Consider the following 141814-nt stretch of genomic DNA (forward strand, 5'->3'; position numbering starts at 1 on the left):
AGGGAAGCCCGGGGTTCTACCTAATTGAAAAATTAGTTTTCATAAAGAAGGTTTGTCATCTTCCCACACGTATATGCATTTGAGGTAGAAGGAAAGAGGAGGGATCTGGTTATGAAAACAGAAAGGGTCTCCAGGCTCTGCATAACCAACGAAGTTTGTGCTTGTAGTTATATTTCTCTCTGGTCTAACTGGTTTAGTCATGTGCCTGCTTTGCTAGGGTCACTTGATGGATAACTATTCATTGAGGCTGCCCTTTATGCACAGATGTGTGTGTGTGTGTGTGGGGTGTGATGTCTGTGTCCGTAGGGGTTTGCACTTCTGTGTATCAGAGAACTGCCATTAAATCCAAACTCTCCCCACTACCACTTAAGAAGTGAAGTTGAGCACTGGGGCAGGGTGCACATGGAAAGGTGGGCCTTGGGGAAAGTTTGCTGGTCTGAACTGCAAATATTTCCTGCGTTCCTCAACAATTATATGCCACTCCCCTGGACCTGGGGAGCAGCACGGCTGTACCAGCTCCATTTAGCATAGAAACAGTTTAGGAGGTGAAAGTAGATGATTAAGGTAAGAAGCTAAAGAGTAGGGAAGACCCTTGGAAGCATGAAGCGGGTAGGGTTGATTTTAACCAGGATTAAACTTCATCACCTTGGTGGGGGGAGGGTTCTGGTTTAGCCTTGGTTATCCATATATTAGAGTTAGTTAGCAAGTAGGGGAAGAGGAGAGATCCTGGGCCAAAGCTCTTCAAGAAGAGAAAAGGAGAGGGCAGGGAGAGGATGGGGAAATTGGACTGGCCAGACAATTGCAAAGGTCAGTGATGCAACCTTGCAACAGCCTGGTGACGTCAGTCAGGCTGAGCCCCGAGGGGAGGAACCCGGAAAGGGCTGTTGCAGAGGGATTACATATTGGGCTTTTGGAAGTTTTAACAGTAACTTTTCTTGGGAGTCTGAGGCAATTTCCCAGACAAATGAGTTTAAAAAGGCAACAGTAATACCTGCCCTTCACCCTGTAGTTCAGTTAGTAGGATTTGTATGTGCAGCTTGGGCAAGGTTACCTAAAGAGATTATTTGAAATTATACATTTTAATCTGTACACGAGCAGGCAAGGTGACCAGGGGCCAAATGGGGATGATTCCTGGAGCTTGTGTCCCCTGCTTATTATTCTTTTAACCTTGTCAGGCAGGACGCTTCCGTAACCAGGGAGATGAATATCAGTCTTGGCATTTTCTTTGACTCTTTCTTACAATTTTGGAGAAGTCTTTAATAACCAGCAGAAATGATCTGTGAGCTTTCCCAAGAATTATGTGAGTCTGAAATACCGTGACTTCTGAATGAGCATGTGCTGTCATCTTAACATCAGAACGTTCACGTGGTTTCTGCTCTGAAAGTGAGTCAGCCCTTTGGAGTGTTGGCCCCAAAACTCCAAAATTGACACTTCAGTGAGCATTTCCGGTATCTCTGTAACTGAAGAGACACAAGCCGCACGTCTCCCAAGGTCAGCAAGCTGTAATTTATCTGGGGTTCCCCTTTCTTGTGACTAACTCTGGCACATCACATCACCTCAGATGAGTTCCCCTGTTTCCCTCTCTGATAACCCAGCTTTGACCCCGAAGGCCTTACCAGCTTACTGGCCAGGGCTGGGCAGAGGAGGCGAGCAGATGGCAAGGACTGGGGTCACTAGTGGATTTGCTGTTCCTGATTTAGGTGGTAGCTAGGACTGAGTGCAAGATGGTGGGACTAGAAGGCTGAGAAATCCAAGGTCACCAATGCTAGGAATTTCTGACTCTGCTCCTCTGTCTGGGAGGGGAAGAGGCCACCCAAGGTAGCAATTTGGCTAACGCTTGGGAAACTAAGCATGTGATTTGACTGTGCTGATGTCCCTTTAAAGATGCAAAACCTTGTGTTGAATCATGCAGGTCAGACACAGGGTGTATAATTCAAGGTCACAGTTGTAAGGCAACAAACCATCCCCGCTTGCCTAGGGTTGAGGGGTTTCTGTAAGCTGCTGGACTCACACTGCTGAAACTGGGGCAGTTCCAGGCAATCCAGAGCCCTTGCTGTTGCTCAGTCGTTAAGGCGTGTCCGACTCTTTGTGACCCCCATGGACTGCAGCACGCCAGGCTCCTCTGCCTTTCACTATTTCCTAGGGTTTATTCAAATTCTTGAGTTACTTTCATTTCATGTACATTAATTTTAAACCCCACTTTATCCTACCATTCCCTGCCCGATGCCTTGCTTTATTTTCCTTCCTAGCATGTCACGCTTGGATTTATATTGATGTTATTATTGATTTGCTTCTGTGTTTTCTTCTGCATCCGTCTGAGGATAACCTTTATGAAGACCAGAACTTTGTTTTATTCTTCACTGCATCCCCAGGACCCAGTATAATCCTTGGCACATAGCAGGTCCTTAATAGGTAACTATGGGATTAATGAGTGTCTTCCTTATTGGACTGGCAGGGAAAGAGACTATGTTTATTAAGTTCTCCTGCAGTCAGACTTTTAGTAGATACTCAAAGAAGCATTCAGGGTTTATTTGTGTATTTCTTTTTTCTTTTTGGGCAGTTTTGTTTGTTTTTAGTTCTCTGTTTCCTAATCCACCTCAAACACTACCACCAAATAAATCTTCCTAAAATTAAGTTTTTCTTCTTAATTGCCTCTCAAAAGCCTGGATGGTTTCTCACTGCCCACGTGATGAACTTTTGGATTCTGTATGTTACGTTTATTTGGTCAATATTCTTGGTTCCAAGAACTCTACTGTCTGATCTTCCCTATTCACCCAACCTCATATCTCATTCTTCTCCATCAAGTCGCCTTTGTTTCCCAGACAGGTTTTGCACAGCCCAAGAAACAATTCCTTCCTGTTGCTCGTGACTCACCTTTGCTGCCCCTCTTCTTCCTACCTGAGAAGCTCTCCTCTTTCTGCTCTGTCTTCCTCCTTCCAGGTTAGGTGCTCCAAGAGGCCAGCACACCCTGCCCTCTCAATTCTGTGAATCCCAGCTGCCTCCGTGGCTGGGACCGCCCAGGGTTGGCCCTGCATGTGTCCTGGTTTGTGTAGCACCTGCCTTGTGTCCTGGGGGCTTTCCCTGTGTCTGCAGAAGGCCAGGTCTTTGTAACAGTCACAGTCCTAACATCTAATAGGAGTCCAGTGAATGCTTGTCGCATTGACCTGAAAGTCAGAGTGGGGATAATGGTTGCAAAATGCTCAGTAAAGACTCTTTGGGGAGGTTATTTTAGGTATAGTGTCTTGTCTTTGGCTCAGAGCCGTGGACTTGAAATTGCCCAAGACCTGGCAACTTGGCTCAGTCCCTTCCACTCTGACTCCCTCACCTTTCACTTCTATTTCCAACTGAGTGTCTGGCATTGCAGCGATTGGCTCACTCTCAGGCACCCCTCCAACCTGCTCCCAGGACCCCAGGGCCTTGACAAATCAATGCTGAGGAACAGACCCTTCATGGACATTTTGCTTTTGTCCCTCATGGCTTCTGGCCAAGCAGAGCCACTAGTTGCTGGAACCAGCAGCGCGGGCTGGGAAGAGAAATGCCCTGCCGCCCACATAGCACACACCCAGTACTGTACTCTATGAGTTTTTTTTTTTTTTTTAATTTATCATTTTTTGTTGGAGTATACTTGCTTTGCAATGTTGTGTTAGTTTCTGCTATACAACAAAGTGAATCAGCTGTATGTATACATATATCCCTTCCCTCTGGACCCTCCCTCTCCCCACATAACCCCTATACTTTACAAGTTTAAATCTGTGCAAGGAACTTCCTTCAAGCTCAAGTATGAGCTGGACTTAGTGTGGGGTTCTGGAGTCAAACAGACTTGGGTTCCTTCAAGTCCTGGCTCCTCTTGCCAGGGTCTGACCTTGGCCGAGTGACTTAACTTCTCTAGTCTTCATTTACTCATCTGTGAAAGGAGGGAGATGCTAGCACTAGGGCACTGAGATGGGCTTGGTGTTCTGGCACCAATGAAGCAGTTGATTCAGTCATTGTTGACTCTTCAGTTGGCTTTGCCTCCTGCTCCATGTCAACAATTCTCGTGGTCCTTTATCAAACTAGCCCAGGACATTCGCATTTCCTAGGCGGTAGTGGCAGCAGTAAGGTCCAGGACCTTTGCTGAAGGACCTTTGCTGATACTTTGCTGAAGTATCAGCCATGTGTCTGATACTATGTCAAGTATAGCTATAAAAAAAAGCAGAGCACAAAATCCTCCTTGTCCTCAAGTAGCTTATAGTCAAGTAGAGGACCCCAGGCAATAAATAAGTTATGATGGTCTACTAGGATGAGCACAATCAGAACTGTATACCAGGGAAACAAATAGAATGAGAAATGTATTGGTCCAATTTGGGGAGGAGATGGTCAAAGAAGGCCTGAGAGTGGGTGATGTCTGAGCCACTTAGGGTATTAAAGCAGGGTCCAGCAGGGTCCATGGCCTGTTGGGAACCTGGCCGCACAACAGGAGGTGAGCAGCAGGTGAGTGAGCCAAGCTTCATCTGCCGCTTCTCTTTGCTCTCCATCACTTGCATTACCGCCTACCCCATGCCCTGCCAGCCCTGCCCCCATACGTGGAAAAATGGTCTCCCAGCAAACTGACATCAAAAAGTTTGGGGATTGCCGTGTTAAAGGATATATAGTGTTCCCCAGGTGATTCTGGGGGGGAAAGGTGGGGTTGAGGGTTGGGGATTCAGGAATGAGAGAGGCCTGCACAGGAAAAAGGGAGGATGTGTGAGAAGACACGGCATGGTCCAAGAGAAGGTCAGCGAGGTGGGTGTTAGAGCATAAAGGCTCTGGCACCTTTGGAGAAATGGCAGGAAAGGAGGAGGAAGTATTGGTAGGAAGCAGGAGGGCGACAACGAACAGTTATGTAAATGATCACCGGCTTCTGCCACGCTGGGAACGGCTGCACGCTCCCTTCTTCTAGAGGCACATTCTCCTTGGCTTCCATGATATCAGATTCTCTTAGTTTTCCTACCATCCTATTATGGACACTCTTTAGTTCTTTTCTTCACTTTTGCTTTTCATCTAACCTCTCAATGTCAGCATTTCTCAGGACCCAGCCCTGGAGCCAGTTTTCTTATCCTGCCTGCTCTCTTTAGGTAATTTAGGGTGCTCCCAAGCCCTCTGTTACTGCCTCTTTGTAGATGACATATAAATCTGAGCTCTAGACCCATGTGTCTACCTTCCTATTCTACATTTCCACTTGGACATCTTGCAGATATCAAGCTTACCATGTCTAAAGCTAAATTCAATATTTTTACTCCATAAACTTGCATTACTAGCTTTCTTAATCCAGGCCTTACTGTTGACCTAGCTGCTCAGGTCCTAAGCCTGGGAACCATCCTTTGCTCCCCTCTCTCTGTCACCTCTCATATGCAAACAGTCAGCAAGACTTGTCATTCTACCTCTTAAATATCTCTTGATTTTATTTGCTTTGTATCCTCTTTGCCACCCTCCTCGTCAAAGCCTCCATCATCCTAGCTGGACAATACTGTGTCTCCCAGCTGATCTGTCTGCTTTGGGTCTTGATCCATTCAATCCAATCCAATCCAATCCAATCCAATCCAATATAATCCAGTGTAATCTTAAAAAAAAAATCAAACCATGTCACCCTCCTCCTTAAAACCCTCAGTGGACCCCACATTGCCCTTTGGATAATGTCCCAGATTCTTGTAAGTTCACCCATGATCTTGTCCTCTGTTTTCCCAGTTTCATTATGTATATAATTTCCCGCAACCTTCACACTCTCAGTCTTCACAGATGCCAGCCATGCTGTTGTGTTCTTTCACAACTTCAGAGCCTTCCTCACGTTGTTCTCGTCCCTTGGAACATTTTCTTCATGCTTCTCCCCTGACCTTGCGAACTCTTACTCATCCTTCAAGTGTTCCTATCCTCCCACTTCCTCAAGGAGGCATTCCCTACTGCACAGATGAGGCTAGTTCCCTTTGCCACACGTGCCCACACAGTCACCTCATTTTCCCTTTCGTAATTATTGTCTGTCTCCGTTACAGGGATGTAAGCTCTATGAGGGTAGGAACTGTCTCTGTCTTGCTCAGCACAGTGTTCTCAGACTAGTACAATGCATCGTTCCTCGAGGTGTTTAGTCATAGCTATCAGTTTTCCAGTGGTCATATATGCATGTGAGAGTTGGACTAAAGAAAGCTGAGTGCCATAGAATGGATGCTTTTGAACTGTGGTGTTGGAGGAGACTCTTGAGAGTCCCTTGGACTGCAAGGAGATCCAACCAGTCCATCCTAAAGGAGATCAGTCCTGAATATTCATTGGAAGGACTGATGCTGAAGCTGAAACTCCAATACTTTGGCCACCTGATGGGAAGAACTGACTCATTGGAAAAGACCCTGATGCTGGGAAAAATTGAAGGCAGGAGGAGAAGGGGATGGCAGAGGATAAGATGGTTGGATGGTGTCACCGACTCAATGGACATGAGTTTGAGTAAATTCCGTGAGTTGATGATGGACAGGGAAGCCTGGCATGCTGCAGCCCGTGGGGTCGTAAAGAGTCAGACACGACTGAGCGACTGAACTGAACTGAACTGATCAGTTTGTCTTAGATTGAATTGGTTATCCTATAGGCAATGGGAGCCATTGATGAATTTTAGGCAGCAAAACAGTTCTGGCACTTAACATTGAGCAGAGGTCCGTGTGCTATACAATAGGTCATTGTTGGTTATCCATTTTAAATATAGCAGTGTGTACATGACCTTCCCAAAGTCCCTAACTCTCCCCAACAATTGTGTTTGTTTTCTAAGTCTAACACAGCTACTTTTAAGAAAGGGAGATTATCCAGATAGGCCTAACCTAGCAGGTGAGCCCTTCAAAGGAATTGGGCTCTTCCTGAAGAAGAAATTCAAAGTGTGAAAGGAATTCAAAGTGAGAGAAAATCTCCTTTGTTAACTTTGAAGACGAAGGAGGCAATGTGGCAAGGAATGTGCGTATGAGTGGCTCCCAGCTAACAGCCAGAGGGAAAATAGGATGTGTGTCCTACAACCATAAGGAACCGAATTATCCTGCAGGTACATCAACTTGAAAGAAGACCCTGAGCTCCAGATGAGAATGTAGCCACCTGAATATTAGCCTTGGGAGTCTCTGAGCTGCTCTGCTCAGACTTCTGAGTTACGTAAATGGGAGCTTATAACTGAATATTATTTTAAGCTACTAAGTTTGTGAATTTGCTATGCAACAATAGGGAACTAACGCAAGTAGCATGCTAGGAGCTCCCGCTGGGATGGTGGAAGAAAACCCAATGAAAACTTGATGAGCGTTGTGGAAGATTCCCCAGGATAAGGAGAATCTGGCTTTGATTGTATGGCCCATCATCATAAGCACTTTCCTGAAGACACCTTGTACTTCCTTGCCTTTCTCTGTTTCTTTTATGTTTACCCAGGAAGATTTAACCATGGTTGGAATCAGCTATCTGCTCTGTATCTATTTGCACCAATAAATTGGAGACATTTGTCCAATTAGGGTGTTTATTTTCTATAAATTTAAGATCACAAATTGAAAATGAGCAGTTAGCTATAACTTAATGTTTTCCCCGTCATTTTTATTATTCTCTAAAAAGGCTTTCCCAGACTTTCTCCCCTCTTCTCAAACAGGCTATATCCTTTTCTTTCCTGATGCCTCACACCCTGGAAGGAGTACATAGGAGGAATCAGACAGGAGCTACTTGATTTTTCAACCATCAAATCTATCTGCATCAATATGCACTCTACCTTCTGTCACATTACCAGGGAGGAAGCATCCTCAGTTCTTTCTATATAGAGCTGTCCCTTCATTTCATCCCGGCTTATCTATTTAAGGTCTTGGAAATCTACCAGTAACTTAGGTTGCTTTGGGCTGCAAATGAGAATCTAATTCAAAACGGTTTAACAGAAAGAAAAATACTGTGTTTCACAAGACAGGGTTTCCAGGTTTAATTCCAAAGTGTGCCTGTGTGCATGCTAAGTTGCTACAGTTGTGTCTGACTGTTTGTGCCTCTATAGAAGGTAGCTCACCAGGCTCTTCTGTCCTTAGGGATTCTCCAGGCTCTAGTACTGAGTGGCTTGCCATGCCCTCCTCCAGGGGATCTTCCCGACCCAGGGATCGAACCTGCATCTCTCATCTCTCCTGCATTGGCAGTCAGGATCTTAACCACTAGTGCCACCTGGGAAGCCCTCGGTAGTGTAACATTATGAAAAAAACAAAACAAAACAGGGTTCTTTCCAGTGTTCCAACTTCAGCATGGAGATTGCCACAGTCTGGCTCACAAGATATTTTTAAGATAGCTTCCACTGTTCTAGGCATTGTATTCAATATGACAACACCTGGTGAAAGGACAGAGGCTGTTTGTTTTATCACCAAAGAAACCTTTCCTACAATCTCCTAGAGACTTACTCTCATTGGCCAGAACTGCATTAAATGCCCATCCCTAAAACTGCATTAAATGGCCATCTCCTGCATTGAAGGCAGATTCTTTACCAGCTGAGCCACACAAGGGAAGCCCAAGAATACTGCAGTGGGTGGCCTTATCCCTTCTCCAGTGGATCTTCCCAACCCCAGGAATCGAACCAGAGTCTCCTGCATTTCAGGTGGGTTCTTTACCGAGTGAGCTATCAGGGAAACAAAAACTACTTATGAAGGAAAGGATTACCATCGGGACCTTAGACTACTGGTTCTCAAGGATTCTTCCTGGGACAAGAGCAGCAACGTTACCTGAGAACTCATGAGAAAAGTAGATTTATTTTTTTTGAGCCCTACTCCAAACCTACTGAATCAGAAATTCTGGATGCAGGACTAGCTATTTGTGTTTTTAAAAGCCCTGTAGGTCATTCTGACACATGCTAAAGTTTGAGAACCACTGGCTAAGGTTAATCTTTGAACTAGGGAAAGGACAACAGCCCTGGGGACTTGGAAAGCCCTGGGGATCTTTAAGCAAGTAGGAAGGAGGCTAGGGATTCTGGATAGGAAGTCAGCTTCCTGCCAGAGCCTTCCTCTTTCCTGAATAGTCATCTCTTCCTTCTTTATCATGGCATCCCATCAACATACAAACATACTCTAATATCTGTGTCTTAAAAAACCTAGTCCATGGCCCCAGATCACTGTCCAGCTGCTACCAGCATTCTTCACCCCTCTTCATAACTGGAACTGTTTACTAACAGTTGTCTACAATCACTGTATTTCTTCATCAACCGCTCATTCTTTGACCCACTTCCAAACGGCTCCCATTAGCACCATCCCAACAGGATCTAATGGGAAGCTTGCTAAATGCACTGAATTTTGGCGTTCAATAGATAGAACCATTTCTTCCTTTTAGAAACATTTTCTCTCTGCTTCAGGGTCACTGCACTCTTGTTTTTCATCATACTGTATTAGTTGCTTCTTCCTAGTGCTTCTCCGTTACATCTTTCTCCTCTATCAGACAGTGGTTCTCAGTCTTGAAAACCCATTAGAGTAACTGGGTAGCTTCTAAAATTTCTGAAGACCAGGCTGCATTCTAGACCAACTAAATGAGAAATCTCTCCAAGCAGGTCCCAGGCATTCATAATATTTAAAGCTGATTCCAGTGTTCAGCGAAGATTGAGAATCACTGCCCTTGATATTGGGGTACCGTAGGGTTCTATCATAACCTGCTTCTCCACTTGTATTATCTCCGTAGGTCCGGGGTTTTCAGCTCTGACTCTACTTTAGAATCATCCTGTCAGCTTTTAGAAATTACCATTGCCTGGAAGTTCCCCCAGATGAACTGATTCCTAATTCCTGGGGTGATTCCAATGTGTAGCCAGAATTACGAACCACTTCATAGATGAATTCCTGTAATTCCATGGATTGTGGCTCAGTGCTTTCCTATAGGAATTTCTGTAGTGATGGAAGTGTTCTAAATCTGCGCTGTCCAACATGGTAGCCACTAGCTTCAAGTGGCTGTTGAACACTTGAAATGTGCCTAAAGTGTCTGATGAACGGAATGTTTAATTTTATTCAATTTTAATTAACCTAAGTTTAAATTAAATAGCCTTGCAAGTATGTTGGATGGAGCACTATATGCTAATGACTCTGAAATCTGAGCTCCAAGATGACATATTAAGCTGTCTTGGTACCTCTTCTTGGGTATCTAATATAGTGGCTTAACCTAATAAACACATAAAAATGGAACTTCCTGATTTTCTTTTTCAAAATGTATTCCTCTCCTAGTGTTCCCAATCTTGGTAAAATTTTAACCACTTCCTTCCCAGTTTTTAAAGTCCCAAACATGAAAACCAGCTTTTATTCCCTTCTTTGCCTCATCACTTTCAGCCAGTTTTCAGCAAGTCTTGTTTGTTTCCAAATATGTGATCTGACTCTGTCTTTTCACCTCTAGCACCTCCCACCTGAGCTAAGCTGCCTTTATTGCTCACAAAGAGTAGTCAAAGCTAGAAGTCACTGCATCCTTAATACATGCTTTCTAAGACTGTTGTATGTATTATCTCTTTGATCCTACAAACAACTCTCAAAAGTGGGTGAACTATTGTCCCCACTTTTCAGATGGGTAAACTGAGGAACAGAAAGCGTAAGTAGTTTGCTTTGGATCACACAGCTAGGCAGTGGCAGAAATGGGATTCAAAACCAGATTGTCTGACTCGAGGGTCTGTATTTTTCACCTTCACTTTTCTTTTTCTCTAATTAATTACAAGGCCTCATGTCAGTGGTCCTAATCCTGGCTGCAAGTTGGAATCACCTGAGGAACTTTAAAAAATACCAATTTCATAACCCCCCCCTTCCCCACCGTGTGTGTTAGCCTCTCAGTTGTGGCCGACTCTTTGTGAGCCCACGGACTGTAGCCCGCCGGTTCCTCTGTCCATGGAACTCTCCAGACAAGAATACTGGAGCGGGTTGCTGTTCCCTTCTCCAGGAGATCTTCCCGACCCAAGGGTCGAACTTGGATCTCCTGTATCACAGGCATATTCTTTACCATCTGAACCACCAGGGAAGCCCCCACCCTCCTAGGCCTGGGGTCAGGCTCTTTGCCTGGGACACCCTTTTCTGTTATCCCCTAGGGCTGAGTGAGACTTCAGAGGTTCTAATCCCTGAAAATATTGAGGGCTCTAATATGCCCATGTAAATAAAAAAAAAACAGTATTAAACTTTAAAATATATGTAAGGAAGACAGAACTCTAATTCTGCCCAAGGGGCCTATTGTTGTATCTCTTAAAATATATTAGATTTAAATTTTTTCAAAATCAGTGTTGTTGCCTCTGCCTTGCTGGCATCTTAGATACGTGTTTAAAAAAAAAAAAAGGAACTCCATCCCACAGCGAACTGAGTCTAGGTGGATCTGTTTGTCTAAGTCCATTCATTCACTGGGGACCAGCAGTGTCCCAAGGCTGGCTCGGGCATTGAGGCAGGCATTGAGTCCTGCCTTGCAAAGTCCAACCCTGTATCTCTCAGGCTTATCCCAAGGGTCACCTCCTCGGAGAGAATTCTCTTACCTATCCTTTCCCAAGTGATACTTCCAACATTCCGAGACTCCCATCTATCATATCACTCTGGTTTTTAAAAATTTGTAATAAAAAGCACTAAAAGCTTCAATTGTTGAAGTTTCTAGCTTACTTGTTTATTGTTTGTCTCCTCCAGGAGGGAAGGGTCTTTCTAGTCTGTCTTGTTGGCCATTCCCTTTTTTTTGTTGTTGTAGCCTAGCGCGATGTCCAGTATAAAATTCATGTTCAGTAATTATTTGTTTTTTAAAACAACTGTACTTATTTATTTATTTTTGGCGTTTCTCTGGGTGTGATGCACAGACTTCTCATTGTGGTGGCTTCTCTTGTTGCAGAGCACGGGCTCTAAGGCGTGCGGGCTTCAGTAGCTGCGGCCACGTGCTCGGTAGCTGTGGCACACGGACTTAGTTGCTCTGAGGCGCGTGGGATCTTCCCCAGCCAGGGCTAGAACTCGTATCTCCTGCATTGGCAGGTGGATCCTTTACCACTGAGCCACCAGAGAAGCCCCAGTAATTATTTCTGAAATGAAAGAATGAATGAATGCAGGCTGATATATGGCAAGTCATAGTGAGTAGTTTCATTGCAAGGTCGATGGGCCGTCTTGGGTTGTTACCGTGTAAATGGCTGTCCTCAGGGGGTGAGATGGGAGACGTGAGTTCACAAAGAGAGGACACTCCCGACTGGTTAAAAGGAGGGAAGATGGTGGCACCAGCAACCCGGGGAAGGCATTGAGCTAAGGAGAGAGGTGGCAGCCGGAACCGGCCATAGTGTTGGATGGATTCTGGAGACAGTGAAAGCTGAATGTTTCTTTTTAGGTTATAATTTCCCTGTGTCATCTTCAAATTTTCAGTAAAATCTCTCAAACTCAGCAGCTGTGTCTTTTGTCTTTAGGAGAATGGAGAAAGGACCATACCTTCTTGTTTGGGGCCAAAACAGGCTGGAGAGATCAGGGACGGCATGAGGAAATGGTAAAAAGGAAGCTAAGAGTGCTTGAGAACAAGCGGCGACTAGAAAGAATTTGCGTTATCTGTTAGCATCTCCCTAGAATCCTCAGAATTAGGGTTGTTTGCATAGTAGAGGAAAGAGTGACTTGGATGGCGAAAGAAGACGAGATCCCTCTGGTTGCATGATTAATGAGTTATTTGGCAATGATGTGCTTAATGTCTATGTCCCGTGAGACAGTAGTCTCCCTCTGGACAGGGATGCGTCTGACTTGTTTACTACTGGGTCCCTGGATGCCTGGCATTGGGTGGGTGAATATTTTGTGAATGAATGGTTCAAGATGTCTTTGTGTTTCTTGGTCAGAAGTCAGAAGGGCTGGCTGAGACGCGAGGAGAAACTGGAAGAAAGGCCCAGAGTCTGAGGACGAGGACCAGGCAGAAGCTGTGGGCGGAGGGGTGTCAGTGAGCAGGCTGCTGTGCCGGGAGGATTCAGACCCAAGCTCAGGCCCTGGGGATAACTGGCGGGGGGGACCGGGTCCTGTTAGAGACCCAGGCAGAAAGGCCAGAAGAGCAGCAGGCAGGATATACACAGAGGGAGGTAAATGAGAGAAGTCGCCCTCAATGCTCGAGCCAGCCCTGACACTGCTGGTCCCCAGTGAGTGAACGGACTTAGACTCAGTTAGCTGTGGGATGGAGTTCCCTTTTTAAAAAGTGACCAGTGTTTTCAAAAAAGAGTTTTTAAAAATGTGGACCATTTTAAAATTCTTCATTGAATTTGTTACAATATTGTTTCTGTTTTATATTTTAGGATTTTTTTTTTTTTTTTTTTTTGGCTTTGAGGCATATGGGATCTCAGCTCCCCAAACAGGGATCGAACCTGCACACACCTGCACTGGTGAAGTCTTAACCACTGATCCACCGGGGAAGCCCCTGGGGTGGGGTTCTTAATGGGCTGGGCTTGATGCTCATCGGCCAAGGGTTGAGACAGGCCTGAAGCTCCTAGTGGAAGGACAGGGAGGGACTGATGGACCTTCTGCTACATGTGTCCCTTGACTCTGGAAGTGACCAAGAACCCTTGAACCATGTTTAGGAGTTCTTACTTCCCAAGACCTTCTCTCTCTTTGTGCCCTCCCCTCCCCTGGGCCCATATTTACCCAATTCATTACCTCTCAGGCTTCTTAAAGCTTGGATGTCTTGAGGACCTGGATCCATGGCTCAACCCCAGAAATATTTCAATTCCAAACACCGAATCTACTTCCAATTTGACTCCTGGCTGTTCTGTCCCCAGGTACCAGCCATGGTGGATGGGGCAGGAAGCACAGCCGTGGAAGTCTGCTGATCAGTGGATCAATGCCTCGTGAATTTTCTCAGGTCCTAATTCTTAAGGGGATAAAAAAGGTTTTTCTTTTTCTGGATGATTTTCTATCTATGTTGTCTTGAGAGGGAGTTATAGGGTGATATTCATGACATCATATTCTTCAAACATGCTTTGGTAGATTTTTCCTTGCATCAAGGATTCATACGAGTACATGGTGCTGAGTTGCCTCAGTCGTGTCCGACTCTTTGCGAGCCTATGGACTGTAGCCCACCAGGCTCCTCTGCCCATGAGATTCTCCAGGCAAGAATACTGGGATGGGTTGCCATGCCCTCCTCCAGGGGATCTTCCCAACCCAGGGATCAAACCTGAGTCTCTTACGTTTCCTGCATTAGCAGGTGAGCTCTTTACCACTAGTGCCAGCTGGGAAGGCCCACTAATACAGCAATATACGTTTGTTGAGCCTTTAACTATGTGCAGACAGTGGGTGCGCATAACTCAGCAGATAAAAAGATCAGCAGATAAAAAGAGTGGCCAAGGGTTGCCCTTCTCCTTAAGGAGTATGCAACCCAGATTTGGGAGCAAATCACAAAGTAACTAAATGTTGAATAGCCCTAAGTATGTAAATATGAGAAAGAAGGGATTTACAAGACAGATTAGAATTGGTTGTTAATTGAATTGTATCTGTAAGGTCTGCTGCTGGAGTCTGGGAAGAATTTACAGAAAATAGCAGAGAAGCCATCACCTATCCAGAATCTAATCTGAGTCTTGGATTTAGGATTTGGCCAAGTACATGAGAGGTGGGAAGGGCAATACAGACAGTCAGAGCCAGATGAATCAAGCCTAAGAGTGGTCAAGGGAATGAAATGGATGGATCAGAGCACCTGTGTAGAGCGGGGCTGTGTGAATTAGGGCCACAAAGGCAGCTGTTTTTCAGCAGGACTCTGAGAACCTGGCTGTGGACTCTGGACTTTAACCTGGAGATGGTGGAGAGTATACAGGTCAAAGTGCTTACCAAATCCAACCGCAAATGGAGCGCTAAGCCAAAACTCACAGAACAGAATGCAGGAGGAAACAGTGCAAGGGCCTGTGTGTGCACCTGTGTGTGTGCACCTGTGTATGCGTCTGTGTGTACATGCATGTCAGGAATAGCACAACTTCAAGATGACACCGAACTTGAATGGTTTTAATGATATTTGACTTGAAAAACATCGAGGCGTTGATGTATCTATAAACTCACTATGAGTCCTTGATGGATTTGGCTGGGAAAAGCCTCCTGCACGTCAGGACACAGAAGTAGGAGCAGAGTCATAGTTTTTTCTTTCCCCAAGTCCTCGAGGAGGACTGCTTTGCTGAAGTGAGCCAATATCCAAACAGAAGCTTCCCGAGCCCTTGCCTGTGAGAGAGTTTTATTCTCACGTGCTATTTCCACCCGAGTTTTTCTTGGACGCAGGGCCAACTTTACTTTCTCAGATCACTGTGCATTTTCATGCAGAGATTACTGAGCCACTTGAGATGACACCTGCAGGAGCTGTCAGGGAGAAAAAGTATCAATGTACAACCAGGTGACCGAGCATTTTTCTGGAACTGAAGGGTGTCCTGGAAAGTGGAACTCAGGGCTAAAGCGAGGAGTGTCCTGATGGACTAGGATGGTTGGTTAACAGCATACCAGAATCTCCTCCGTGAAGATTTGCCCTCAGCCCCTGTGGTTTTTCCCTTAGAGCCTGGAGTGATGTTAATGTCTCATAGACATTTACCCTCTGGGTACAACTTGTAGAGGTGTCACTGTTGGTGCTTAAGGTTTTCCCAAAGGCAATCTTGTGATGCTCTGTCGCTATTCAGTTGCTCAGTCGTGTCCGACTCTTTGCGGCCCCATGGACTGCAGCAGGACAGGCTTCCCTGTCCTTCACTATTTCTTGGAGTTTGCTCACACTCATGTCCATTGATTCGGTGATGCCATCCAACCATCTCATTCTCTGTTGTCCGCTTCTCCTCCTGCCCTCAATCTTTCCCAGCATCAGGGTCTTTTCCAATGAGTCGGCTCTTCGCATCAGGTGGCCAAAGTACTGGAGTTTCAGCTTCAGCATCAGTCCTTCCAATGAGTATTCAGGACTGATTTCCTTTAGGATGGACTGGTTGGATCTCCTCACTGTCCAAGGTACTCTCAAGAGTCTTCTCCAACACCACAGTTCAAAAGCATCGATTCTTTAGCACTCAGCCTTCTTTATGGTCCAGCTCTCACATCCATACATGACTGGTTTTGCAAATCTAAAACATTCACTATGGCCATTTTCCCTATCAGTTTCCTTGAGGAGTCATAGTCTATAAATTATTCTGTCACGAAAACTCTTTTTTTTAATGAAAAGCAAACTCTGTCAGTTTGGGGAGGCCAAACATTGTAGTGGGAAGAGCAGGGATTTTGGGAGCTTAAGGATCTGCTGTTGGATTCTGGTTTCATTATATACTGGTTGTGGTGGACAGTGCTAGTGGTCACTGAGTCCTATTTCATTTCCCTCCTCTGGACATGCAGGAAGATCTCTTAGGAGCCTTGTGAGTAGTTCTGCCCAGCAGGCCTCAGCTGCATGACTGTGAAGCCTGGGGTAACTGGAGGGAGTTCCTCCGTGCCGTATAACCTTGCCGAGGCCGTTAAGACCATGTGTCCTGGCTGCTGCAGATTCGGGATGGCAGCTGTCCCTGGGAGACTGTGTGAAGCAGAGGCCCTCTCCTCTCACCGTACTCTGTGCAAGCAACAAATAAATACTTGTTGGTTGTGTTAAGCTGCTGAGATTTTGCAGTTAGTTTATTACTTCAGTGACCTAATAGACTATAGCCTGCCAGGCTCCTGTGTCCATGGGATTCTCCAGGCAAGAACACTGGAGTGGGTAGCCATTCCCTTCTCCAGGGGATCTTCCTGACCCAGGTCTTCTGTATTACAGGCAGATTCTTCACTGTCTGGGCCACCAGGGAAGCCCATGTTGGCTAAAACACTAGTTCTGTGTCTTCATCACTTCAGGCTGTTCTAACAAAATACCACGGATAGGTGGCTTAAGCAACATAATATTCATTTTCACAGCTCTGGAGGCTAGAAGTCCGAGATCAAGGTGCCAGCAGATTCCAGGTGGCAGGAACCTGGGTTCCTGGTGAGAACTGGCTTCCTGGCTTGCAGATGACGGCCTTCTGGCTATGTTCTCACATGGTGGAGGCAGATCCTAGTGTCTCTTCCTCTTCTTAGAAGGGCACTAATCCTGCTATGAGGATTCTACCTTCATGACCTGATGTAAACCTAATTATCTCCCAACACCCTGCCTCCTAATACCATCACATTGGAATTAGGGTTTCAATGTATGAATTTCTGGGGATACATATTCAGTCAAGAGCACTTGGAAACCTTGAACAAACTACCAGATAATGCTAAGGCTATAAAAAAGGGAATAATAATAAATCCTTCAAAGAGCTACCCTAAAGGTCTGCTTGTGATGCTTAAATGAACTATTGTAGATGTGATGTCTAGAGTGATGCCTTCCTTTCTCACACAAATACTAAGGAACTGTGTTAAGTGCTTTCTTGAAATAAATCTAACAACCTCAAGAAGCAACACTTCCTAAGAGGGGGAAACCACATGTTATGAAATATACAATGATGTAGAAAACTTATAGATCCCCGGGGCAGTCTGTGAGTTTAGTGGACAAGGTTCAGGGCAAATGAGGGAGCAAAGAGAGGAAAGATGAATCACTTGCAGGTGGGCAAAATCTCTCTCCTCCACCTGAAACGTTTTACTTTATTTTTTACTGATTGTTCTAGTAAAATAGCCTCATTTTGGAAAATGAGAGCCTCAGAGAAATATAAAGAGATGAGAAATGTTAACATTTTGGGTATTCTCTCCCTGTCCTCTGAGTATTATTTTTACCTTTTTCTTGTATAAAAATTGAATTATCATTGAGTTACAACATTGTGTTAGTTTCTAGTGTATAGGAAGGTGATCTGGTTATAAATATAATTACATATATATGTTTTCTTTTTTTGACTCTTTTCCACTAGTTTATCACAAGATACTAAATCTAGTTCCCTGCGCTGTACAGTAAATGCTTGTTGTTTTTCTATTTTATATATAGGAGTGTGCGTCTGTTAATCCCATATTCTCAAATTATCCTTTCCCCCTCCTTCCCCTGGGGTAGCCATAAGTTTGCTTTCTATGTCTGGATCTGTTTCTATTTTGTAAACAAGTTCCTTTGTACTGTTTCTTAGATTCCAGTATGAGCGTTATCGTATGCTATTTCTCTTTGTCTGTCTGAGTGACTTCACTTGGTATGATAATCTCCAAGTGCATTCATGCTGCTGCAAGTGGCAATATTTCATCCCTTTTTGTAGCTGAGTAACATCCAATTGTACATACGGACTTCGCAGGCGGCTCAACGGTAAAGAAACTGCCGGTCAGGCAGGAGTCACAGGGGCCACGGGTTCGATCCCTGGGTCTAGCAGATCCTCTGGAGAAGGAAGTGGCAACCCACTCCAGTATTCTTGCCTGGGAAGTCCCATAGACAGAAGAGCCTGGCGGGCTACAGTCCCTGAGGTCCCAAAAGAGTCGGACATGACTTAGCGACTCAGCAACAACAGCAGCAAGCGGAGGCTCCAGGGAGAAGAAGCGCCCTTTCTCTGTCGCCCTCAGACTTGCTGGGCAGCTGCCCCGAGGTAAGTAGCAAACCGTGGTCCCGACCAGCTTTGACTCCTCTCTTTATCGGTGCTGGACTCTGGTTTTATTAACTCTTGGAGGCCCTAAAACAAGGTTATGCTCCAGCTTGCTCTTCTGCCCTCTGTTTGTAAACACGCCACACCCTGTCTTTGCCTGTCTTGGAAGGCCAGAAGTGTCACCTTGCTCTCAAGGAACTTAGCTCATCTGGCCCCCTGAGTGGCCTCTCTTCCCTTCGGGTCCAGATCATTGTTCCTTGAGAATTTTCCTTCGCCCCAAGGAACAGAGTGGAATGAGGGACCCGAGGCCTCCCAGGTCGGCCCACTGTCTGGTAAGTGAGCTGTCAGACATCGGGATGGAATGGGGCTTGCTTTTTGTTACGAGCAGCTGCGAAGACTGCTGCTCATACCCCAACACCTGTGTGTGTGACGCACACATGGGGACAGACTTTGGCAGAGCACGCAGCCAGCCAGGTACCTTGCTGAGAGTCCTGTAGGCGTCGTTCCCTTCGATCTTCCCAAGGATCCGTGAGGTGGACTATTATTTGTCCCATTGGATGGAGGTAGCTTTGGCTGTGCAAAGTCGCACAGCTGGTGAGTGCAGAACCCAGACTTGCACCTTCATCTCTCTCACTTTCAACTCTAGGCTTTTAAGTGCTATCCTAAACCACCAGCCCCGAAAGCAGAGCATCCTAAAGCTGGAGGGGACTTCGAGCATGCCAAGTCGCTTCAGTCGTGTCTGACTCTTTGCAACCCTATAGACTGTAGCCCGCTAGGCTCCTCTGTTCATGGGATTCTCCAGGCAAGAATCCTGGAGTGAATTGCCATGCCTTCCTTCAGGGGATCTTCCCGACCTAAGGATTGAACCTGTGTCTCCTGAGGCTTCTGCATTGGCAGGCAGATCCTTTACCGCTGAGCCACTGGGGAAGCCTGGAGGGGGCTTCCGGGGAGCTTTAAAAGTATTGTCAATGTCCCTGCCCCTCTGCCTACCCATTAAATCTGTGGCTGGGGCCTGGCCTAGGTATATGATTTTGTAAGTTCTGCAAGTAATTCTGAGGGCAGCCTGGATTTGAGAACCGATAAAATCCAACATGTCTATTTACAAAGGATGAAACTGAGGCCCAGAGCGGGGTTCTCCCAAGTCTGTGCTTCTGTTGAGAAGCAGAAGTGGAGTTAGGACTGGGAACCGTTCAAGTCCATACGGAGACCCTATGTGGCCACAAGCACTACCGGGAAGCGCTGACTCTAAGCCTGATTCCAGACAAGAAGCCAGAAACACCTGTGCCTGCTCCCCCTGCAGCCGCAAGAGGCTCATTTGTCGGTCCGTACTCAGCCCTCAAACGCCAGTCTGAACACTAGGAAACTGAGTTCGTCTCCCCGGTGGCCCTTTCAGGGATGCCGTTTGGAATTTTAAAGACCCTCCGCTAGGGCAGGGAGCCGATTTCCGGAGGCTGGTTCCCCCTGCCCCCGACTCTGGTCCCTCTCGGCATGCCCAGTGGGTCCTGACCTCAGCTGGGGCTGCATGTTCCCCGCGTCAGGTACAGGCCTCTCTCCTCTCAGCCACGTGGTCAGCTCCACATGGTAGATTTGTGGCCAAAGTGCACAGAGGTTGGACTTAGGTCCTGAGAACCTGGTTCGCGGAGGGCAATGACTGGATCCTAGAGGGAGCGGCGGTGGGGGGCGGGGAGGGGGCGTGGTCTGAGCCCGCCTGTCTGCCGAGGCGTGGGTGCTCAGTCGCTCAGAGTCAGTTGTGTCTGACTCTTTGTGACCCCATGGACTGTAGCCCCCCAGGTTCCTCTGCCCAAGGCAGTTCTCCAGGCAAGAATACTGGAGCGGGTTGCCATGCCCTCCTGCAGGAGATCTTCCTGACTGAGGGATGGAACTCACATCTCCTATGTGTCCTGCAATGGCAGGTGAGTTCTTTACCACTAGCGCCACCCGGGAAAAGCTCGGGAATTTGGGAGGTCAGCAAAAGTGGCAGAGATGCCGAGATATTCCTCCCTCTTCTCGGGGGAGCCAGGAACCAGCCTTTGATCCCACCACACTGCCGGCTGCACTGGGCTGTACCCCTCAGGAGGGAGGGGACATCTGGACCTGAGAGATAGGACCTGACCTGACCCAGAGCCTGGCCTAAGGGGAGGGGATTCCCCTTCCCGCGGTGTTGGAGGAGTTGTGTCATCCGATTCTCACATTCCATCTTGTTTGTTTAATCTTGTCAGCAATCCGTGCTATTTGTCTGCTCACCTTCTCTGGTTTCCCACCCCTTGTGGGGCGCTCGTGTCCTCACTCAGAGCAGCTTCCTGTTGGCATGAGGGGGAGACCCTGCCCGCATATGCTAGAGGCTCTGAGATGGGGCAGCGGAGCCCAGCGCCTTCTCCACCCGTGCCCACACAGAAGACGTTGTCTGCGTGGGAAAACAGGAAGGCACCTAGTGGTGGGTGCTCTGGATGTTTCTGTAGCATTGTTGTTTCCCCAGGCGTCTCCGGTCCATGTTAGTGCTCCAAAAGCACAATTTTCAGACATCGGGTCCTGATTAGCTTTGGGAAGCATCAAGTTTAGAGTCTGGTGGACTCTGGTCAAGGATTGCCAAGAGCGGAGGCAGGGAGTTCAGGCCATTTTAGGCCCTAAGTAGTGGTGAAGAAGTTGAAGCTCCAATGCTTTGTCCACCTGATGCAAAGAGCCCACTCATTGGAAAAGACCCTGATGCTGGGAAAGATGGAGAAGGAGAAGGGGGCGACAGAGGATGAGATGGTTGGATGACATCACCGACTCGATGGGCATGAGTTTGAGCAAACTCCAGGAGATGGTGAAGGACAGAGAAGCCCGGTGTGCTGCAGTCCATGGGGGTCGCAAAGGGTTGGCCATGACTGAGTGGCTGCATAACAGTGGCGAAGAACATGAGCGCTGAGCAAACTGGTCTGGGTTCCAATGACCACTTATTAGCTGGGACCAAGTTCTTGAAGATGTGCCTCACTGTCCTCATCTTCAGAGAAAGGATGATAGGTGTACACGGCACGGGGACACAGATGGTTGTTCAGGCTGGGAAGGGGAGGTGGGAGGAAGACGGACTCTGTGGAAGAGAGTCACCCGTGATGGCAGCCCAGGGCCCCGTTCTGCCTTCTCCAGGTCCCCGCCCGAGGCTGGGCCCCAGCCTGAGTTCAGGAAGCCCCACCTCCTTGCTCTGGTGTGTGAGGAGTGACCGAGCGTCTGGGCGGCCGAGCAGCTGTGGCTGAGTCACGTGGCCCTTCCTGGAGCCCACCCAGCCCCACAGACGAGGACTCAGCCATGACTCACTGGTCCAGGTGTTGCCCGAGCCGTGAGTCACCCCGCGCCCCTTCCTCTTACACCTGGGATTCGGCATGCACGGCCCGCACCAGCTTCTCTTACCTTCTCAACCTCTTCTCTTCTCTTCTCCCTCCTTCCCGCCTTTCTTTGCTTCATACACCTTTATCTCTCACTCATCAGACCCTGGCTGATCTCCCTGGCTATATGGACGGCTTGAGCCTGGCAGATGGGTAATGCAGATGGCAGCTTCTCAGGCCACTCCTGAGATGTCGTGAGGGTCGACAGACAAGCAGGCAGAGGGGGAGACTTGCCTGCCCTGCCCTGGTGTTGTTTCTGTGACCTGGGGGCGTGTGTGTTAGTCTGTCAGTCACGTCTGACTCTGTGGCCCCGTGGACTGCAGCCCTCCAGGCTCCTCTGTCCATGGGATTTTTCAGGCAAGAACACTGGAGTGGGTTGCCATTTCCTTTGTCAGGGGATCTCCCCAACCCAGGGATCGAACCCTTGTCTCCTGCATTGCAGGTGGATGATTCTTTACTGTCTGAGCCACCAGGTTAATTTTGTTAGCTCCCTCTGCCTTTGGAAGGGGAATAACAGGATTGCCAGATGGACAGACGTGAGGAAGGGAGGAACGGGGAGTCAAGGAGAACCCCTTTCCTGAGCATTGGTTCTAACAAGCCAAGGCTCTGGGGAGCTGAGGGTGGGGGGCTCTGGGGCAGGATGGTGGGTGGCAGGAGAGGAAGGGGACGTGGAGGGGAGGCTGTCGGAGCAGTGCCCAGCGTGCCTTTAGCCCTTGCCAGCTCCTACCCTTGCTTCTGCCTGTGTGTTAGACTTCTTGTCTCTGAACAGACTGAGTTCTGAAGTTCAAGGCCTGTGCCTGGGGCCCTGCGGTCCTGGGGAGTGGGGGGTGGGGGCTAGATCCCCGCTGGGACGTGCTCAACGTCCCTGAGGGGTGAGGCTAACTGGGCCCTCCTTGGGGTTTGCCGAGGCAACGTCCTGCCCTGGGCTGGGAATGCGGAATGGGGTGCAGGGGCCCACACAGAGCAATTGGCTTTCCCCTTTGTGAAGCCAAACCACGCTGGGACCTGCCCTGGCCTGTGAAGTCTGAGACACCTATTTACCTGGGCTCCTGGCCTCGTAAGGGGAGAGGAGGAGGGGGGTTTAAAGGGCTTAGCCTCCTGCCGCCTGTCCGCCCTGCCTGTCTGGGGATCTGGGAGGGCAGCAGCTGCTCCTTCTACTGCGTAAACTATTCCTGAGCTCTTCGTCACATCCTCTTCTTGCAGGACACACAGCTCCATGAGCGGCCAGGCTTCCCGGAAGCCCTGCATTCAGGGAGTTGGCGGGGTGGAAAGAGACCAGGCGGGTGGGCTTAAAGCCCCGGGGGTGTGAGCCGTGCCCTTTCCCTGCGGGGGGCTGCAGGGCTGTGTGCGTGTTCTTCCAGCAGAGGCAGAGCCCAAGAAGGCCAGCAGCTTGTACTGATCCCGGCTTGTTAAGCCAGACTTTCCTGGAATGTTTACATGGGTCAAGATGCTAACGTGTGGGAAAGTTCGTTTTGCAACTGAACGGCTTATTGTCCCTTTGCTACCTAGAGTATCTCTCCTGCCTATCTAAACCTCTTGGGCTATATGAGAATCTGAGGGTTAGAAATGCCCAGTTTACCATTTAATCTACAAAATCCTCTGTTTTGCCCCGAAGCGTTCTCAAACCAGTTTCTTGGACACAACCCTCCTGTTCCTGCTTAGGAGTCACTGACAGGCTGGACTAGCTCGTTTAAAGTCTCCTTTAGTAGAAACTTCGAGGTGACCGTGTCCAAACAATGCCCGTGTAGGCTGTGCCCGGCCAAGATCTGGACTGGGCGACCTTCCAGATCTTTCTAAAAGCCCTCAGACCCTCGCCTGGTGGAGGGGAGGCGTGTCCTCTGAGACCAGCCCCTCTCTCTGGGCCTGTGACTGTCATTACAGCCACTCTCAGCCCAAAGCCCCGAGCCAGGAGCCGCCCAGGGTCCCACAAAGGCAGCTGTGTTCTCAGGCCTGGCGGGGGCCCAGGGGAAGTTGGTCCAGCTGTGCCTCAGCCCTCCCTTCCCACTCCTTGTGGTCAGATCTGTTTTCTGGCCCTCCAGGCGGGCATTATTGCCCAGTAGGAGGGGCTGGGAGAGCAGCCTTTCCCCGAGCTGGGAGCTGTGACTCACAGGTAGTTACCTGTCCTTGGGCTCCCTGCCAAGCCTGCGAGGGAGCCGGAGGGGAGGCATTTAGAGTTCATGCCTGTTGATTTCTCCTAAGCTTTTCTTGGGTGGGTTGGGCTTTGACCCCTTCCTGATGAACCATAGCCTTTTAATCCCCCCGCCCCCTCCCCAAGAAGCAGGGGTTTTCCACTTTTTTGCTTTCCCTTGGGAGGTGCTTCCCAGGGTCCTCGATGTTTACATCTTCTCCCCTTTCAGCTAGCTGACAGGTCTGGGGCTGTAATACCCGATATGCAAGCCCTGATCCTTATGTTCTCTGCATGGTCTTCTGTCCAGGGTGGCCCAGGACCCCAGGAGAGGCTGACCTCTACGGCCTTGGGAAAGGACCCAGCGCAGCAGCTGTCACAATGTGAGTGGCCCCCCCGCCCCGCCTCCCCCGCAGCGGCCCCCAGGAATCCTGGTCTCCTGTGATCACTCACATTTCCCTGGTGTAGCCCCCTCCCACCCCCCAGCAATCAGGCGGGCACTGCTGATCTTGCTGTGAGGCCTCGGGACCGGCCCCACCTGCCCAGTCCTGTCTGGGGGTGGGGTGGGGGTGCGCTGACGGCAGACGGGTGTGCCAGCGGCCAGATTCCTGAGTCCCGCCCTGCAGCCGGCGACGCCCAGCCGGGGAGTCTCCAGAGGTGAGGCCGTTGTTTAAAAACTGGGAGCCAGGAGAGGAGACCCCCACGTTCAAGGGGAGCGTCTCAGAGAGGCGATCTGGAGAAAGCACTGCGGCAGCACGGAGCAAGGTCTGTTACCTGCCTTCACCTGCCGGGTGGGGGCCGAGGGTGGGACCAGGCTTGTGAACCTGGCTGTCTGGGGCCTGGCTGCAGGGCCAGATTCCTTCCTCTTCCTGGGAGCTTCAGCTAAGCCCATTGGGATCCAAAGGCTGGGTGTCGAGTCTGCCACTGCTTAGATTGCTTTCTCCCATCTGATAAGCGTCTCGGTGACTTAGGAGAGAGCAGGTTCAGAGCTGGGGCTGAGCACAAAGAGGGAAGGAGAGGGCGGGCTGGCCTCTTCTAAGAGCTGCTCACAGTGCCTAGTTCCAGGCGGGGAGGGGGCGAGGTTCCAGCCCCTGGAGGAAGCCAGATGATGGGTCTTCCTCTTGGGCCACAGTTAGCTGTGTGAGCTCAGGCCACCTGTCTCTTTTCTGGGCCCCTGACTCCTCTGATAGGGGATTGGAGGGAAAGAGTTTGAAGCCTTAGGATATTTGATTTAAAGATGTCAGGTGGTCCCCTGCCCCGCCTTGCCATCCCTCCACCTGGGCCGAAAGAATGTGTGGCTGTTGTTGGAGCAGAGTAAGCCTCTGATCCAAGGCAGAGGTGGGCTCCCCATGAGTAGGGTGGGGTTTGCCTCAGCAGGGCAGTGCCCTGCCTCTAGGACCCCCCGCCCCCGCCAGCCTCCTTCAGTAGCCTCCCAACCCCCACCCCGCCTGTATAGCCCCAGTGCATCACTGGAGACGTTTTGAGTTACTCTCAACTCAGATGAATTCCTCACTCACTTTCTAAAGACTTCTAGGCCTCCCTCTTTTTTCCCATTGTATTCCACTACCTGCTCAGCCCAGAGATGCTGGCCCCACAGTCCCACCCTCAGGGTGGCTGTGGGTGATACTGGAGACCACACCAACAGCAGGAGGGGGCTCCCCTCCAGGCCATCAGCCGCTTTGAGCCACTCACTGTTGGGCCTGTAGGTGGGCCAGGGCCTGAGAAAGGCCAGTCCTTTTTCCTAGGGTGACATTGAGGCCACAGACTTCTCCTGCAAAGGGCCTAGTCCTTTCTGGCTCCCCAACTTGTTCTGTTGACCATGGGGGGCAGGGCAGGGTTGACCCCTCCCGTTTGTTTCAGAGTGGGGAGGCTGGAGTCCAGGAGGAGGTAGTGACATTCTCCCAGGACAGCCTGGGAGTCACGTGCCCGCTGGGACAGGGGGCCAGGTCTCTGGTGTCTTCCAGGTTTTGGCTACAGACGCGCCTGCTGTTCAGAAGTGTCCTAGGCCAAGGCCCTGAGTAAAGGCTTCTGAGAAAACTCGAGTCCAAACACAGTAAAGGGCTAGCACAACCTAGGGGTTTGCGTGGCTTCACCCAGGCTGCTTTGCTCTGCCCCAGGTGAGGTCCTGGGTGGGGATCGCCTCGTCAAGTGAAGATGAGGCCGCTCCTTCTCCTGTATTTTGGTGAGTATCCCTTCCTGTCCTTCTGGGCCCTGTCATACAGCAGAGAGGGGACGAGCCACGGGTAGGAGGACAGTCTACCAAAGTGTGACCATCACCCATCACCCGGGGTCCTGGGGTTTGGAACACTTGCCTACTGGGATGCCCATGAGGTTTCTCTGTCCTGGGGGCCTCTGAAGAAGATGAGACTCATACAAGGCTCCCAAGTGTCTTCTTCTTCCTACCTGAGGGTGGTTCGTGGCAGCCCCAGTGCCCTGGTGCTGTGTTTATTTTCCATCTTCTCACTCTCAAACTGGTCCCAGAGCCATCGTGGCTTGAGTTCTCGATGTTCAGGAAACTGCAGCTGTGAAGTGAAAGTCGCTCAGTCGTGTCCGACTCTTTGTATCTCCATGAACTGTACAGTCCATGGAATCCTCCAGGCCAGAATACTGGAGTGGATAGCCTTTCCCTTCTCCAGGGGATCGTCCCAACCCAGAGACTTGAACCCAGGTCTACTGCATTGCAGGCAGATTCTTTACCAGCTAAGCCATCAGGGAAGCCCAGGAATACTGGAGTGGGTAGTCTATCCCTTCTCCAGGGGATCTTCCTGACCCAGGAATAGAACTGGGGTCTCCTGCGTTGCAAGTGGATTCTTTACCAGCTGGTTATTTGCAAAGTTGTGGCGGGCCGACTTTTAGAGACAAAGGAGCAGACAGAATGCAGGTCTCTCCCCATGTCCCCCAGACGGCCAGCAGCCAGCGCTGCTCTGTTAACAGGCGAGGAGAGCTGTGGCCAAGCGTGTGTCTGCAGCTCAATTCTAAAAGCCGCATATGGATGCCACATTTCAGGATCAACTTCTACTTTTTTAAAGCTGAGAGTTGCAGACTATAAAATCAGCTTTTTTAAAACCAAACAGCACCAGGATTGCAATTATTCTCACCACCAGCAGGTCGGAGCATGAAGGCAAGGAAGAGGGTCTAGTTTTGCCGATAGATGACTGCTTCGCTGGGGGGCACTGGGGTGGCCGGCTACACTGTTCTCTGTTTAGGCTGCACCCCAGCACCCGCTGAGCCCCCTGTGATTTCAGGCTTGCCCAGCCTCCTGTGTGCCCAGCAAGCCTGCTCCCGCGGGGCCTGCTATCCACCCGTCGGGGACCTGCTCATAGGGAGGACCCAGTTTCTCCGAGCTTCATCCACCTGTGGCCTGACCAAGCCTGAGACCTACTGCACCGAGTATGGCGAGGTAGGTTCTTCCTCCATGGCCTCCAGGGGCTGGAAGAAGGTGAGCTGGGGGTGCGGGGTGAGCCTGCCATCCGTTCACCGAACACTTAGAGTGGACTTGGTGTGGGCCCAGCCCCGTATGCTGTGGGGAGTGTAAATCAAGCATGAGGCTGGATCTCTGCCTCTCAGGAATTTTCACCTTAGATGGGCAAGAGAAAATGTACTCAAAATGACTTATAACTGAACACCTCCTTTTTCTCTTTTGCTTAGTAAAGCTGGAGTTTTTCTCAGCCCTTGGGCCTGAGCAGGATAGTCGCTCAAATCTGGGGCATAAGCAGTAGATCGGTACAGATCCTTTAGGTGTGTGGAGGGTGAGGGGCCGTCTCTGATGCACAGAGTCAAGGCTGGTGGCTCACAGATGCTGGGGTGTGTGCACGGCTTGTCTTCTTGCCAAAGCGAGAACTGAGCTGCGCCCCGGCCACTCTCTGCTGCCTTCTCTTCTGCCCGTGTTGGGGTAAGGGTGTGGCTGGAGCTACCAGAAGACTGTATGATTGTAGGTTGGAGATGATCCTTCTAGGTTTTGTAATTGTCATGTGTGAAGAGCCAACTTGTTTACCTCCAGTCTCTACATGTTTGGTCTGCATGTTTCACCACCCTGGGCAAAGTGGGTGACTTTCTTTTCTTTTTTTTTTGCAGAATTTCCTTTTAATTAAATTTTTTTTTTTTTTTTTTTGTGGGATGGATTGGGAGCTTGAGATTGACACATATACCCTACTGTGTATAAAGCAGGTTACTGATGAGAACCGACTGTATAGCACAAGGAACTCTTCAGTATTCTGCGGTGACCCAAATGGGAAGGAAATCCAAAAAAGAGGGGATGTATGTGTGTGTGTTAATATAGCTGATTCACTTTGCTCTGTAGCAGAAACTAACACAATGCCATAAAGCAACTATCAGTTTAGTTCAGTTCAGTCCCTCAGTCGTGTCCAACTCTTTGCGACCCCATGAATCGCAGCACGCCAGGCTTCCCTGTCCATCACCAACTCCCGGAGTTTACTCAAACTCATGTCTATCGAGTTGGATATGCCATCCAACCATCTCATCCTCTGTCGTCCCCTTCTCCTCCTGCCCCCAATCCCTCCCAGCATCAGGGTCTTTTCCAATGAGTCAACTCTTCACATGAGGTGGCCAAAGTATTGGAGTTTCAGCTTCAGCATCAGTCCTTCCAATGGACACCCAGGACTGGCTGGATCTCCTTGCAGTCCAAGGGACTCTCAAGAGTCTTCTCCAACACCACAGTTCAAAAGCATCAATCTATACTCCAATGCAAATTAATAAAAAAATTTTTTTTGAAGGATAGTTGCTTTAAAATGTTGTGTTAGTTTTGGGTTATAGTAAAGTGATTCAGTTATATTCTTTTTTTAGTTTCTTTTCCATTATAGGTTATTTTAAGAACATAGTTCCCTGTGTTATACAGTAAATCCTTGTTGGTTATCTATTTTATACACAGTAGTGTGTATCTGTTAACCCCAACCTCTTAATTTATCCTTCCCCCTGGGAAAATATTCAAATTGCCGTTAAAGGACACAGATCAGGGAGGTAAAGGCAAAGTGACTTGGGATTAGCAGGAAGGTTCAGCGGTTCAGCTGATAAGGAACCCAGCTGAGCAAATCCAGGCATTGGAACGCTTTGCTTATTTAAGCAACTGATTTGTTTTTCAAAGAGCCACTGTGATTTTTCTCCTTTGCTTCTGGATCTTTCTGGTAGGAACTTTGGTTTTCTTTTCCCTTCAGTAAGTTTGAGGGCTTTCCTTGCTCCTCGTGTCGCCTAAGGTGGAAATCACCCAGTGATTTCTTATTTCCCAGCTGCCTGTCTCATTTGGCCATTTTTTTTGGCCCTCAAGTCACAGATTTGGACAAAGGAAAGAGTGAGGGAGTCGTTTTCCCTTGAGTCTCTGCATCTTCGGGATTAGAAAGACAGAGCAGGAGAGGGAGTGAGAGGGGCTGACGGCCACAGGGAGGTTTGGGGTGTCTGTGGTGTCCTCCTTCTAGACGTTCCTGGTCCTCAGGACCATGCCGGTGGTATCTGATCCCACGTCTGGCCTCACTGCTCTCCTCTCCCGTGTCCTCTTGGCCACTGGTAGTCACAGATGGTACTGGGTCCTGGCTTTGGAGGTGTTGCGCGGAGATGGCTGTGGTTTCTGCACCTCACCCACTTGGATGTGGGAAAGTCCATCTGACAGTGTTGGGTAAGACGGCCAGCATCAGGCGAGTCCTCCCCGTGGGCCTGGATTACTTCACAGACATCAGGAGACCTCGAAGTAGGGAGCTCTCCAGACAACAGAATGAGTCCAGCTGCCCCCTGCCCACTCACTGTCCAGTTTTGTACCACTGAGCCATGTCTAAAATGTTCAGGGTGTCCTCTGCTGGGTCCTCTCTTTGGACTGAGCCACCTTCAGGGATGGGAATCAGGCAGAGAGCCGAGGAATGTCCCTCAGTGCCAGCCCGGCCTGGACAGCGTGCCTCCCTCTAGGCCACACTCCATCCTGTCCTGCCCTCTGCCTCTCTCAAGTGCCCCAGGGAGCCAGCTGGCTCCCCTGCTCTTAAGCAGCAGCTTGAGAACACATGGGGGCTTGCAGGAGAGAAGTCTAGACTTTTGCAACCCAGGGGATGGATAAACCTCAGCTATTTTGCTGCTGTGAAAGTTGAGATGTATTGATTGGTTCTTTCTTCCCCTCGTCTACCAGGGGGAATAAATGGAACCATGGAACCTCTCAGAAGAGAAGAGGATAGGGCATCTTGAGTGCAGTGTGTAGCCCAAAGTTTGCCACTAACTCATGGTGTGATCTTAGGCAGAAGATCACCCCCTCTAAACCTCGCGTTCCTCTTCCGTGAACAAATATTAGCTCAGTGGTCTTTCGTGTCGCTCTTTGCTCCAGGTTTCTTTGGGAGTGAGCTGACCACGGAGAACCAGCTTCTCTCCCCCACCTGCCTCCTCTCTGCCTTGTCTAATTTCTCTTTCCTTCTCTCTTCCCCGCCTCACCTCCCAGAGGCCATGGGTTGCCAGCAATGAAGACATCTGTTAAGGCACTGATACTCCTCTGTCCGGGTGGACCCTGAACCTTCCCTGGGTACACGGGTGGCTGTGTGATGAAAATTAGGAATCCAGATATAACTCTGATGAGTTCTCATTTCAATTTTTAAGTTTATTTTTATCAGTAAACGGTATTACAGTAACGCTATAGTTTATTAAGCACATATTATGTCTCAGGCATTAGACTGAGAGTTTTATATAAATTACCTCAGTTAATTTTCACAGTGTTCCATGAGGTAGCTCCTATTATCCCTATCCCCATGGGAACGTCTGGGTGTGTGCTGGGATCCCCCAGACTTCTGATGGAAATGCATAGGAACTGAGTTTTCTGAGTGGCTAGAGATGATGGTGCAGTGGCCAGGCCTAGCTGGAGAGGAGGGCGGCATGGTACAAAGCTGCCTTGCTGAGGCCTGCCCCTTAACCCCGACCCCTCCCCCCCCATCCCTCTCTTCCAGCCCCTCCGCCCACATACACACCTTACTTAAGTCAAAGCCTCTGGTCAGTGCCTCTGTCCTAGTTTCACGCAGGGGTGACATGGTGGCCCTGAGCCCAGTAAAATCGCCCGGCACTGCTGCCTGCCTGCCTTCCGGCGTGACATAAATGCAAGTGCACTAGGAATTTATGACTCTCGGACATTTTAGCGTTGCTCGCTGCCCCCTGCCAACCCTGGGGAGACTCAGGGGCAGTGGGGACGCCTTCCAGTTCCAAAGTGGCCTCTCCCAGCTCCTGATCTCAGAGTATGGCTGCTTTCTCCTGGGTCAGTCTTGGCCCATCGGCCCGTCTCCCCTTCTGCCTATTTTGTCTCACTGGCTTAATCCTGTTGGCCTTTGTGTCCATGCTGCAGCCTTGACAATGGACTTAGGACTCTGGCAGCTTTGCCTTGTCCCCCCAACCCCTGCCCAACTTTGCTCTTCCAGGTCTCGCTGCCTCAACTACCCATTAACTGTCCAGACTTGAACCCAGGCTGATCTTTCCCGAAACAGCCTGAGGCGGAAGTCCCACCCTATCCCCTGGGGCTCTCTCTTCCAGCTCCTAGGTAATCTCTGAGTAAATTCACTGTACCGTTTTCCCCTAAAGCCCAAGGCAAGGATGAAAATGTCTGTGATGTCTCCATACCCTCATTTCCTTCTGTGCTTTCCCCAAGCCTTCGTTCCTCATTTGAAAAATAGGAGCAGTGGCAGCACCCTCTTCAGTGAGTTGTTGTGTTTGTGCATGCTGAGTTCCTTCCATCCTGTCGGACTCTTTGCGACCCCGTGGACTACAGCCTGCCAGGCTCCTCCGTCCATGGCATTCTCCAGGCAAGAACACTGGAGTGGGTTGCCATGCCCTCCTCCAGGGTTGTTGTGCAGACCACATAAAAAAAGGAGCCAAGTGACCACAAGCCTGGTGTCTGGAAGAGGCTGCATATCCCAGCCCCTCTCCCACTGACCTGTGTCTGCATGCAGAGGCCGCCCCACCTGTCAGGCATTCTCCTGAGCACTTCTTCTCGGATCAGGATGTGCAGTTGTATAATTATTGAAGTCAACCTGCCCTTGGGCCAGCCCACTGACCACGTCGCATCTGATTTTCAGTCTGGCTGCTGGAGAACCCGGAGGCAGTCGTGGTTAGTGAAGTTGCCCGATGAGGGGTGAAGACTTTCTAGGCCAGGTCCTGCCTCTGACACTTAGAAGAGGAACGTGACCTTGAGAAGGTCATGGCTTCTGTCTAGACCGGCATTTCCTCATTCATGAAATAAGGGAGTCAGTCAGCCTTTGTTGGTTCAGCTCTCACATGCCTGCCAGGCTTCTGGCTGGGCTGCATGTGACCCCGAGGGTCAGCCGTGATCTCTGCCAGGTGGGCCCTGGCAGGGGCTGAGCCACGACCTTCAGTTATTTCTGGGCTGGTGCACGCTGCTTGAGAACCAGTGGGGTTTTGCCTGGAAGCTTTCCAGCCCTGATTTCTGCTCCTGACAAAGTCTCCTCCAATGTTGTGTCTGTTCCCTTAAATGCTTTATTTATCCCCCCCCCCCCCCCCCCCGCTTTCTGGGGGAAAACTTAATTATCCAGCTGCCTTAATAACAGTCTTAAACAGTGCATTCCTCAGGTTAATTAGCTGTGTAAGCCAAACAGCTGTCATTTTTATCTCTTGGAAACAAGCTGAGGAGCAGTAGCCAGTTGACATCCCTTCCTCTTAACATATACACGCACACACCCCACATAAGCACACTCAAACCCACAGGCACACACCCAACAACCATTGCCTTTCTGTGTTTGACAGACATCTGTTTTCTTGACCTCTGGCATGGCTAAAGTGTACACACAGAATGTGAGAATGTGTTCATATCCATCCTGAGGTCCTTGTCCTCTGCTCACAGAGGACTTTGAGCCTGTCTCTGACCAAAATATCTGCTCTCCTGTTTCCTAGGAGATCTTAGCAGATCTGAAACTTTCAAAGCTCCTGCCCTTGCGAATCTTCATTTGGATGAAACATCGTTGAGTTCTTTGTTTAAAATCCAGATGCCCTTGGGAAAGGCGTCATATTAATCTATCATCATTTATATTTCAACAAGGGTTTGCTTATCAGAAAATTAGCTGTGGCTCTTGCAAAGGGTCCCAAGAGAATGAGACCAAGAATGAATAAGTTTAGAAGAGATAGCAGAAAATGAAAAAGGTCACTGGTGGAAAGAGTTGCTATCAGAGGGAAGCAAAACTTGGGCTGTGGAATGTGAAATTTGGGGGTCCTGGTTCTTTTGGACTGGGGAGTGTGTCTTGTGGGATTAAAAGGAGGGAAGAGAGTAGAAAGGTGAGATGGAAACCTGGACACAAACTTGGGTAGCCTCACAACTTTGTTGGCCTGGCTTCTCACACCATTACTCCTTGAATCAGGTTCCTAGAAGCTCTCTGGGCAGTGTCTTGCTTCTTTGCCCTTAGTGGCAGAAGGAATCACTGTCAGTGGTAGAACTTTCAGAGGTCCAGGCATGCAAACCAACTATCTGCACTCAGGTCTAGGAGGGCACCTCTGTTTCTGGAGAAGTCTGGGCAGGGGGTGAGGCTGCCCTTACTAGGGGAGAAGAGAAGGAGCATCCTGAAAACCAACTCTAGTCCCTGCAATGTCCCATGGTTGTCATGTGACTGCTGTGTCCCTTGAAGCACTACAGGATGAGAAGGTTTGGAGACAGAGAGCCCAGGAGCAGAATCCCTGCTTCTTCTCTTCCTAGTCCTGTGAATGTGGACACATTTCTTAGCTTCTCTAGGACTTGCCTTCCTAATCTGTCAAATGAAGATACCCACTTTTGATCCAATATGCCTACCTCAGAGATTTTGGGAGGATAAAATGAGATAATGTATGTATCATGCTCAGGTCAGAGCCTCAGTTCAGTTCGGTTGCTCAGTCGTGTCCGACTCTTTGAGACCCCATGGACTGTAGCACACCAGGTTTCCCTGTCTATCACCAATTCCCAGAGCTTACTTAAACTCATATCCATCGAGTCGGCGATGCCATCCAACCGTCTATCCTCTGTTGCCCCTTCTCCTCCTGCCTTCACTCTTTCCCAGGGTCAGGTCTTTTACAATGAGTCAGCTCTTTGCATCAGGTGGCCAAAGTAATGGAGTTTCATCTTCAACATCAGTCCTTCCAATGAATATTCAGGACTGATTTCCTTTAGGATGGACTGGTTGGATGTCCTTGCAGTCCAAGGGACTTTCAAGAGCCTTCTCCAACACCACAGTTCAAAAACATCAATTCTTCGGCACTCAGCTTTCTTTATGGTCCAACTCTCAACGTCCATACATGACTACTGGAAAAACCACAGACTTGACTTGACGGACCTTTGTTGGCAAAGTGATGTCTCTGCTTTTTAATATGCTGCCTAGGTTGGTCATAGTTTTTCTTCCAAGGAGCAAGTGTCTTTTAATTTCTTGGCTGTGGTCACCATCTGCAGTGATTTTGGAGCCCAGAAAAATAAAGTCAGCCACTGTTTCCATTGTTTCCCCACCTATTTGCCATGAAGTGATGGGACCGGATGCCATGATCTTAGTTTTTTTTTCCTGAATGTTGAGTTTTAAGCCAACTTTTTCACTCTCCTCTTTCATTTTCATCAAGAGGCTCTTTAGTTCTTCTTCACTTTCTGCCATAAGGGTGGTATCATCTGTGTATCTCAGGTTATTAATATTTCTTCCATCAGTCTTGATTACAGCTTGTGCTTCATCCAGCCTGGTATTTCACATGATGTACTCTGCATATAAGTTAAATAAGCAGGGTGACAATATATACAGCCTTGACGTACTCCTTTCCCAATTTAGAGCCAGTCTGTTGTTCCATGTCCAGTTTTAACTGCTGCTTCTTGACCTGCATACAGATTTCTCAAGAGGCAAGTCAGGTGGTCTGGTATTCCCATCTCTTGAAGAATTTTCCACAGTTTGTTGTGATCCACACAGTCAAAGGCTTTGGCGTAGTCAATGAAACAGAAGTAGATGTTTTTCTGGAACTCTCTTGCTTTTTTGATGATCCAGTGGATGTTGGCAATTTGATCTCTGGTTCCTCTGCCGTTTCTAAAATCATCTTGAATATCTGGAAGTTCACAGTTCATATATTGTTGAAACCTGGCTTGGAGAATTTTGAGCATTACTTTGCTAGTGTGTGAGATAAGTGCAATTGTGTGGTAGTTTGAACATTCTTTGGCATTGCCTTTCTTTGGATTGGAATGAAAACTGACCTTTTCCAGTCCCATGGCCATTTCTGAGTTTTCCAAATTTGCTGGTATATTGAGTGCAGCACTTTCACAGAATCATCTTTTAGGATTTGAAATAGCTCAACTGGAATCCCATCACCTCCACTAGCTTTGTTCATAGTGATGCTTCCTAAGGCCCACTTGACTTTGCATTCCCGGATGTCTGGCTCTAGGTGAGTGATCACACCGTCATGGTTATCTGGGTCACGAAGATCTTTTTTGTATAGTTCTTCTGCATATATTTTTGCCACCTTTTCTTAGTATCTTCTGCTTCTGTTAGGTCCATACAGTTTCTGTCCTTTATTGTGCCCATCTTTGCATGAAATATTCCCTTGGTATCACTGATTTTCTTGAAGAGATCTCTAGTCTTTCCCATTCTATTGTTTTCCTCTATTTCTTTGCACTGATCACCGAGGAAGGCTTTCTTATCTCTCCTTGCTATGCTTTGGAACTCTGTGTTCAGATGGGTATATCTTTCCTTTTCTCCTTGCCTTTAGCTTCTCTTCTTTTCTCAGCTATTATACTCATGCAGTGTAATTTTGGAGTGTTGTGGTATTCATCATTTTGGTCATCAGCTTCAGAACTGAGCTTTCTGAACTTGGTTTCGATGGAGATAAGAGCTGTACTGAGTTAAGGTTTTGGTCAAGATGTTAGTTCATGACAGTGCTTCATAGCACTGGGGGTCGACTCCCACCTGGCCCCAAAACAGGCCCTGATTCTTTACCTTTTCTGGCAATATCCATTGACATATAAATGATGAGGTTTGTGGATCACAGGAGCTTCCCAGGTGGCTCAGTGGCAAAGAATCTGCCTGCCAAGTAGGAGACTCAGGAGACGCCGGTTTGATCCCTGGGTCGGTAAGATCTCCTGGAGTAGAAAAATAGCAGTGCACTCCAGCATTCTTACCTGGGAAATCCCATGGATGGAGGAACCTGCTGGGCTATGGTCCATGGGGTCGCAAAGAGTCAGCCATGACTGAGCACACACACACACACACACACACATGGATCACAGTGGGAGTCTGGTGGAGACCTTGCTGATCAAGGCCTTCAGGGTCCCTTCTTTCCCTGCTCACTTTGCTGGGAAGAGTGCTTCTCCAGCACCATGTTTGGCCAATGTCTTATTTTTCTCTTACTTCTTTTGCATTCTTGTTTGGAGTGTCTTTAACCTCTGAGCAGATAAGCTGGAGTTGGGGAGAATTCTAATAGCATGTTAGAGCAAGAAGGAGCTTCATTATCTCATCCCACCCCTGCACTTTACCAATGAGGGAGCTGAAGTGGAGAGAATGTCTTGTAGGCAGCTGCATTTTTTTTTTTTTTATCCTGGATGTCTTTCTTTTGGCCCTGGCCGACAGCCATGACCCTGACTTCAGCTCCTTAAATGGACATAGGTCGTTTCTGACTTGCTCGGGGGAGGGAGCTGGGCCATGGCTAAGCAGAGCCTGTTTTCCCATTTCCCTCCAGAATTTGCTCCCTTTTCTGCTAAGACACAGAGCTTTGATTTGCCTTGCCTTCCTTGTTCCACCCTCTCCACTGTGACTGAGGCTCCCACTGTCTCCTTTGCCCTCCTGTAGTTCTCTGGTTTGTCTTCCAGCCAGACTGCTGAGCTTCTAGAAAGCTCCGGGATAAGGGAAAAGGCCCAGCCTTTCCAGACGGAGAATGAGCAGGAGCCAAGCTGGCTGGAGGCCTGACAGGCTGAATGGATAATAACGCTGTGTCTCTGAGGTAGCCCGGCCAGGGGAGTGCTGGCCAAATGACCCCAGAGAGGGAGGCAGCTGCGGTTGGGAGCTTCCATCTCCGGGAGAGACAGAGGCATGTAACACACAAGAGGGGAAGGGCCTTGTGTTGAGAATCTCTCTTTCACACACACACATACACACACACAGTCACACTCACACACATGTACTGCATGTAGACATACAGGAATAAAATAGAAAGGGAAACTGAGGCCCAGAAAGAGAAGGAATTGGCAGCTTGTCTTCAGGTGGGCTTGTGCCATAGGCCGCCCTAATTCGGGCCTCCGTCCCTCTGGCTGGCTGACAAGCAGAGCTGCATAAAATACCTGTCCCAAGCCTGGTGGCTTAGCCTGTGTCTGAGGATTGAGATAAGTCCCTCCTTTAGCTACGTTACTGTGATGAAGGCACGTAGGTGTTCAGCTCGTGAGGTCATCTGATCCGTCTGTCACTGTCTGTGCATGCGGAGGCAGGTGGCGGGGGCTGGGGTACCCCAGACTGACTGTGAAGACAGGGAGGAAGCAGGGCAGCAAGCCCGTGCTGAGTATCCTGGGCCTTCTGAGTTTGTTTAAAACAAGGCCTGGATATAAATGTTAACATATATTCAAGGCATCAAAAATTATTAAAAAATAACCAAGAAAAAAAAGTTACCAGTAATCCCATTTCCCAGAGGTAGTTAGGTTAAGCCGTATGCAGTTGCCATTTTTGTAGGTTAAGATAGCTGAATATCAGCCATTTCATTTGGTTCAGCCTAATATATTGGTGCAGTGCCTTCTGCCTACCGATTCCTTAAAAAATATGTATTTGTGATCATGATGTGTATACAAGCTTATGCCCAACTTTTTTCATAAAACATTATATTTTTTTTCATAAAACATTGTAAGCATTTCCCCCATGCAATTAAAATCTTTCTGTCAACAGTCTTTTCAAAAGTTACATAATATTTCATCATTTGGGAATATCAAGGGCATTTCCCGAGTCCCAGGTTGAGCTGTTCTAGGTCCTGTGTCCCATGGCCCAAGGAAAAAAAGAGCCTTGTTTCTGGCACTCTCTTGGCCAGAGAACAGGCTGGGATCCGTTCCCAGCAAGCCCAGAGGATCTTGGATGACAGGTCACCGGAAGGCGGCTGGCCCTGGTCTCTCCGCGGGCCATGTGCTGAGTGCAGACAGAGGATGGGGGGTGGGGAAGTTTGCCTCTGAGAGGCCGGGCAGAGTGGGGAGAAGGGCGTGCCTGCGCCAGGGACCAGAATAGGATCCTGGAGGAGACTCAGATGCCAGCAAGAGGCGGCTTTTGCCCAGAAAGGATTATTTTAAGTGCTCAGGTGTTTGTTTTAGCCACTGACATTCCTGCAGTCTCCGTGCTAACTGAGCGAGGTTAGCCTGACAAACCAGCTTTCTTCCCAGAGCATTTTCTCTGCTGTGGTCAGCCTCAGGGTCGGATCAAGCCCTGTGGGTGAGACAGAGATGGTCACCCTTGGCCTTGCTTCCTTCCCGCGATGTGGGTGCACGCAGGTGGCTTCCTAGTGGAGATCAGAGGATAGCAGAGAGGGAAGGATGGCGGGGAGGAGAGAGAGAGGAGAGGAGAAGAAGAGAAGGGCGTGAGGAGGGATCCTGTCTGGCGCTGGTGTCAGCACTGGCCATCAGTCAACGGGAAAGTCACAGAGCCTCTTGGAGCTTCAGCCTTCTCACACCTGCAGTGGGAATAATAATATAATAATATTACTATATTACTATATATTTTTTAAGTATTTCGTAATCATTTAAAATTCTCTTTCATTACAGTTTATCACAGGATATTGAATATAGTTCCCTGTGCTACACAGCAGGACCTTGTTGTTTATGTTTTATATGTAATAGTCTGTATCTGCTAATCCCAAACTCCTAATTTAACCCTCCCCACCGCCACACCTTTCCCCTTTGGTAACCATAATTCTACTCTCTCTGTCTGTGAGTCCATTTCCATTTTATAAATAGATTCATTTATATCATACCAAAATTATTGTTTATTAAAGCACTTTGGGAAGTGATGAGGACACCTCCAAGCACCAGGAAGGGGAAAATCCTCTTGTTTTGCAGATTGGTGGCGGGAGCTGGAGAGTCAGGTGGGAAGCAGAGGCTCACAGAGCCAGGACTCCTGGCTCCCCTCCAGCATCGTCCTCTGTTCCAGGCTTTGTTCAGTGGCGCTGGGGGAAGAGCAGTGTTGGGTGAAGAGTTTCTGTAACTCAAGGCACAGGCTCAGCATGTTAACTCTTCCCTTCGGGACTGAGCTGTCAGCTTCACAGGTTCAGCAGACATCACCCATTCTGATGGATCAGCCTCCCCAGCTTAGGGCCTTCCCTGGATGGGACCAAGGTTCAGAGGCTGCAAGGCCTCAGAGATGGCTACCTGAGCTTTCTCCTGGTTCTGGTGGGTGGAGGCTTAGAGGAAACAGAGGCAGGGGGTGTGGGGAGGTACAGTCGCCTCTGCCCAGAAGGACTTGCAATTCAGGGAGGTTCTCGTCCAAGCCTTGCTTTAACATGTGTGTCAATCTGTAGCCCTCTGAAAAGTGTTCTTTCTGCCGGACATGAGGTTTGGGACCGTGGTTACTCAGAGAAAACAGGTTTCATGTGTGTTGCATGAAGAACCTAGGCAAGGACATGGTGTCTCAGTGGGGTGTGTGTGCACGCATGCGCCAGGGCAAACACATGCAAACATATGCAAATGTATGCACACTGACGCACTATGGACAAACTGAAAGAACAAGGGCCAGTCCTCTGGCTGTGTTCTTTTCCTTGATGATCTCTGCCCTGCCCTGGAGCCAGTGGTGTTCAGATCTCTCTTGTCTCACTCCAGGGCATGGGCAGACCAGGGAAGGTGATGTTTTGGGGGGACTTCCCTGGTGAGGCTGTTTCCTCCTTGGCTGCCCACTTTAACCCAGATCTTCATGGGGAAGAGACTCTGCCTTCAGCCCCAGGGCTGCAGACTTCTTCCGCCTTCCTGACTTTGGGACACCTGCCTACAGAGCTCCATCTGGTCGGACACCCTGGGCTTCTCTCCTGTGGGTCAGTTCAGTTCAGTTCAGTCACTCAGTTGTGTCTGACTCTTTGCGACCCCATAGACTGCAGCATGCCAGGCCTCTCTGTCCGTCACCAACTCCCGGAGTTTACTCCAACTCATGTCCATTGAGTCAGGGATGCCATCCAACCATCTCATCCTCTGTCGTCCCCTTCTCCTCCTTCCTTCAATCTTTCCCAGCATCAGGGTCTTTTCCAATGAGTCAGCTCTTCCCATCAGGTGGCCAAAGTATTGGAGTTTCAGCTTCAACATTAGTCCTACTAATGAATACTCAGGACTGATTTCCTTTAGGATGGACTGGTTGAATCTCCTTGCAGTCCAAGGGACTCTCAAGAGTCTTCTCTAACACCACAGTTCAAAAGCATCCATTCTTCGGCGGGAGAAGTCCCAGTATACAAAGGCCCCGCCTCTGAGTCTCTGGTGTCTTCTGCAGTGGCAGATGAAATGCTGCAAGTGTGACTCCAGATTGCCTCACAATTACAACGGTCACCAAGTGGAGAATGTGGTTTCATCCTCGGGCCCCATGCGCTGGTGGCAGTCACAGAATGGTAAGCGCTTGCCACTGCCTCCAGGAGCCCATGCATGTCGGGCTCCCGTAGGATGTGGAGGGTGCCCTGGGGCCCTTTGGGTTTTCCCGTGTCTTTCTTATGGTGGTGGGACATGGGTGGTTGATGAGCAGAACCTTCTGTCTTTGTATTTGAGGCCTTTCAGATGTTGTAGGCAGAAGAACTTATTGGAGGTTAATGAAAAGGTAAGAAGAGAGAGAAATGCCTTCATTCCATCCTACTTAGTCGCAGTGGGCTTGCTGAAGGCACTGGGCTTTGGGAACAGATGTGTGTTGGGCTGAGGAGTTGAAAGTCTAAAGGTTTTAAAGACATCAAGTGACAGTGGGAAGGAAATGTGGCCGAGAAGACATGGGATCTTGAATAGGTGATGTGAGTAGAAAGGTACTGGTACCACGCCTCTTTGAGAGGGAAATGGGAAAATCAGTTAGAGGGTTTCTGATTTCCCGGAGCCTGGGAAGGTAGATGGTCTCTGCTCTAAAGTTCCTGGCTTTTGTGTCTTTCCAGATGTGAGCCCCGTCTTTCTGCAGCTGGACCTGGACAGGAAATTCCAGCTTCAGGACATCACGATGGATTTTAAGGTGTGCTTCCTGGGTATGGCAGTGGATGAGAGAGGGGGGACTCTGGGCCAAGTGGGCTTGGCCTCATGGGGAGCCCCGAGTCCTTGTGTCTCCAGGCTGGTGGTGATGGTACCACACGCTGCGTACCTTCCCTATGTTGGGGCAAGGCTTAACCCTGAGCCTATATCATGGTGACAGCAAAGGTACCACTTCCGGAAAATCAGGGGCACCTCCAGGCCCACTGTTATCCTCTACCTTTCTGCACCCCCACCCTTGGCCCATCCAATTAATTCAGTTCTTCCAAGACCAGTTCTACTTATACAGTTGTGTAATGGCCACTTATACAGTTTTGTATTCTTGGTATACTCTGTTTTAATAACTTTGCTGATGAGATTGAGTTTAACCAATAGCAAGGAACTGGCCAAGCCACATGTGAGATGTGCTTTCAGAGTCATCGGCTCATTCAGTGCTATTACTTCTCAGGTTTTGCTTTGAGCTAGTCTTTGGAGATATGCCTTTTGGAAGGGCACATTTTCATTCATTAGTGACAGGGTCTTTTCTTTTCCTTTACAGAGATTTGATTTCATTCTTTCTACAGAAATAGTCAAATATTTAATAATAAAGCTTGATTGATGAGAATAGATGATCAGGATAGGTAATATTGAGCTGTGAATACAAAGCAATAGGACCTAATATCCTACATGACTGAGGAAGTTGCTTTAAGAACCTCACCTCAAGAATGATAAAAAGGAAAGTGTTAGTTGCTCAGTCATGTCCAACTCTTTGCAACTCCATGGACTGTAGCCCACCAGGCTCCTCTGTCCATGGAATTCTCCAGGCAAGAATACTGGATGGGTTGCCATTCCCTTCTCCATGGGGTCTTCCTGACCCAGGGAAGATGCAGGGTCTCCTGCATTGCAGACATATTCTTTACCTTCTCAGTCACCTAGGAGGCCTCAAGAATAGGTCTCAAGTATTTTGAGAAATGCTAGAGCCATTTGAATAAATACCCAGTCTCTAACGGTGACAACTTTGAAGGGCAACATTCATTTGGGTGGATACTCATAGTCTCATTGCTTTGTCATCACCCATTCATTTATTTGTCCATTCTTGCTACACACATATTGAACATAGATTATATTCTGTTAAAAAGCTGAATAAAACTAGATCACAGTCCTCAAATTGCTTTGGTATGTATAGGGAAGACAAAGAACCTTGTCTAGCAGGACAGTGGGAGGTGTGTTCTGACATTGGTAGGAAGAAGTACTAGGGACCTTGGCAAGGGGGCACCCAGCTTGATCTGTCTTTGGTGGGGATGGGCAGAGCATGCACGCACGGGAAGATGAAACTTCTTAGGCCGGTAATAGCCAGGTGAAGGTTAAGTTCATTCCAGACAAAGAGAATAGCAAAGTACAAAGATTAAGAAGCAAGAGACAAGAACGTATATAATTGGGGGAGGGGGCAAAAGAATGCACACAGGGTCTGGAAGGGCAAATGTGTATACGGTGGTGAGCGGCAAGGATGTGGAAGGCTACAGACTGAGAGATGAGTTTACAGATGTAAATGGGGAGAAGGAGAGTGGATGAAAGATTCATGTATTCATTCAACAAATGTACTGAATGACTATTATGTGCCAGATGCTGGGGGTACAGCTGTGAACAGCTAGACGGGGGATGCCTGTGGTTTACTGCCGTGGTTCTCAGCCAGCTTATATCTGGCCAGTTGTAGACCAATGTGTGGTTGGTACAGCTGTGGGCATGCTGTTGACATCTAGTGAGTGGAGGTCAGGGGTACTGCTAACCATCCTATAATGATGAGGACGGTCCCCAGGACAAGGCCTTATCCAACTCCAGATATTAACAGTGCCAAGGTTGGGAAACCCTGGTCTGGTGGGAGAAAAATAAAAACAAAACAGGAAACCAACAAATAAGTAATGGGAAATTGTGGTGACATTTACGACGGCAGCAAATGAGATCCCAGAATAGGAAATGATGTGGTGGGTGGGCAGGGTGTGGGCAGAAGAACGCAGGTTAGGTGGGTATAAAAAGATCTCTGTGAGGAAGTGACATTTAGCTGAGAACAAAAGAAAGAACCCACCCGGGGAGAGGAGTACTCCAGGCCAAGGAAGCCATGTGAACAAAGGCTCTGAGGAGGGAGCAAACGGGCTGTGACTGAGGGCTTGAGGAGATGGAGGTGCACAGTGGCATGGTCAGGAGTTCAGATTTATTCAAGAAGAGTGAGCAGAGGACTTGGACAGACAATCCTCCAAAGAGGACACAGGGAGGGCCAACAGGTCCATGAAAAGAAGCTCAGCATCATTAACCATCAGGGAAAAGCAAGTGAGAGCCACAGTGAGGTGTCACATCACACCTGCCAGGATGGCTAGCATCAAAAAGATCAGGGGGCCCCTGGTGGGGTAGCGGTTAGGATTCCAGCCTTTCACGGCCATGGCCCGGGTTTAATTCCTGTAGTCCGGGAACATCCCACAAGCCATGTGGCATGGGCCAAAAGAAAAAAGATGAGGTAAGTGTTGGTGAGGATGTGGAGAAAAGGGAACACTTGTTTACTCTTAGAGGGAATGTAGATTGGTGCAGCCACTGTGGAAAGCAGTATGAAAGTTCCTCAAAAAGTTATTAAAAAAAAAGTTTACCAGATGATCCTGCAATCCCACTTCCAGTTGTAAATTGGAAGAAAATGAAGTCACTGTCTCAAAGAGATGTCTGTAATGCCCATGTTCATTACAGTATTATTCACAATAACCAGGAGATGAAAACAACCTAAGTGTCTATCAGTGGATGAATGGGTAAAGAAAATGTCATGTACACACACATCCATATACAGATACACATGTGTAACACACACACACACACACAGACTAGAATATTCAGCCATGAAGAAGGAGGGAGATCTTGTGACAGCATGAATGGACTTTGAGGGCATTCTGCTAAGTGAACTGAGATAGACGGAAAGATGAATACCACGTGTCTTCACATATATAGGAAATCTTAAAAACCTGACCTCACCAACGTAGAGAAGAAGATGGTGGTTGCCAGGGGCTGGAGGGAGAGGGAGATGGGGGGGGTGCTCCTCATAGGATATAAAGGTCCAGGTATAAGATGAATAAGTTCTGAAGATCTAATGGACAATGTGGTGACAATTATAATTATTAACACTGTACTAGACACCTGGAAGTCGTTAAGAGAGTAGACCTGAAATGTTATCGTGACACAGAAAAAGATTATGTAAGAGGATAGACATGTTAACTCACCTTATTGTAATAATCATTCTGTAACATATATGACTATCAAATCATCACATTTGATACACCTTAAACTGACATATTGCATAGCCATAATATCTCAATAAAGCTTGGAAAGAAACAGAGTGGGAAAGCCATTGGGGGGTTTTGAGGAGAGAAGAGTCACAGCCCATTTTGTAAAAGCCCATTTTGAGAAAGGAGGTTCTGTTTGTGTGGAGGTTGGATTTATGAACCCAAAGAAGCATTCCTAGCTGTGAGCTGTCAGCATAAAGAGAACATGGAAAGTCGTGAGAAATGGATGGAATCACTGAGGGCAGAAGTAGGCCAGTGCAGACCCGCCGAAGGGTCTCCTGCAGGGAGTGATGTGATCAGATAACCCTGCAGGTGAAGTGTGGGGGCGTGGCTTGGAGAGCCTGGGCGGAAGCTGGGCTTGAGTTCCAGGCTGTTGCAGGAATCCAGGCTCAGCGCAGTCAGGGGCCTGAGCTCTGACCACGGCTGTGGGACAAAAAAGAGGAAAGGACAGAATCAGTGTCTGGCTCTAGGAAGCCCAGTGGGAGAATCTTCTGGCCTGACTGCCTGGGTGGTGGGCTGAGTAGGGATCGTGCCTTCTGGAAGTGAGATCTGCTTTCTCTCACTTTCCAGAAGCAGGGAAAACCTGCTGGGGCCCGTGGTTTGCCAGGAGGATTGGACCGCAGTGCCCCTGAACCCACTTGCTCCATGCGGCCCTCCTTCTCCCTCCTCGCTGGGGTTCTCAGGGGCCCCCAGCACTTAAGAGCGTCTTCCTGTGACCGTGTCCCCCAGGCGGGGTCGCTCAGGCCCCCCTCCCCGTGTGTCCCTGCAGGGGCCCGTGCCTGCTGGCATGCTGATCGAGCGCTCCTCGGACTTCGGCAAGACCTGGCAGGTGTACCAGTACCTGGCTGCCGACTGCAGCTCCGCCTTCCCCTGGGTCCACCAGGGCCAACCCCAGAGCTGGCAGGATGCTCGGTGCCAGCCTCTGCCCCAGAGGCCTAACAGGCGCCCGAATGGGGCCAAGGTACGAGGGGGCACCCTGAAAAATAGGCGTGGGGAGAGGCTTCCCACTTCCCGTCCCTCACGTGGTCACCCAGGCTTTGGGGAGTCCGTGAGAACCCTCCCCCTCCTTCGGGCAGAGCCTTGCTCTCTCCTGAGCTCCCCGACAGTGGCCACTCTAGGAGAAGTACGTGTGAGTGCGTGCTCAGTCATGTCTGACTGCGACCCCATGGACTGTAGCCCGCCAGGCCCCTCTGTCTGTGGGATTCTCCAGGCAAGAGTACTGGAGTGGGGTGCCATTTCCTCCTCCAGGGGATCTTCCTAACCCAGGGATCAAACCCAGATCTCTTGTGGCTCCACGTTGGCAGACATATGCTTAACCACTGTGCCACCTGGGAAGGAGCCCTCTGGACACCCTCAGGACACTTGGCGGGGCACTGATGGAAAAGAGGCCCTCTGGGCTTGGGCCAAAGCTTGCCTCTTCCTCGGGTCTGCCCTTACCCCCCTCTCTGCAGGTTCAGCTCAACCTTATGGATTTAGCCTCTGGGATCCCAGCCACACAAAGTCAAAAAATTCAAGGTCAGTGTGGCTACTCCTCCAGCCCGTGGGACTGTGGGTAGAGAACAAAACAGGCTTGCAGCTCAGATGGTGGACATTTCCTAGTCTTTGCTGCCTTGGTCAGCGTGGTTGGATTGAACACTGGCCCTGCTTAAGCCCGTAGGGGTATGGTGCTGGCCCAGCCACTCAAAAGGCCCGAGTCAGGGTGGTGGTGGTGGGGGTCTTTTGTGTTGGGGGAGGGAAGATGGGAGGTGAGGCCAGAGTTCCTTTCCTTATCATCCCGCCCTAGGAGACTCTGCGTCTAAATTCTTTTTTTTTTCCTCCTTTTCCCCCCACTCCCGCCCCCTCCCTCCTCGCTGTTCGTTCCCTGCAGAGCTGGGGGAGATCACCAACTTGAGGGTTAACTTCACCAAGCTGGCGCCTGTGCCCCAGAGGGGCTACCACCCTCCCAGCGCCTACTACGCTGTGTCCCAGTTGCGTCTGCAAGGGAGCTGCCTCTGTCACGGCCATGCGGACCGCTGCGCCCCCAGTTCCAGAACTCCTGCCAGCCCCTCCACCGCCGTGCAGGTGGCAGCCCAGGGCGGGAAGGGAGAGGGGAGCGGGCAGGGCCAGGGCAGACTGCGGGGATCCTCGGGACCCCTGGAGAGGGGAGGGGCACTATACTTAAGACTTGAGTATTTACTGTTTTAGCGGTGGCGAAGATGAGTGTAAATGGTTATCGTTTTCAAGGTCCCATTTGATAGCACTTCTTTGGACCTGCTTTATGATTTGAGATGATTTTTATTCAGTAACACAGACGTATATATAAGTTTAAGTATACATGTTATATACATGTAAGTAGAAGTATATGCATGGGTGTTGCAAGGAGCTTAAGGCATTGATTCTCAGCCCTGGCTGCACATCATAATTTCCCAGGAAGCTAAAAAGATCGCCCAGATCCCTACCTCCAGACACTCTAATTGTATTATTATTATTTAAAGCTCCCGGTGATTCTAACATCTTGCCAGGATTGAGAGCCCCTGGCTTGGGGACTCTGAAGTCCCATTTAGGGGTGAAATGTGGGACAGGATGAGGGAACAGAGTCGAACAAGGATGCTAAGTTCACCCCAGAGCAGCTGAGTCAGATGCGTCAGGGTTAGAAAGAGAAGCTCCAGCTTAACAAGTGACCCAGGGGCGTTTGCTGGGAAACCAAGCTTGAGGGCCATCAGCAGGGGAGAGAGACCCTTGGACCAAGTAGCAGAGGGAGCTGTCATTTCAGTTTCCTGGTTCTTCTACAATATTAACACCCGGGAGCAGGATACTTGTTCTAGTGATAAAGGCACACGATGAGGTCCTATCAGGTGGCCTGCTAGGGAAACTAAGGGGACAGGAGCATTGGGCAGCCTTTTCCTTTCCACTTTCTGGGCCAGTGCTTCCCCCAGGCTGCAGAGGAGGCCAGAAGGAGACCGGTGCCTGGGATATGTCAGCCGTTAGGGCCCAAAAACACAAGACCAGAACCCAGGCTGGGCGTGATCACTGGCATATGAGGATGTAGAGGGGGGCGAGGGCCTGCCCAGCCCTGGTGTTTCTCAACGCTGGCTACCCCATGGGAACACCACTTTATAAAGTACCGATGTCTGGGCCTTGTCCCTGAGATTGGATGGAATTGGGCCTGGGCATTATATATATATATATCTACATATATATATGTTACAAAGCTCCTCAAATAATGCTCAAGTGCATCCAGAGTTGAAATCCATGGAGTTAGAGGGAGCAGGCAGGCCTGATGAAGGTTGTGCTATTCCAGCTGGGCAGGATCTCGCTGGTGAAGAGAACGAGAAGGGGCTTCTAGGAAGGAAGAAAAACTTCAGTACAGGCCACAAGGTGGGGAGAAGCGGGGCTTATGCAGGGAGCAGCCAGTTCAGCTCAGCTGTGCTGTTAGGAGCGAGTGGAGGGCGAGCAAGGAGCAAGCACCGTGCAGGTCCCCGATGCCAGCCCGCGGGTGGTGAGCTTGATTTGGAAGACGATTAGCACACAATTGCTGTTCTATTTCTGTACCTTAATGAGTCTAGTAACAATTCATCATCGCAGTCTCATTAGCCAAACAACTGCAGTCATAGCTTGTTGGAATATAAATCTCCAGAGGGCCCACAAGAATTGCGGTTTACCAACAAGGCTGTGTGAGCACTTCCAGGCGCTGTTTTGCAGTGGGCGGTACGGGGATGGCCAGATGCCAGGACCGGGCTTTTACAAACCCAACAGGAGGAGCAGTGTAGATGTGCAAGCATGCACACACACATGTATGTACACACATGCACACGCACACCACACAAGCCGGCCTCTCGTGTGTCAGAGGAGCTCAGTGAAGGCTGGAGGAGCTGGGGTCTGAGCTGGACCCTGGGGTCTAAGCCGAGTGGGAGGGTCAGAGCGGAGAGGGCAAGTCTGTCCCTGGGACGCTCCTGTGATGGTTCCTCCTGGTGACTGATGGCCCCGCCCCCAGGTCCACGAGGTCTGCGTCTGCCAGCACAACACCGCTGGCCCCAACTGTGAGCGTTGCGCGCCCTTCTACAACAACCGGCCCTGGAGACCCGCGGAAGACCAGGACCCCCACGAATGCCAGAGTATGACCCTGGGGTCGCCCACCTCCCCTGCAACCACTGGTTGGGATGCTGGCCCCTCTGGGCCGTGATGACCTCCTCTGGGGCCCGGGGAGAATCTAATCTTTATTATTAATATTTAAATCTAAACCGAATTGCCCCTGTAACTAAAGCTCTCCTTGCTCTTTGGAGAAGGAGAGGGCTTGTGAGTCGCATCCTCCCAACCCCCAGACTTCAGAGGGACCACAGGTGGGTTCAAGCTTCTGATGCCACACAGCCTTCGTGCTAACCCAGGTCTTCCTTCCGGCCTCTCCAGAGCTTTATCCTGTGTAGGACACACCTGGTCTCCCTGTTGTCATTCTTTCTCTTTCAGATGGGCCCCTGGGGGCAGGACCCTTCCCTCCATAAATGAGGACAGCCAGGGTCCCAGCATAGGGAAGGACAGTGACCCAGCAGGAGACATGTGGTGGCAGTGGGGGAGGGCTGGCATGGGGCGTTCGAATGGCTCTCTCTTTGGCCCCACATGGGTATCATTCTGGGACGAGTCTCCACACTAGGAGTCGGGAGGCCTGCATTCTCCATTTTCCTTTCTTACTGGCTGTATGAACCGAAATTGACAAGCCTCCCTGGGCCTCAGTTTCCCCGTTTCTCAGACCTGGGCATCTTACAGAGTCACTGGGGGTGCCAGTGAGTTAGCGTGGAGCGTGCTTTGTGGATGTCAACGATGCAGGTCTAGCGTCAACCCCAGGAATCTCCTTTTTCAGGGTGTGACTGCAACGGACACTCAGAGACATGTCACTTTGACCCAGCCGTGTTTGCCGCCAGCCAGGGGGCACATGGAGGTGTGTGTGACAGCTGCCGGGACCACACTGAGGGCAGGAACTGTGAACGGTGTCAGCTGCACTATTTCCGGAACCGGCGTCCTGGGGCTCCCATTCAGGAGACCTGCATCCGTGAGTAGGGGCTCTGGGGACCTAGGTCAGGAAGATTCCCTGGAGGAGGGCATGGCAACCCACTCTCATATTCTTGCCTGGAGAATCTCATGGCCAAAGGAGCCTGGAAAGCTATAGTTTGTGGAGTTTCAAAGAGTCAGGCACAACTGAAGTGACTTAGCATGCATGCGGCAAGGGCCAGTGAGTTTGTACAGTTCGAATTGAAAGCACTCTGATTCAGGTGGATTGATCAGGCAAGACTTTCCAGAAGTAAGAGTCTCTGTTTTGAAAGTTGCGAAAGGCACCCAGGTGTTAGGGTGAAAGAAAGTTGGTTCACTTTCTGTTGATGTTATCTGCTTATGGAGAGAATGAGAAAAGCTTGAGTTTGACTTCTCGTTCCAGCACTACTTGCTGTATGACCTTGACTGTGCTATTGGAACATCTCTGAGCCTCAGTTTCCTCATCTGTACAATGGGGATAAGCATGGTCAATTCTCAGGGTTAAGACAGGATTACACAAGGCAGCATGCAAGAGTGCCCAGCTCAGGGCTGGCTGCAGAGTGGTTGTTCAGTACATCATGCCCACTGAAACTTTCGTCCTACCTAACACACGCCAAGGACTTTCCTGGTAGCTCAGCTAGCAATGCAGGAGAAGCCACATTGCAATGAATTCCAAAGAATCTGCCTGCAATGCTGGAGACCCCGGTTCGATTCCTAGGTTGGGAGGACCCCCTAGAGAAGGGATAGACTACCCAGTCCAGTATTCTTGTCTGGAGAAGCCCATGGACAGAGGAGCCTGGTGGGCTACAGTCCGTGGGGTCCCAAAGAGTCGGATTCGACTGAGCGACTAAGCACAGCGTGGCACACCTGCTTTTTTCCTCGTAAGAGGCCCTGTGAGCACTACATAAGCACCCCATTTTATAGATGCGCAAACTGAGGCACAGGGGGCTGAAATAACTTGACTAAGGTGTCAGGTCGTAAGCCAGGAAGTGGAGGGGGAAACAAGAATTTGAACCAGAGTGTGCTCCTAATGCTCTGCTTTCCCTGTCCGCCCCCTGGCGCCGCCTCTGTCTTGCAGCCTGTGAGTGCGATCCCGACGGGGCAGTGCCGGGAGCACCCTGTGACCCAGTGACTGGCCAGTGTGTGTGCAAGGAGCACGTGCAGGGGGAGCGCTGTGACCTGTGCAAGCCGGGGTTCACGGGGCTCACCTTCTCCAACCCTCAGGGCTGCCGCCGTGAGTAGAGGGCCCGAGCCTGCCATGGGGCGGGGCTGGGCCATCGGGTCTGGGGCCGGCCCTGCTCCCCCTGCGCGGCAAGCCAGTTGCTATGCCAGCAGCCTCCAGCATGTGGCACCGCAGGCCTGGCTTGGAAGGAGGGCCGGAGCAAGCCCTGCAGAGGGCGGGCGGGTGGCCAAGTGGCCAGGTGCTGGGACTGGGGGGAAGGCGCAGTGGCCTCGTGAGTCAGCCAGGTTTTCTGCAGGAAAGCACCCCGCCTGGTTCTTCTGCCTGATGCACTCCCTCTGGGGGGGCGGTGGGGGGCAGATTTGGGTGCCCCCCCAGCTCAGCAGCCCCCCTCCTGTGCAGGCTGTGACTGTAGCGTCCTGGGCGCCCGGCGGGACATGCCGTGTGACGAGGAGACAGGGCGCTGCGTGTGTCTGCCCCACGTGGTGGGCCCCAAGTGTGACCAGTGTGCCCCCCACCACTGGAAGCTGGCCAGCGGCCGGGGCTGCGAGCCCTGTGCCTGCGACCCACACAACTCCCTCGGCCCCCAGTGCAACCAGGTACGCCGCGGGCCGGCCCCCACGCCCCTGGAGAGCCCCCCGGACGTCAGTCCCTACCCGCGCTCTCAGCCATTGGCAGGCCCACGTACGGGCGCCTACGGCGGGGCCGTCCTGGGTCTGACCGCGGAGCTTGCGTCCTGCCTGGAGCCCCTGCGGCTGGGGTGCGCCGGGGAGTCCCGCTCGCTGACCGGCTCTCCCCCGCAGTTCACAGGGCAGTGTGTCTGTCGGGAAGGGTTCGGGGGCCTGACCTGCCGCGCCGCAGCCATCCGCCAGTGTCCCGACAGGACCTATGGAGAGGCAGCCGCGGGATGCCGAGGTGCGCTGTCTGAGTGGGGGGGCGGGGGCTGTGCAGACGCCGTGGGGGGTGAGTGCTCGGGTGGGCTTGTGCTGGGGGGCATGCAGGTCAGTGCTGTCTGGTCCACGGGGGCTGGGCCCCGGCAGCCCATGAGAGTACTTGCCCCCTGCTAGCCCATCCCCGTGTCCCCCCGTCCCCGTGTCCTGGTGACAGGAGGGCCGCTTTGCGCCTCTCTTCCCTGAGAAAGCATCTCCCAGAGGCCAGCTGTGGGGAAACCCCTTCCTCCCTCTTCACGGATGCAGAAAGGGAGCCCCGCGGGGGCCAGTTTGGCAAGTGGTGGAGAGAGCAGGCAGACCCCAGTCTGTTGCCGGCCCTGTCGCCCTGGGCGGGGTTGCTCCCCCTCTGCGGGCCTCGGCCTCCTCGCCTGGGAAGGGGCACCCTGCCTCGGGTGCTCGCGCCCATGACGGCGGGAGAGCAAGCGTGCCCACCCCGCCAGAGCGGGTGCGGGTCAGAGGCGCGTGCGTGCGCTCGGGGAGCGAAGCGCGGGGCCGCGCCTGCACGAAGGGGCTGCTGAGTGAGCCCCGCCGCCCTCGCCGTGGTTCTGCTCTGGCCTCGACGGCCTCGCTCTGAATCCTAAGACCCAGAGGCCAGACGTCCTCTCCAGGGCGCTCCCCGGCAGATGCGCGCCCCCCCTTTCCCCGGCCGCTGGCCCCTGACCATCCTTTTCCCCACCCCAGCCTGTGACTGCGACTTCCGGGGCACTGAGGGGCCGGGCTGCGACAAGGCCTCGGGCCGCTGCCTCTGCCGCCCCGGCTTGACGGGGCCGCGCTGCGACCAGTGCCAGCGGGGCTACTGCGACCGCGCCCCGGTGTGCGTGGCCTGCCACCCCTGCTTCCAGACCTACGACGGCGGCCTCCGGGAGCGGGCCCTCCGCCTGGCCGGCCTCCGCAATGCCTCCGCCGGCCTGTGGCCCCGGCCGGGCCTGGAGGACCGCGCCCTGGGCTCCCGGATGCTGGACGCCAAGAGGAAGATGGCGCAGATCCAAGCCACCCTCGGCGACGCCTTGGTCACGGAGCAGGAGGTGGCCCAGGTGGCCAACGCCGTCTTCTCCATCAGGTCATTCCCTCTCCCCACTGGGCCGTGGCCGGGAGAAAGAATAATGCCATGTGGGTACACGGAGGGGCACATACTGTTTACAGCCCTTTACCGTCTACCAAGCCTTTTCATAGCGCTTCCCTCGTGATAAAGAACCTGCCTGCAATTGCAGGAAACCCAGGTTCGATCCCTGGGTTGGGAAGATCCTCTGGAGAAGGGAATGGCAACCCACTCCAGTGTTCTTGCCTGGAGAATCCATGGACAGAGGAGCCCGCAGGGCTAGTCCATGGGGTCGCAAAGAGCCGGATAAGACTGTGCAACTTCTACGCTTCACTTTCAAGCCTTTTCATGGACGCCTCTCTTTTTCACCGTCACCGCAGTCCTGGGAGGTTGGTGGGATGGTTGGTACTACATCGGTCTTGCCAGTGAGGAAACGGGCACAGCTTAGTATCGTGACAGAACCAGGTGGCTACAGAGGGGCAGAGCAGGCGGCCAGGAGTGCAGGTGCCAGCCCAAGTGCCTGGCGCTGCCTGCGGGCGTCAGCTCTGGATGAGTCACCCTGGTGGAGGGCATCCGAGAGGCAGGGCTCCGAAAATAACTTGGTTTGCCTTTGGAACGGGAGCGGTCCCACCCACGGCCCCCTCCTGCCAGCAGAGGCCTCTTCTCAGTGAGGTTTGGTACCGAAGTTTTCATAATGAGTTTTGCCTTCCCTGAGCCCTCCCTGACTCGCTGACCATGGTGGAGGGGTGGGGGGGGGGGCGGGCGCGGGGGGCCCAGGCCACCCAAGTGTGTGGTTGGCCTCAGTCTCAGAGTCGAGCAGGGAGCCTGGGGGCATCTGGTGGGCTGGGTGTGCCGGCCTGGAGGGGCCTCCTGAAGGATGGTCCACGTGGAGCAGATCCCGGCTGTGGAGAAGGGGAGGCTGGTGGCAGGGACTAGTTGGGTGGAGCTGCAGAGGGCCTGGGAGGGAGGAGTCTCTGCAAACTCAGTGACCGTGGGTCAGGGCAGGTGAACCCCTTTGGGCGGAAACAGACTGGTGGGTCAGCAGCTCTGGGAGCCCTGGTGGGGAGAGGAGAGACCCGGGTGCCCGGGGTCCAGGCGTGGGAAGGGGCACCTGCAGGGACCCCAGGAGGAGAGGGTCAGGGAAGCTCCTCATGGAAGCTGGTGTGGGACGCAGAGGAGAGCTGGGAGCGTCAGGCGCATACCTGTCCAGAAGGGAGAGGTTTTTCTGGATCTGCCTGAAAATAGGGATGGAGGGAGATGGTGCCGGCTTTGGCCCGGCAGAATCCTCTCCCGTCTGGGGCTGCTCCTGATGGCCTCTGTTTCTCCTGACTCGGTAGCCGTTTCTCCGGGGGGATGGCTGGGTCTGGGGAGGCAGCCCCTCTCCTGTATTTTAGTGGAAGCTTCTCCCCCTCCCTTAGGCGGACACTTCAGGGCATGCAGATGGATTTGCCCCTGGAGGAGGAGACCTTGTCCCTCCCAGGAGACCTGGGGAGCCTGGACAGGAGTTTCAATCGCCTCCTCGTCATGTATCAGAGCAAGAGGGAGCAATTTGAAAAGATGAGCAGTGCTGACCCTTCAGGTGAGTGGGGTGAAGGGGAGCGTGGAGACCCCACGCCGGGCCAGGCTTCGGCTCCCCTCCCGCTGCTCCTCCGCCTCCAGGCCTGGGCGAGGGGGGGTCCAGGGCTGACTCGATGATCTCTTCTCCCCGCTCCCCCAGGAGCCTTCCGCATGCTGACTGCAGCCCACCAGCGGTCATCCCAGGCCGCTCAGCAGGTCTCGGACAGCTCCCGCCGGTTGCTGCAGCTCAGGGACACCCGGAGACAGGCGGAGAGGCTGGAGCAGCAGGTGGCAGGGGGACCAGGAGCCGGTGGTCCTCAGCTCGCGGCCCTGAGGCTGCAGATGGCCTCTGTGCCTGATCTGACGCCCACCATCAACCAGGTGACGCCTGTCGCGGAGCCCGACTTTCCCCCCTCAGGCCCCCCGGCCCAGCTTGTCGCACACCAACGGCTGCCCCACCGTTCCCACGGGGGCTGTGTAGAGCCCACCGCCACCCCACCCGTCCTGACCCTCAGCCCCGTATGGGCTGCTCAGCAGCGACCAAGCCAACCAGTTTCTGGGGGCCTGGTTGCCATGGAGATGTCTGTCGGCTGTTGGCTTCCCAGGTGTGGGATGGGAGTGGTTGTTGCGGAGCCTCGGGGACCCCCTTTGATGCCCCCATCTCTCCACAGCTCTGTGGAGGCTCCAGGGAGATGCCTTGCACCCCAGGGGGCTGCCCCGGGGAGCTCTGTCCCCGAGACAATGGCACGGCCTGCGGCACCCGCTGCAGAGGCGCCCTCCCCAGGGCAGGTGGGGCCTTGCGGACGGCGGGGCAGGTGGCCGAGCAACTGCAGGGCTTCGGCGCCCAGCTCCAGCAGACCAGGCAGATGGTAGGTGTGGCGGGGGGCGGTGGGCACCCATAGTGGGGGGAGGCAGAGGGGACAAAGCCTCTGGGCGAGTCAGAGCTCCCATTTGGCAGCCAGGAGGTGCAATCCCAGAGGTGTCAATCCCAGAGGTGCCAGCTGACTTGCCCCTGCGGCCCCACAGCAAGCGGGGCATCTTGGGGGACTCTAGTAGTAAAGAACCCGCCTGCCGGTGCAGGAGACACAAGGGACTCGGGTTCAGTCTCTGGGTCAGGAAGATCCCCTGGAGGAGGGCATGGCAGCCCACTCCAGTACTCTGGCCTGGAGAATCCCCATGGACAGAGGAGCCTGGTGGGCTACCATCCATGGGGTCACGAAAGAATCGGACACGACCTAAGCGACTTAGCAGGCGGCATGCATCACGGCAAGTGAGAGACAGAGGCCAGTGTTTCTACATCACTTCTTGTGAGGCCACACCAAGCTAGTTACACGTCTCCCAGGTGGATCCTGGGTAGCAGATGCCTGCAGGCTCCCCCGCTGAGAGGCTCCCTTGGGGGCTTCGACCCCCACTGACCCACAGCCTGTGTCCGCAGATCAGGGCAGCGGAGGAGGCTGCCTCGCAGGTCCAGTCGGACACTCAGCGCCTGGAGACGCAGGTGAGCACCAGCCGCTCCCAGATGGAGGAGGACGTCAGACGCACGCGGCTCCTCATCCGGCAGGTGCGGGACTTCCTCTCAGGTGAGCCGGCCCTCACCCTCCCCTGGGCTGACGTGTCCACGCCTGCTGGCCCCCAGGGCCCCGTTCGCTGTCCCCCGATCCCCCACCCCCCACCTCCCATTCCCGCATCAGCTGCCTCCTCCCCCTGGACCAGTCCCCGTGCTCGCCTGGGTGGCTGCTTCCTCTCCCACCTCCTTCCGACCTGTTCTCCACCCAACAGCCCGAAACATCTTTGAAACATGTGCAGGTGGGGTGGCATTCCACGCACGCCTAACGTCCTTCACCCCACGGCCTCTGTCACCTCCTGGGTGTGGCCCGTAGCCTGTCTATTTGACTCACAAACTGTCCTTGAACAGGCCAGTTGTTGCTAACCTCAGGGGTGCTCTCTCTCTTTCTCTGCCTGGGATGCTGTCTCCAAGGCGACTGATTCTTACCCTCCAGGTCTGAGTGTGCATATGTCCCTGGAGGGGACTTTCCTGATCACTCACTCTGGTCACCAGCACCCCCAGCCCCGTCTGGAGCTGGCCCTTCGCCACTCTGAGCCTGTGGTTGTTGAATTCTTCTGTCCCACGAGTGTCTTGCTTGCCTCCGCATTAGACTCTCAACTCCAAGAGGCCAGGGATGGCTGTGTGTCTTGCTCACTGTGTCCCTGGTCAGGCCCAGAAAAAGTGCCCACTGTTGGTTGAGTGAGTAAAGGAACCTGAGGCACTCCTGTGCTGCCCTGGGGAGTGGCAAAGATCCCAGGACAGGACTCAGGAAATTTGTGGAACTTTGGGCAAGTTTGCTTCTGCCAACCAAGATGAGAGTATTTCACAAGTTTAATCTGGGCATCAAGAAACTGATGTAAAATGTGTTTCAAAAAACGAAAGGTGCCTCAGGAATATGAACTGTTATTATTAGATTTCTGGTCCCTGCCAGGGTATTTGCTTGGCTGGGAGCCGAGGGCCTGGTGTAACAACAGTATATCCTCCTGCTGCTGTTGGGGTGCCTTGGCTCCAAGAGCCCGGAGCTCCCTCCTGAGTGCACATGGCAGGTTGGAGAGAAGCAGGAAGGATCTGCCTGAGGTGCCCTGGGTGGCCCCAGGCCAGGCTGCAGTCAGCACCCTCTGGAGATCCTCAGAATGGGGACGTGCCACATGCTTGCCGGCCAATGGGGCCTGACAGCGTGGATGAAGGGGGCAGGCCAGAGTTTGGGGCTCGGCCTCCCAGATGAGGAAGCCTTGCCCCCGAGTGAAGCCGAGTAGGGCTGACCCCGCTCCTGCATCGACCCCAGCCAGGGGTGAGGGGGTTGGGAGCCTCTCCTTTGGGGTGCTGCCCCGGCTCCTGTGAATGGGCAGGGAGTTGCCGGGCTGTGGGGTGCCTGCTGTCCCCTCAACTCAGATTGAGTCCTGGGACAGGACGCAGGGCAGAGAGGAGGAGCAGGGCCTCAGCCAGGACGGGAAGGAGCCAGGACGGTTCTTAGAGTCTCCAAGGCCGTAGGCTCTTGTGGCCAGGGTCCTACTGCAGGCAGCACGCGTAGCAGCTGCTGTGGGCATGCAGGGATCACCCAGCGAGAGCAGGACGGTGCAGGGCCAGCGGAAGAGGGAGGGGACTCCGTCTTTCCCAGGTCATCAACGGAAGTGACAAAAATAATAAATCAGGTGTACTGAAGTCTTAGGAAGTGCCAGGCGCTGTTCTAAAGTGCTTCATGGGTATTACATTATTTAATCCTGACTGCCTACCACTTTGTAGATGAGGACACCAGACACAGGGAGGTTGAGAAACCTGCCCATGGGCACCCAGCTTGGAACGGGTGAGGGTAGGGCTCACCTACCTCCAGGGTCCACACTCGAGATCACTGCACTGTGAGATGGAGGCCCCCCACCCTGCCACACACACACACGTGCTTCCTTGTCTTTGCTCATATTCACCTTCTTGCTTTCTCTCCCCTGCCCTACCTGGCGCCTGACTAATTCCCGTTTACCCCCTAAGCATCCTCTAGGTATCTCGGTCTCCAGGCAGAGCGGGTTAGCTGCCCCTGCACGGGCTCCTCAGTGGTTAGACGCCCCTCCACAGGTGCAACCCTCACACCCCGTGCTTGGCCCCATCACCCAGGGTTGTGCTCCCTTGTCCCGCTAGATTCCAAGCTCCACGAGGGCAGAGACCACGTCCAATCTGGTTCGCAGCCTCTGCGCCCCACCTCCTGCTGCTCAGAGCAGTGAAGGTTTGCTGAGCCCACCCTGAGACTCAGAAGCCCACGAAACTGTGTGACTCAGACCAAGCCCTCGGGCGCAGTGGAAGTGATGAGGAACGAAGGAAGGGCAGATGCTAGGTGGGGGTGTGCTCGCCGTGGGAAGCTTTCTGGGAAGGCATGTCTAAGCTGTGTTTTGAGAGTAAGACTCAGAGTTAGGCGAGCAGGTGATGGTCTCTACTGGGAGGTCCTTGTGAAAGCAGGTGGTTGGGGAAAAGCTCACTTGATTAAACAGCTGCAGTCATGCCCTGGGCTCCTGCGGTGTGCTTCTGGCCCCGTAAGAACCCAGTAGCAAAGAGGCGTGGTTTCTACCTTCTAGGGATGTCCTTCCAGCTGGCACGGGGAGGGGACTCGGTCTGGGACCTGTGTAACCACCTGGTGAGGCAGCTTTTGATTGCAGAATAAGGGTAGATCTGGGGCCCCTTTGATTGCAGAATAAAGCTAGATCTGGGACCCCTTTGATTGCAGAATAAAGCTAGACCTGGGGCCCCCAGAAAAGTTCCAGTCACAGGGCAAACCTTCTGGATAGGCGATGCCCACTTCCTTCCCACGGCGGTACCGGTGGAATCTGTAGAGAGACCAAAGGGAAGGAGACACCACCTCTGTACGTCTGATCTTACTCTCTGACCCAGAAGTGCTTTGTGAAATTCCTGATGATTGTTTCCTATCAGCTCCTTTCACAGATCGGGAGACTGAGCTCAGAGAAGCTAGCTAACTTGGCCCCGTTGGCTTGAGTAGGAAAGGGGAAGCCTGGGTCTGGAGCCCCTTCAGCCACTCATTCGCTGTATATAGAGTGCCTCTGAGTGCCAGGCACCGTGCTCGGGGCTGGGCTACAGCTGGGGCTGAATGCCAGTCCCTGTCCTCACATTGCTCATATTCTCGTGGGGAGTCAGACGGAAAACCCGACAAACGAATTAACTGTTTGGCGTGTGGGTGGTGATAAACGTTCGGGAGAATGAGGAGGGGAAATATTGGCAGAGGGTGCAGATTGCCTCCCTCGATCGGATGGCCGGGGCCCACCTCCCTCAGAAGCTGACATGTGACCAAAGTCCTGATGACCTTGACCCGCCTTTACACAAACAAGCACTCTGGCCCGAGGTGGAAGGGGCACGTGGCAGGGGTCTTATTGCCAAGGAAGCAGTTTCCGTTCTTGCCTGGTGTCCCCACCCCAGGGCGCTTACGTCTGCGCTCCAGGCATTGTTCGGGCCCAGCTGCCTGGCACCGCCTCCTCCTCCCTAGCCTGCAACTTCCTGCGATGCCACATAGTTGCCACAGCTGTGCCAACGCCCCTCCTCCCACGGCAGGGCGCCCGGAAACCCTCAGAGCAGGGTGCCTGGGAGGGGAGGGCGGCAGCTCTGTGGGCAGGCTAGACGGAGATGCTACGGGTGCCGCTGGGCCTGGGGGAGGCCTCTGACCTTGGGGGAATGTGGCTGGGCTCCCCCAGTCCAATGGGCGGCTTGTCTTCCAGACCCCGACACCGACACGGCCACCATCCAGGAGGTCAGCGAGGCCGTGCTGGCCCTGTGGCTGCCCACCGACTCGGCCACAGTCCTGCGGAAGATGAACGAGATCCAGGCCATCGCGGCCAGGCTCCCCAACGTGGACCTGGTGCTGTCCCAGACCAAGCAGGACATCGCTCGGGCTCGCAGGCTGCAGGCTGAGGCCGAGCAGGCCAGGTATGGCCTGGTGCCCTGATCTCTCCTCCCAGGACCGGGCTGGGGTTTTGCTCCCCGGCTGTGTTGCTGGAAGCAAGAGAGGAACCTCTGTAAATCAGAGGGATGCTGAGGGCTGGGAGACGGGAGGGGTGCTGAGTGTGGTGGCAGATGGTCAAGTGATATCCAGCGTCCAGGTTCAGGTTCACTCAGCATGGCCCTGCTTTCCATGCTGGAAACTGTCCCCAACGGCCGCCTCAGCTCTTGTGGTTGGGGAAGTTCAGTTTAGTTCAGTTGTTTGGTTGTGTCCAACTCTTTGGGACCCCATGGACTGCAGCACACCAGGCCTCCCTGTCCATCACCAACTCCCGGAGTCCACCCAAACCCATGTCCATTGAGTCGGTGATGCCATCCAATCATCTCATCCTCTTTCGTCCCCGTCTCCCGCCTTTCATCTTTCCCAGCATCAGGGTCTTTTCCAGTGAGTCAGTTCTTCACATCAGGTGGCCAAAGTATTGGGGTTTCAGCTTCAACATCAATCCTTCCAATGAATATTCAGGACTGATTTCCTTTAGGATGGACTGGTTGGATCTCCTTTTGTAGTCCAAAGGACTCTCAAGAGTCTTCTCCAACACCACAGTTCAAAAGCATCAATTCTTCGGCGCTCAGCTTTCTTTATAGTCCAACTCTCACATCCATACATGACTACTGGAAAAACCATAGCCTTGACTAGACAGGCCTTTGTTGGCAAAGTAGTCTCTGCTTTTTAATATGCTGTCTAGGTTGGTCATAACTTTTCTTCCAAGGAATAAGCGTCTTTTAATTTCATAGCTGCAGTTACCATCTGCAGTGATTTTGGAGCCCCTCCCCAAATAAAGCCTGTCACTGTTTCTCCATCTATTTGCCATGAAGTGATGGGACCGGATGCCATGATCTTAGTTTTCTGAATGTTGAGCTTTAAGCCAACTTTTTCACTCCCCTCTTTCACTTTCATCAAGTGGTTGGGGAAAAGCCTGCTTTATTAAACTCAGCCGTAATCATGGCCTGGGCTCCTGCAGTGCGCTGCGCTGGTCCCCAGAAGAGACAGCAGTAAAGAGGCATGGTTTCCACCTTCCGGGAATGTTCTTCCACCTGGCCCGGGGAGGGGGTTTGCTGGGGTCCTGGGATGGAAAAGCTACTACCGAGTTAGTACTCGGCCTCTTGCCTTGGCTGGAAGGGGTGCCGTCCGGGACTGGAGAGCACCTTCCTTCGCTCTCCACTGAGTGAATTCTCCGCCGTCCCTTGTGCCCGTCCCGCCCCAGGAGCCGGGCCCACACAGTGGAGGGCCAGGTGGAGGACGTCCTGGGGGCCCTGCGGCAGGGCACGCTGGCTCTGCAGGAGGCCCAGGACACCATGCGGGGCACCCGCCGCTCCCTGCGGCTCATCCAGGACAGGGTTGCCGAGGTAGGCGTCACGGCTTCCCCCTACCCACGTGGGGGAATGGATGTTCAGACCTGGGCGCGAGGCAGAGACGATGTTGGGAAGGGACCTGGCTGGGAGCTGAGATGGGGCCCTAAAGAAGCAGGGGCTACAAGCCTTGGGCCTGGCTTCGAGCTTTTAGTTTTTGGGCCTCGTGGCTGAAGCAGAAGCAGGGGTGGCCTCTGAGCTCTGGCAGGAGTAGGCGGGGCGGTCAGCTGAGCCGGGGAAGGCTGGGAGGCTTGCATGCTGGCGGCAGTTAGGGGATTGGATGGAGGTGATAGTGATGCCTTGATTGGAGGGAGTTTTTGTGGCCCAATGAGTTGGAGGAAAGAAGACCGAAGGTCGCTGCCTATGAGACACACCCCAAGCCCCAGGTCTCTCTTTTTCCACAAAGGTTCAGCAGGTACTAGGACCAGCAAAGAGACTGGTGACCAGCATGTCGGAGCAGCTGGGGGGCTTCCGAGCACGGATGGAGGAGCTTGGCCGCCGGGCCAGGCAGCAGCAGGCACAGGCAGCAAAGGCCCAGCAACTGGCAGAGGAGGCCAGCAAGCAGGCGCTGAGCGCCCAGGAGGTACGGAGAGAGCGGAGAGAGCCCGAGGAAGCCCTGTCAGTGGGAGCAGGAGGGGGCTGTGTACGCTTGATAAGACCACGCTCCAAAGCACCTTACATGGGCGTGATCGCTTCAGTCCTGTCCGACTCTGTGCGACCCCATGGACTGTAGCCCGCCGGGCTCCTCTGTCCATGGAGATTCTCCAGGCAAGAACACTGGAATGGCTTGCCATGCCCTCCTCCAGGGGATCTTCCTGACCCAGAGATTGAACCTGTCTCTTATGTCTCTTGCATTGGCAAGCAGGTTTTTTTTTTTTTTTTTTTAACCACTAACATCACCTGGGAAGCCCCCTCAAAGCACTTTAAGTACCAGTTACTCTGAAATATATCCAGGATCAGGGTGAGCTTCTGGATTCTTGCACCCTTGGCTGCTTTTGGTGGAGCCACTCTGGGGATGTTGGAAACAGCCAGTCCAGTTCCTCTCCTTTCACAGACGAAGTGGATTTTGTCCAGGCATAACACTCATCTACAAAGCAGGGCTCTTGACACCCAATCCAGAGCTTATCCTCTATCTGTGGCTTCCTAGCCCAGACAGGCACTCTTGATTTAGCATAGCTTGAGCCCCATTGCTGTCAGAATTAGATCAGAGAGAAGGTCAGAGAGCCATTCTCAGTGTCTCCAGGGTGCCGGTGGCCCTGGTACAACGGCCAAGCTGCCAAGCACGCTGTTAAGTGACAGCCACGTATCTGGCTCTGCGCTGGCGGTGAGCTGGGGAGCGACAGGCGCTGCGGGTGGAGGGAAGTACAGAGGTGCAGTTTGTGGCCCGGGGCTTTTATAGAGCAGACCCACCCCATGGGGGATGTTAAAAGGCACCTCATCCCCGTGTCTGGATGTGGGTGATATCAACTCCTTTAGCCAAAGGCCTTTAGGACTGTGGATGATGGTGATGCAGAAATGGTTTTTCCTTTTTTCAGGGATTTGAGAGAGTAAAGCAAAAATATGCTGAGTTGAAGGACCGGTTGGATCAGAGCTCCATGCTGGGAGAACAGGGCAGCCGAATTCTGAGTGTCAAGACGGAGGCGGAGGAACTGTTTGGGGAGACCATGGCGATGATGGACAGGATGAGAGGTGAGACAGTGGTCCAGGGCCTTGGACCGCGGGACATCCCTGAAGGCTGCTGCCAACCCAGGGTTTCTGAGGCCCACCCTTTGGAGCTAGCAATGCTAGGGGAGTGAGAGCAATTGGTATTTCCCGAGCGCCTAACAGGAACAAGGCCTAGAATGGGGCTGTGAGGAATGTGGTGATGTTCGCAAGACTAGGCCTGCCTTCGAGGAGCTTGCAATCCAGAGGGGGCATTTTTCCTGTTGGCCATTAGCTTCATGAAACTATTTAACCGCACAAGGAGGTCTGTGATGAAAGCCTGAATAATAGGCACTCGAGGGGCTCAGAGGATACATAATGTCAGAGAGAAATGTTCAGTGACGGTAGTGTCCAAAAAAGAAAAAAAAAGATCAGATTTGAGGTGGAAGGATGAGGCTGTGGGGAAGAGGAAGGTCGTCAGGACAGGGTGGATAGGGAGGAACTAGAGGATGTGGGCAGGACCACCCTCCTGGAGGGGAGGGCTGACGAGGACAAAACCGGCGGGAGAGAAGGAGCGTGGAGCCACGTGGCTGGTGCCCACGGCCGGCCCGCCCGCCAGGAGGAGGGGGATAGACAGCCCTGGGGGCAGTAGGAAAGCATCCAGCAAGTCATAATGAAAGGAGCTTTCGAAAGCATTCCGAGGCTCCCCAGAAAGGAGAACAGGGGCCTCCAGGCTCAGTCTCTAAAGATGCGATGACGGGGTCACGGCCCTGGGGTGCCCTGTGAATGCCACGGCCAGAGTTTCTTTGAATTTTGGAGAAAGCTTTTGACAAAAATCTGTGTGGCTAGCCAGACGGACAGAATGGAGAAAGGTGGGCTGGTGAGTCGACAGTGAGTGGATTCGAGGCCGTGGCCAGCCGCACCTGAAGCGGGAGGAGCTGACCCAGATGGAGGAGCCCAGCCCTGGGTCAGGGCCTGCCCTGACCTTGTCCATCACTGTTCTGTGTGAAGACAAAGAATTTTCTAATCAAATCTGAGGATGACAGGTAGCAAATACACCGGATAACAGAACTAGCGTTCTAAGTTTCAGAAGGATGGGCTGAAACTAACAGGATAAAATTTAAGTAAAGAGAAGCATTCTCTCTTAACCTGGCATTGTCTGGACTCACAAGTATAGCTCAGGTAAGGCCGGGTACTCAGGCGGCTAATGTAGCTAGAAACTTTATAACTGGTAAGTGATAAACTCATACAAATTGTTACTCACCTGAAAAAGATCCAGGAATTTTGATATAAGCCAGAAGTGCCTTGCTCCTGACAGAAGAGCTTATAAATGTAAAGCAGCCAAAATAAGGGGAGTAATGGCTCAAGGGTGATATTAAAAATATTTCATAACTGGTGTGCCCTTCACCTACCTACCAGCCAGAAAATAACTCATTGAAGCAAGCATTTGCCTGCTTGCTGGAATTTACCTTTAATTGTGGGGTTATGGGGAAGATCATGCATAGGGAGCCCCTATCCCTATGCATGAACAAGAATGGAGGAAGAGAGCAGCAGCTATTAAAATGTCACTATTTTATTATGGCCCATAGGTCCATATGGGGGCCTACTGGCCGACTGTCAACCTTGTAATAACCCCTGATACACTCCACTGATAATCTCACCTGGGACGTGGGGTTCAGTGGAGGCCAGTTCATCTCCAGAAGAAATATTGGCAAACCAGTGCACATCGGGGGTCAGGGCGGGGGTGAGCAGAGTTGGGAAGTAGGAAGTCCTGGTGATTATATCAGGTGAGGTGTGGAGGAAGGATCTAGGGCGGTTTCCTCTGGGGAAGATGAGGCTCAGACATGTGAAGGACTGCCACGTGGGAGGCATAGCAGATCGAGTCTTAACAACTCAGGAGACAGACCCGGGACCACGGGGTGGAAGCAAGACGTGCTCAGATTCTGGCTTAATGAGAAGACTTTGTAATGAGGACTGCCTGAGGATGGAGCCTCGTGAGGCAGTGACCCCCACTGCCGCCCGGCTCTGGGAAGTTGAGTCTGAGGCTGGGTACCAACTCCTGTGAATGCCAAGCTGCCTAGGACCACAGGAGGGACAGACTGGACCAGATCCCTTCGGAGTCCTTCACATCCTCCACACATAATCTGGGGGGTGGGACACAATATGGACCAGGGGGTAGGACTAGGTGTATCTGGAGTGTCGGGGAGAGAAAATGGGGAGGAATTCAGCCTTCCAGCTCTTTTGCCCTGGCGCTCACCAGGATCGCTGGTGGGATGGCGGCTGACCGGTCCACCACAGCGAGTGTCTAACCTTGGTGCTGGGGCCCTCCCTCATCAGCCTGGGACTGCTCCGCCTAGAGCCGAGGAGAAGTGTAGGGGCAGGGGGACCCCTGGGTCCAGCCTCGGCCTGGTTTCTTTAAAAGTGGGAGAGGGGGCTGGGGAGAGCTGCCTTGGGGGCCAGGCTCCTCTCGGGGTGGAGGTGGTTTCTCTGGCAGATGCAGCTCTGGGTGGGTGGGAGGGGATGAAAGGGTTGGGAGTCCCGGGGCATCTCACCAGCTCCTCTCCCCTCTCCGGCTGTTCCCTCGGCCCTCAGACATGGAATCAGAGCTGCTTCGGGGGAGCCAGGCCATCGTGCTCCGCTCGGCGGACCTGACGGGGCTGGAGCAGCGCGTGGAGCAGATTCGGAACCACATCAACGGGCGCGTGCTCTACTACGCCACCTGCAAGTGATGCGGGACCAGCCCGCCACCCCCAAGTCTGCCCTCTTGGCTCCTGGGCCCGGCTGGCTGGCCATACGTTCCAGCTCCAGGGGACCCTTACGCAGCCTAAAGCACGGCCGGGACCACCCCTTCTGGGGTGCAGCTGAGCCTGGGCCGGTGGGACTGGGGGACGGCGACCGTGGAGGTGGGCCTGCATCCCTGTGACCAGCAGCTCTCGAATGCGGGGTGCTTGGCTGGGCAGTGTCTTTGCCTTCTTTCTCCACTGAGGCTGAAGGCCTGGGCCCACTCAGAGTTGTAACTAACAACGATGCACAAGGGAAAAGTCCAATAAAAATCTCGGGAAAGGAGCCTGGAGGTCCAAAGAGGGGAACTTTTCTGTCTCCCTCTGACGTAAAGCTTTCTCACTTGTTTCTGTCTCCGGTCTGGGGTCCCTGCGTGCTCCCCTGCTCAAGCCCAAGGCCTGGTGGTGTATGAAGCACCAGCTGACCCCCTCTGCCCAGTCTAGCTGGCGCACCACCCAGACGTGGGGAGACTCCAGGAACTGGTTGAACTCCTTCCTTGAGAGGCCAGAGGAGCTGTTTCCATCTTTGAACAACCATCCAGTTTCTCATTTGTAGATGAAGAAATAGAAACCCAGACATGGGGAGGAAGTTGTTTGAAATCACACAGTTCCGAGAGGCAGAACTAAGACTAGACTTTGTGTCTCTTGGGATTTTAAAAAGAAGCTGTAAACGGGTGTGCGTGTGCGTGTGTGTTCGTGTTGGCAGATATGCGAATGGCACGAATATTTGTGTGTTAACTGTGGTCTAGGCACCATGCTAGCGTTTTACCTACAGTAACTTCTTGGTCGTCATTGATCACAGTAATTATTCAGGGAGTGTGTGCATTATCTCATGCCATGGGTGGCATTGTTGTTCCCATTTGATAGGTGAGGAAACCAAGGCACCAGAGGCTTGGGGACTCCACCAGGGTCACAGATGTGGCCGGCAGGGCTGAGCGGGGCCTCAGACCCATGTTCATCTGTTACAGGCATTAGGAGGATGCTGGGGCCGGGCTGTCTGGGTTCCAACGGCGCCTACCTCCAAGGGGCTGTTGGAGAGGAAACTGAGTTGATGTGTGTCACTCACGACATGAGGCGCCGGGCCCACCCCCCAGAGCTCCTGCCCTCCCGAGTCCGGCCTGACCTCCAGCTGTCACGCATCTTCCACTCTGCAGGACCCAGAAGCCCCCGAGCTGCTTCTGACTTAGAGAACGACCGAAAGAAGCCTCATAGAGAAAAATATGTCCATTTTATTCAGCACAGCACAGAGCAGGAAGCCGGAGGGCCGGAGAACAAGAGAACAGGGCCGGGACAAGAACAATGTGCCTGATTTTCAGGGAGAGAAAAGAGCAGAAGCAGGATTTGAATGACTGGCTGAAAGGGCAACAGTCAACTTCCAATTTTTACTTAATTGAGTGTGTGTGTGTGTGTGTGTGTGTGTGTGTGTGTGTGTGTGTGGAGGGCATCCAGCCATGATAAAAAGTGCTTACAGTACCTAGTGGTGGGTTTCTTTCTGTTTCATCTTGGAGGGTGTGGTACTGCTTTTGGACAGGGGTGGAGGCATAGGTGGATCAGAAGTGCAGAGGGTTGGGAGCCATCCCGGAGTTAGGGAGTTGGGAGGTGAACTCCGAGAGCTCACAGGCAGACCGCGATGCTGCCTGTCACTCATGCAGAAGGGCAGGCCCCTCCGTCAAGGAGAGGCAGGAGCGAGTGTGTGCTGAGTGGGGAGGCTGGGTAGCTGCTCCATATGGCTTTGCTCGGAGATGGCAACACAGATGGGCCAGCCCATTAAGCTTTTCACGACGACACAGACCTGGGCATGAGCTGTCTACGCGCCCTGCACAGAGCCACCCCGGCGGGCGGGCGTGTCGGGGTGGGGGGCATGGAGCAGGCAGGCCCCCGAGGATGCTGCTCCTCCTGCCCGCAGCTTCCTGAAGCTCCACCGCGCCCGGGGCTCACTCCCGGGCCTTCGGGGAGGCTCTGCCCTGGGCGGCAGCCGGCTGCTGCATCCGATCAGGTCTTGGTCTGCTTGCTGTCCCTCCCTCCCACCTCAGGGTAGACTCCAGGTCTGGAAGGGCGGAGAAGAGTTGTGTATCTCTCCTGCAGAGGAAAGGGGTTGAGGGTTGGGGTTGGGGGGTGCTGCCGCCTCTAGTACCCCTTGTCCCCCATTGTGGAGACCCCAGGGCAGGGCTGTCCCGTGAGCTCGCAACCTTCCTCCCTCTAGTCCCCTCACCTGAAAATTGTAGTGAGACAGACGCGGGCCCCAGGGATCACATGATGAGACAGACTCCAGTCTGCCCCACCCGGCAGTGGGAGCTGCCGCCGGCTTTCATTGGCACCATCACTTCCGATTTGAAGTTCCTGGAAAGGAAACGTTGCAGCAGGCTGTGGAGTATTTGGGGAAGGAGGAAGGGCCATGCCTGTGGCAGCCACTCAGACCTCCCTTTATGAGGTGCAGAAAGTATAAACCTTTATAGAGAAAACGGATGAGATAACCAAGCCCCCTAGTCCTCCCAAAACACAGTGTCCCTGGAATCTAGTGCCCGCCACTCGCATGTATCCACTTTCCTGCAGGCGTTTATAGCCCCTGATGCCTCACTAAATTCTGACAGCAACACTGTAAGGCTTCCCTGGTGGTTCAGAAGGCAAAGAATCTGCCTGCAATGCAGGGTTCGATCCCTAGGATGGGAAGACTCCCTTGGAGGAGAGAATGGGTACCCACTCTGGTGTTCTGGCCTGGAGAATCCCATGGACAGAGGAACCCGGCAGGCTACTGTCCATGGGGTTGCAAAGAGTCAGACACGACTGAGCGACTTTCATTTTTCCTGTGGGGTAGACCGAGCAGGTGTGACCCAAACCATTTTACAGACATGCGAGCTAGAGACAGAGGTACAGGCGGACACGTCCAATCAGACCATTTCACAGACACGCGAGCTAGAGACAGGTACAGGTGGACATGTCGGTGGCCACACAGCTGGTGGGGGGCGGGGACCGGGCCAGGGGCATCTCCCTGGACCCCCCGACTTCCAGAGCTTTTCTACACCATGGAGCTGCTTCCGAGTGGGAGAGGCTCCCGGGTCTCTTTCTTTTCGCTCCCTTGCCCTGAGTTCTTTCAGCCCCAGGTTGAGCAGGGCTAAGCCTGGGGCTGGAAGTACGTACTGTTTTTTGTTGGCCTTTTTGAGGAGCGTGGGCTCAGAGCAGTAGGACGCGTTCGCTTTGGTACCGACGTTCGTGCAGCTGGGGCAGCAGCCGCAGGGCCCGACGGCCAGGGGCCCCTGCTGCATGGGCACCAAGCTGCTGCTGATGCGGAGGGACCCGTTGACCAGGCAGTTGAGGGACCTGCCACCGGGGGCCGCAGGCTGGGGGCCGTGCCGGCAGGGCAGCCGGGTCGGCACGGAGGCTGCCGTGCTCGGGCCCGGGGCGGCGGGAGTCTCAGAGATGGTGATCTCCGGGGAGGTGGGTCTCGAGGCTGCAGGGATGGGCGGCCTGTTCTCCACCTCCGGCCGGACCCCCGGGCTGTGCAGGTTCATGTGCAGCTTCCGCATGTGGTGGACCACGGCCGCTGCATTGAAGGCTTGCTGGGGAGACACAAGACCCATCTCTGACCGTCTCCACCCCAGAGGGCCTCCAGCCTTCCCTCTGCCCCGTGGATGCTTGAAACCAACGTGCACACCTCTCATTTCACAGAAGGGTCCAGGGAGCTCCAGCGTCTGCTGGGAGAACCCCAAGGAAAGCCCCCTGCCCCAGCTGCCCCAGCCCAGCCTCCAGGGCCCAGACGGCCCGCTCGCCTCCTGGAGAGGACAACTCACCCTCCACTTGCTCTTGGCGAAGTTCTTCTGGATCTGGAGGCTGACTGATGGGTAGATGTCCCGGTGCAGGGCTGTATTTCCATTAATCCTGTGGATGTGGAGGGGACATCTGGCTAGTGGTGGTGATGGGGACTCTGTCAGGGGTTGGGCAGGGGCTGGGCATCCAGGGTAAGCTGCCTGGAGTTCCCTGGGTCAAGGACTGGAACCCCCTGGACAGGTCATAGGGGGCCTATGCTTTAGAAGGGCTTCCTAGGTAGCTCAGATGGTAAAGAATCTGCCTGCAAGGCAGGAGACCCGGGTTTGATCCCCGGGTCAGGAAGATCCCCTGGAGAAGAAAATGGCTACCCACTCCAGCATTTTTGCCTGGAGAATTCCATGGACAGAGGAGCCTGCCAGGCTGCAGTCTATGTGGTTTCAAAAAGCTGAACATGACTGAGCAACTAACACTAGTGTTACTATGCTTTAGAAACTTGCTTTCGAACTGGGTGGGCAACCTACAGCCTGTGGACCAAACGTACTCATTGCCTGCTTTTGTAAGTAAGGTCTCTCTGTGACACAGAGATGCCCATTCATTCAGCTATGGGCTATACTGCGTCCATGCTGCGACGGGCAGATTGAGTAGTTGCCATGGAAACGATATGGCCAGTGAAGCCTAAAACACTTACTATCTGGCATTTTATAGAAATAAAAGTTTACTGATACCCCATTCCTCACTCCTGGCCCAATGTCAGAGGGCATTTGGGCTGTTACTATTCTTTGACTCTAAACTTTGCACAGAAACCATCTCCTCTCGGAACCTTTCCTCTATGAGGCCACCCCCACAGAGGCTGCCTGTTCCCTGTCCCCTGAGCCTCTTATCCATCCATCTCTAAGTGTCCTCAGACACTTGCTGTGTGAACAGTACTTTCTAGGTACTAAGGGACCCAGGGAGGTAACAGATGTGGCCCTGATCGCTAGGGGATTACAGTGCAGGCTGGACGCCTTGTTTCACGCCATGAACTAGAGTAATTCATGGTGAGGTGTGTAATCGTTAGAGAAAGATGGGAAAGTCTGTCTGGACTGCAGGAGCCAGGGCTTCCGAAGAGGATAGACGTGGCTCTGGATCCTGAAGGATGTACATCCAAGGCAGGGCCCTTGAGGTGGTGAACATGGTGTTGACCCAAGGTGAAATGTGGAAAGAGCTTGGTATGGGAGAGGGCAGGAGAAAAATACAGCCATTAGGCCTTTCTGGAATAGAGAAGGTGTGTTGGGAACTCTGAGAAATGAAGTTGGAGGTGACAGGCCAGGCCAGATTAGGGAAAACCATGGCTTGCTGCAGTAGGAACTGGGGAGCTTGTAAATTTTCCCAGCAGGGGGGTAGCACAAAAAAAGGAAGTGTTTGAAGACTTTCTTTACCTGCTTTGTGTGTGTGTGTGTGTGTGTGCGCGCGTGTGCGTGTGTGTGTGTGTGTGTGTGTTAAGCCGCTTCAGTCATGTTCGACCCTTTGAGATCCTATGGACTGTAACCTGCCAGGTTCCTCTGTCCATGGGACTCTCCAGGCAAGAAAACTGACATGGGTTGCCAAGCCCTCCTCTAGGGGATCTTCCTTAGCCAGGATCGAACCCCCATCTCTTGCATCTCTTGTATTGGCAGGCAGTTTCCTTACCACCAGCAGCACCTGGGAAGCCCCTTACCTGCTTTATCAATTGGTTGCTTTGTGACTGTTCTCAAAGCACCTCGCATGGAGCAGGCTTTGACCCCAGAGTGAGATGATGCTCTTAAGGAGAGTAAAGTTGTCTATCTGGCTGCATCTGATTCCCGATTTGATGATCCAGCTGCTACTGTTGGGTCAGAATCCACCGCAATAAATGCTCTTTACATCTCTGGCTCAATCTGATCTGTGCCGTTTGGGTACCACACCAGTAAACAGCTCAGGTCAAGCAGACTCCAGGGAAATGTGCTGTGAAAAAGTCAGCGTGGTGTCTGGGGAGCAACAGTGAGGGTCTGGAGCCCACCTGCTCCTCACTCACCAGGGGTGCCTCAAGGCCTTCTCACAGGTGTACCGCTCATTCGGGTCCTTCTCCAGCAAGTGGCAAATAAAATCCTTGGCTGTGGGGAGCAACCAAAGACACAGAAGCTAAGGACCAGATCTCATGACTGATGGAGAGTCACTTCCAGGCTGGTGGGTGGCACAGAAGGCATCTTTAGCTCATCTTCCAAAGAGGCAATTTTAAGAGTCTTGAAAGAGAAAAAGAATCCAAACCACCAAGCAACAACCCACCCGAAACCACCAGAGCGGCTCCACGCAGCCGTGTCACCCACACGCAGCACTGCAGATACATCTCTGGTCACGAGGCGCCCATGTGCCTGACGCCACACGGGTGCCCGCCTGCACCAGTCAGGGGCCAGCACCACACATGGGCACACGCGTGAATGCTGGCTTAGCTCTGATCCCCACTTAAATGGACCCAAGGACAAATACTGACGGCCTTTGCTTACACAGACCATGCAGGCTCTCGGGCTGGACAGGTGAAAGCAAAACTCGGCCTTGGTTTTGCCCCTCCTGCCTGGAACACGCCCCTGTGCTTGCTCTGCCCTCCTGGCCCCTCATCTGAAGTACCTCCCTGCTTTTCCAGGCATCTCACGGTCCTGCCTCCAGGAAAACAAAAGCAGGAACCTTAGATGCGAATCATTTATTTGGCCTTTGAACCAGATAAAGATTTCTCCACTTTCCTTGGCAGCCTGTTCCATCAGATTCCCCAGGGCCTGCCAAGAGCCAGGACTGTCATCGTTTGTTAAGCTCGCTTCTCTTGGCAGCCTCTGCCTTGAGCCTGTTATTTTGTCTTTCCCTCGGACTGGTCTTACCTGACTCAGAAATGTCATCCCAGAACGGAGATTCAAACTCATAGTAGCCTTCCTTGATCTTCTCAAACAGCTTAGACTCAGTTTCCTCGTAGAAGGGGGGGTACCCGCACAGCCTGTAGTGGAACAGCAAGGTATATGCTGCTGAGGGACCCCGTCCTGGGCCAGCCGCTCCCCTCTGCCCAGCCTCCACTATATACACAGGCAGGCAATGAGGGTCCCCAGTCAGCAGTGTGACCAGTACATGGGTCTGCCCCTGATTCACGAATGATGCGTGCATGTGCTACGTTGCTTCAGTCATGTCCAACTGATGCAGGAATGATGCAGGTTCCATCAGACGTTTATTCAGGAACCGAAGTTTGGAACAGGTGGCCCTTTGTATATTCTATCCCCCAGACCCTCACTTTCTCCCTTCCCCTGACTCTTGCATGTGTACAAAGTCGCTTCAGTTGGGTCCAACTCTTCGAGACCCTATGAACTGGAGCCCACCAGGCTCCTCTGTCCATGGGATTCTCCACCCAAGAATACTGGAGTGGATTGCCATGTCCTCCTCCAGGCAGTCTTCCTGACCCAGAGATCGAACCCGCATCTCCTGCGGCTCCTGCATTGCAGGGGTATTCTTTACCACTGTGTCATGGGGAAGCCCCCATGACTCTTGAAAAGCGAAAGTGTTAGTCGCTCAGTCGTGTCCAACTCTTTGCGATCCTGTAGACTGTAGCCCACAGGCTGCTCTGTCCATGGGATTCTCCAGGCAAGAATACTGGAGTGGGTTGCCATTCCCTTCTCCAGGGGATCTTCCCAACCCAGGAATAGATCCCAGGTCTCCTGCATTGCAGGAAGATTCTTTACCATTTGAACCACCAGGGAACCCTGACTCTTTAGATAATGTATCAGTTGACTATCTTTAAGAAGGATGGTAGAAATGTCTACTTGAATGTAACTTTCCTGAGGGATTTTTTTAGGCTGTTTGGTTCTTCATTCTTTAGAACCTAAACCACTGCTTGGCACAGAGGAGACAGCCAATGACAATTTGTTCAATAGCTCATTGAAGAGAAGAGTTATTCAATATACGTTGAGGAAATGGAGAAATGCATCCACACTGAGGAGGAAATGATTAATTTCAGGTTATTTTTCAAGAGCAAAGTTTGCTCTTGAGAGCAAACTCAGTGAGAAGGGATGCTGGGCAGGGGGTGGTGAGCAGATCTGGGAAGGAGAGCCTGAGAACGTGAGAGGAGCAGTGACTAGGTTTATCCAGGCCATCCTTTTGCTTTGGGCTGACGTTACCAGGAGAGAAATCTGAGACGCGAACATTGTGCCCACTTGGCTTCTAAGTTTAGGATGTCTTTTCCCTCCTTAACTGCTCATTCCATAGAGTGGGACTCAGTACGTTTATATACAGTAAATGGGGGTGGGATGCAGAAAGCGGGAGTGCCATATAAGAACTCTGTTTTTATAACGGGGTGGGGATCAGGACAAGATCCTCTGGAGCTGTGTGCATGAGTAAGTGTGTGTGTGTGTGTGTGAATGCACGTGTACATGCACATGCTTTGGAGGTGGATGCTGCTTGAGGTGCTGAGATGGGGAGGAGAGAAGAAAGGGTGAGTAGGCTCTGAGATTCCTCAGGAACTGAGCCAACACCAGCTTCTACTCACAATATGTAAGTGATGACGCCGATGGACCAGCAGTCCACAGCCTTGCTGTAGGGTTTCTGGGCCAGCACTTCTGGAGCTGCAGTAAACCAAAGGAAGAGTCAGGGGTGAAGGATCAGTGTCAAGGGTCAGGAAGAGGCTTAGAGAAGAGGACTAGGGTAGCACCTGGGATGGTGTTGATATTTAAGACTAGACATTCTCCTAGGACAGGGACGGTGTCTCTCCCAGCAGGCTAAATCTTTCTCCAGTACCCTGGGAGGTCCCGTGACAGGGCCCATGACTCCTCCATCAGACTGGGGATCTCCGGGGCTAGGTTTTCTGCTTCAGACTGAGTACTCTGGAGGCAGGGCCTGTAGCTTTCCACTCAGATGGGAGACTCCCAGGGCAGGGATTCTTTAGACAGGGAAATCTGCAAGGTAAGGACTTTTTCCTCTCATGAGATTGGGATCTCCCTGAAAACAGAAGTTCCCGTTAATTGAGGAGCTTCCAGAGGGCAGGTGGGAACTGCCCCATCAGTCTCTGTTACCTCCTGAGGGCAGGCCTCAGTCTTCCCCATCAGCCCAAGAGCTCCATGAGGGAATGGCCATGTCTTCCTCTGACTGGCAGCTCCAGGGCAGTAGTGAGCTGCCTTTGGTATTTATCCCAGATACCAGGGATTTGTATCCTGTGGACTCAAAACCTGTTGGTAAGTAACCAACCTCTCTTCTAGGGAGAGAGAAGATTCCCTCTGCTGAGTCAGGGTTATACTTCCCCCTCCCAGCCCCAACCAGGTGACGAGCGAAGGGGGAGAGAGAAGGGGCAGACGTGGGTCCTCTGAGCTTTGGCTTTCTCCTTCCGAGAGCCCAGGAGTGCTCTCTCCTGGTGCCCTGCCTGTTGTCCCCTTTTGGGGGGCCCTGGAAGCCTACAGAGCTATGAGGCAGGGGGCCCCACTTGTGCCAGTTTCCTAGGGTATGTCCTTGGGTGTATATTTGGGTGCCCATATTTAAGTTCCTCAGATTCAAACTCAACACTGCACCTCCAGAATACCAGTAGTTGGGGGGGCTGAGGTCTCCTCCAGACTGGGAGAAAGGAGAGAGGGGGGCTACTGGCCAACCCCTCTGCAATCTACTGATCTCCGGATTTGCGATCTTGTTTCTATCCCTGGTCTAGGTGGAAAAACAAAAGCAGGAAGCCTTACTGCAAAAATGAGAGCCAAAGTATAGACGGGGCAGTGGGAAGGCTCAGCGGTAGGATGTCTTTAAAAGATGTAGGGTTTGGGAGCAGGTGGAGGAGCTTCAGATAGAAAGTGAAAGTGAAAGCCACTCAGTCACGTCTGACTCTTTGTGACCCCATGGACTATACAGTCCATGGGATTTTCCAGGCCAGAATACTGGAGTGGGTAGCTGTTCCTTTCATCAGGGGACTTTTCAACCCAGGGATCGAACCCAGGTCTCCCGCATTGCAGGTGGATTCTTTACCAGCTAAGCCACCAGGGAAGCCCAAGAATACAGGAGTGGGTAGACCATTCCTTCTCCAGTGGATCTTCCTGACCCAGGAATCGAACTGGGGTCTCCTGAATGGCAGGCGGATTCTTTGCCAACTGAGCTACTCAAATCTTAGACCAGATAGATCGGGTGGCCCTAAACCTCACATGTGACTGTTATACTAGGATCACCGCTGTCTCCTCACAGCAGTCTTTTTCTGTGAGTGATATCCATGTGGAGGAATGTAGCCAACTGGTCAACCTCCCTTCTGTCCCTAGACTCACCCACATAGCCTGGGGTCCCGCAGGCAGTGGACATGACACCACTCTGCTCCATCTTGGAGAGACCAAAGTCTGTGATCATGATCTTAGAATTCTCCTCGGGGGTGAGGTACAGGAGGTTTTCAGGCTGTGAGGAAACAGAAATATCATGTAATGTAGGATACAATCACCTGAAACATGCATTTCTTTCCTTTCCACAATACATAATTTCTTAGGAAGCTGCACGCTGGGCTCCTGATTTTTAAGGCCAGACTTATTTCCCTCCATCTTTCCTATCTTCTTCCTACCTGGACCTTCATTCACCATAACTCAGCACCTTGTATTTTGGTTTTGGCCCTGACTTTACTTAGCTTTATAGCTATTGATATACTAACCCTTCCTTCTTCTCATCCCCAACTACCCCAAAATTGTTTTATTCTTTGAGGAAACCAACCCTTATTTTGTCTGATCTCTCTAAACTCTGGTACATGTCTGGTGCGATGTTGACTCTCAGTAAGTCTTTATTAAATACTGTATTCAAGGAATAGCATGGATTATCTTGGTAACCTAGTAGGGTGAGGATAGTGAAAATCAGAAAAAGACTGAGGTGCAAATTAACAATGATTGTTCAGTCACCTGAGATTTGTTTCAGAATCTGAGAGTGAAAGGGACCTTAGGGATCATCTGGTCCAACTCTCTCGTTTTACAGAGCTTAGACTGCCCACGACTCATGCAGCTTCCCAAAGAATCATTCCATGTTTCCCCGAGGGCCCCGTCTCAGCACCTTTAAGTCTCTGTGGACGATGCCGTTCTCGTGGAGGTATTTCACAGCTGACAGCACCTGCTGGATCACCAGGCTGGCATCCTTCTCTGTGTAGACACCCCGTTCCAGAATCCGGTCAAAGAGCTCCCCGCCAGAAACACTGTGGACACAGGGCAAGTGCAGGAATCCAGTCCTTATTTCAAGTCAAAGGGACATGAATGCCTTTATTCTGGAGCTCTGGGGACATAGAGCTCTTTGATGGAGTAGGCAGGGTTCCACCCACCACCATTCAAGGGGTGCAGGGGGAACCACTCCCATCTCAGGATACATCCTTTGAGTACCTGGAGTGCTATCACTAGGAGTCATTTCTTTTAGCCAACCATTGACCTGTCTATGGAAACTTTTTTTTTTTTAGATGCAAAATACCACTGTTGAGGGTTTTGCAAGAAGTCAATTTTCAACTAATACAACATCGTAAATCAACTATATTCCAATCATTGCTTCCTGTGGACATATTTCACAGCTGCCTTCTTTCCTGGCCTGGGACATAAGGAGCCATGATGAAAGGGAGAAGTGAAGCTGAAATCAGACAAAGCAGAAAAGAGAAGGATGAGGCTAACTGGGCTTCTGCCAGGGTTTCTTTCCTCATTTTGGAAAATTGAGTTACCTAAAACTGAAATTATGAGGTGGAGTCATAGTAGTGTTTTTAGGCTCACACGGTACAGTATCTGAGGGTTCACAGGAGCTTTAGGATCAAGTCCAACCCTCACGTCTTGGATGTTCTCTAAACTACTTTTGCCAAGTTTTCTGTCAGTACTGGAACACATCAGTGGCAGAGAATTCCCTCCCTCCTAAGACAGATTGCTTTATTTTTCGTCATTTTCTTAATATTTCTGTGTATTATGATGGAAACTGACTCCCTGCAGTTTCTGCAAGCGACGTTGCTTGTGGATATCCACAGCGCCATGCAGCAATAAGGGAGCAGAAGTCTCTCTAATCAAAATGCACACCACCCTATTCTTTTTGTTTCTTCCTGGAGCTCTGGGCCCTGTTGTGGGAGCTGGAGACTCCTGAAAAAGACGCTCTTTGTACATGACTATGAATTCCTGACTCATAGCAGCCTAGGTCCTGGAGTTGGTGCTCTGGAAGCCTTGACGGTACTTTGTGCATCCGTGCGTGCTTGATCGTGTCTGACTCTTTACCCTGTAGCCTGCTAGGCTCCTCTGTCCATGGCATTTTTCTAGCAAAATCCTGGAGTGGGTGGTCCTGTGACACAGGGATTGAACCCGTGTCTCCTGCATTGGCAGACAGATGCTTTAGCACTTGAGCCACCTGGGAGCCCTTGACAGTACTTTGGTGACATCTAAACCTGCCCACCCTCCCACCTGGGTGACTGTGTGCTAATTCTGTTGACTTGGTCTTATTAAGGTGCCCCCTGACCCCTGATCACTTGTTGCTGCTGCTCTGGGTCCCTCTAAGCTCACTCCCTTGGCTGCTTGCTACCACTATTCACTGGGCCTCATGTGAATCCAGGAGTTAATAGCCTGAGTAGACTCATTAAAATTCCCCGGGGAATCAGCCTATTCTTTAAAAAGACTGCATCCACCTTTGCTGAGATTGCAGGGTTAGTGTATATATGTGTGTGAGTTTGTGTGTGTGAGTGTGTGTACCTTATACACAGAAGCATCTCTGGACCTAAGGATGAGCCCTCGGGGCACGGACCAGCCCTACATCAGTCACTCTCAGGCATAGCTCTTATCTGGATGTCACCATCACATGGACACCTTTGCAATGTGGCACCATTTCTGTCCGACACGTGGACACACACACAATCTCAGCTTATTTTTAACACTGGGTGGCTCTCTTCTGAGAAAGTCATTCTTTCTATTGAATTGCTGTCTATCTACTTATGGCTTCTACTTTCATGGTAATTTTACCCTAGAGTGACGCTAAAATACTTAATACTCAGTTTAGAGAACATGGAGGCTTCCTGGTGGCTCAAACGGTAAAGAATTGGTCTGCAGTACAGTAAACTCACATTTGATCCCTGTGTTGGGAAGATCCCCTGGAGAAGGGAAAGGTTACCCACTCCAGTATCCTTGCCTGGGGAATTCCACGGACAGAGGAGCCTGGCGGGCCACAGTCCATGGGGTCACAAAGAGTCAGATACAACTGAGTGACTAACACTTTCACTTCACTTTCTTTAGAGAACATGGACTGTTGGGTCAAAATGGACTCAAGCCACAGTGCCAGAGGAAGGTTCTGGAGGCTTCCTGCTACGCTGGGCATTACCCTTCCAATTGTAGGGTTGTGAGGCCGTCCAGAAAGTCTGAGAGGCATAGGGAAGCAGGGAAGGATGGACATGTTAGGGCTATAGCCATTTACAGTCTGGCATTTCAACAAGTGGTGAGGCTACACTGGTACATACCAAGATATTAAAAAAAATACAGACCCCATGTAGCGACTGTCTGATGGATTCATCTAAATTTATAATTATAACTCAATTATCAGCCCTAGTTTTAACCCTCAGTCCACTCAGAACATGTCCACAACCAGAAAGAACTCTTGGCACTTCAAAGCCTCTTGAACTAATTCTTGACTTGTCTTTTAATCACCATCCTTCCCTTACCACCGACAGACCTCTTCTAGGCCTCTAAGGTCACACCAGACGTGTGTGGAGGAAGAGGTCCCCACGCACTTACAGCTGCATGACCAGGTAGTAGTGAGTGGTGCTCTCATAGATGTCCTCCAGGGTCACAATGTTCTCATGCTTGATCCTAAGGAAGAGAAGGGTCACCGTGAATGACATATGGTTCACGTGGTCCAGACAGAGAATGCAGATCTAGCCTAGATGGACTTTGATTTCTTTCAGAGACTTTTGAGGACAATGTTTAGGAAGACAGGGTCCTTGTGAAGCAGTAACAAAGAAATTCCAGAGAAAAGATTCCCAGCGTGGTGTTCAATTTGTATTTTTGAATGGGTAACTGATCCTCCTGACTTCAGGGAACAAACACCTCACTGTTACTCCAGGAATCTCTTTAAACTTTACCGAGAGAGAAAGCTAAAAGAACTGAGGGAAGCTGAGGGATCTTTGATCATTAGTTTATTCTACAAAATGGGTCTCCAGGTCTCTTTCAGAAACATTCCATCAAGTGTGATCCCTCAACAGTTGGGATGTAGGTTAGCTAAGCCTCCTCATGGATAACCTAGGAGGAAGCATTGCAAGATGATTGTTCCAGGATATTGTGAGTAAGACAGATGCTCATTTTGAGGGTCAGTTCCGTGGGATGCCTTAGATCAGTGGTTCTCAGCCTGGGGCTCTTTTGTCCCTCAGGGGATCTTTGACAGTATCTACTGACATTTTTGTTTGTAACAATTGGGGATGGGGGATTCAGTAGGTAGAGATAGGAATGTTGCTAAGCACCCTGCAATGCTTAGGAGAGCCCTCAACACAGCAAAGAATTAACTGGTCTAAAATGTCAGTAGCACCTAGGCCAAGAAACCCTGCCCCAGACTACCTTTGTCTGGGATTACTCAGAGGCTGAGTCAAGCAGAATAATCATATTAGTTGAGGGGTTGGTTTTGCAAGCAGCAATTCTGTGCATGCCCATCTAGGAGGAAAGTCTCTACCCAGGGGAAGAGGTAGTTTTACCCAGGGCTGTGCAGTACAAGGATTAACTTCAACTTGGAGACGATTGGACCTGAGTTCAGGTCCATTTGCTTCTTGGGTAATCTTGGCTGGTTTACTCAAACCTTTCAAACCTTGCTTTCCTTGTCTATAAAGTATATCTCTTCCATAGAATTATATCAGGATGAAAAGCGGTAAGACATGTACAGTGCTTAATACAGGGCTTGGGGAATAGTAAACACATAATCAAGAGTAGCTAGCATCTTGAAGATATTAAAAAAAATACAGACCCCATGTAGTGACTGTCTGATGGATTCATCTAAATTTATAAGCTGATGATGCTAACAGTAATTTATCGATGATTTACTCACTGAACAAATATTTATTGAATATCTATGCTGCTAGTGACTGGTGATACAATGAAATGATAAGAAGGACCAGTGAGCCTATAGCCTCTCTCTACCCTAATCTCCCGGAACCCCAGACCAACTCTTCTACCAGACACTGCTATGTAGAGATAGCTGGGTATTTATTCAATATATATAGAGGTAGGTGCATATTTATATTCAATATATTGCAACCAATTTCTATTTCATCTCAGCCTACACATCCTTTTCATTTGCTGTCCTAAGCAATAAATGATGTGACTGTCCATAGAACAGCTGAGTCTCAGGGTCTTTTTAATGCTTTCTTTCTTTTATACTCCTACCAACCACCTCTCTCTCTGAAATATCTCTTGAACTCAATCTTCCTGCCACCACGTGATCTTGCCACCACCTTTGGTCCTCATCCGTTGCCTCAGTTATTGAGAAAGTTTGGCAGTTGGTCTTCTGTCCTCTAGGCTGGCATCCTCCAATCCATCTACCACCATGCTTAAGAGGGAATGACTCTAAAATATAAACCGATCATGGAAATTTTGCCTTAAAACCCCTTGATGAATAAAGTCAGTATTCTTTATCACGGCATCCAACACCCTTTATTATCAGGTTCCCCTTCACCATTCTAGTTACATCTCCTATCCCTTGACGGGACTCACTCTCAGTTCAGGGGCTTCCAATTCTAACTCTCCCCTGATGTCCCTTGCCCTTCCATGATTCCATTAATAGTTACACTACACTTTATCTGACTTCTCTTTCTGCACTTCCCTTCCTGCCTCCATAAAATTCTACTCATCCATCAAGGTCTGTCCTCTTTGAAAATGTACCTAAAATCCATATTCATGAAGACACATATACAGGCAACATGAATCTCTTTCTTCTACACTCTGTCTTTGCTAGTGTGGCTCACAACCAATGGGGCTGGCATTTGTTACGGGCACCTCTGTCTCTGCTAACAGAGATATGAGTTCCTGAGGATAAAGAGTTTTTTTTTTACCTCATCTTTGTGGTCCTGATTCCTAATCACTTTTGGATTACTGTTGGGGCTCCACAGGGGTCTGGTTTACGAGTCCTGTTGTAAACATTTGATGATTTGTTAGTGTTGTCTCCATCGTAATAGTTGGAATGCTGAACCTACATTTGAGTTAGAAGAAATTGAGGCTCATTTCCAAATCTTGTACTTATTTCCTTAATTATTAATTCTTCCTAGTGTTGACTTTCAATTGATTTTTGGTCCTTTGAGCTAATTACTTTGTGGTCCATGTGCACAAACCAGCTTGGCTCTCAGTTGATCACTAATTGATCTGATGAAAAAACAAAAATGAACCAAGACAGCTGTCTGGCTAATATAGCTGATGGATCAAACTGACTCATCAGCTCAAGCAAAGGGAGTGATAATTTTGGGGGTGGAAGTCCCGCCTCAGTCTCTCTCAAAGGTAATTTGTGAAGGAAAGGTTGTGATCCCTTGGTTGTCCTTGACCAACACTAAGACCCACTCACTTTTTCAGCACAGCGATCTCATTCTCCAGGCTGCTGTCCCGGAAGGCAGGTGACTTTTTGATGCACTTCAGGGCAAAGAGCTTCCCAGTTACCCTTTGTTTCACCAGGAAGACTTCCGAGAAAGCTCCTCTGAGTAGAAAACACCAAGAGATAAACATTAGTACTGGCAGGCTAGGGAACATTGCTGGAGACAAAAGCAAAGGGCAGATGAAAGAAGGTGTGGCCGGTAACTTGTTTCATCATCATCATGGGCACCATGGCGGATCCTATCTGACATGCCATCGTATTCTTTGACTCAGGGCTAGGAGGCTGGTTGCTCTTGCCTAGTTCCACGAGTTTGGAATGATTCTCAGAAACTCTGCTTTAGGTCCGGAAATTGCTCCTCTTGGCAAACCCATTAAGGAGAGGTCACTGCCGATCTTAGTGAGGCAGCATGTGACAGATTCTGTAAAGAAGAGCCTAACTATATGCTTATAACCCCGGCTGCTGTCTCTGAGAGACTGAAGCTTGGTGGTTCCCCGGGCAGGGCAGCCCTCTGGAAGCTCCTTAGTAAAGGACTCACTAAGCTGCTTTCAAAACACAGAGCTCAAGTAATTTACACCAGAAACACCAAGGGTGGAGACACTCCAGCTGCCGGTGAAGATGCATGAACAAGTGCCACAAGTGTACATTCTGAGAAAACTTAACTAAATAAAAAAAAAAGAGAGGTCACCACAGAGTCATTTACTTGTCTTCTCCTAACATGGTGTGGGCTTCCTTGATAGTTGGACAAGACTCGTGAGAGTCCCTTGGACTGCAAGGAGATCCCACCAGTCCATCCTAAAGGAGATCAGTCCTGAATATTCTTTGGAAGGACTGATGCCGAAGCTGAAACTCCAACACCTTGGCCATCTGATGCGAAGAACTGACTCATTTGAAAAGACCCTGATGCTGGGAAGGATTGAAGGTGGGAGGAGAAGGGGATGACAGAGATGGTTGGATGGCATCACTGACTCAATGGATATGAGTTTGAGTGAACTCCGGGAGCTGGTGATGGACAGGGAGGCCTGGCGTGCTGCATTCCGTGGGATTGCAAAGAGTCGGCTATGACTGAACGACTGAACTGAACTGAACTGAAAGAATCTGCCTGCAATGTAGGAGACCCCGATTTGATTCCTGGGTCATGAAGGTCCGCTAGAGAAGGGATAGGTTACCCACTCCAGTATTCTTGGGCTTCTCTTGTGGCTCAACAGGTAGAGAAATTCGCCTGTGTTGCGGGAGACCTGGGTTCACTCCCTGGGTTGGGAAGATCCTTGGAGAAGGAAAAGGCTACCCACTCCAGTATTCTGGTCTAGAGAATTCCACAGACTGTATAGTCCATGGGGTCACAAAGAGTCAGACATGACTGAGCGACTTTCACTTTCAACATGGTGTGGTCACTGCTTGGCAGTTAGAAGTAGCACTGAGATGGGGCTCTAACATGAGACAGAAAAGACTCCTCTATCAGTTTTAGATGGTGATGACTACTGTGATACAACCATCAGCGGCAAAGGGGCTGAGCATCCCTTGCTCAGTAGTATCTGTGAGGACAAAAAGCAGAGCCCAGCCACTCTGGGCAGGCTGTCTGAAGGTGAAGAGGCTGGAACCCAGTGAGGACACAGGGTTGGATTCCAGACTGCAGGCTCCTTGGTTTAAGGGCAGCGTGGGGGGCGTGGTGGTGGGGGGTCCTCTAAAGGCAAGGCCATAATAACATTTAGTGAACAGTGGATGCTGGAGCCTGATGTTAGAACCTCAGATTTTGGGTAACAAGTCATATACCCAGTTTCTTCATCTGAAAAGTGAGAATGTCAATAATATCTGATTCATAGGGATGTTGAGAAGAGTATGTGAGTTAGTATGCATAAAGTGCATGCAAATGTAGCCTGACATCTAGTTAACTACATGCGTAAAGTACTATTACTGTTAGAAGTACAATTTTAGGGGGAGCACAGGCTAGTAACAAGAGGAGACAGAGTTTAGGTGAGGAAGTAGCTGAGCCATCCTCTCCCCTGCCATCTGGGGACTCCAGCATGGAGGCCAAGTGGCAATCCAGCTTCTGTAAGGACGTCCGGAATCGGCATTAGAAACGCTTGGTGTTTCACATGCCTGTTTCCTGTTTCCCCCAGCTGCACGTGGAACCGAGTTAATTAGAGCCTTCAGAGCTTGCTCTATTCATTCATTCATTCACTCATCCCTCCAATCAAGATTTACTGAGTCTTAGACACTAGAGATAAAAACCAAAGTTTTTATTCTGCTCTTAAGCAGCCTGTAAATTAGTGAAGAGCCCAGACAAACGGGCAATTAGCATTCACTTTGAAAAATGTTACTAGGCTTTCCATGAATGCTGGTTGAGCTGACAGAACCTCTCTGTGTCAGGCCCTGGGATGAGTATTGGTCTGGCTTAGAATCTAGTGTGAGAAATAACACACAGACAGACCCGCAGGAAGTGCTGTGACCCCACAGGAAACAGACACTTAAGAGAGGGCCTCGGCTGTGCTTGGGAGGGTGGGTCACATACTGCGCAACCCCAGCAGAGGCCGTCACCTCAGAGCCACTGTATCCTTTCATACAATAATTACGATAACATTTTTGCTCTGGACAGCAAGCTAGAGAAAAGGACTACCCCCACCCCCCACCCCCCCCACCCCCCGCCGCCGCAATGTGTACAAAGCAACCTCTTGCGTCGGCTGAGAAGCACATCATCCTTGGCCCTCTGACTTAAGAACATGCCGAGCTCAGTCTTCAGGGCTCAGTGAGGGTGAGCCCAGGGCAAAATCAAGTTGGAAGTGATGCTTCAGGTGGGGGTGGGGAAGAAGCAGGATTAAAAGGCCTGCAAGTGCAGAACAGCAGGGAGGGGTGGGGCCGCTGGAGGGTGGTCCAGCCCCGTTTGTGACGGATGAGGCAGAGGATGAGGGGAGATGGATGTGGAGGGGCACCAGGTCCTATGCCTGGCTCTGGGTGGAAAAAGTTCATGTGTTTGTGTGATGGATGGATGGAGGGAAGGAGGTTGGATGGGTGAACGGACAGGAAGTTTGGACTGGGATTATCACTGCGTTCTACTCATCGTAAGACCTTGCTTTCCTTATTGTAAAAGGAGAGTTGAACCACATGGCCTGAAAGATTCCTTCCACCTGTGATGGTCTCAGGTTTGCCTTCAGATTTCTCCTTTTTGCCTGTATCTTTGGAACCACACGAGGATGGTTCCCTGATTTCAAAGCTGACACCCTCTCTGAGTCCACTTGGAAAATGAGATCAAACTAAGACCTTCCTGGGGGATCTATCCTGCAGTGGGTGGCATCTCCTAGGGTTGTGCGATGTTGTGGTAATTACTGCTCTTTCTGCTCAGGCTGCTTTATGCATGGTGTGTGTGTGTGTGTGTGTGTGTGTGAGGGGCAAGGGATTAGAAGACTTAACTGTGCCATCTGCCAGATGGGGGAGCAGAGAGCTAGTTTTGAGAGGCCAAGGTTGCGTGGGTCAGAAGGCAAGACGGGCCGAGCTTTGAGCTAAGAGCATTTGCTGTGATAGAACTTGATTTGAGTTTCCTGCTCTGAACAGTTTTCTGCTCTTGCTGGGAGTCTGAGTGTTAGAAAAGGAAGGGAGGAACCAAGAAGAAAAACCTCCTCCTGGGCCATGAAAAAAGGAGGCCTGGCCCTCGAAGACACATCCTCTGTAATGGATGAGTTTTGCCAAGTGTCCCTACAGCTGCCGAGGGCCCTGGAATTGTGGGTGATGTCTGGGCAGATTTCACAAAAGCCTCTTTCCCCTGATGGGTGGTTCCAGGGGAGCTGAGGACTAGGGGGAAGACGCCTTCATCATGAGATCCTGGTGCTTCCTGAACGGGGGAAGTCGGCGCTGCCCAGCTGCCCCTCTGACATCACCCGACCTGGGAATTGCCACGGGGTCTGCAGCCTGGGGCTGCCTGTCCCCATCCCGAGCACCGCAGAGGCGTCTTCTCCTGAGCTTCTGTTCAGCCTTAGCTGCTGCGGCAGCTGTGACTTGCCCCGTCTTGTCCGTCTGCTCCCCTCATGTTAGTGCTGGGCTGGGCACGTCAGAGCCACCAACAACACAAAACAGATGGCTGGCCGCCGGGTCCTGGCCCTTTAAATTCCAGTTTAGTATTCTGAGACCAGGAAGCTGTATTTTTCAAAAACCCCCTAGATTGAAATGATGCTAGGAAATTATTCATTTTCTTGACTGTGACAGTGATACTGTGGATATAGGAGAAAATGCCTTTGTTCTTAGGCGGTGCAGACAGAAGGAGTCAGAGGTGATGTGTCATGATGTATGCAACTTGTTTACAAATCGTTCAGTGAAGTGTGTAAATTTGTGTATATTTGTGTAAAGCAAATATAGTGAAATGTGAACAATTATTGGACTCAGGTATAGCAGAGTTCACTGTACTATTATTTCCCCTTTACTTAACATTTTCATAGTTAAAAGTTAGAGGCATAATAAGCTCCCCAGGCAGCTCCCATGTCCCCTGGGGTTTAGAAGCTGCTTGGCAGACCTCACTGAGCTCCTTGAGGGTGGCACGCCTCTGTCTCCAACAGTCCTATAGCTCGAGTCTGAGCAGACGGTGAATACACTCTTGTCGACCTGGGCTTCTTTTCCCCTCTTTCTCTGGATTTTTGGGATGCTTAGCAAAGCATTTTTGATTCACTCATGAGCTGTCTTTCCTGCCCAAACGCCCCTGCTAACCACCCCTGCCTTGGCAAAGGCCCTTCACGGAGAGCGGATGCTCTGAGGCCCGGGGTGGCCGCTGAGACCCTCCTATGTGCTGAGTACCACCCTTGCCTGGGGTGGGAGGGCCCAGGGGTCTTCTCTCAGGGTTGACCCGGCTCCTCTCTGGTATCAGAGACTGTGTGGGCAGCGTCATTGCCTGAGGTTACTGCTTCCTAGCCAGGCGGAGGGAGCTAAACTTAGCCAGAGTTGGCTCAAAGGAAAGCTGGCTTGTGTGGACAGCCCACGAAGGGCCCCTCGCATCCCTGGCCCAATTAGCCCAGACTAATTAGCTGACCAGCAGGAGTTCGGAGGCCATGGGAGCCGGTGGCCCGGAGCCGCTGCCAGCCTGCGTCAGAGGCTGGGGCCTCCTGGAGGCGAGGCAGGACTAAGTGGAGAGTCAGCCCCAGACAGGCGGTCTCTGCTCCCCCAGGCATGCATTCGCTGTCAAGGGGCAGGCACAGACACCCCAGAGGCGGGTAGGAGCTTGGCTATAACCTGACTTTATTTTTCCAACATGGTACTTCAGTACGCAGCCGAGAAGATGGTGGTGGCGGCGGTTGTGCATGTGTGCTCAGCCGTGTCTGACTCTTTGCGACCCCATGGACTGCAGCCCGCCAGGCTCCTCTGTCCACGGGATTCTCCAGGCAAGAATACTGGAGTGGGTCGCCGTGCCCTCCTCCAGGGGATCTTCCCAATCCAGGGATCGAACCCAGCAGACGGATTCTTCACTGTCTGAGCCACCAGGAAAGTCCAAGAATACTGGAGTGAGCAGCCTATCTCTTCTCCAGGGGAATCTTCCTGACCCAGGAATCGAACTGGGGTCTCCTGCATTGCAGGCGGATTCTTTACCAGCCGAGCTACCAGGGAAGCCCCAGAAGATGGTGATGGTGGGTGGGAGGCAATTTAGGTGTGTGTAACCCATTGGCTTCCAAGCCTCAGAAGCACCACCTTCTGTCGACAGCAGACAGTGGGTTTGACCTGTTCATTGGGGTGGGGAGTGGAATGAGGAAGCCAGGGGAGGAGGCCCAGGAAGGTTCAGGTCACAGGATCCCTGGAAGTGCTCCAGAACTCCTCTTCCCTGCAACCAGGGCAGGACTCACACGTTGTTATGAATCTGGAAGCAGGGCGGGGGCCTCGGGGGTGAGAAGGCAGAACCTTGGGGAGAGGGCTGAACTGACTCTGTATCACCCCAGGTGCCTTTCCCTGAATTCCCCGCTGAAGCCCCTCCTCTGCTCCTGCGACCTGTTGAGACAGTGTAGCTGCTGGCCCAGGACAGCTGTCTCCAACCACCGCCCCCCACACAGCAGGCAGCCCCAGCCTTGGCCCCGGGACTCACGAGCCCAGCACTTCCATGAAGATGAAGGTTTTCCGGATGTTGGTGGTCTGTTTCTTCCAGGAACTGCAGTCATCTTCTTCCTTTCGACCCATCGCCTCCAGAGTTGAAGCTTCTGGGGATGCTTGGTTTGAGGAAGGGAAGAAAGAGTCTGATCAGCTAATTTCTCCAATAGGATGAGAGCAAGTTGTAAGAAGGATCTATAACACTCACAACCTTCATGTAACAACTAGGAGTAAGGACGGAGAGCAAACTCTGGATAACTGGCAAAAATAAGTTACATTACCATGACAGATTTTATTGACAGTCCACTACATGCCCATTGGGCTTGTCCCATGCTCACAGGGTTTAGACTCTAGTAATGGAAACTCCCCCTTGTACGAATGTCTTTAAGGACAATAACACATTTATGAATAGATTAACATGGGACTATCCACCTTGATGGGGCTTCCCCAGTGGCTCAGAGGGTAAAGCGTCTGCCTGCAATGTGGGAGACCTGGGTTTGATCCCTGGGTTGGGAAGATCCCCTGGAGAAGGAAATGGCCACCTACTCCAGTATTCTTGCCTGGAGAATCCCATGGACAGAGGAGCCTGGTAGGCTACAGTCCATGGGGTCGCAAAGAGTTGGGCACGACTGAGTGACTTCACTTTCTTTCTTTCTATCCACCTTGAAGGGATCTGACCTGTATATGAAACTAGTGCTTCCCTGCTGGCTCAGACAGTGAAGAATCTGCCTGCAATGCTGGAGACCCAGGTTTGATCCCTAGGTGGGGAAGATCCCATGGAGAAGGAAATGACAGCCCAAAGTTTTTTTATTGATTCAGACTACCGAGTCAGCTGGACTTCTCTCTATTATCACAGCTTGGCTGCCTGCTCCAATCACTACTATTCTTAACTTCTCTCCTACTATTCTGAGTTAAGTGAATGAATAGTAGATGAATGAGCATTGTGCTGTTTCCTTTGCAACGCCCACAGCATTTAGCACAGTGCTGTAAAAATAGTTCCTCATTAAAATCTGAATGGAAATGTGCCCCGAGTTTATATTAGGCTTCTCTCAATATTAAATACTGTATTTATTCAACGGTCAGCACCTACGATGTGCCAGGGGCTGTATGTACCCTATCTGATTCCCCCTAAATAGTACCTTTGGTAAACTCTCTTCATCCGTCAGTGTGTGTCATTTGTTTTCCTGATTGACGTAATAAGAACTGGAGAGCCAGAGAAGTAGTCTTAGATCCTCGTGCAGTAGGTAGAGCAGATCTCAAATCTTTTATAAGGATGATTCAGGATGTATCTGAAGACCAGATCATCTAGCCAAGATTATAGGGCTGATGATCTGCATTTGATTTCTTATTCAAGATTAGGAACAGAAGCTATGTATCCCCTACTGTATTACACTGCATTCTAGCCTCCTGCCGCCTAGTTCTGTGGTCTTTTTAGTGTTTTTTAATACGTTTCTAGACAAATGGGTTCCTGTTACATTTCACTGCAAGGTAACGTTGCTTGTGGTACTCAGGGTATAACCCAGTGGTCAGATGAAGAACGTAGGTGGTTGCCCTGGCTTTCAAAGGGCCAGAAGACTGGAGAAGTCAGGAACCAAGCAAGTGAGCTAATATGTACACAGTGACAAAGCCTGGGTAAACCATGAAAGAACAGAACCTGAGCTTGTTACAGAGACAGTCAGGTCTCCCTGGTCTTCTTTAGGGGAAGCTCAGGGAGGACTCGTGTCATAAAGTAGCTTCTAGGTTCTTTTCTGCATTTAAGTCATACCTGGGAGGCCTAAGACCCTGGAAATAAGAAGAATGTGACCAAGTGTGGTCCTTGCTAGGAGGAAGAGGCGTGGAAAGACTGACAATTCTGGCCCAAGTGGATCCTGGGAAGGAGATGGGGAGACAGATGGTGTAGCTGGCAGAAGTATACATTTTGGTTTTTAAACCTCTTGCAGTAAGCACCCATCCAGGACCAGAGGAGATCAAGGAATGTGGATGGGTGGGCTCCCCAGGACCCTGATGGTGGGAGACTGTAAGCCTAGGAGGAACTCCGACTGCAACCGCATTGAACAGTCACCTCTGGGCAGGCTTAGAGGTGGGTGGTAAAACAGTGTCACATGGCCTGCAGGGACTCCAGAAGCTCCCCAGGGCCCGAGGGGGCTGCAGCTGGCTTGGACAAGCTCGTGATGTCTAACCGTGCTCCATGCTCGGTGGCCCCATGTTGTTAGCATGGAATCAGCCACCATGGGAGTATTGACTCCATGGAAACAGGCAAATGCTACCAACAGGGCTTCTCTTCCCCTCCTTCCCTCAGCCCCCAAGAACCAGACGGTAAACATCTACCAGCTCACCTCTGCCCACGGCCCTGGAGAGGGGATATATAACTACCAGAGTGCCTGTCAACCAGAGTCCAGAAGAGACTGCTATAATCAGGGCTTCTTGGATGGAAGCAAATGTCTGCGATCAGGGCTTTAGTGGAAGGTGTCAGCATGACACCCTGGGGGCCAGATGGAGCCAGGTGCATGGCAGAGGTCACTGGACAGCCTCTGGCAAGATCCCTGAGAGCCGGGGTCCGAGGCCCCTGATAAGTCTGGGGTCCCCTTCTCCCTGCCACTAACAGGTTAAGTAAGTACCTTAGACATAGAAGGCCACCTTGAAATAGAACAGGAGGAAAGGTTATCTCAAGGCTGTGTATTTTCTTCAAAGACACTGGATCAGCTAAATGAGACACTTTATTAAACATGAGGTCATATGTTTATGGACAAGGTTACAATGGACAAGGTCAAATGTAAAGTTTTCCTTTTTGCTGTCTGGTAAGGCCTCTTCATGTGAAGAGTTGACTCACTGGAAAAGACCCTGATGCTGGGAGGGATTGGGGGCAGGAGAAGGGGACGACAGAGGATGAGATGACTGGATGGCATCACCGACTCGATGGACATGAGTTTGAGTGGATTCCGGGAGTTGGTGATGGACAGGGAGGCCTGGCGTGCTGCGATTCATGGGGTCGCAAAGAGTCAGACACGACTGAGCAACTGAATTGAACTGAACTGAACTGAAGGCTGGAGTTCATGGGGAAGGCTTTATAGGAATTAAAGAAGCTACATTTCCTTTGTACATTTCAGTCTAGTGTGTAAATGTGCAACTTGGCTATATAATACATGCTAAGTCACTTTAGTCATGTCTGACTCTGTGCAACCCTATGGACTGTAGCCGACCAGGCTCCTCTGTCTGTGGGATTCTCCAGGCAAGAATGCTGGAGTGGGTTGCCATGCCCTTCTCCACCCAGGGATTGAACCCATGTCTCTTACGTCGCCTCCCTTGGCAGATGGGTTCTTTACCGCTAGTGCCACCTGGGAAGCCCCAAAGAGGCTCTTATTATGAAAGACACATGTGGGCAATGATCAGCATTCTTTAGCATTGGGTCCAGCCACACGTAGACCCGGTGTACTCCTCCTTCATATCTCTAGGCCCATTGGTTGATTTGTTCCTTTCAGCAGGATGGCAGCCCAGAGGGACCACAGCAGCTGAGGGTCCAGGCATGGGCCAGCGGAGGACCCACCAGCAATGTGATGGGCTGATCTTGAACTTTGAGAGCACAGTCTCCGAGGTGGAGACAAATGAACTCTGACTGGCAGAGACTGCTTTGGGGAAAATGAAATATTAGAATAGAGGGCTATCTTTAGCCAGGTACTATTCTGCAGGTTCTTAGCCCCAAATCTAGCAGCTTCCACTTATCAGAGTTATTGGCAGCTGGACTTGGATCAAATGCATCTTACTGTCTAAACACACAACAGCCGAGAAGTCTTGAAGGCTGTAGGGGATGAGGGTCAAGGCTTGGACCCTAAAAGGAGCCAATTAACAGCATTAGTTTGTGCGACTCCCTCTGTGTCTCCCCCTCCATAGAACAACAGGCCTGCAGACACTTGGCCCTTTTCCAATTAAGGAGCCAACCAAGAGCCTTCTTTCCAGTGCACGCCCACCGACAGGGCGGGCATCACTCCCCTTTCTGGAGCCCCCTTGGATTGATGGTCTCACTCTCCAGGAGGCATCACCACTTCATTAGCAGCTCTGTACTCACTGTTCCTTCTTTCCCATTGCTCTTAAATAGCTTAAAAAACAGAGTATTCTTAGTCTAAGCTCAGTTATAGGAAAACATCTTTCCCGCCCACCCCTCCTCCCATACACTCCATCCTAACAATTCAGTTCCATCTTCCAAGCCACGTGGAAAGCTCAGGGCCCCCGTTTGAAACCCCACTTCAGTCCCACTTCATTCCCTCCTTGACCTTGGAGAAACCTCAGGACCTTGCTGCCCCTGTGCGCTGGGGGCCTGACTGTGGACTCTGAGCTGGGGCGGGGCGGGGGCGGCCTGCTACTGCTGCCTCTTGCTTCTCTGCCTGAAAATCCTTCCCCTCCTCTCTCGACTTCTGTAATCGAGGCCCTTTCAGTGGAGGGAAAAAAAAAGAAAAACAAATTCTGAGGAGGTTGAAACTCCAATATTGTTTTCACTTGGTTCTAAAGTGATCCCCGCAGGGCAATGCCTGGCTCCTAGTTCCTGCTCCGTTGTGTGGTCTCCCGCAAGACCGTGGCCTTCCTGATCTCTTGAGAGAAACTTTCATAGCTGCGAGTGCGGGGAGGGGGGGAGGCCGGGAAGACCGCGGATGGAAAAGTTCTTCCTAAAGGACAGGCTGTACAGCCTTCGGGTGGGCGCTGCCCCTGATCATGACCCTTTCTGAGCTTCTGGGAATGGGCTGGTGGCATCCAGCCTGGCTATTTATGAGATGCTGGTGAGAGATGCTCAGGCTGTGAGCCTGGGGGGCAGGCATGCCTCACATACTTCTTCCACGGAACATTGCTGTCCTTCTCTCCTTCCCAGGCTCCATCTGGTCACAGGGGGCGGTGGGGGGGCGGGCAGTACTAGCTCTAGACAGAACTCGAAGGCAGGGCCCTCGCCATTGTCATCACCATATCCCAAAGGGATCAAGTCACATCCTGACCCCACCTACCCTGGGCCCTCTCTCCCTGGACCCTGCCTGCCCTGATCCGCATGGCTTCCTTAGCCGAAGTTTTCTATTTTGGGTCATAACCACATAAGACTCTGCTCTGAGGTGCTTTAAAAAAAAAAAAGAATCAGCAGGGCTAATTGCTTCAGAGTGTCACTCCACCTGATCGAATGTCCCCAAATCTCAGGGGCACCACGTTTGAATCCAGAAGAATTCAATTCAATGCAGTCCAAATGTATATCTCCCAAACCCACAGTAGGTTTCTAAGCTGGATTCGAGTAAACTGGGGGAGATGGACACAGGGAAGGGGAGAATCTTGGAGCAGCAGGTCTGCCGCCTAAACCCACAGATAATGGCTCTCAACTCTGTCTATGCGAAGGGCCTTCCCCAGGGTCTCACCTGAGGCTTCTGAGTGAGGAGGTGTGGATGACTCGGGGGGCATGCTGGGCAGGCCTCAGAGCCTTCCTGTGGGGCCAGGTGTGGCTCTTTCACAGACCCCAGAGGGATCAGCCCATCCTAAGACAGCTTCTGGAATTTTCCACTCCCTGAGAGCATGACTCAGAAAGGGCCGTGGGTCTTGGGAGGGGGGTTATCAGTTGGCTCATCTTTCATAGGAATGTACTCTCTGTCTCCAGGCTGGGGCACACAGAACCAGAGGAATATATACATTGTCTGGCCATAAAGGGGCTAAAAGACCAACGCTGGGACAGATTCTGGCCCAGGCCCCATGTTTTCCTGGACTAAACTGCACTTCTCATCATCCTCTGGACTGGGAAGTGAGCTGGAAAGAGGTCAAGTTCTGGCTCCAGTCTTGGCTCGGCTGTGAGCTGTGCAGCCCCAGGCAGAGTCCTGTACATCTCTGGGCTTTCACCTTTTCCTTAGTAGAAACAGGAAAATGAACTAGATTGGGGTTCCTTGACATTTGTTTATTTTTTAGAAATATTTGTCCCAGGAGATTCTGCAACCAAAGTGGATTTGCTATCCGCCACTTCTTGGAGAGTCAAGATCCGTGTTAGCTTATTAAAGGCTCTGAGAGTTTTAAAGACACCTGCTTCATGTTCCGTAAGCTGGCGTCTCCCAACTTTACGAGATTGTAATTGTAAATTCTTTCCTTATGCAACTCCTACAAGCATCCAGAAGACCTAGACTTGCTCAGAGCCTGCTGGGGAAAGTGGAGACTGGGCCAGCTCTGATGCTCTGTGATTGCATACTTGAGCAATATATGACATTTCCAGCAGCCTGCTGTCATCACTTACAGCCCTGCTCTTCTCCTGGTGCGCAGGCACGTGGCCGGGCCTTGTGCATGCTGTCAGAACCCATCTCCGACCATGGGCTGCAGCTCAAGTGGCTGGTCCGCTTTCCTGGGCCTGTGTCCTCGACCCAAAAGGCCCCTGGACACTTCTTGATGGACAGACCCTTCCAGGAACACCAGCTGCCTCCCCAGCCCTTCCCCTAATCTGGCGCCTCCAAAGCCAACTCTGCACGCCAGCTTCTGTCCACCCCCCCACCGCCCCCAGTCACTGAGGAAGGTTGTTTTTCAATTGCCTCCTGCAGTTTACTTCACTCTCAAACCCACATTTAAGTTTAATCAAACCCTGCCGCACTGACAAGCCAGAATTCACAATCTGCTTAAGGCTTACTGTGTGCCTCTTGTTGAGGAAATAAAGAGGAAATAAGGGGTTTGGTTGGCGGCTGAGGGGTCGACATATGAGTCACTGGAGAGAGCTGGGCGTGTTCCTTATTCTTCGTGTGTTCGGTTTTATCCTCTGCTGAATGGGACTAATGATCCCCGCTGTCTCTATTTCCCAGAATTCCTGTGGGTGTCCAATACATCAATGGGCACAAAAGCATGCTGCAGCCTATCAAGCCGTGAGCCCACTTTACAGGCACGTGGATGGACCGCTGGGGGTAGGGGGAGAGGGGACACAATTTAAATAGGGGTGAGCACACGGCAGGAGACATGAGTCTGCTGTTTCCTCAGTGGGTCTCAGCTCCTACGTGCCTCTCAACTGTGACCCCTTCTCGCTGTGATTCTAAAGTGCCTGAGGACAAATAACACTTCATACATCATGGTCCTGAAATACAGACCAACGATTTTATCTGCTCCTCTCCCCAAAAGAGATCGACTGGAGTACAGAGGGAGCCCTGCCCGAGTTGGGTTTCTCCGTGGGCTGATCTCCATCGGGGCACCTAGTTCTGAGCTGTGTTCAAGGGTCTCATTATTTTTTAAATTAATTAATTAATTTTGATTGGCAGATAATTACTTTACAATATTGTGATGGTTTTTGCCGTACATAACCAACAGGAATCAGCCACAGGTATACATGTGTCTCCCCCATCCTGGACGCCCCCTCCCACCTCCCTCCCCACCCCGTCCCTCTGGGTTGTCCCCGAGCACTGGCTTTGGGTGCCCTGCTTCATGCACCGAGCTTGCACTGGTCATCCATTTTGCATACGGTAATATACAAGTTTCAATGCTATTCTCTCACATCATCCCACCTAGGCTTAACTGTGTGTCTGCCACACTTTGCCTTTAAGACCCTTTCCCACACGGGAGGTGGGGGAGAGCGGGGGTGGGGGGCGCGTCGTTGGTACCCAAGTGGGGCTCGCTGTACTGCGCCCCTGGGAGGTTGAGAGGAGGGATCGCGGGGAGTGGAAGCAGGAGGAAGGACCGTCTTGAGCTCACTATGGCCGTGGGTTACGCCACTCGAGAAGCTTCCCCTTCCCCACACCCCGCTCCGGGACACCGACAACCATCCACAGCCCTTGCAGCGCCCGCACCCCCCCCCCCCAACCCCGTCGTTAGCTCGCATTCACGCAGGCGGCTGCCCGGCCCCAGCCCCCTCGCCCTTGACCAGCGGTTGTAGCGCCGGCTCGCAGCCTGTTTGCAGACAGCCGCCCTCCCTCATTCATGCCGCAGCTCATTCACTCCGCTGCCTCAGGCAGGCTGCGGCTGGGCCCCAGGGCTTATTTATTTCTGGCCGCTTGTCTGTGTGTGAATGGGGGACAGGGAGCCAGCGAGGCGCCGTCCTCCTAGAGCGAGATACATCTCCGTCGCCGCCGGGAATTGCACCCAGACCCTCAGGTGCTCACTGCCGCAGACTGAACCCCTGGGCCATGCCTGTGCTGGGCGCTTTCTCTGAAATCTCTCTAATGTCTCTCAAGGGAGGGATCGTTGACCCCATTTTGCAGTGCAGGTACTGACAGGTGGAGATATTAAGAAAAATGACCTAAATCTAACACAGGAGGGGACAGAGCGGGGCACAAGCCCCAGCCCGTCAGACCCCCCGCAGCGGTCTCCCTGTCCACCCCGCACCCCTCCCCACGTGGAACCTGTTGCCTCTTTCCTGGAGGTGGTTGTTGGAATTTCACTTACCTCCGACCTCATCCTCAGGGTGCTCTCCTGTAACCCCACCACCAGACTGATTGCTCCTGGAACACGTGGCTGGCTCCCATGATCTGGGAAGCCTGGATCTCTCAGCTTTCTCAAATTTACACCGAGGCTGGACATCTATCTAATGCCTAAGTGACTCCTGACTCCAGCTCAAACCTTGTCTCTCTCTAACCTTGAGCTTCTTTCCGAAAGTTTTGCCCTATCTTTCTAAAGAGTGCTCTTAATACACATACAAACACCCACACCCACACACAGCCATCTGAAGTGTAGTATCATGGAAAGGTCTCTGATTCTATCAGAAGATCTGGGTGCAAATACCGCTGTCATCAAACGGATACGACCAGTATCCAGTTTTGCCTGGTGGAGCCTCAGAGGAAATGCGATTCGCCCCACCAACCCTACGGGCTTGTCTTAAAGATGATTAGAAGCACACTCACTGTCAAGTGTGGTCCCCACATCAGGTATTACTAAGCGCTTTGTGCTATGGCCTGTGGGGTCTTGTCTTTGGTCCTAGATAAAGCTTCAGTCAAGTAAGACTGCCGGGGTCGGACTGTCTCCAGCCTCTGATATGAGAAAGATGGTCTCCTTACCCAAGAGGGAACCCTCTTGACTCCCGTGACCCTTCTCAGAGATTTTCCTCTTCATCAGTTGATCTGATTCCAGAACAAGCAGCAGGCCAGCCATGCGGTGCTGCCAGGGCAGCGGTGAGAGAGCCCGGACAACTGCCTCCGGGAGCTTCAGGGTTAATGTTCGTGCGTCAAAGTTACGTGGAGAGAAGGGGCCCCAGCGCGGATGGGGGTGGTGGTGGCGAGTCCAGACCTCCTGTGACCATTGTGACCTGAGAACTGAACTAGGGAAGTTGCAAGACGGAGGGGCAGACAGACGCGCCCCCGGGGAAGGTGAGGGAGGAGCCGCGTGACTGACGGCGGTGCCTGCGCTGAGCTCTGCATCCTAACGTAGCCGGGGACCTGCCAGGACGGACTGAGGCTGGTCTGCCTTCCTTGGGTCTGTGAAGCCACAGGCTGTTTACTAACCTCCTTTTCCACCCCCGCACTGGCTCTCCTAATCCTCACAACAACCGAACAGGTAGGGAGGACCAGAACAGGGCACTGCCCAATTTGACAGATGGGTCAGAGGTTAAGAGATGCAGGCAGGGCAGTGAGGATGCTGGAACTCCTGACACCCTGCACATGGCCGGCTCCTCCAGGCACAGAGCCGACAGGACTGTCCCTGGAATGCAGGCAGGCATGGCAGGTGAGGCGCATACGAATATTTTGCTCCCCTTTCTCTGCCCAGAAGGTTTCCACTCAAACCAGCCCTGAAGTTATGGCCAGATGACTGCCTGCCCCCCACCCCCCACGAGATTCCCTCCCAGACCTCCATTCAGACTTATCCTCCCAGGCAGCCACAACTTCCCTCTGACACCTCCAGAGTCAGGCAAAACCGGACCTGGGGCTGAAATCAACACCCAAGTTGCTTGCAGGAGTGGCTGTTCAAACCCACTCTCTTGGTTCCAGCTGCCTCCGGCCGAGGGAAAAAAGCTCCCCGGACCAAATAAAGAAGCAGGTTCATCTTACCCAGGGACTCCGAGAGAATGGTCCTTGCTGGTCCTCCCACTCCAGCTCCTACAGGTCTGGGAGGCTAAGCGGCTCCAGCGCTTCAACAATACACCGAATTAAAGGGGAGGAATGCAGAGGTTTTCTTCCCCAGGACCGTAACCAAGCAGCCTTAAAGGGGAGGAAAAGGAGCTAGGGCGGCTTGCATGTCTCCTTCCTTTCCTCTGCCTTTCCTTCCCTCTGAGCAGATCCAGAAAAAATCCTTTTGCCCAGGGCCCCACTTACGCTGCATGTGTGATTGTGTTTGTGTTGACATGTGTGATGCAGAGAGGGGAAGAATCAAAGGCAAAAACAAAATGACAAAGATTGCTATTGGCCTGAATGGGGTGGTAACAGAAAGTCAGAGACTGCCTGCCTCAGTCTCCTTCTTAACCACTCAGCAGCTGGTGTATGTTTCAGATATCTTCCAGAGCAATAAGACATCTATACTGGCTGCAGGTCCCCCCGGGTCTCACAGAACGGGAGGAGAAGCACTTGGATGTCCCTTGGGGGGACACGGTGCTGGACGGTTTCACCCGACATCGGTGATGCCTCCCCTGTTTCTAGAAGCAAAGCATTCCGATCCCCAAGTCTGCCATCCTCTTTTCAGTCCTAACCTGTTGGCCCCCAAGGAGACCATTCCCCTCCTTCTGGAAACTCTAAGCTTTTAAATTGTGCCTTTCCAGTTTTTATCACTTGGGTTTTTTGAATAAACAACACATTCCTATGGGTCGGCAATCAGGATTCTATTGAAAGCCATACCTAAAGGTGTCTCACCCCATCCACTCCCCGCCCACCCCGCCCTCTACAAGTGGCCGCTTCAATTAGTTTGTCCTGTGTCTCCAGCGTTTCATGCAGATGCAAACAAAAGAATATATATATTCCCTGCCCCCCTTTCTTATGTAAAAGGGGACATCTATTTTCATCTCCACAACCTTAATTCAGGTCCCCCTTCTCCTCTCTTGGGTCCTGTTGTAATAACCTAGATTCTAATTGGCCCCTGGGTGAGGAAGTCCACTGGGATAGTTAAAAGAGGCTCTGGAGAAGGCTTCTGGGTTGGATGCCTGCGTTGTCTATTAACTGGGTGTGTGACCTTGGACAAGTGGCTTAACCTCTCTGTGCCTCAGTTTTCTCATCTGGTCAATGGATGATCACTGAACTTATTTCATGCACTAGTGGAGTGGAGCAAGGCAGAAGGCTTAGAACAATGCCTGGCACTTGGTAGGTTGTCGGTGAGTGTGAGCTACCATTATTCTCTCTGCAACTTTAACTTTTGGTAGAATGATCCCCTCAAAAATATCCATTCCCTACAGAAAAAAATCCAAACACCTCATCCCATCATTGCAGGTGTTACAGGATCTGGCACGATAGTACCCTGCCCCCCTCCACCCCCGAGTCCCTCTGTCCACCTAGCTGATGCTCCAGCCACATCATAGGAGACACTGATTTCTAACACATGGCTGATTTCCAGAGCTCCTGACCTTTGCTTCTGGAGCTCTATCAGGGTAGAATGGCCTTTCTTCATTCTCAGCCTATGGAAATACTATAGATTTTCAAAGCTTACATCAAATGCCATCTCATCCATGAACCCTTCTATGATTTCCTCATCTCCTTGGAAGGAATCACTCCTTTCTCTGTGGTGGTTCCCAGAACTTTTCATCTACCGCTCTCTTAATCTTTGTCTGCCTTGAATTCTAGTCTGTGTTTCCACTGCTGTCTCCCTTCTGGAACAGAGAGTTCTTAGCAGAGTGATTTTGCCTCTCTTCCCACCCTCTTGACCTCCTTTCCCTAACCCTCCTGTGTCCCTCACAGGGTAGGCACTCGGCCAATATTGAGTGATGAATCAGATAGGTTCCACCAGAAGTGGAAATGCCTTTGAGAGTCAAATAAGATAGGACTTCTCATGGTAGGTACACATGTCATTACTCAATAAATGCTAACTCATCAGTATTGGTCACGAGAATAATAGCGTATTATTGCTATGGGTCTAGCTTCCGCTCAGTGCTTAGATTCTCTGGGTATAGCATCCCTGATGGGCAGCTCTCCTTTTCCTGTTTGGCCACTGGAACCAGGGAGTTTATCACTGTATGAGTTAGTCAGGTATGTTCCATGGGCACCAAAGATGTTAGCAGCTCTGTAGAGAGCTGATTCTGAAGTCTCCCCCAGCATGCACATACGTACACTCACTCCTCAACTATTTATCAAGCACTGACTCTGTACTAGGGATTGAAGATAGATGGGAGTCAGACTCAGAATCCACCCTCATAGAGCTTCTACCGTCCACACAGGAGCCCGTCAGTTCTGACTGTGTAACTCAGAATGCGTTGCTCTGTGGTACAGAGTCCTTTGTATTCTGACACCACTTTGAATCCGGCAAGGACCTGTCTGTGAGCATCCGCTGGCCTCCTCCTGCCAGTCCCCTCCCATCTCCCTGCACGCTGCTGGTGCTGGCTTGCCACAGCCCTGGGACTGAGTTCTCAGCTGCGCAAACACAAGTAGGTTCAGCAGGTGTTAGACTGCCTGGGGCACAGTGTCACCTCTTTATACCGACTTCAGAAGGCAGGTACTGACTGGGTCACACGCCAGACATTAGAGGTCAGAGCGGGGACAGAACATCCCACTACTCTGGGACTGACAGAGGTGACTACAAAATGTTTCCCAAGGAGGTGGAAGACAGCTTTGGGCCTGATAACACGTGCACACATATGCACACACACACGTGCACATACACACCCATGCTTGCAGTTTGACCCCCTTTAGATTCTTGTAATGACCTTATCACTATGTTTCCCCCAATCAGCAATTTAACAAAATGTTTACTAAACATAAACAAACACAGAGGACTGTAGAGCCTCTGTGATGAAAGTGAAAGAGGAGAGTGAAAAAGTTGGCTTAAAGCTCAACATTCAGAAAACTAAGATCAAGGCATCTGGTCCCGTCACTTCATGGCAAATAGATGGGGAAACAGTTGAAACAGTGGCAGACTTTATTTTGGGGGGCTCCCAAATCACTGCAGATGGTGACTGCGGCCATGAAATTAAAAGACGCTTACTCCTTGGAAGAAAAGTTATGACCAACCTAGATAGCATATTAATAAGCAGAGACATTACTTTTCCAACAAAGGCCCGTCTAGTCAAGGCTATGGTTTTTCCAGTGGTCATGTATGGATGTGAGAGTTGGACTATAAAGAAAGCTGAGCGCCAAAGAACTGATGCTTTTGAACTGTGGTGTTGGAGAAGACTCTTGAGAGTCCCTTGGACTGCAAGGAGATTCAACCAGTCCATCCTAAAGGAAATCAGTCCTGAATATTCATTGGGAGGACTGATGTTGAAGCTGAAACTCCAATAGTTTGGCCACCTGATGCAAAGAACTGACTCATTTGAAAAGACCCTGATACTAGGAAAGATTGAAGGCAGGAGGAGAAAGGGATGACAGGGGATGAGATGGTTGGATGGTATCACTGACTTGATGGACATGAGTTTGCGTAAACTCTGAGAGTTGGTGATGGACAGGGAGGCCTGGCGTGCTGCAGTCCATGGGATCGCAAAGAGTCGGACACGACTGAGCGACTGAACTGAACTGAATCACAGAGAACAGTTGGAGATGAAGCAACAGCAGCTAGGATGCTGTTAACTCCCGCTGTCACCAGAGATGCAGCCATGGGGAGCCAGCTGTGGGCTCGAGAGGTCAGGGCAGGTTTCATGGAAAAGTTTCATGGGAGTCAGCCTGGGCCTTAAGAACGAATAGGACCAGATCTGGGAGCTGTGGTGGGTGGGATGGGATTAGGAAAACACAGAGTTTGGGACGTACAAGACGCGGGCTGGAGATGACAGCCTGCAGTGCAGGGGGAGATTAGATTGGCTGGGCAGGGTGTTGAAACAGCGGGGGCTTTGGGCTTGCCCACCAAGGCAGCAGGTTCTGAAGCGAGGGTATTGGTGGGAGCCCAGTGGTGATGTACTTGATGCTGGGAGAGATCAGAGCCTGGAAAACCAGCAGAGAAGCTATGTGGTCACCAAGACCTGAGGGAATGAGGGCCAGAAGAGGGAGGAGTGGGGATGAGGAGGAGTTGGCCTGAAGGGGGCGCCCTTGTCAGTCAGAGAGTGTCCTCTCACCCCACAGTAGCTGGTGGGTCTGAGCTTCTCAAGCTGTTAAGTTCACAGTGATGCTGGCAAAAGGAGAAGCGGCCAGGTGTATTCCCCAGGTCCTCACCTCTGCTGCTTCCGCGTGGTCACACTTATCCCTGAAACGAACAAAATAAGGGGTCTCCCTGTGGTTAGGATAAGGAGGAGAAAAGGGAAGTACACTCATGAGGACAGAGCAATCCTTTGCCTGTCAAAGAGCAGATTCTTGCCTGCCTCCCCTTGGTCTGTGCTGTCTTTTATATTTTTTATGCTAAAATGGTTAATTTTTATTTTTGTTTAAAGAGTTAGCACGCATTGCACCAGCTCTGTTACTAAACTGCCCCAAATCACAAAATAAATTTAGTATTGTAGGTAGAGGAATCATACAGCAAATAAAGGGAAAAGATAAATTCAAAAAGAGGAAATAACAGTAAAGGTCAAGAAATGAAGTAGTGGGGGCGTTCGTTGCTATTTGTCTTTTACATTTAATTATATCTCAGATTGCGCTTTCTGGAAAACAAATAACAAGACATGATGAGGTGCCAGGGTGGAAAAGGGAAGGGAAAACAATCTCCATTCATTTATTCATGCAACAAATATTTGCGAGCGCCTCCTTGGTCCTGGGCGATTAAGCTAGACTCTGAGTATACATTAATAAACACAATAGGCACAGCCTCTGCCCTAATGAATAATGTGTTCCAGCAGTAACGTCGGATCTTAAGCAAATACAGACAATTACAATTTAGGGCATTAAGAAAGTGTATGTTAGGGGGATCTTACCAGCCCTGAGGAAGGAACTTTCAAACTGGAGTCAGAAGAAAGAGGAATGAGCTAAAAGAAAAGAACAGCACTTGGTAAGGCCCTGGGGTGGGAAGGAGCCATACCTATTGGGACAGAGAAGTACACTGTAGCTGGGCTGGGGGAGCAGGAGGGAGAGGAGCCCCAATTGCTGCTGGTGAAGGTGGAAAAGAGGAAACTGTGTGTGATCTTCAAGTATGATGGGAAGGATAATGAGTGGGGAGGGGCCTCCAAGGAGCAGATCCCACTGATGTCATAACACATTCCCACTGAAGTTGGTTAATAGAGAATAGAATGAGCTCAAGGAGTGGGAATGGGGAGGGGGTGATGGGGAGGGAATGGAAATGACAGGACAGCAGAGACAGGCTGGCACACAGGTGTGAATCAGTGTGATACCTGCTGCTTTAGTATTTATTTGTTTTAAAAATAAGACACCAGATTTCTAGTTCTTCCGGGAACAGGCATAGTCTGCATTATTCCTGCAGCCTGTAGTGTGCTCATTTTTCAATTTGAGGTGGGCTTATAAAAAGTCTCCTCATCTAAACACCTTTCTTTGGGTCCACAGGCAAAAGGGAGCACCCTCTCTGTTCTCCCAAGGCCCCATCTCTGCAGGGGCATGCAGCTTGCTCCATCTGATACATGTCACGTTTGGCCCAGAAGTGACAAGTTCTCTCAGGGTAGGAACCATGTCTCAATGACCTCTATGACGACCCTATTGCCTGGCAGAGAGCCTGTCCCACAAAGGTCTGAAAAATCAAAGCGCCAAGTAAAACCTAAAAGGAGAGTTTTCTGGTGTGTCCTGAGTTTGACACCATTAATGATGGACGGAGCAGGAGTTCAGTCCGTTAGTAACAGGCTACCATGAGCTGCCTCGTGCATATGCAGAATACAAAAGAAGATACCAAATATTTCTTTTCTTCTGGTTTTGTTGCATCTTGCAATTTCTTTAGGGTCCTCAGAGTTGGGTGTTGGGTGGCCCATTCAGTCAGCATCTCTGGCTACTTCCCCATGCCCCACTCTACCTAGGGAGGAAGGTATTAGTCCATGACACCTGGGCTTTCTCTTTCTTCTTTCCTGTGATTCCTCCATCCTATACACCCTTCCCATACATCTTTCTGTCCTTTTCAGCTTCTGTCAAGGTTCAGCAAGCCTTCAGTTATATCAGCTCCGGTCTGGGTGTGGCTGAGGTGGCTTTGGATCCTGTGAGTGGAATGCCTACAAGGTGAGTAGATTTTCACCTAATCCCCTTTTCGCATGCTAGCTGTGTATCTATGGCTGAAAGAATCTGTCAGCTTTATTGCCTGGAGTCATATTTCCAAATAAGCCCAGTCTTGGTATATGCCACATTCCAGGAAGAAATGGGGGACAGGACAAAGCCTATTACCCCAGACTTTGGATTTTTGGCTGATGACCTTGTCAGTTTCTATGTGGGAACTTGCTTCCGGTCCTCGGCAGAGATTGCAGGACCCTCTGTCCTCCGTGTCCATCATTATCTGCAGTATTTCCGTATCCATAGCTGGTGGAATCAATCATGACTCTCCAAGGTCACCAGTGTGACCTTGAAAGACAGTAGGGGGTGGGGTTAAAGGTAGTGGGTAGGCAGTCATGCGTATCACTTGCCTGATTCAAAGTTTTGTTAAGGCTGCTTACAAAGCACCCTATTGTGCAATTTGATTTTAATCTCCTTTTTCTGTTTCTTCCTAACCCTCCAGGGTATGGACAAATAGACTGGCCTATAAAAATTATGATGGTGAAAATTTCACTGAAGAATTCAGCCCACATCACCATGTTTACAAACAGAGATGCCCCGGACTGGGGATTGGGTGACCAAACATTTGTCCCCAGAGCATTTTTTTTCTTTTTTTTCTATCTAAGCAAGCTGGGATTAGTCAAAATCTCAAGGATCTTCCTGTTCTGCTCTGTGAAATTGGGCTAACAGTGTCAGTCTACCCCATGAGTCTGGCAGGGTCAAATAACATGAAACGATGTGTGTGGAATATGAAAAGTAAAGCTGTGTCTATTTCCGGTTGAAATAATGTGTCCGACGCCAGGTACCCTGCCTTGGGCAGAGTTACAAAGCAGCAGGGCTGTTAGCGTCTCCAGAGGAATGTGGGGTGGCCCAGCTTCTTCTGTCCCAGAGTGAGCTGCCACTGCCCTCTACTGACAGCCTTCTGCCCAGACGTGGTGTCCGCCCTCCGGCTGACGGGGAGAGTAGACCTCTTTCTTGGCAGGACTGTTTCTGACCCATCCTTCATCAATAAATCCTCACCTCAAATTCTCCATATGTGTGCTCTGGGTGGGTGAGCGCTTCTCTTTTCCATGCTATTCTAGGAATTGACGCGTATGTGTCAGGGTCTGCTGTGTGGGTGGGCTGTGTCAGGGGTCTGCTATGGGGTGGGCAGTGTCAGGGGTCTGCTATGGGGTGGGCAGTGTCAGGGGTCTGCTATGGGGTGGGCAGTGTCAGGGGTCTCCTATGGGGTGGGCAGTGTCAGGAGTCTCCTAGGGGGTGGGCAGTGTCAGGGGTCTGCTATGGAGTGGGCTGTGTCAGGGGTCTGCTATGGAGTGGGCAGTGTCAGGGGTCTGCTATGGAGTGGGCTGTGTCAGGGGTCTCCTATGGGGGTGAGCAGTGTCAGGGGTCTCCTAGGGGGTGAGCAGTGTCAGGGGTCTCCTATGGGGTGGGCAGTGTCAGGGGTCTCCTAGGGGGTGGGCAGTGTCAGGGGTCTGCTATGGGGTGGGCAGTGTCAGGGCTCTGCTATGGGGTGGGCAGTGTCAGTGGTCTCCTAGGGGGTGAGCAGTGTCAGGGGTCTGCTATGGGGGTGGGTCTACTCTGGGGGTGAGCCGTGTCAGGGGTCTCCTAGGGGGTGGGCTGTGTCAGGGGTCTGCTATGGGCTGGGCAGTGTCAGGGGTCTCCTAGGGGGTGGGCTGTGTCAGGGGTCTGCTATGGGGTGGGCTGTGTCAGGGGTCTGCTATGGGGTGGGCTGTGTCAGGGGTCTGCTGTGTGGGTGGGCTGTGTCAGGGGTCTCCTAGGGGGTGGGCAGTGTCAGGGGTCTCCTATGGGGGTGGGCTGTGTCAGGGGTCTGCTATTGGGGTGGGCAGTGTCAGGGGTCTGCTATGGGGTGGGCAGTGTCAGGGGTCTGCTATGGGCTGGGCAGTGTCAGGGGTCTGCTATGGGGTGGGCAGTGTCAGGGGTCTGCTATGGAGTGGGCAGTGTCAGGGGTCTGCTATGGGGTGGGCTGTGTCAGGGGTCTGCTGTGGGGTGGGCAGTGTCAGGGGTCTGCTATGGGGTGGGCAGTGTCAGGGGTCTCCTAGGGAGTGGGCAGTGTCAGGTGTCTGCTATGGGGTGGGCAGTGTCAGGGGTCTCCTATGGGGTGGGCAGTGTCAGGGGTCTGCTAGGGAGTGGGCAGTGTCAGGGGTCTGCTATGGGGCTGGGCTGCATCAGGCATGGGAATGATCCACCCCTTCCTGCATATTCTGTCTCTCTTAGGAGTGTGTGATCTCACACCAGTCATCCACAGGACGTCAACCTGCTGGAAACTTTCCAGGGATGATAACTGAGCCTCCCGCCATGTTCCCTGCTTTGTCTCCCCCGCCCCCCCACCCCGACATGCAAAGGACCCAACAGGCCCAAAGAGACGACCTGCCGATTGTCTTCATCCCCATGGTGCTCAGCACAGAGGTGTACTGAAGGACCCACCTATTGAAGAATTTGTCTGTTGAGTGAATAAATTGACCTTCCGAAGTGCCTTCCTGGATACACCCTGAAATTCTCTAAAATGTGTACATCCCCTTGAGAGTCACAGTGAGGAGGCTAGGCATCAGACGGGGGAGCAGACTGGGGGCTGCCTTTTAAGTGTCTGATCGCGAGTGGCGTGCTCCTAGGCACGTTGGTTAACCTTTCTGTTTCTCACGTGCAAAATGGGCCCAAGGGAACCACCTTCCTTGGCCAGGGGGTCCTAAGAATTAAATGAGACAATGGACGTGAACTGCCTGGGAAAGGATCTGCGATCAGAAGTGGGCGCTTTGGGGGTGTGAGCGAGAGAGACAGGGCAGGGGCCGCACAGAGAGGAGGGCGGCTCAGAGGCTGGGCCGACCGGGGAAGGGGCGGTGTCCTCGGAGATGGTAGGCGCGACTGCGCGGTGGGTGTGCACGCCTGCAAGCCGAGCTCTGGGCAGAGGATTTCCACGTCCAGGGAGGTCTCAGCTTAAGGTCCTAGGGTGTGGTGGTGACGGGTCTTCTACCCCCTTGGGATAGCTGTCTGGTCCAGGAAGAGCAGCAGTGCTGAGCTCCAGAGCGCTCCAGTACTCAGGCAAGCCATGGTGTGTGCCCTGGGCGTGGACTGACTCACAAGTGGGAGAAGGCCTCTGAGACACCAGATCTTTCCTTAGTCATGCGCCAGGGACAGTGACACCAGGACTCTCATACGACTGAAATGCTAGGACCTAAGGGCTGGACAGCGTTCTGGGGACACACCCGCCCCCAGTGCCCACCGGAAAAGTTGCCACAGAAAACCTTGCCTTCCAGTGGCCCTCCGTCCACCCTGGCCGAGGGTGAGTGAGCCCCTTTGCCCTCCCTGCATCCAAAGTTTCAGGAGCGGGGCGGGGTGGGGGGGGCGGGTGGTGCTCCCAAGGCTGCTGGCAGCATCACCCTCCAAATGTTCTCATCTCCCATTGTTCCTGAGATAGAACACTTAAATAATAGAGCTGATGATAAGTAGAAATCAGCAGAAATTGTTTAGTCCCGAGGAAGGAAACCATTGGTTGATTCAGATGCCAGATCTCTTGTCCAACTGTTTGCAGTGCTGTGGTCCAAATCTGACCTTGGGAGATGCGCTGAAAGCATCTTGTGGGGGGAGAAAATGCAGGCAGGAGGCCTCCAGGGCAAGGCCTGTGGGCTGAGAACAACGGGCGGCCTCGTCTCTGTCTCTGGGCCCTACACTGGGAACAGACACAATACACTCCAGTCCAAGGCGAATTTCTGTACCCTGGGGTGGAGGCGAGTCTGCAGCACGGGGCAGGGGGTGGGGGGGAGCAGGCTGGCACTGATGCTTCGTGTTATGCGGTGTTTTGATCTCAGCTTTCAGCACTGCTACCTCCCCTACAGGTGGGAGGAAGCAGGGAGAACATCGTCTGCCTGGGCTTTCCAAAACCCTGGGGAAAGCAACCAAACTGGAAGCTTACTGAGGGAACAAGAGATTGCCTTCTGTGGTGGTGGCAAGGCCAGCGTACTCAGTAGCACTGGAAAATGAGTGACTGATCTTGGGCTGCAGAGGTCCTAAATGAGCCTAAAGGGTCATGTTGGGGGCCCAGGTCTGCAAGATGAGAAGGGGGGTGGGGCGGAGACATTTCTTCTGTTCCCCTCCTGGACAAGGGCACAGCAGATTCCAGGGACAGGAGGACAGGTTAGCACCAAAGGCAGACCTTGCTCCATTTTCAACCCTAGGAAGCTTTGGGAGGAACAACCCCAGGAAGGAAAAATCCCAGGAAGCTTTTTGAAACAAGACAATGTCAGTCATTTTGGACATTTCTCTGTAAGGTGAGGTTGGCCTTATGGCAGCCTGTGACCGGCTGAGAATGGGAGGATTAGGGACCAAGGCAGAGCTCAGTATCTAGAGGGGGTGCTGATGGGTAATAGCTGGTACGTCCCACAAGAGGTCATGCGGACATCACAACGGGTGTGCAGGGAACAGCCGTGGGGGTCCAGGAGCAGGCAGTTCTCTGAGATTGTCCTGCCATATGCCTTCGTGTGGGCCGCCTCCTCTGCCCGAGTGTCCTCTCCTTTTCTGATGGGAAGATTACTAATTGTGCTTTGAAAACAGCTCACATCTTACCCCCTCTGTGAAATCCTCCGTGACAAAGTGATTCATTTTCTCCACAGCGTTTGGCAATCTCTTATTCATTTTTGCTACCATTTTCAAAATGCTAAATTATTAGATGAACGTTATTTCATGAAATATTGAGCCCTTAGAGTAGATACTTGGTCTTTAAGTGCCTCCCATATAGCAGCTAGTAATTTATTAGCTCATTCAGCAAACATAAATAGGGATTCAGGGAGGTCAGCCGGCGGGTAGCATGGGGGTGAGATTTGATGCGGGCGGGGCGTGATCAGGGCAAAACCTGGAAACCCAAGATGAGGGTGGAAACAAAAGCAAGGAAGTGTCCTTGTCCCATGGGAACTGGACACTGGTTGGGGTTCTGGACACAGGCAGGAATTCCAGCACAGGAACCCAGGTTGGAAATGAGGTCCAGGAAGGGGAATTCACTGCAGGAATGAAACAGGGCCTCTGTCCCCGAGTTGAATGTTTGCCCTGAGAAAGGCTGGATGCTGACTGAGTTTCAGGAACATTGAGCAACAGGATCTTCTCGGCTCCTTAGGAAAAGGCAGTCCTGATGTCCAAGCTGGGATGGATCTGAGTCTGCCGCTGGGGGCTCAGGGTTGAACAGATCTCAGTTGCAATTGGAGGACTGAGGCATCAACAAACCAGAGCCCTGGACCGTGGCTTTGTCCTCGATTCTCCACAAAGGGAACCCAGGTATCCATACCAGCCCTCCAGCCTAGAGCGGGGGGATACTAGCATACCCGATGGCATCCCTGGAGAGTTGACCCCTGCTCCCTTGGATATTAGACACGCCACATGCAGCACATGGAAACTACACCTGCAGAGACACGGACGCACCCTCCACACCTACTACCTGTCCGAGTTTTCCGCAGAGCCTACTTCTGGTTTTAAAATTCAGGAGCTGTTCTGTGGCTTTTCTCTTTCCATGGGGAGTATCAAACAGTTTCTCGATCCAGGAAAAATCTCCTAGGAGAGACCCTGCTCCTAACCCATGGATTAGAGAGGGGAGGGTTAGAGTCAGGTGAGCTAAACATGTCTGTGGGTGGTGTTTAATCATCACCAAAGCAACCAGAAAGTGAAGTGGACAAGTCATGCAAGTTTTAGTCTCAAAGACAGTTCAGGTCCCAGTAGCCCTTTGCAAATTCTCATCTCATAGAAGAGGTTTTCATTCTAGGTTTGAGTCCTTGTCGGGTGACTTCAGATAAATCTGAGCCTCAGTTTCTCCAGCTCTACAATGGAGAAATAATCTTGTAATTATTGTAAGTAATCTTATAAGTGGGCTTCCCTGGTGGCTCAGTGGGTAAAGAATCCACCCGGCAATGCAGAAGATGCAGGAGATGCAGATTTGACCCCTGGGTCAGGAAGATGCCTTGGAGGAGGGCATGGTATCCACTTCACTATTCCTGCCTGGAGAATCCCAAGGACAGAGGAGCCTGGCAGGCCACAGTCCATAGGGTTGCAAAGAGTTGGACATGACTGAAGCAATTGAGCATCCAATCGTATAAGTAAGTACTTGTAAGTAAGTAATCTTGCCTGCATTCAGGTTCTTACGAGAATAGAGGATACAGCTCCTGTGGGGCCTTCACAGCCCCCTTTGTCTTTTCTAGGTACAGGCTCCCACCCCTTTTTCTGTTGGGAAATTCTCAATTTCCTGTCATATGGCTCCAATGGGAGCCATCGTGAATATGTAGAACCTACCCCTTGGCCACAGTTGATGGATCAATGGTGAGTACAAGTTAATTACATTTAGTTTTGTTGCTAAATGAGCTTCAAATTTATTTTTTTTAAAAAAGCTTTTTATTTTGGATTTTCTGGGTTTTGTGGATTTTGTAATTGTAGATAAGGGGTGGTGGAATTATAGGTAGTTGAGTCTATACATATTTATATCACACATGTCTATTTTCTCTATTAGAATGTAAATTCTTTAGGGAAGACATGAACTCCCCCAGGGGTCCCACACCCTTAAGTTCATCATGTCTAATGTGAAGTTGGGAGTAGAAAGCGTCAGGGGTGATAGGGAGCCAGAAAACTAAATGTGACATTGTGTTTCCACCTCTGGAAAGACAGGGGTTCCTTTGTCTGTATCCTGTATTACCCTCTTGGTCATCCACCTGGTACCCTGAGTCACTTGGGATCCCCCAACCTCCCTCACCCTTCCATATCCAATTAATCTAGTTCTTGCTGATTTCACTTCCTATTTGATTTACCCTTTCTTCTCTATTCCTTCATGACTTGACTCCATCACCTCTTGCCTAGATGATATTAAGAGCTCTGAACTGGTCTTGCTTCCTCTAGTTTTGTCTCTCTCCCACCCCCATTCTTTGCTAGCCCTGCTAGAGTGCTTGATCTGTAAGGCAAATCTGAACACATCACTCATTTAGGATCTGCCCACGGCTCCCCACTGCTTGCAGGACCAAATCCAAGCTCTATGGCACAGCACAGATCTGGCTCAACTCTCTGCATGTGCCTCGATGTGTCATGATTCATGGACTTTTTCGTGCAGGACCTCGCCTTTTGCTTAGGATACCTGTCCTGTGTTCTTCACCTTTAAAAGTCATCTCAGACTTCCACTCCTTGAAAAGCCTTCTTTGGACTGGGCAAAAACGTCTATGACACTTTATTGCTCTATTTATGTGCCTTTATCACTCAGTCCATGATTTTGTGTTGAAAATATTTTCCTAATGACTGTCTCCTCAGCTGGACTGCAGATCCTTTGAGAACAGGGACCACGTCACATTCATCTTTGTAGCCTTAGTTCTTACTTAGTGCATGAATAGAACTCAGTAGATTCTTAAGACGTGCTGAGAAAGATGTGAGTGTGAGAAAGATGCTTCTGGGATCATCTGGGAACCTGATGAAGTTGACCTGCTAGTGATCTGCTTGCTTTGAGGTCGAGTAGATTCTGAGAAAGAGCCTCAATGTATGTCTGCTGATGGGGTCCAGATATAAGAGGCCACGTCTTAGGAAATCAGGATTGTTCTATAGAAGCCCACGTGCAGGGGAGCCAAGGAATGCTCCGGGAGAAGGCACTCTGAGGCACGATCAGCTTGCTCCTGGGAAAGACACTACTTGTTAGATGGGAAGAGTATAATCTGGTGGCGGTCACTTGAAATCACCTTTGGCTCGGTGCTAATCTGTGCTCTCCAAAAGAAAAAGCGATTCTTACTGAAACCAGAAAGTGTTGTTTTAGCAAACTCTATAAGCTGTTAAGGCACAAAGAGCCTCTTAACAGTGTTCCATGAAGGGGAAAGAGCCATTTCCGACGGACTCCACTTCATTCTCAAACTGGCCGTGCACAACAGGATAGGTACTGAGAAGGTCAGGACCCTGGAGACGGTGCGTGATGGATCAGCGATGGTCCGCAGGGAGGAACTGCGTGGCTCAAAGCAGGTGAGATCAGAGTGGCAGGTGGAGCGTCCCCAGGCATCTCAGAGCAGCCACAGTGAGAGAATTGCTCAAGGGCAGACATGAAACAGGCCCCGAGGATTTGCAATAATACTTGGGGCAACTTTGCAGAAGGCTTTCAGTTTGATGTGAATTGGAGGGGTGGAGTCGAAGAGGTGGGGACATTTGGGTTATTACTCAGGGAGATTTCCAATCTGTACTGATAGGCTAGCAAGCTGGAGAAATTACATCTAGAATCTAATTAATGAATGATTTTTTTTTTTTCTCTTTATCCCCTGGACACAGGCATCCCATCTAATCTGGCAGATGAGTTGGTGGTTTTGGGAGGGTATACCCTCCTATTATGGGTTGAATTGTATTTATCTCAAATTCATATACGGATTTTGAGATTTCCTAACACACACCACCAACCACCACCTGCCCCCCCCCCAAATGCCAGTAACTCAGATTGTGACTTTACTTGGAAATAGAGTCCCTGCAGATGTAATTAGTCAACATGAAGTCATCGGGGTGGGTGCTAATCCAATATGACTGGTGCCCTTATAAAAGGGGACATTTGAACACAGATATGCACACAGAAAGTACACCATGTGAAGATGAAGGCAGAGATTGGGAGGATGCCTTGATAAGCCAAGAAACACTAACAATTGCTGCCAAACCAGCAGAAACTAGGACAGAGGCAAGGAAGACCTTCCTTCATGACTCCCTGAAGGAATCAACCCTCCCAACTCCATGCAGAAGGCTTTCAGCTTGATGTGGATTGGAGAGGTGGCGTGGAAGCGGTAGGGACATCTGCGTTATTACTCACTGAGGTTTTGAACACAGAGCCTTCAGAACTGTGAGATAGTACACTTCTGCTGTTTAAGCCACTCGTCTGTGGTCCTTTGTTACAGCAGCCCTAGAAAATTAATGAGACACCCTGGTAGCTCAGCTGGGAAAGAATCCTCCTGCAATGCAGAAGACCCTGGTTTGATTCCTGGGTCTGGAAGACCCCCTCGAGAAGGGATAGGCTACCCACTCCAGCATTCATGGACTTCCCTGCTGGCTCAGATGGTAAAGAATCTGCCTGCAATGTGGAAGACCTGGGTTCAATCCTGACTTGGGAAGATCCCCTGGAGAAGGGAACTGCCACCCACTCCAGTGTTCTGGCCTGGAGAATCCCCATGGACAGAGGAGCCCAGCAGGTTTGAATCCATGGGGTTGCAAAGAGTTGGACACGACTGAGCGACTAAGCACAGCACAGCAAACTACCGCACCTTCACAGGGACGGGTGGGCCTGAACTGGGGGTAGGAAGCTGAGCAGCTGGGCGGGGATGAAGCAGGGCAGTGCTGGATCCGCCTGCCTCCCCTCCCCTCCCCGCCAACACACACGGGCAGGAAGGCGAGCTGGGGAAGGTCCCAGGTCTGCCTCTGTTGTTTGTTCTCGCAAAATGTGAAAGCCTCGATCCTTAGTTTTTCATTCTCAGTCTGGAGTCAGAGCCCGTGGGGCGCCCTCCGGGAGCTGTGTAGGCAACATGCCTTACATGTCAGAATGAGCTGACAAGTGAGAGGTTATCGCTTGTTGTTCACAGCACCATTCCCACTGCCCGTCCGTCTGACTCTTGCAGGAAAGGGAAGACATGATCGCATGCCTTTGACCACCTGGAGCTTCAGGCAGAGAGAATCGCTTTAGTCACTGCTTGATAGCACTGTGCCTTGGGAGGGCCAGGCAGGCCCCTGGGCAGGCGGAGACCCCCCAGCGCAGGCCTTCAAGGCAGAAGAGCTGGTCTGAGCGCTTAGTCGATTCTCAGCCGCCTGTCTCCTCAGTCAGACCCCAGGTTGTAGACAAAGCCTTCAACTGTTAGCAGAAATGATGGCTGTTGAGTGAATGTGTGTGTGTGTGTGTATCTGTGTGAGGGTGTGTGAGAGAGAGGGAAATGGATGGAATAATTGGCCTTGGATCTTTGATAGCTGTCTAAACAAAATAGCCAGTATTTTTAGATCGCCTTGAAAACTGTAGTGTTTCAAAAATCATGGCCAGGGAGATTTTGAACTTTTATTAAGAAAAACAGGAAATGAGAGAATTGTAAACCCCAGGGAAGAAATCTGACGTTTTGAGGCCAAAGACTGACTCCCTTTGATGCGCTAACAGGGATCATTGAATATCCTGTGCTTGGGTTTAACAAACCCCTCTTGATGATGTAACCCTAGGAATACCAGGACTGACTGGAGAAGGCCAAACTGAAGCGAAGACTCTGAAGCTCTCCGAGGCCCCAGACTAGCGCCCTCTGCTGGCCATTCTTGGATCAGCCGAAGGCCCTTTCGGCAGGCGAGTCCTACTCCGCTGGTGAGGAAAAAACCAAGTTTTGGATTTCTGTCTCCCAGCTGTACGTTTTTCTAGCTCCTCCGTTCCGGATTTCTTGTGGAATTGGGATTTAAATTTAAATATGGTTAAAGATTTATTTATTTATTTATTATCATCTTTGGCAGGGCTGGTTTTCGTTGCTGAGAGCGGGCTTTCTCTAGTTGCGGTGAGAGAGGGGGGCGATTCTTCATTGCAATGCATGGGCTTCCCACAATGGTGGCTTCTCTTGCGAACCATCGGCTCCAGGCGTCCGGGTTCAGTAGTTTTGCCTGTGGGCTCAGTAGTTGAGGTTCACAAGCTCTAGAGTGCGGGCCCAGTAGTTGAGGTCCACGGGCTTAGTTGCTTCGGCGGCATGTGGGATCTTCCTGGACCAGGAATTGAACCCGTGTCCCCTGCATTGGCAGGTGGATTCTTAACCAGCAGACCACCAGGGAAGCCCGAATGTGGGTCTTTAATAAGACACAATAGAGGAACGGTTTTCATTGGCATCACCCATGACGTTTTGAGAGCCTATCACTATCAGTGGGAGAAAGGCTCATTTTTCATGTAGGTGTTCTAACCTGAAGAGCTGTTTTAGTCACTACTCACTGGGATTGCCCTTCAGCAACACTAAGACTCAAAGTCTGCTCCTACAATGCTTTCAGGTAAGAGCTGAGCTCAACAGTGGTGAGAGGAGGTGCTGAGACCTCTGGGGGTCACATCACAGCTGGCCATGTTCCTCTGGGTGGAACAGGGCCAAGGGGAGGGGTTGGGGGTGAAGAGGGACAGAGTGGAGTGAGGACATCCATGGGTCCCCGGTTTAGGAGGGCCTGTAAGATCTGGGAGGCAATTCTATGAGAAAAGTCAAGAGGTGTCTTATCTCATCCTTTTGGTCACTGAAAACCTACTAGGAAGACTGTGTTCTTTTAGGGGATGGGGCATCAGTGAGGGCCTTAAAGGCCCTCTGTTGGAACTGGATCCCACATTAACATATCCGGCTTGAGCCGACTCCCTATATCAGTAGGGTTACTGGTGTGGTGTTGCTCTCTGCAGAACTGTTTATGTTTAGAATAGTCTGAACTATCAGCTTATCCAGAAACTCGGCCTTCCCACCAGAGTCTCCTCTATTCTCTCTTCAAAAACAAAATTAACTGCACAGTGATGGAGCAGAACAGTGGTTGAAAACATGGCCTCTAGAGTCAGACTGGCTGGGTGACAATCCCAGCTGTGTGTCTCCCTACCTGTGTGACCTGGGAAAACTACATAATCACACATTGTTTCAGTTTCCTCATTTGTAAAATGGAAGTGTACATGGTCCTTACCATTAGTGCTGTTGTGAGAGATAAGTGAGTTAACAGCAGAAAGCATTTAGGACAGCTCCTGGCACATAGCAAGCACTCAGTAGTTATTGCCTACCGTCATCACCAACATCATCACCACCACCACCATCATCACCACCACCACCACCACCATCACCACTACCACCATCACCACCATCACCATCATCATCACCACCACCACCATCACCACCATCACCACCACCACCATCATCACCACCACCATCACCACCATCATCACCACCACCATCACCATCATCATCACCACCATCACCATCACCACCATCACCACTACCACCATCACCACCATCACCATCATCATCATCACCATCACCATCATCACCATCACCACCACCATCACCACCACCACCATCACCACCACCACCATCATCATTACCACCATCACCACCACCACCATCATCACCACCACCACCACCACCATCACCACTACCACCATCACCACCATCACCATCATCATCATCACCATCACCATCATCACCATCACCACCACCATCACCATCATCACCACCATCATCATCACCACCATCACCACCATCACCACTACCACCATCACCACCATCACCATCATCATCACCACCATCACCATCATCACCATCACCACCACCATCACCACCACCACCATCATCATCACCACCATCACCACCACCACCATCATCATCACCACCATCACCACCACCACCATCATCACCACCATAATCACTACCACCATCATCACCACCATCATCACCACCACCACCATCACCACCATCATCACCACCACCACCATCATCACCACCACCACCACCATCACCACCATCACCACCACCACCATCATCATCACCACCACCACCATCACCACCACCACCACCATCACCACCACCACCACCACCACCATCATCATCACCACCACCACCATCACCACCACCACCACCATCACCATCATCACCATGACTACCACCACCACCACCACCACCACCATCACCACCACCATCACCACCACCACCACCACCACCACCACCATCACCACCACCACCACCACCACCACCACCACCACCACCACCACCACCACCACCACCATCACCACCACCACCACCACCACCACCATCACCATCACCACCACCACCATCACCATCACCATCACCATCACCACCACCATCACCACCACCATCAACATCACCACCACCATCACCACCACCACCACCATCACCACCACCATCAACACCACCACCACCATCACCACCACCACCACCATCACCACCATCACCACCACCACCATCATCATCACCACCACCACCATCACCACCACCACCACCATCACCATCATCACCATGACTACCACCACCACCACCACCACCACCATCACCACCACCATCACCACCACCACCATCACCACCACCACCACCACCACCACCACCATCACCACCACCACCACCACCACCACCATCACCACCACCACCATCACCACCACCATCACCACCACCACCATCACCACCACCACCACCACCACCATCACCACCACCACCATCACCACCACCACCATCATCACCAACCATCATCATCACCACCACCACCACCACCACCATCATCACCACCAGCATCATCACCACCACCATCACCACCACCACCATCAACACCATCACCACCACCACCATCATCACCACCACCACCATCATCACCACCACCATCATCACCACCACCACCACCACCATCACCACCATCATCACCACCACTATCACCACCACCACCATCAACACCATCACCACCATCACCACCATCATCACCACCACCATCACCACCATCACCACCACCACCATCATCACCAACCATCCTCATCACCACCATCATCACTACCACCATCACCACCACCATCATCACCACCATCACCACCACCACCATCATCACCACCACTATCATCATCACCATCATCTTCCCATCATCACCATCATCGCCATCACTGCTCTATGACCAGAATGTAAGAAGCTGAAAGTGTGTCCCTATAACCACCACTCCATGTTGACTTGTTTGCACATGTTCCTGTGAGTGAGAACATATATGCTGGGGTGGCAGGGTTACAGTCCAGGTGATCCCTAATATCCAGTTCAACTCCCTCTCCTTCTAGGGACATGGAAAACCTGTACCTGGAACATGGGCAGTGCTTTGTGAGTAGTTGTGCTTGGTGAAATGTCAATGGGCATAATTAGTGTCCTCACTTCTGGGCTGAGACAGTTAAAAGCCCAAATGTGATTCTTCACTTTCTTTTCCTTTGTCACAGCAGCTTCGAAGGTGAGATGTTCCAGAAATTGCAGCTATAAGATGATGAGCCATCTGTTGACCTGAGTCCTCCAGTGACTGTGTGTAGCAGAGATGCGCTGACTCGTATTCCATATGCAGCATGAACAAGAAATAAACTTTCATGGTGTGAAGCTACTGAGATTCATGAGTCATTACTGCAGCACAGCCTAGCCTGAGAGTTCTCAGTCTGGTCTGCTCACTTGGGATCCTGTTAGAAATGCAAATTTTCAGGCTCCCCTGCACACATACTGAATCAGAGACTGAGGGTGAGGCTGGGTTTAACAGCCGCTCCAGGTGAATCTGACAGGTCAAGTCTGAGAACCACTGCTCTACCTGACCCTGAATAACACAAGTGGCCAAGGCCAGGCAAAGAGGAGGCCCGCTCTCTCAGCTCCCAGTTACACAGAGACTTTGACCCTCTAGGTGGCCGGGGCTTGGGATGATCCCTTCTGCTTCACCCTTTCCCACTGCTAGAGATATTTAAGCATTGGCTATCTCAGAGATGATTGGATGGCATCACCGAGTCAACGGACATGAACTTGGGCAAACTCTGGGAGACAGCAAAGGACAGGGAGGCCTGGCATGCTGCGGTCCATGGACTTGCGAAGAGTCAGACATGGCTTAGTGACTGAACAACAACATCTCAGGGTAGTTAACATCAGACAGATCAAGGCCCAGGGTGTTTACCTGAAGTCAACAAATCTTTTCATTTACGTGAAGTCAGTGGGTTCATTGTTGCCTTAAGAAGGCTAATGCTTTCTAGTTCTTTCAGGTGTGTCTGAGGCCATGGGGATTTATTGCTGTCTTTCTCCCTCTGCATCACAGCCCTTCCTTTCCCCAGGGAAGACAGAGTCCGGTGGTCCCCATTTCAGCATGGAGGAAAATGAGGCTCAGCGTGTTCAAGTTATTCGTCCACGGAATGGAGTCACAGCTTTGCACTACAGCCCTGGTGCTCAGCCTCACGTCAGCAGGGGCTCAGCAAGTGGCTGTAGGACAATAAAGATACAAGGACATTAGCTCGCCTAATACATTTATTTAACTGTCTGAGCTCAGCTGCATCTCAGTCCTGGTGCCCACCGCCGTGCCTGGATGGGTCCCAACAGCACTAAGGAGGCATCTTGGCAATGGACAGTACAAGAGGGATGAAGCAGATGACTGAGCAGGAACAATCTGATCCAACACTTCCCCAGTCTTTTGCAGAAGAGCTGTCTCAGAGAAATGACTGCCTGTGGTCAGCAGAGAGCAGTGTTGTTCTAACAACTACTGTGTGGGGAGCAGGATGCCTGCTCCCATCCGCCCTGGCAATACTGATGGAATTGACAGAGGCCAGAGGGTGCATTTGAAAAACAAAGACAGAAAAAACAAAAAACAAAAAACCCCCCATATACCCGCCATATTTATTAGACAATTAGCATTGCCTATATAATTCTTTCACATTTCTGTCTGAAAATTTTCACATTAAAATGTTAGAAGAAGAAAGAGAATAAAGCCCTAAGCTGGCCCAGCTCAGTCCCATGGCTAGTGAGTAACTCACCCATCTGGACCAGTCCCACAGCCGCGGGATGGGGGCATTGCCATCGGCCTTCATTAAGCATCTTATTCTCAGCAGTCATCATATTCTCGCCGCTCAGAGACCTGCCCCCCGAGAGCTCCCTTGCTCTTTCCTTCCCTGGCTTTTCTTTCTTTCTCTTCTTCCTCCCTCGCACTCTCTTTTTCCCCTGGTTGAGTCTAGGTGGATGGCTGATGGGATAGCAGAGCCAGGTACCAGGAACCAGGTGTGAAAGACACAACAGATCCTTTCCCTGAAGAATTTATATTCTTGGCAAGACAAATCCACAGAAGCAGAACTTTGAGGAGGAGAAGCAGGAGAACATTTAAGTCCTGTTCTCTGAACCGTAGGAAAAGCACAAGTTCGAGCCTCAGACTCAAGTCTTGGAAAGAGGCTCTGAACTTCTTCAGGTCTTCATCACCATGAACTTCCAAGAATGCTCCTCTTCCATATCTCCAAGCAGCCTGAAAGGTCTTCCAAGGTAGAGCTTATCCCTATATCCAAGGGATAAAGGGACAGACTTCTTAATCTGGCCGTGAGAGGGCAGCTCAGCTCATCCCAGAGGTTGCAGATAGCCTTCCTCCTAGGGTCGTTGGAATCCACTCTTCCACCACCTGAGTCATTGCAGGGCTCCCTGACCCACGGATGGCCTAGAATTGGGACAGGCCTCCTAGCCTGTCCATTCCAAGGACCACTCCAAGCCAGAGGCAGGGCTTAGCTGGGTTCCACATCAGCCTGGCTCCCTGTCCCCAGGCACTGGCTGAGGCCTCTGAGAAGGAAGCTGTTTCCTGCTGTTCTGCTGCCAGGATGTCCTCCTGCCCCCCCGGGAACTGGGTGCTGGGAGGTGAGCACACCGTTAGCAGCCGTGGCTACACTGGCATTAGGAGATTAATGAGGCTTTTTGAATAAGGAGTGTAGCTACAGCCAACTGTTGGCAATTAGTTAGAGCAAAGCCATGTGGTGCTTTGGATCTGTCAGCAGGGACCCCCAAAGGAGCAGAACAGCAGGAAGGGCTAGACAGAGAGAAAGAGCTGAAATTCCACCTTCCCCCTCCTAGGCCAGCACCCTGGCTGTTACGACCCCAAGCTAAACCTTCCCTGATCATAGCTATCTGACACCTGCCATGTTGATTGGAGGCACACATAAGGCAATGAGGGTCTTTAAGAGGTCATCTTGTCCACCGGCCCGCCTCCACTTAGGAGCACGTAGCAATGCTTCTCAAGGTCATATCTGGATCTAGATGACCTGGGATCCTGGAAACCTTGCTCCCAGGTGATTCCCGATGCTTCTGGTCCAGGTCGGGCACTTTGAGTAGAATGGCCCAGGGCATCTGGGGGAGGGGGGGAGAGGGAGAACGTCTATTTCATTAAGCTGAGATCTTAGTGTTTATCCTTCGTCCATCATTTATTTGTTCATTCAACACTGTCCACTTTGTGCGAGGCAGCTGGATGCACAGGTCCAAGCACAGAGGTAGGTAAAAGCCTGGAGTAAGCAGGGTGATGCCCTGGGGTCTAAGAAGAGGAGAGGGGGGAGGCAGGGTGGGTGCAGGACTGGGCATTAGGGAGGGCTGTGGATTCTCAGAGAGCCCGTGGCCCTCCTCCCTGCTGAGAATGCCCCCCTGATGTTGCAGTGACTGCAGCCGGCAGCCAGGCAGGCAGAGGGGAGACAGAAGTGATGCTCACACCATCTTCTCTTTAAGAGAGGAAATGCATCTTAAAAGCAGTGGGAGCTAATTTGCTCTTCTGTAATCAATCACCCTGGACAGAAAACAAAAACACATCATAGCAAGCCGGGAATGGCTGAGAGCAGGCAAGGTCGGCAGGCAGGGAGGGGGACCCTGTGGAGGCAAGGTTGGCAGGCAGGGAGGAGATTTTTCTTTTAATGGGTTTAAAGTAAAATGACTCTTAGGGACATTTGGTATATGTGTTCTTGTGTGTGTGTACGGGTGTGTGCATGTGTGTGTGTTTCCGTGCCAATCTTTTTCAGACTTCTAAGCGATCCATCCTAAAGGAAATCAGTCCTGAATATTCATTGGAAGGACTGACACTGAAGCTGAAGCTCCAATACATTGGCCACCTGATGTGAAGAACTGACTCATTGGAAAATACCCTGATGCTGGAAAAGATTGAAGGCAGGAGGAGAAGGGGACGACAGAGGATGAGATGGCTGGATGGCCTCACCAACTCGATGGACATGAGTTTGAGCAAACTCCGGGAGCTGGTGATGGACAGAGAGCCATGGCGTGCTGCGGTCCATGGGGTCGTGAAGAGTTGGACATGACTTTGCGACTGAACTGAACTGAACTGAAGCGGTCTCTAGCTCTCCCTGCTGTCTGGCCTCTTCTCTGAGGCATGTGTGGGCAGCGGGAAGTGAGGACTTCAGGTAAGGCTTCTTTGTCCTCCTCCCGCTGGTAAAGATGCCCTGGAGGCAAGGAGCTTCCCCTTACCTCTGCCTTCTCGCTCGTAACTGGATAGATTCTGTTCCCTTCTGAGCCTTAACTTTCTTCCCTGTAGAATGGGGAGGCCCACATTGCTGGGCTGAGAAAGAGGAGGGCTGTGACTAACACTGGTGAGGTATACTCCAGGAGACCTGGTGCTCTGGCTGTTTCCATCTGGATCTTGGAATTGGGGTTGGGGGAACAGTTCACGCTCTGGAAAAAGCACCCCATCGGGAGCACCCTGTGCGGTCTGCGGCTACCGCATCTCACTGCTCAGAGATGTGCCCCCAACCAGCTCCTTTCCTGCTGCTCGCTTTCCTTCCCTGTCCTTTCTTCCTCTTCCTCTCCCTTCTCCCTCATACTCTCTCTTTTACGCCCTTATCTGTGCAACCACATTTTTCAAATGGAAGTTGAGATATGGTTTGACCATGGTTCAGAGCAGTTGAAATCTGGACATTCAGGGCATGTCCGACTCTTCGCGACCCCATGGACCGCAGCACTCCAGGCTTCCCTGTCCGTCACCAACTCCCGGAGCTTGATCAAACTCACGTCCCTTGAGTCAGTGATGCCATCCAACCATCTCATCCTCTGTCGTCCCCTTCTCCTCCTGCCTTCAATCTTCCCCAGCATCAGGGTCTTTTCCAAAGAGTCAGTTCTTCGCATGAGGTGGCCAAAGTATTGGAGTTTCAGCTTCAGCATCAGTCCTTCCAAGGAATATTCAGACTGATTTCCTTAAGATGGACTGGTTGGATCTCCTTGCAGTCCAAGGGACTCACAAGAGTCTTCTCCAACACCACAGTTCAAAAGCATCAACTCCTCGGCGCCCAGCCCTCTTTGTGGTCCAGCTCTCACGTCTGTACAGATGATCACTCTAGACACTCTAATTTATGCTTCCTCCTGTGCCCTCCCGCTGCTCTGGGTTATAACTCCACAGCCACAGGACTCTGAGCTGTGGTCGGCGTGATACCAAACGTCCAGATGTTTAGAAGTGTCCAGATGGTAGATTTAAGTTTTGCAGTTTTGCTTACTCTGGGTGCCTGAAGCCCTTTGGACACAATTCGGTAAAACAAATAGATGAATAAGTAAAGATAACCTCTATAACCCAAGCAGTGAGTTGTTTAGCATCTTGTTTCCAAAATAACCGGGAGACAGATGGGGAATTATTCCTTCTTGCTGGCATTGTTTGGGTGCTATATATCACCTAAGTGGTCTCTGACCACACTTTCTGGGGATTCTCCTAGAAAAGAGAGTCTTCCAATAGAACAATCTGCGAAAGAAACACCATTGCTTGGTTTTCTGGAGCCACAGAGTCTGTAAAGAGTGTAGTTTCTCATCCAAATCCTTATCACCTCATCCACCCATCCACCCATCCACTTGTCTACTCATCCATCCCCTGTCCATCCCTTCATCCATCCATCTATCCATCTAATCCATGTACTTCCTACTTTTCTTTCCTCTCTACTTTTATGCTTCCTGCCTTCCTTCCTTATTTTCCTCCTTCAAGACTATGTTCTTTGCATTGTACGTGGTGCTAGTCCTAGCCTGCTAGGACTCACGGTGTATCGGGTGAGACAGATGAGCACACAGCTGCTAACACACAGTTGTAGAGTATGCGCATTTTTGCCCAGATCCGTCTCTGGACAATCCCACCATCTATCTATCTCCCTTTGGCCTCACATTTCCTCTTTTTTCCCGGATGGGGCGTTGTCTTCAGGAGTTCACAGAGTCCTAGAAAAGGGCTGCTCCTTTGTTAACTAGATCTCCTCCCCAACAAGTACGGGAGGCTGGGAGAAGGAGCGCTTTATATATAAAGGTTTGAATGGTGTCTTTTTCTCTCCTCTTGCTCTCGACTTCTTAATTCACGCTTCTGCATGGAACAGCAGCCCTCCCGTCAAGGAGCACAGTAACTTCCGATGAGGTGAAGGACATTTCTTCCCTCCAAACGTCCTGCCCTCACATTACCACCCCCCAAAGGGAGCAGATGGACTGGGAGGGACAGCCGTTTATTCACTTCAGTTCTGGCTGGAGTCTGGCCTGGCGGGAGACTTTCACCATGAGGAGAGAAGGCTTGTGGGGTTTGGAGCTTACTTAAACATATTTACAAAACCCAAGCCTGCTTAACTAGGGGAGCAGAGAGACAGAGGTTTGTATCGCGTTATAAGATTAATAAACCAATTAAATAAAGATGGCAGCCACCTCGCAGCCCCACTGGGGCAGGAGGCGAGTTTGACAGCTGCTCTTTTCTGATGATTGCCACACGTTTTAGAAGAAAAGACAGCCTGGGCTTCCCCCCTTCCAGAAGAGAATACCCCAGGCTGTTGTCTTGTCTAATCACTCACACTGCTACTCAAGTTGTTTTCTAAGCCTGTAGGTCGAATGTCATGGTTAACCAACTGGGAAAAAAAGAAAACAAAAGCTATTTCTTCTCTTCTAATCCTTAAAAAAAAAAAAAAAAAGCACCAGTATGAGACCATTTATTTCTCCCTGCGATGCACGTTCCCAGGTAGGCAGGGGAATTCTGGGAGTATCAGAAAGCAAACCCCAGAGAAGTCTAGTCTTGCTACCTCTCTGCCCTGTGAGCACGCCCCTCCACAGCTCGGGCTCCCCCAGGGTCAAATCTGGGTTTGGCGTTTTGCGTGGATTACATTAGGTTTAAATGTTCCTTCCACCCCCCACCTCGCAGCCATTGCCTGGGGCGTAATTAGTGGGGGAAAAAAAAAAAGGCCCTTTTGCAAAGTCTGATGAAGACGCTTCCTTTCTAAAGCAACAAACCAAGTACCCCTGTTCAGGCAATGACAGCGAGGGGTGAGCCCCACTCTCCTCTCTTTTCTCAAGACCTGTAGGCACGCCCCTCTGTATCCATTCTTGGCCTGGGGACGAAGGCTCCCTGATTAAAAGTGTGAGTGAGACTGTGGACAGAGAGGCGCCCCCGACGGGGCGGGTCAGTTGGGAGCCTTGCCTGCACTGCTGTCCAAGAGCAGAGTGTGAAGGGCTTCCCGCCCGGCTCGGCTGCGCAACCCTGCGTGCGTCGGGGGCCCCGCGATCCATCAGCCGCCTTGGCTTCGTTTTCACAGTGTCAGATGTGCTCTGATCTGGAGTCTGTCAGATGCTGGGGGTCGGGGCAAGTTTCAGGGAAGATTCTGGGTGGTTTAGTTTTCTCATTTGCAGGAAGAAAAAAAAGTGAGGGGTAATAATTATAGAATGATGATAATTTAAAAATCAATTATAAAAAAGAATAATTATAATAAAATCAATTCTGTCCGCATTATGAAATTGGCAGGGGCGCAGGATGAATAATGTATTTGGAGAATTCTAGAAAAAAATGAGTATTTGTAGTCATGAGGAAGTGCCTGTTTGCTTTTCTGGAACAAAATAGGGAGTGACTCAGTCAATCAGATTGACCTGGGACTTACCGATTTCTATCTGATCAAGTTTAATCCCTCTGAGCTGCGCTTTAAGTGGGCATGACAACTCTTAAGGTCAGAAGTGTGGACTTTGATGTCAAGATCAGGCTTTCTCACTTACTAGCTGTTGATTAATATTGAAAGATTTATTTGAGCCTTATTTTTCTCATCTGTAAAATTGGAATGATCATAACTCTTGCCTTGTAGGATTATTGTAAAGGCTGATTATGATCACTCCTGTAAAATTTACAGTTTAGTGTCTGGTGTGTCTGTGTGTGCGCGTCAGTCATGTCCAACTCTGCGACCCTGTGGATGGTAGCCCACCAGGCTCCTCTGCTCATGGAATTTCCCAGGCAAGAATACTGGAGTGGGTTGCCATTTCCTTCTCCAGGGAATCTTCCAGACCCAGGGATTGAATCAGTGTCTCCTGCATTAGCAGGTATATTCTTTACCACCGTGCTACCTGGGAAGCCCTTTAGTGTCTTGTACAGAGTAAGTATTCAGCATAATAACAATAACTGTACATCATAACCTTAATTATTCCTATTAATAAATGAAATCACACATATATAAACATCCTGTACAGTACCTGGCACATGTAGATGTTCAATAAATCCAAGTCCCCACATTCTCTCCTTCCTAAATGGATAAATCAGTCTATGCATTAAAAAGCTGGCTCAGAGGGGTCCAGTTGAACAGAAAGACTGCTGTAGCAGGGGACAGAGCAAGAGGGGGTCCCAAGCCTTTGAAAGCTCTAGTCCACAGGGTCACTGCTTTCTTTAGAAAAAAGAAACGCCCTTCAGGAATTAGGCAAGAACAAGGTAGACATCACGACTCCACAGGAAACCTAGAGCCAGGACCCCTCCCCACCCCAGACTCAGAGGCAGCACCCTTCCGTTCTGCTCACGTGCCTTCCAAAAACGCGTCCTAAAACCTGGGTGGTGCCTCCGACATCCTGAAGTAAATATTTACAGTTTTCTCCTTAAGTTGAAATCATTTCAGAGGATATGATTTCAGCGTATCATAAATATGGACTCTTTAAACGAAACTATCATCACTTGTTAAATATATTCTTTAGAATCTAAATACCTTAATGTTTTGATATCCATGATCCCTGGGTCAGGAAGATCCCCTGGAGAAGGAAATGGCAACCCACTCCAGTATTCTTGCCTGGAGAATCCCATGGACGGAGGAGCCTGGTGGGCTACATACAGTCCACGGGGTCGCAAACAGTCAGACACAACTGAGTGACTTCACTTTCATCCATTTAAAAAGCCTGTGAGTAAACTTTTTAACAGTGAGAACTTTATTTCATTCTCCTTCTTACACTTGTCTTTCTATTCTATCTCTCTCAGAATTTTATTCTAATGTAGTAAGTTTTTGTGTTGGATAATCCTTTATTGACTATTGAATATACATTTCTGAAATAATATTATGTATGTGTTATATAATATATATGTGTCAGAAATTTTTTAAAAAACTTATTTTTAATTGTCATTAAAAAAACACATAAAACTTACAACCTTAACCATTTTTAAGTAGTGTTAAATATATACACATTGTTGTATATAATGTTTTTAATATTTAAAATATTTCCATAAAGTTCTAAATATTAAAATTGTTTCTTGAATTATAATTATCATGAGTATATACATATATAATTATCATGCATATATTATATATATAATGAGTGATCATTATAATTATTATCAGTGTACCAAAAATCAAAATATAGTATATATAACATACATTTTGTCAATACTAAATTAAATGATAAAAATTCATTGTGGCTACATTTCTTAATAAGGTTAATGGGATTGTCCTAGTTGGATAACAAATATTGCATATTGCTATAATGAAAAAGGGAGCCACATCAATGCTATTCTTTTTTTTTTTTTCAAATTCTATTCTTTTCCGAAGACTATTTGCTTTGTTTTTCTTAGATGTGAACACTGACAAATCTTACTAACATGAGTAAGTGGATAGGAACAGGAGATATTTTAATAACTTCATTAATTATTTGAAATCTTTTTGGGTTAAATGTCCCAAATCACACAGTGATCCATCTTCAAAAATTATTTTCTCCTTCAATTTTGTTGAAAAAGAAAAAAGCTTCCTAAGGCATTTGTTATCCATCATTAGAACCATTCACTTTTTCAACTTCTGAGACTACCCTAAAGACTTTTCTAAAATTTATTCAATGACTATTAATTACATCTGCTATTTTTTCACCTTGTCTAGTTCAACTTATTTATAAAAATTGGAAAATTAAAATATCGTTAATTTCAATCCACTTTTCCCAATGCAATTTTAAGAAATAAAATACTTCTATTTTATAACATGTTTAAATATCTTTTGGTTAAAACCTTAGAGCTCAGATTTAGCCCTTTTGACTTATGGAAAATGCATAATCTATTTAGCAACACTAGTCTTTCTTGTCAAACCAATCTGCAAAAGAAATTTACTTTCTCTAAGAAAAAGTCTGACAAATTTTTAATTCAAATTAACATTATAGTACATTTTGGGGGATTTTATGAAACCTACCATAAAAAACACCATTTCTAATCTTGTAAAAATGATTATTTAAAGCAGACAAGATGAAGGTCATGAAGAATATAATTAATCTATTTCCTGAGAAGTTGTAGAAACAAGAATAAACCCATATGCTGTTTTTCATCAGTTTGTCATAATTCAATGTTTTTTGCCCAAATTTAAGTTATTTATGAAACAAAAAGCATGATAAAAAAGTGTGGCACTTTTTTTGAGTAATTCTGTATGTACTGAACTTTAGAATTAGTTTTTGGAAATAAATAAGAATCTTGTATGAAAACACAGAAATAACTCCTTTAATTTCATAGACATTGAGATAAATTTTCTAACACATTTAATGAGAGGAAAAGGTATATGTTGCTAAAAATGAGCTTGTCCAACAGCTAGCATTTAATTTTCTTTCTTGATTAATAGGAGTTGTAGGAGGGAAACTATTTAAACATTTTATAAGATGACGTAATCTCAGGATTGATTGTAATTGGAATATATATCTCACTATATTACTTGATAAAATAGATTTTAACAACCTACTAAATAATGCACACTGCATTCAAAAGAAATCACATAAAACTTTTATCTGTGGGTTATATCCAGTACAACTTTTCAACTTTAGTAGCCCCTGAAAATGCTTCAGTTGTGTTTAAAAGAATCAGTGTGACAAACCTGGGCTGGTGTGGCTGTTCAAAGGTTTTGTCGTTCTTTGCTGTTTTGGTTTTGGCTCATCCTAGAATTGAGTATTGAGAGACGTTGAGAAGGATCACTTTTCTTTGCTACGGTGGGTGAGGGAAAGCCATTTTTAGCCTTCATTAATGCTTACAATGTTGTCTTTCCTTCCTTTTCCCCAGACTCTTGTCAAAGCCATGCATTTTTGACAAGACTTAGGAATGCAGAACTGCTGTCCTTGCCCCAAATGCCAACACACCCACCGCCTGTACTCCATAATACACCTGACTAATGCTTCTGGTGAACCTGTCTGCAGAGGCAGCAGCAGAGACACAGACATAGACAGCAGACTTGCGGACACAGTGGGGGGAAGAAAGGGCGGGACAAACTGAGACAGTAGCGTGGAAACACACACATTACCATGCGTAAAATAGATAGCCAGTGGACATTCGCTGTATGGAGCAGCGAGCTCAAACTGGTGCTGTGTGACAACTTAGAGGGGTGGGATGGGTGGGAGGTGGGAGGGAGGCTCAAGAAGGAGATGATATATGTATTCCTGTGGCTGATTCATGTTGATGCATGGCAGAAACCAGCACGATGTTTATTGTAAAGCAATTATCTTCCAATAAAATTTTTTTAAAAAGTCACTTCTATAATGATCCACCATGTAGAATGTGGCTTTCTTTTACCTAAAGAATGGATGAAACAGGGAAAGAATGGAAGTCCCAAGGTGGGGTTACTGTGCCTTAATTCACCAAAATAATATCTTTAATTGTCCTTTTTGTTTGCTGCGCTGAAGGATTTTACATCCTGGAGAGAACACCAGGATAGAGTTGGGAATGGGTGAAGGAAACACTTTTCTTTTGTAAAATGAGAGAAGGGTGATTAAAATGGGGAAGGATGAAAAAAGGGAACCAGAAATTTGAGGACTTGCAACTGATAAAATTAACCATTATCTGCAGACCCCTAGGAAAGTCCATTCATGTTGAATGTCTTTTTCCAACATCTAAATGCATATGTATACACATATACATGCACACACCGTTATAAGCTCATATCCACTGTATACTCCCAAACACTCTCTCAGACACCTTCACACTTACACATACTGTTGTAGTCACACACATATAGACTCACAGACTCACAAACACAGAAAAATCCATATATACTCATGGTCACTCACAATGACTTACATACTCACATACATCTGCCCACACCTACAGTCACACAAAGTATAGACGTTGGTACTAGGCCCAGAGAGGTCTTTTAATTGCCTTAGGTCACACAGCACATGGAGAAGGAAATGGCAACCCACTCCAGTGCTCCTGCCTGGAGAATCCCATGGATGGAGGAGCCTGGCGGACTCCTGTCCATGGGGTCGCGAAGAGTCAGACCTGACGGAGCGACTCAACCACCACCACCACCACACAGCACAATTGCATGCTCCAGCTCTCAGACCTCTTTTCTAAGACATCATCTATAACTCCCCTGGCCTCGGCTACAAGTCTGGCTTGTCTTCTAGGAGACTGGGGGTGATTGGGTTGTTGAGATGTTCAGCTCCTCACCTTGCAAGGATGATAAGGTGCCAGGTCTTGGCGAGCGGAACCGAATCCCCTGCTGTGTCAGTCTGCTTGCCCTCGGAATCAGCATTCTCTCGGAGGCAGTGCCGCCAGGGAGACCGGTCCTAACAGCATAGGTGTCCAGGAATGTCCCTAACTGATGGTTGGTTCTGGCATCAGTTGCTGGCTGGCAGCAAACAGGAACCATTCTTGACGCACCGAGACACACTTGTGCTGCTTGTGGTCCTGCTCGTCCAGTGAGAGGCAGCCTGGTTGCCTGGATGGGGGTGGTCACCTTGGGATACAGTCCCAGGCCTGCCCCAGGGGTGCTCTGTGACCGACAGCAGGTAAAACACCTCTCTGGACATCCCACCAACCTCTGCAGCATGCCTGGGGGTGAGCATGTGTGAGTTTGCAATGCATGTTAGTGTATGAGTGTGTGGATATGTGTGTGAGCATGAGTTTGAGAGTGTGTGGCATGCATGTGTGTGTGTGTGTGTATGAGTGTGTGTGTGTGTGAGTGTATATGTGTTTCAGTGCAACAGTGTTTGTAAGTGTGAAGTTGTGTGTGTGATGAGTGTATGTGTATGTGTGTGTGTGTACATGCAGATGGTGTAGAAAGGAAGGGTGAGGCGAAAGGGAATCTCTCAAGGGATTCTGAGAGATTCGGGAGTTGGTGAAAGACAGGGAAGTTGTGAAGTTCTGGGAGCTGCTGATGGACAGGGAAGCCTGGCATGCTACAGTCCATGGGGTTGCAAAGATCGGACACGACTTAACGACTGAACTGAACTGAACAAGGGATTTCAAATCATCTTAGTACCTCCCAGTAGTGGGTGAGGATGCATGAGATTACTCTACTTCCTTCAACAGACGCTGACTGGTACCTACAATATATGTCTGCTGCTGGGCCCAGAGCAGGCGCTCAGTGCTACACCAGGCCCCCGTGGTTCTCGTCCTCATGGAGCCTCTGGTCTTGGATTCAGATTAGAACACAGGCTTTAGTGCTTCCATGTGAGAGTGACCACAGGGGCTGTTAGGGACTGTGGGATCAGAGGAGGGCCCCTGGATGCAGCTAGAGACAGTGCCCTTCCTGCTGAGCCTGAAGAGTGGGCACGTCCTGGACAGAGCAGAGGCAGGATGCTCCGGCGGCCGGGGGGGCGGGGGGGCTGTCCACTATGCTGGGCCGTGCTCAATCGCTTCAGTCGTGTCTGACTCTTTGCGACCCCGTGGACTGTGGCCCCCCAGGCTCCTCTGTCCATGGGATTCTCCAGGCAAGAATACTGGAGTGGGTTGCCATGCCCTCCTCCAGGGGATCTTCCCGACCCAGGGATTGAACCCACGTCTCTTATGTCTCCTGCCCTGGCAGAAGAGTTCTTTACCACTAGCAACACTACTAGCTAAATGTGGCTGCTGAGTGCTTGGAAATATGACACATCCAAATTGACATGTGCTATAGGTGTAAAATATGTACTAGTTTTGAAGACTTAGTGTGAAAAAGAATGTAAGTTATCTCAATATTTTATTATCTTAATTGCATGTTGAATGTGTGATACATCTTGGATGTTGTTTAGTTGCTCAGTCGTGTCTGACTCCACCATCCCAAGGACTGTAGCCCACTGGACTTCTCTGTCCATGGAGTCTTCCAGGTAAGAATAGTGAAGCGGGTTGCCATTTTTCTTCTCCAGGGGATCTTCCCCACCTAGGGATCGAACCTGTGTCTTCTGCATTGGCAGGCAAATTCTTTACCACTGAGCCACCAGGAAAGCCCAACATTTTGGATAGATTGAATTAAATAAGGTGTATTATTAACGATAAGGTCACCTATTTCTACTTTTTGTTTTTAAATGTGACTGCTAGAAAATTTAAGATGGTGTAAATTGCTTGAGTTCTTCTGGTGTTTTCCTGCTGGCCAGCACTGCTCTAGGCAAAAAGAGTGGTTTGTGCAGAGACTCAGAGGTTCTGTGGTCTGTGCAGAGGTTCAAGGGGTTTAGAGAACTGGAAGAGATTTCTCATTGCTCAGATTGGGGGTGGGGAAAGAGCTGGTGAGAGTGGAAGAGGTTATGGGGCAGCTGCAACATGAAGGGTCCAGTGAGCCCTTTAAAGGCATCACTGGAGGAGAGTTTCCTGGTGGTCCAATGGTTAAGACTCCGTGTTTCCACCACAGGGATCACAGGTTTGATCCCCCTGCTTGGGGAACTAAGATCTTTCATGCCGCATGGCATACCCCCCCAACCCCACCCCAAAAGCATCATTGAAGGCAACAGGGAGGATTTTTTATTTTGTTGCACTGGGTCTTCATTAAGGCCTGCAGGCTCTCTAGTTGTGACATGCAGGCTTAGTTGCCCTGCAGCATGTGGGATCTTAGTTCCCTGGCCAGGGACTGAACCCACATCCCCTGCATTAAAAGGTGGATTCTCAACCACTGGACCACCAGGGAAGTCTCAACAGGAAGGATTTTAAGTGGGAATATGCCTTGAATGGACTACCCTGGAGGCTCATCAGTAAAGAATCTGCCTGCAAAGCAGGAGATGTGGGCTTGATCCCTGAATCGGAAAGATCCCCTGAAGGAGAACATGGCAACCTACTCCAGTATTCTTGACCAGAAAATCCCATGGATAGAGGAGCCTGGAGGGCTACAGTCCATAGCGCCGCAAAGAGTCGAAGGTGACTGAAGTGATTTAGCATGCATGCAGGCCCTGAACAGATTGACATGCTTTAGAAATTCTCGTCTGGCTTCTTCATGGAAAATGGAATAAGCAGCGGAGGCAAAACTGACAGTAGGAAGGCCATGAAGAAGGTTCTAGCTGTGATCCAGATGAAAGAAGTCAGTGGCTGGGCTTGGGGGTTCCCGGAGTGGCTAGAGGAAAGGAAGTATTAGTATACGTAGGACAGACACAGAATCACGTCAACAAGGAACTCTACAGGAAATGAAGTCTTCAGCGTTTGTATCTGATACACGTGGAATCCTAAAATCACAGACTGATGGGGGCAAGAAGGTAGCTTGGAAGTTATCTGGCCATTCTTCTTTAAACCTTCTGATAGCATGAAGCTGTTTAGTCCCGAACCTGAAGGACTCTACAACAGGTAGGTGACTGCTTTCTGGGCAGGAGAGAGAAGGTTTTCTTCCCAAGAGAGGTTTGTCAAAGCGGCAGCTGCATGAGAATCCTGGAAAACAGGCTGCACGCACCTCTAAGAGGTGGCTCTGGAGGCTGCAGCCCCCCGAACAGCTGGGCCCCACTCAGTCCTCTTTCTGCAGAGGTCAGCGTTTGGCGGATGCTTGGGAATTGCCAGGTGTCTATTAAGAGCTCCTGGCTCCTTGGTGCTGCCTCTGTCTCCAGCCCACAGACTCACTCCCTCAGGAATCTGATGGCCCTGATGTAGAAATTCAGCCACTACTTGGCTGCTGTCCTTAACATAGTCTCCCAACTGGTTCCCCCATTGATGATTTCGTGCATGGGCCCCAGTCCCTGATTCTTCGTGATGCTGAAATCTAGTTCCTCTCCACCCCTGCCTCAAAATCTTCCCAGATGCCCCATGTTCCACAGATGGAAGCCCACGCACGCCTGCATTCTAAGTTGCTTCAGTTGTATCCGACTCTGTGTGACCCTGTGGACCATAGCCCTCCAGGCCCCTCTGTCCATGGGATTCTCCAGGCAAGAATAATGGAGTGGGTTGCCATGCCCTCCTCCAGGGGATCTTCCCGACCCAGGGATCGAAATTGTGTCTCTTAGGCCTGCCTGCATCAGCAGGTGGGTTCTTGACCACTGGCGCCACCTGGGGAGGCCAGCACGCCTTCACAGGCTCTGCAGGGCTCTCTGAAATCCTCTTCCTGCCCTCATCTCTCATCCTTCTTTCCAAGTCTCTGACCCTCTAATGGTGCTGAGCACTTTCGAGTCTCAGAACACACCCCAGCTTGAGTCACACTATTTTCTACCTGCTGTCAGCCTCTCATCTTCTCCCCTGAGATGTAGTCTGCACATTTCCCACAGTCGTGGGAGACTACTGCCTCCTTGAAGCCGTCTCTTCTGTCTCACTGTCATTCAGCCCGGGCTCTCTGCCCTTCCACCTACCCCTCAGCTGGGCCCTTGTTCTAGCCAATTTTGCTTACATGCTTCCCTTCCCTCCCATGCTCTGAGCTCCTTACAGGCAGGCACTCTGCTTTCTTTGTGCTTGGAACCTAGGGATGTACAATAAACATTCAATGTCGTTTTGAGGCCTTGGGATGGATGGCGTCCTATTTTCAGTCTCTCACAGGGATCTGCCTGGCACAGTCATGGCAACTCGGATCAGGAGGCAGAGCCAGGACCAGAGTGAGTGAGGAGCCTAAGGTTCAAAATGTAGGAAAGCATGTTAATGAAAGAAAGCATGAACCCTCAGACACCCACCCTGCACTGGCCTGATGCTGGCACTGAGTGTCTCCTAGGTGCCTCCCTTGCCTGACCCTAGTCTGAGCTCTGGCAGGAGGGAAGGATTGGAGAAGTCTTGGAATCTAGAATGAGTCCATCTACAGGGACAGGCCAGATTCCAGAGTCCAGTTCCTCCTCTCACTGACACTGAAGAGATCAAAATGAGCCCATGTCCACAGGGCACAGAACTCTCAGTGTGATTCCAGAACCCACTGGCTCCAGGAGAGTGACAGGTTCCCAACAGATTGGAGGGCCTAGGGATCCTGGAATGACTGATGCTTGGAACACTCCAGAGACAGATAAGATGACAGTCCTCATGTGACGTCCCTCTAAGGGAGCAAGGTACCAGCTGTGGGCTGGGGCATGGCACCAGGTAATAGTCTTAAGATGTAAAGCCAGTAAAAGCATATGAACCAGCAGGGCCTCTAAGTAGTGACTGGGGTCTAAGGTTAGATCAGGGACTTGAGGTTAATTAATTAGAATTTATGAGTCGCTCCATGTTTCCATGGGCCAGCCTCAGTGGGATTGAGTGGGGAAGAAGGAACAGAAAGAATTACATCCTGGTGGGAGTGGGGACAGTGAGGACAGTCAGCCTATGTGCCGAGAACACTAGGCCCTGTGTCTGATCACACCAAAGGAGAGTAGGGGTGTCACATGAACCCCACCCCTCCTCTCTGGAGCCATCTCTCAGGGTGTGGTCAACCTGAAGAAAGGTGACAGAGGGGAGCAGAGACAGAGAGGCAGAGGCTGTTTAAATATGGCCCAAGACATATCAGTACTGGTTTGGGGGTGGAAACAGTGTTCGTGAAGAGTAGCCAATGGGTCCAGTTATAGAGCTCTAGCAGCGGTCCTCTATGGCCAGGTCATGGACTAACCGAGTCAGAAAACCCAGGGAATCATGCTGTAGGTATAGCTTCATGGGCTTCAAACCTGGGAGTTTCTGGTTCATTGGTCTAGAGTTCATTTCAAATGAACTCTCAGAGTGAGACGCGGCCTGATTTGGGAGCCACTACTGGGAGCTGAGTTGAAGGAGGCCAAGAGGCTGGCAGTTGATTTGGGGTTAGTCTCATGTTTTCCTTTAGGCCTCCTTTAAGTCATGAAATTCTCCAAAAAGTGCACCGCTGATATTCAAACTAGAATATTAAGGACAAGATTCTGAGAAACACTAAATATTTCTAGCTGTTGTACTTTCCTCTGTATCACTCCTTTCAGATGTCCTGATGGTCCTTTTCTTGCTTTAGTGAAGAGGTTCTTAAACCTTGGCATGCAAAAGAGTCATCTAGAGATCTTGATTAAACACATATATCTTCCATGCCAGAGTTTCTGAATAAATGGGTCTGGGTTGGAATGGAGCCTGATAATTGCATTTTAAATGACTTTCCAAGTGATATTGATATTACTGGTTCAGGGACCATACTCTGAGAACCACTGATCTGGTGAAACGAAAGGTATAACATACACACAATTAGAATTCCAAAAGGAGAAGAAAGACATACATGAGCAGAAGAAATATGTGAAATAGTAATGACTGGGGATGTTCCAAAGTCAATGACAGACACTAAACCACAGATTCAGGAAAGCCAAGCCTGAATCAGTGGGGCCGTATTATGTGGACAGCTGAGTTAGTGACTGTGAAGGAGCTGCTAATGGAAGGTGATTTGTACCCTCCCAGCTCTGCCTGAGAAATGGGCTTGCCAAAAGAGCTTTACTCTGAAAGCCAGTTTTTGGGTGGCCTTGATTTTTGTTTATATCCCAGGAAGCCTTCCAGGCAAGCCAGAGTGAGAAAACAGGTCAGTTCACTGCATGGAGCTGAGAACAGAAGGCAATGGGAGCAATTTGCTGCTGGAGGGAGAAAGCTCACCTAGGCCATTTTGGCTTTGGGTTGTTGTTGCTATTTTCTGAGTAGGACACTTGTGACTTTGCCTCTCCAATGTGCCAACAACAAAATGGAAAATAAAACATTTCACTGGTTGTGTTGTCACATCTCTTATGAAACATTTGATTGATGTTTTGGATTGAGTGGCTCAGATGTTGAGTTTTCTGGAATGTAATGTTTTGATGTCTGAGATTATCAAAATGCACTGAAGAATATTAGCTTTGAGCAATATTAAAAGATGCTCTATGTGTCTGTATTGAGTCTGCAGGTGTGGGAAGAGAGTGTGGAGAAAGCCAGGTTCTGAAATTCTTTAAACAAAGTGAACAGGTTTCTTTGTTATGAACCTTTAATATGAGCAAATGTGCAATGGGAATTCTTTTTTATTGAAGTACAGTTGATTTACAGTGTTGTGTTAGTTTCAGGTGTATAGCACAGTAATTCAGTTACACATATGGTTTTTTTTTCCAATTTTTTCCCTTATAGGTTGTTACAAAATGTTGGGTATAGTTCCCTGTGCTATACAGTAGGTCCTTGTTGGTTATATATTTTATAATGGGAGTCTTGACAGACAAGGTGGAGAACTATACTGTGGTGTGAAATATTTCCCAAACTTATTTGAATAGGGGTGCTTTTCCCCCCTACAGATTGCCTGTGCTAGAGGCAAATAATTTCCAGTGTGCTGTTTAAACAAAGTAAAGTTTTTATTTCCTTTCAGATGAATGAAATCCAGAAGCTGGCAGTCCAGGTGACTATGACCCTAAGGCATCCCTTGGGGCTCAGGCGCCTTTTATCTCTCTAGTCTTAGATCCTTTGCTTGCAACTTCCATCCCCCAGTCACGACACAGTTCCTGATGGCTAACTCTGAGCTCACCATCACATACCTGTTTCAAGCTGAAAGTTGGGAGAAAAGGGTGAAGGTCATGGCATTGCTTCCCCTTGTCGAGCATCTCCCTTGGGATTTCCTGGAAGTTCCATCCCATAAGCTCTATCTGCATCTCATTTGTCACATTTAGCTGACTTGGAGACTAGGAAATGTGGGCCCAGAGCTGGGCACACTGCTGCTGTAAAAATTAATAAACAAACATCTCGATTAAAAGAATCAGGAGATCAAAAGAGGCAGCTCTTACGTCTTGTGATGAGAGCAGAGCCCAACAAGAAAAGGAAAGACATCTTCTTCCTGTCCGGCCAGAACCCAGCCAATGACAGGCAGTTACAACTCAGCCAATGAAAAGCCAGCCTGGCAAGAACCCAGCCAATGAGAGGCAGTTACAACTCAGCCAATGAAAGCCTTCATGCTTCAGACTCTTAACTCCTCCAAGGGACCCTTTGTTTACTCTAGCCCTGCCAATTTCCTTTCCTCCTTTCTGAAGGAGTTATCTACATTTTTGTTGGGGATTTGCATGTGGTTCACCGTGTGCAAACACTGAATTGCAGTTTTTGCTGATCCCAAATAAACCTTCCCCCCGCTTTTTTTCCCTGGAGAAAAAATTGGCAGTCTATTTGTTTCAGGTCAACACTTCTCTGAGTTAAATCAAAGGGTTTTTTTCTTTTTTAATTGGGGGATAATTGCTTTGCAATGTTGTGTTTGTTTCTACCATACATCAAGGGGAATCAGGCATAAGCATACATATGTCCCCTCGCTCTTGAACCTCACTCCCTCCTAAGTCAGAGTGTTATAGACAAAGAGCAAAAGAAGAAAAAACGTCAAAGAGGCAAACAGTCTCTAAACAAACATCCAGCCAAACAAATCTCAGGGCTAAGTTTAGGAAATGTGGATGTGTATCGATCCCTCACTGGTCTCCAATGTTTTGTCTTACTTACAGGCTACATGGTCTTTTTTTGTTTTCTCTCTCTTTCCCTCACACACATTCTGTATCTCCATTTATCTTTGTCTCTCAACATACATATAAGTATACAGAAATTTATATATCTATGCAGGTATGTCTTAGATTATCCACAGTCTATCTATAAATGACTAACAGACGTAGAGCAGGAAGAAAATTTAGAAGCTAGCTCAGTGGTTCTCAACTGTGGTAGCATATTAAAATCAGTTGGGGGAATTTATAAAAATATTTATGCTTAAGTCCTGTCAGTTTGGATTATAATCTTTGGGGATAATATCCAAATATTCATCTTTTTTTCCTAAGTCTTTCTTCCCAGTTGATTCTATTCTGTAGCAAGTTTGGAAATATGTGGTCTAGACTTACTTCTTCACTTTATAGGAAAATTATCTGTGAAATTATTTCTTTCATGTCTGTTTATCCCATTAGACTGTAAAACCTATGAGAGCAGTAATAGTACCTATTATATTAACACGCTATCCATCCCCAAAGCTTAGCACAGCCCTGGCACAAAGTTGAGTGAATTAATATGAATGAATGAGTCAACCAAGGCTCAGAGAGGGGAAGGGTTTTCATGCAAGGTCATAGAGCAAGCACACACACAGCTGAATGAGGATTAGAAATTTTATCTCCCAACTTCCTGTTCAGGGCGCCTTCAGGTATCCCATGGCTTCCATAGTCAGATGGTCAGAACTTGGAGCTCTTTACTCCAGATGCGCTTTTGAGTTCCTGCAGTGCTTATTATATGCTGTTGTAATTATTTGTGAATCTCAGGTAAGGAACTGTATCTTATTTCTTCAAGCATCATCAGCCACATACCTTCCCTGGCTCACCATAAATAACTCATGATAATAGCTAACAGGGAAAGAAAGAAAGAGCCCATGCAAATTCACTCCTTTGGAATACCATAACTTATTTTCAGAGTCTTTCTTGTCAAAAACCACTTCTTCAACCTTCCTTTTCTATGCCTTAAACCTGGCTTTTGCGTGGTCTCTAGCCAATTGCTCAATTTTAATTACCTGTCTGGTTGAGAAGTTTTGAAAACTAATTCACAGTAAGGTGTTAATGATTGATAAGGTTTGATGGAATACACCTTTTGGGGATCTTTGCATATCAGCCAAGAACAGTGTCCTGACTTGAAAAAGGAAAAAAGTCTAAGAATAATGATCAGAACTCCTGAGGGACAACTAGGGCTGTAAGCAGAATGGCCTTCCAGGAAAGATATAATCACAATCAAACACTTGTCAGGTAGCAGGCAGCTGGGTGTTCCTCTTTGAGTAAGGAACCTGGAAGGTACGCCTAGGGGTCAAGTCCTCCAGTCTGCCTTAGTTAGAGATCTGCCTTGGTGCTGGGGTCCTCACTACAGATACATCATGCATGCAACGGTAAAGACCAGCAGCTTCCCTGGGGTGAAGTGGGGGCTTGGCCACAGGGGCTCAGACCCATATGGTCCAGGAGGAAGGATATGCATATTCAGTGCCTGAGGCAGAGCTCTTAATAAATGTTAACTCTCTTTCTTCTCTCAGCAGGCATTGCTCAGTCAGCAGCCCCAGAGGGAACAATTAGATTGTTTATCCAAACCTCAGCCACTTTGCTATGTAATTGATTTTTCATTGAGTGTATTTAAGAAATGGTTATTTACATGAATACAGGCACACCAGGGACGTGGCAGCATCTGATCACAGGAAATGGGAGGGAATCTAGATCAAAGTGCGGAATTTAGTGGGAGGGAGGGTGGGCTTTGGAGGCAGACAACCTTAGCTGGGAGTCTGACTCTGGCTGCTGACTTTGTCTATTTGGGCAAATTATTAACCCTCTGAGCCTTGGTCTCCTCATTTGAAAAGTGGGTAAATTTACTTACTATGAGAATGAAATTGAACAATGCTTATAAAATACTGAGAGCTGGCCCTGCTGGAACTATTATTATTACTGCTACTGTTAGTTTCCATGCCAGGAAGCTCTCAGCCCACCACTTAGCCTACCTGACCCTAACCATATCCCACTGCTTGCCCTAAGTCTCACCTCTTCCCCCAAAGCACCCTCTGCTGGTTCTGGTCCTTCTCTAGTTACCACCCTCTTCCATGAGCATTTATGAGATTTAGTCTGTAGCATCATGTTTCAAACCTTAGTTAGAAGTGATTGTGTCTTCTTTCTCCCCATCTAGACAAGGGATTGGCAAACTACAGCCCAGCGGCCAAATCTGGTCTGCTCTTGTGTGGGCTCTAAGCTAAGGATTCACTGGGGACTCAGCTGGTAAAGAATCCGCCTACAATGTGGGAGACCTAGGTTCGATCCCTAAGTTGGGAAGAACCCCTGGAGAAGGGAAAGGCTACCCACTCCAGTATTCTGGCTTAGAGAATTCCATGGACTATATAGTCCATGGGGTGGCAAAGAGTTGGACATGACTGAGTGACTTTAACTAAGAATAGTTTTCACATTTTTAAACGATTGAATGATTGAAAAAAATAAAAGGAAGAATAATATTTTATAATACATGAAAGTGATATGAAATTCAAATTTTAGTGTTTGTAAGTTGAGTTTTATTGGAAGACAGCCACACCTATTCATTTGTATATTCCCTATGGCTGCTTTTGGGCCACAGTGGCAAAGCTGAGTAGTTACTAGAGATTGTTTGATCCATAAAGTGAAAAATATTTAGTATCTGGAGAAGCATTTGGGGGAGAACAGATACATATGTATGTATGGTTGAGTCCCTTCACTATTTACCTGAAACTACCACAACATTGTTAATCAGCCATATCCCAATACAAAATGTTTTGGTGTTAAAAAATAAAAATAAAAAAAAAATAGTATCTAGTCCCTTATAGGAACATTTGCTGAACTCTAGATTGTAAGCTCCTTAGGTGGGCAAGATGTGGCATTCTTGTTTGAATTTCCATGGCACAAGGCAGAACAGTTGTCGTAAGCAGGTGTTAGATAAATCCTCTGCATTCCTGAAGCAACAAATCAGTCTTGCCGCCTGGGGTCTCCTGTCCATCCTCCCTCTGCTCTTGCTTTTGGGGTGCGAGTGGAGGATTATTTGTACAGCAGGGGTGTGTGGTTAGCTGTTCCTCTTGTAGATTTGAGGTCTTTAAAGGCAGAGAAACCTGTTCTAAGTGCAGTGTCAAGAGAAGGAAATGAATGTTCATTGGCACCAATATGTACCTTACATGTGCTGTGTCCTTTGGATGCCTTATCTCATTTAATACTCATTCATTTATTCAACAAATAGTTATTAAGTGCCTGCCATGGACCAAGCATTGTTCTAGACACTGTAAGTATAGCTGGGAGCAAAACAGACAAAACCTTTTCTGCTATCATTGAGTTTACTTTATATGTTGAAATGGGCAGGCGTTCTAAATAAATAAGCGCAATATATTGTATTGTTGTCGTTTTAGTTGCTAAGTCGTGTCCCACTCTTGCTATCCCATAAACTCTAGCCCACCAGGCTCCCTTGTCCATGGGATTTCCCAGGCGAGAATACTAGAGTGGGTTGTCATTTCCTTCTCCTTAGGATCTTCCCCACCCAGGGATTGAACCCACATCTCCCTCATTGGCAGGTGGATTCTTTACCACTGAGCCGTAAGGGAAGCCCAATATATTGTATAAATAAGATGATAAATGATAAGGGGAAAAATAAGGCAGACATGATGCTTGTCAGCTTTTGATTTTTGATGGTGGGGGATTCTTAGAATTTTAGATGGAGAGGTCAGAGGATGCCTCTCTGAAAAGGTGATTTGAGCAAAGACTGAGG

General features: G+C 50.3%; 2 protein-coding genes across 11 annotated transcripts; one reads left to right on the top strand and one right to left on the bottom strand.

Moving 5' to 3' along the window:
* The first annotated feature begins 18145 nt into the window (after window positions 1–18145).
* On the top strand, window positions 18146–65628 carry LAMB3 (laminin subunit beta 3). Of its 9 annotated transcripts, none has more exons than XM_043924516.1 (26): window positions 18146–18406; window positions 21530–21719; window positions 24201–24273; window positions 24488–24655; window positions 26008–26072; window positions 27136–27290; window positions 40288–40402; window positions 40925–40998; window positions 45078–45269; window positions 45760–45823; window positions 46176–46369; window positions 48282–48402; window positions 49143–49331; window positions 50388–50543; window positions 50892–51088; window positions 51293–51404; window positions 52121–52499; window positions 53897–54057; window positions 54196–54416; window positions 54707–54904; window positions 55471–55615; window positions 59292–59499; window positions 60777–60918; window positions 61328–61504; window positions 62457–62610; window positions 65155–65628. In XM_043924516.1, the coding sequence occupies exons 5-26, from the start codon at window positions 26045–26047 to the stop codon at window positions 65289–65291; spliced, it is 3519 nt and encodes a 1172-aa protein (XP_043780451.1). In that variant the 5' UTR covers window positions 18146–18406; window positions 21530–21719; window positions 24201–24273; window positions 24488–24655; window positions 26008–26044; the 3' UTR covers window positions 65292–65628. The 9 variants fall into 9 exon arrangements, with proteins under 9 accessions (XP_043780451.1, XP_043780455.1, XP_043780454.1 ...); XM_043924520.1 differs by lacking the exon at window positions 18146–18406 and adding an exon at window positions 19315–20837 and having other exon boundaries at window positions 25837–26072; XM_043924519.1 differs by lacking the exon at window positions 18146–18406 and adding an exon at window positions 19315–20837 and having other exon boundaries at window positions 25855–26072.
* A 923-nt stretch (window positions 65629–66551) lies between these two features.
* Window positions 66552–97728, bottom strand: CAMK1G (calcium/calmodulin dependent protein kinase IG). Of its 2 annotated transcripts, none has more exons than XM_043923573.1 (13): window positions 97646–97728; window positions 87688–87808; window positions 81612–81740; window positions 78809–78883; window positions 76128–76266; window positions 75368–75491; window positions 73624–73699; window positions 71975–72087; window positions 71140–71218; window positions 69131–69218; window positions 68481–68899; window positions 67555–67682; window positions 66552–67421 (listed from the first exon to the last, which is right to left on the bottom strand). In XM_043923573.1, exons 2-12 carry the CDS (start codon window positions 87777–87779, stop codon window positions 67592–67594), a joined length of 1425 nt encoding a protein of 474 aa, XP_043779508.1. In that variant the 5' UTR covers window positions 87780–87808; window positions 97646–97728; the 3' UTR covers window positions 66552–67421; window positions 67555–67591. The 2 variants fall into 2 exon arrangements, with proteins under 2 accessions (XP_043779508.1, XP_043779507.1); XM_043923572.1 differs by lacking the exon at window positions 97646–97728 and adding an exon at window positions 96659–96779.
* Window positions 97729–141814: the final 44086 nt, after the last annotated feature.

This window comes from Cervus elaphus, chromosome 14 (genome assembly GCF_910594005.1).
Source record: "Cervus elaphus chromosome 14, mCerEla1.1, whole genome shotgun sequence".
NCBI classification, from domain to species: domain Eukaryota; kingdom Metazoa; phylum Chordata; class Mammalia; order Artiodactyla; family Cervidae; genus Cervus; species Cervus elaphus.

What these genes read in the sequence shown, in the direction of transcription:
- CAMK1G (XM_043923572.1), bottom strand. Translation starts at nt 96,752, where the DNA reads ATGGCTGGCCTGCTGCTTGTTCTGGAATCAGATCAACTGATGAAGAGG. An exon ending in GGCGTCATCACTTACATATT is followed by an intron (nt 72,088 to 73,623) that starts GTGAGTAGAAGC and finishes GTTCCACTACAG; the next exon opens with GCTGTGCGGGTACCCCCCCT. An exon ending in AAAAAGGCCAACAAAAAACA is followed by an intron (nt 67,683 to 68,480) that starts GTACGTACTTCC and finishes TTTCCTTTCCAG; the next exon opens with GAACTTCAAATCGGAAGTGA.
- LAMB3 (XM_043924516.1), top strand. Translation starts at nt 26,045, where the DNA reads ATGAGGCCGCTCCTTCTCCTGTATTTTG. An exon ending in GCTCCTTCTCCTGTATTTTG is followed by an intron (nt 26,073 to 27,135) that starts GTGAGTATCCCT and finishes CTGTGATTTCAG; the next exon opens with GCTTGCCCAGCCTCCTGTGT. An exon ending in GCCCCTCCACCGCCGTGCAG is followed by an intron (nt 46,370 to 48,281) that starts GTGGCAGCCCAG and finishes CCCCGCCCCCAG; the next exon opens with GTCCACGAGGTCTGCGTCTG.